This window comes from Oncorhynchus masou, unplaced genomic scaffold (assembly GCF_036934945.1).
Source record: "Oncorhynchus masou masou isolate Uvic2021 unplaced genomic scaffold, UVic_Omas_1.1 unplaced_scaffold_506, whole genome shotgun sequence".
In the NCBI taxonomy this organism is placed as follows: Eukaryota; Metazoa; Chordata; class Actinopteri; order Salmoniformes; family Salmonidae; genus Oncorhynchus; species Oncorhynchus masou.
The window spans coordinates 256427-400605 of NW_027011461.1; the positions used below are offsets into that span (position 1 = coordinate 256427).

General features: G+C 45.3%; 4 protein-coding genes and 1 long non-coding RNA gene across 6 annotated transcripts in view; 2 read left to right on the forward strand and 3 right to left on the reverse strand.

Moving 5' to 3' along the window:
• Window positions 1–23406: 23406 nt before the first annotated feature.
• drg2 (developmentally regulated GTP binding protein 2) lies at window positions 23407–80951 on the reverse strand. Of its 2 annotated transcripts, none has more exons than XM_064962156.1 (14): window positions 80870–80951; window positions 79635–79740; window positions 75698–75858; window positions 74786–74875; window positions 53141–53201; window positions 52523–52613; window positions 38165–38237; window positions 34300–34390; window positions 27730–27827; window positions 27049–27125; window positions 25002–25090; window positions 24090–24148; window positions 23916–23969; window positions 23407–23811 (listed from the first exon to the last, which is right to left on the reverse strand). In XM_064962156.1, the coding sequence occupies exons 2-14, from the start codon at window positions 79696–79698 to the stop codon at window positions 23725–23727; spliced, it is 1095 nt and encodes a 364-aa protein (XP_064818228.1). In that variant the 5' UTR covers window positions 79699–79740; window positions 80870–80951; the 3' UTR covers window positions 23407–23724. The 2 variants fall into 2 exon arrangements, with proteins under 2 accessions (XP_064818228.1, XP_064818227.1); XM_064962155.1 differs by having other exon boundaries at window positions 80841–80907.
• Window positions 80941–86016, forward strand: LOC135535727 (FAD-linked sulfhydryl oxidase ALR-like). Its single transcript, XM_064962158.1, has 3 exons — window positions 80941–81366; window positions 84039–84253; window positions 84580–86016. The coding sequence occupies exons 1-3, from the start codon at window positions 81133–81135 to the stop codon at window positions 84740–84742; spliced, it is 612 nt and encodes a 203-aa protein (XP_064818230.1). The 5' UTR covers window positions 80941–81132; the 3' UTR covers window positions 84743–86016.
• An 8877-nt stretch (window positions 86017–94893) lies between these two features.
• Window positions 94894–104339, forward strand: LOC135535732 (synaptogyrin-3-like). The gene is made up of 4 exons (XM_064962163.1): window positions 94894–95102; window positions 96004–96238; window positions 96335–96480; window positions 99041–104339. Exons 1-4 carry the CDS (start codon window positions 95001–95003, stop codon window positions 99251–99253), a joined length of 696 nt encoding a protein of 231 aa, XP_064818235.1. The 5' UTR covers window positions 94894–95000; the 3' UTR covers window positions 99254–104339.
• Window positions 104340–104368: 29 nt separating this feature from the next.
• On the reverse strand, window positions 104369–107153 carry LOC135535733 (uncharacterized). The gene is made up of 3 exons (XR_010454877.1): window positions 105545–107153; window positions 105335–105439; window positions 104369–105286 (listed from the first exon to the last, which is right to left on the reverse strand). It is a non-coding gene; the product is annotated as an uncharacterized LOC135535733 (long non-coding RNA).
• A 1045-nt stretch (window positions 107154–108198) lies between these two features.
• The window catches only part of LOC135535731 (E3 ubiquitin-protein ligase ZNF598-like), a 59237-nt gene continuing 23256 nt past the window's right edge, over window positions 108199–144179 (reverse strand). Inside the window, exons 9-12 of the mRNA XM_064962162.1 lie at window positions 132526–133475; window positions 122372–122540; window positions 111447–111591; window positions 108199–109322 (exon numbers count right to left, since the gene is read on the reverse strand). Of these exons, the coding sequence (XP_064818234.1) occupies window positions 108957–109322; window positions 111447–111591; window positions 122372–122540; window positions 132526–133475 (1630 nt within the window). The 3' untranslated portion in view covers window positions 108199–108956. The remainder of the gene's footprint in view (window positions 109323–111446; window positions 111592–122371; window positions 122541–132525; window positions 133476–144179) is intronic.

Here is a 144179-nt window from a genome sequence, read left to right on the forward strand (position 1 = left end):
TTACTATAACACACAAACACTGACTGCATAATGTTACTATAACAGACAAACACTGACTGTATAATGTTACTATAACAGACAAACACTGACTGTATAATGTTACTATAACAGACAAGCACTGACTGTATAATGTTACTATAACAGACAAACACTAACTGTATAATGTTACTATAACAGACAAACACTGACTGTATAATGTTACTATAACAGACAAACACTGACTGTATAATGTTACTATAACAGACAAACACTGACTGTATAATGTTACTATAACAGACACTGACTGTATAATGTTACTATAACAGACAAACACTGACTGTATAATGTTACTATAACAGACAAACACTGACTGTATAATGTTACTATAACAGACACTGACTGTATAATGTTACTATAACAGACAAACACTGACTGTATAATGTTACTATAACAGACAAACACTGACTGCATAATGTTACTATAACAGACAAACACTGACTGTATAATGTTACTATAACAGACAAACACTGACTGTATAATGTTACTATAACAGACAAACACTGACTGTATAATGTTACTATAACAGACAAACACTGACTGCATAATGTTACTATAACAGACAAACACTGACTGTATAATGTTACTATAACAAACACTGACTGTATAATGTTACTATAACAGACAGACACTGACTGTATAATGTTACTATAACAGACAAACACTGACTGTATAATGTTACTATAACAGACAAACACTGACTGTATAATGTTACTATAACAGACAAACACTGACTGTATAATGTTACTATAACAGACAAACACTGACTGTATAATGTTACTATAACAGACAAACACTGACTGTATAATGTTACTATAACAGACAAACACTGACTGTATAATGTTACTATAACAGACAAACACTGACTGTATAATGTTACTATAACAGACAAACACTGACTGTATAATGTTACTATAACAGACAAACACTGACTGTATAATGTTACCATAACAGACAAACACTGACTGTATAATGTTACTATAACAGACAAACACTGACTGTATAATGTTACTATAACAGACAAACACTGACTGTATAATGTTACTATAACAAACACTGACTGCATAATGTTACTATAACAGACACACACTGACTGTATAATGTTACTATAACAGACACACACTGACTGTATAATGTTACTATAACAGACAAACACTGACTGTATAATGTTACTATAACAAACACTGACTGTATAATGTTACTATAACAAACACTGACTGTATAATGTTACTATAACAGACAAACACTGACTGTATAATGTTACTATAACAAACACTGAATGTATAATGTTACTATAACAGACAAACACTGACTGCATAATGTTACTATAACAGACAAACACTGACTGTATAATGTTACTATAACAGACAAACACTGACTGTATAATGTTACTAAAACAGACACTGACTGCATAATGTTACTATAACAGACACTGACTGTATAATGTTACTATAACAGACAAACACTGACTGCATAATGTTACTATAACAGACAAACACTGACTGTATAATGTTACTATAACAGACAAACACTGACTGTATAATGTTACTATAACAGACAAGCACTGACTGTATAATGTTACTATAACAGACAAACACTGACTGTATAATGTTACTATAACAGACAAACACTGACTGTATAATGTTACTATAACAGACAAACACTGACTGTATAATGTTACTATAACAGACAAACACTGACTGTATAATGTTACTATAACAGACACTGACTGTATAATGTTACTATAACAGACAAACACTGACTGTATAATGTTACTATAACAGACAAACACTGACTGTATAATGTTACTATAACAGACACTGACTGTATAATGTTACTATAACAGACAAACACTGACTGCATAATGTTACTATAACAGACAAACACTGACTGCATAATGTTACTATAACAGACAAACACTGACTGTATAATGTTACTATAACAGACAAACACTGACTGTATAATGTTACTATAACAGACAAACACTGACTGTATAATGTTACTATAACAGACAAACACTGACTGTGTAATGTTACTATAACAGACAAACACTGACTGTATAATGTTACTATAACAGACACTGACTGTATAATGTTACTATAACAGACAAACACTGACTGTATAATGTTACTATAACAGACAAACACTGACTGCATAATGTTACTATAACAGACACTGACTGTATAATGTTACTATAACAGACAAACACTGACTGTATAATGTTACTATAACAGACACTGACTGCATAATGTTACTATAACAGACAAACACTGACTGTATAATGTTACTATAACAGACAAACACTGACTGTATAATGTTACTATAACAGACAAACACTGACTGCATAATGTTACTATAACAGACAAACACTGACTGTATAATGTTACTATAACAGACACTGACTGCATAATGTTACTATAACAGACACTGACTGTATAATGTTACTATAACAGACAAACACTGACTGCATAATGTTACTATAACAGACAAACACTGACTGTATAATGTTACTATAACAGACACTGACTGTATAATGTTACTATAACAGACACTGACTGTATAATGTTACTATAACAAACACTGACTGTATAATGTTACTATAACAAACACTGACTGTATAATGTTACTATAACAGACAAACACTGACTGCATAATGTTACTATAACAGACAAACACTGACTGTATAATGTTACTATAACAGACACTGACTGTATAATGTTACTATAACAGACAAACACTGACTGCATAATGTTACTATAACAGACACTGACTGTATAATGTTACTATAACAGACAAACACTGACTGTATAATGTTACTATAACAGACAAACACTGACTGTATAATGTTACTATAACAAACACTGAAAGTATAATGTTACTATAACAGACAAACACTGACTGCATAATGTTACTATAACAGACAAACACTGACTGTATAATGTTACTATAACAGACAAACACTGACTGTATAATGTTACTATAACAGACACTGACTGCATAATGTTACTATAACAGACACTGACTGTATAATGTTACTATAACAGACAAACACTGACTGCATAATGTTACTATAACAGACAAACACTGACTGTATAATGTTACTATAACAAACACTGACTGTATAATGTTACTATAACAGACAGACACTGACTGTATAATGTTACTATAACAGACAAACACTGACTGTATAATGTTACTATAACAGACAAACACTGACTGTATAATGTTACTATAACAGACAAACACTGACTGTATAATGTTACTATAACAGACAAACACTGACTGTATAATGTTACTATAACAGACAAACACTGACTGTATAATGTTACTATAACAGACAAACACTGACTGTATAATGTTACTATAACAGACAAACACTGACTGTATAATGTTACTATAACAGACAAACACTGACTGTATAATGTTACTATAACAGACAAACACTGACTGTATAATGTTACTATAACAAACACTGAATGTATAATGTTACTATAACAGACAAACACTGACTGCATAATGTTACTATAACAGACAAACACTGACTGTATAATGTTACTATAACAGACAAACACTGACTGTATAATGTTACTATAACAGACACTGACTGTATAATGTTACTATAACAGACAAACACTGACTGCATAATGTTACTATAACAGACACTGACTGTATAATGTTACTATAACAGACAAACACTGACTGTATAATGTTACTATAACAGACAAACACTGACTGTATAATGTTACTATAACAAACACTGAATGTATAATGTTACTATAACAGACAAACACTGACTGCATAATGTTACTATAACAGACAAACACTGACTGTATAATGTTACTATAACAGACAAACACTGACTGTATAATGTTACTATAACAGACACTGACTGCATAATGTTACTATAACAGACACTGACTGTATAATGTTACTATAACAGACAAACACTGACTGTATAATGTTACTATAACAGACAAACACTGACTGTGTAATGTTACTATAACAGACAAACACTGACTGTATAATGTTACTATAACAGACAAACACTGACTGTATAATGTTACTATAACAGACAAACACTGACTGTATAATGTTACTATAACAGACAAACACTGACTGTATAATGTTACTATAACAGACACTGACTGTATAATGTTACTATAACAGACAAACACTGACTGCATAATGTTACTATAACAGACAAACACTGACTGTATAATGTTACTATAACAGACAAACACTGACTGTATAATGTTACTATAACAGACAAACACTGACTGTATAATGTTACTATAACATACAAACACTGACTGTATAATGTTACTATAACAGACAAACACTGACTGTATAATGTTACTATAACAGACAAACACTGACTGTGGAATGTTACTATAACAGACAAACACTGACTGTATAATGTTACTATAACAAACACTGACTGCATAATGTTACTATAACATACACTGACTGTATAATGTTACTATAACAAACACTGACTGTATAATTTTACTATAACAGACAAACAATGACTGCATAATGTTACTATAACAAACACTGACTGTATAATGTTACTATAACAGACAAACACTGACTGTATAATGTTACTATAACATACAAACACTGACTGTATAATGTTACTATTACAGACAAACACTGACTGTATAATGTTACTATAACAGACAAACACTGACTGTATAATGTTACTATAACAGACACTGACTGTATAATGTTACTATAACAGACAAACACTGACTGCATAATGTTACTATAACAGACACTGACTGTATAATGTTACTATAACAGACACTGACTGTATAATGTTACTATAACAGACAAACACTGACTGCATAATGTTACTATAACAGACAAACACTGACTGTATAATGTTACTATAACAGACAAACACTGACTGTATAATGTTACTATAACAGACAAACACTGACTGTATAATGTTACTATAACATACAAACACTGACTGTATAATGTTACTATAACAGACAAACACTGACTGTGGAATGTTACTATAACAGACAAACACTGACTGTATAATGTTACTATAACAAACACTGACTGCATAATGTTACTATAACATACACTGACTGTATAATGTTACTATAACAAACACTGACTGTATAATTTTACTATAACAGACAAACAATGACTGCATAATGTTACTATAACAAACACTGACTGTATAATGTTACTATAACAGACAAACACTGACTGTATAATGTTACTATAACATACAAACACTGACTGTATAATGTTACTATAACAGACAAACACTGACTGTATAATGTTACTATAACAGACAAACACTGACTGTATAATGTTACTATAACAGACACTGACTGTATAATGTTACTATAACAGACAAACACTGACTGCATAATGTTACTATAACAGACACTGACTGTATAATGTTACTATAACAGGCACTGACTGTATAATGTTACTATAACAGGCACTGACTGTATAATGTTACTATAACAGACAAACACTGACTGTATAATGTTACTAAAACAGACAAACACTGACTGTATAATGTTACTATAACAGACAAACACTGACTGTATAATGTTACTAAAACAGACAAACACTGACGTTATAATGTTACTAAAACAGACAAACACTGACTGTATAATGTTACTATAACAGACAAACACTGACTGTGTAATGTTACTATAACAGACAAACACTGACTGTATAATGTTACTATAACAGACACTGACTGTATAATGTTACTATAACAGACACTGACTGTATAATGTTACTATAACAGGCACTGACTGTATAATGTTACTATAACAGGCACTGACTGTATAATGTTAATATAACAGACACTGACTGTATAATGTTACTATAACAAACACTGACTGTATAATGTTACTATAACAGACAAACACTGACTGTATAATGTTACTAAAACAGACAAACACTGAGTTTATAATGTTACTATAACAGACAAACACTGACTGTATAATGTTACTATAACAGACAAACACTGACTGTATAATGTTACTATAACAGACAAACACTGACTGTGTAATGTTACTATAACAGACAAACACTGACTGTATAATGTTACTATAACAGACACTGACTGTATAATGTTACTATAACAGACAAACACTGACTGCATAATTTTACTATAACAAACACTGACTGTATAATGTTACTATAACAGACACTGACTGTATAATGTTACTATAACAGACACTGACTGTATAATGTTACTATAACAGAAAAACACTGACTGCATAATGTTACTATAACAGACACTGACTGTATAATGTTACTATAACAGGCACTGACTGTATAATGTTAATATAACAGACACTGACTGTATAATGTTACTATAACAGACAAACACTGACTGTATAATGTTACTATAACAGACAAACACTGACTGTATAATGTTACTATAACAGACAAACACTGACTGCATAATTTTACTATAACAAACACTGACTGTATAATGTTACTATAACAAACACTGACTGTGTAATGTTACTATAACAGACAAACACTGACTGTATAATGTTACTATAACAGACACTGACTGTATAATGTTACTATAACAGACACTGACTGTATAATGTTACTATAACAGACAAACACTGACTGCATAATTTTACTATAACAAACACTGACTGTATAATGTTACTATAACAGACACTGACTGTATAATGTTACTATAACAGACACTGACTGTATAATGTTACTATAACAGAAAAACACTGACTGCATAATGTTACTATAACAGACACTGACTGTATAATGTTACTATAACAGGCACTGACTGTATAATGTTAATATAACAGACACTGACTGTATAATGTTACTATAACAGACAAACACTGACTGTATAATGTTACTATAACAGACAAACACTGACTGTATAATGTTACTATAACAGACAAACACTGACTGTATAATGTTACTAAAACAGACAAACACTGACTGTATAATGTTACTATAACAGACAAACACTGACTGTATAATGTTACTAAAACAGACAAACACTGACTGTATAATGTTACTATAACAGACAAACACTGACTGTATAATGTTACTATAACAGACAAACACTGACTGTGTAATGTTACTATAACAGACAAACACTGACTGTATAATGTTACTATAACAGACACTGACTGCATAATGTTACTATAACAAACACTGACTGTATAATGTTACTATAACAGACACTGACTGTATAATGTTACTATAACAGACACTGACTGCATAATGTTACTATAACAGACAAACACTGACTGCATAATGTTACTATAACAGACACTGACTGCATAATGTTACTATGACAGACACTGACTGTATAATGTTACTATAACAGACAAACACTGACTGCGTAATGTTACTATAACAGACAAACACTGACTGTATAATGTTACTATAACAAACACTGACTGTATAATGTTACTATAACAGACAAACACTGACTGTGTAATGTTACTATAACAGACAAACACTGACTGCATAATGTTACTATAACAGACAAACACTGACTGTATAATGTTACTATAACAGACAAACACTGACTGTATAATGTTACTATAACAGACAAACACTGACTGTATAATGTTACTATAACAGACAAACACTGACTGTATAATGTTACTATAACAGACAAACACTGACTGTATAATGTTACTATAACAAACACTGACTGTATAATGTTACTATAACAGACAGACACTGACTGTATAATGTTACTATAACAGACAAACACTGACTGTATAATGTTACTATAACAGACAAACACTGACTGTATAATGTTACTATAACAGACAAACACTGACTGTATAATGTTACTATAACAGACAAACACTGACTGTATAATGTTACTATAACAGACAAACACTGACTGTATAATGTTACTATAACAGACAAACACTGACTGTATAATGTTACTATAACAGACAAACACTGACTGTATAATGTTACTATAACAGACAAACACTGACTGTATAATGTTACTATAACAGACAAACACTGACTGTATAATGTTACCATAACAGACAAACACTGACTGTATAATGTTACTATAACAGACAAACACTGACTGTATAATGTTACTATAACAGACAAACACTGACTGTATAATGTTACTATAACAAACACTGACTGCATAATGTTACTATAACAGACACACACTGACTGTATAATGTTACTATAACAGACACACACTGACTGTATAATGTTACTATAACAGACAAACACTGACTGTATAATGTTACTATAACAAACACTGACTGTATAATGTTACTATAACAGACAAACACTGACTGTATAATGTTACTATAACAGACAAACACTGACTGTATAATGTTACTATAACAAACACTGAATGTATAATGTTACTATAACAGACAAACACTGACTGCATAATGTTACTATAACAGACAAACACTGACTGTATAATGTTACTATAACAGACAAACACTGACTGTATAATGTTACTAAAACAGACACTGACTGCATAATGTTACTATAACAGACAAACACTGACTGCATAATGTTACTATAACAGACAAACACTGACTGTATAATGTTACTATAACAGACAAACACTGACTGTATAATGTTACTATAACAGACAAGCACTGACTGTATAATGTTACTATAACAGACAAACACTGACTGTATAATGTTACTATAACAGACAAACACTGACTGTATAATGTTACTATAACAGACAAACACTGACTGCATAATGTTACTATAACAGACAAACACTGACTGTATAATGTTACTATAACAGACAAACACTGACTGTATAATGTTACTATAACAGACAAGCACTGACTGTATAATGTTACTATAACAGACAAACACTGACTGTATAATGTTACTATAACAGACAAACACTGACTGTATAATGTTACTATAACAGACAAACACTGACTGTATAATGTTACTATAACAGACAAACACTGACTGTATAATGTTACTATAACAGACAAACACTGACTGTATAATGTTACTATAACAGACAAACACTGACTGTATAATGTTACTATAACAGACAAACACTGACTGTATAATGTTACTATAACAGACACTGACTGTATAATGTTACTATAACAGACAAACACTGACTGTGTAATGTTACTATAACAGACAAACACTGACTGCGTAATGTTACTATAACAGACAAACACTGACTGTATAATGTTACTATAACAGACACTGACTGCATAATGTTACTATAACAGACACTGACTGTATAATGTTACTATAACAGACAAACACTGACTGCATAATGTTACTATAACAGACAAACACTGACTGTATAATGTTACTATAACAGACAAACACTGACTGTATAATGTTACTATAACAGACAAACACTGACTGTATAATGTTACTATAACAGACAAACACTGACTGTGTAATGTTACTATAACAGACAAACACTGACTGTATAATGTTACTATAACAGACAAACACTGACTGTATAATGTTACTATAACAGACACTGACTGTATAATGTTACTATAACAGACAAACACTGACTGTATAATGTTGCTATAACAGACAAACACTGACTGCATAATGTTACTATAACAGACACTGACTGTATAATGTTACTATAACAGACAAACACTGACTGTATAATGTTACTATAACAGACACTGACTGCATAATGTTACTATAACAGACAAACACTGACTGTATAATGTTACTATAACAGACAAACACTGACTGTATAATGTTACTATAACAGACAAACACTGACTGCATAATGTTACTATAACAGACAAACACTGACTGTATAATGTTACTATAACAGACACTGACTGCATAATGTTACTATAACAGACACTGACTGTATAATGTTACTATAACAGACAAACACTGACTGCATAATGTTACTATAACAGACAAACACTGACTGTATAATGTTACTATAACAGACACTGACTGTATAATGTTACTATAACAGACACTGACTGTATAATGTTACTATAACAAACACTGACTGTATAATGTTACTATAACAAACACTGACTGTATAATGTTACTATAACAGACAAACACTGACTGCATAATGTTACTATAACAGACAAACACTGACTGTATAATGTTACTATAACAAACACTGACTGTATAATGTTACTATAACAGACAGACACTGACTGTATAATGTTACTATAACAGACAAACACTGACTGCATAATGTTACTATAACAGACAAACACTGACTGTATAATGTTACTATAACAGACAAACACTGACGGTATAATGTTACTATAACAGACAAACACTGACTGTATAATGTTACTATAACAGACAAACACTGACTGTATAATGTTACTATAACAGACAAACACTGACTGTATAATGTTACTATAACAGACAAACACTGACTGTATAATGTTACCATAACAGACAAACACTGACTGTATAATGTTACTATAACAGACAAACACTGACTGTATAATGTTACTATAACAAACACTGACTGCATAATGTTACTATAACAGACAAACACTGACTGTATAATGTTACTATAACAAACACTGACTGCATAATGTTACTATAACAGACACACACTGACTGTATAATGTTACTATAACAGACAAACACTGACTGTATAATGTTACTATAACAGACAAACACTGACTGCATAATGTTACTATAACAGACAAACACTGACTGTATAATGTTACTATAACAAACACTGACTGTATAATGTTACTATAACAGACAAACACTGACTGTATAATGTTACTATAACAGACAAACACTGACTGTATAATGTTACTATAACAGACAAACACTGACTGTATAATGTTACTATAACAAACACTGAATGTATAATGTTACTATAACAGACAAACACTGACTGCATAATGTTACTATAACAGACAAACACTGACTGTATAATGTTACTATAACAGACAAACACTGACTGTATAATGTTACTATAACAGACACTGACTGTATAATGTTACTATAACAGACAAACACTGACTGCATAATGTTACTATAACAGACACTGACTGTATAATGTTACTATAACAGACACTGACTGTATAATGTTACTATAACAGACAAACACTGACTGTATAATGTTACTATAACAGACAAACACTGACTGTATAATGTTACTATAACAAACACTGAATGTATAATGTTACTATAACAGACAAACACTGACTGCATAATGTTACTATAACAGACAAACACTGACTGTATAATGTTACTATAACAGACAAACACTGACTGTATAATGTTACTATAACAGACACTGACTGCATAATGTTACTATAACAGACAAACACTGACTGTATAATGTTACTATAACAGACAAACACTGACTGTGTAATGTTACTATAACAGACAAACACTGACTGTATAATGTTACTATAACAGACAAACACTGACTGTATAATGTTACTATAACAGACAAACACTGACTGTATAATGTTACTATAACAGACAAACACTGACTGTATAATGTTACTATAACAGACAAACACTGACTGTATAATGTTACTATAACATACAAACACTGACTGTATAATGTTACTATAACAGACAAACACTGACTGTGGAATGTTACTATAACAGACAAACACTGACTGTATAATGTTACTATAACAAACACTGACTGCATAATGTTACTATAACATACACTGACTGTATAATGTTACTATAACAAACACTGACTGTATAATTTTACTATAACAGACAAACAATGACTGCATAATGTTACTATAACAAACACTGACTGTATAATGTTACTATAACAAACACTGACTGTATAATGTTACTATAACAGACAAACACTGACTGTATAATGTTACTATAACAGACAAACACTGACTGTATAATGTTACTATAACAGACACTGACTGTATAATGTTACTATAACAGACAAACACTGACTGCATAATGTTACTATAACAGACACTGACTGTATAATGTTACTATAACAGGCACTGACTGTATAATGTTACTATAACAGACAAACACTGACTGTATAATGTTACTAAAACAGACAAACACTGACTGTATAATGTTACTATAACAGACAAACACTGACTGTATAATGTTACTAAAACAGACAAACACTGACGTTATAATGTTACTAAAACAGACAAACACTGACTGTATAATGTTACTATAACAGACAAACACTGACTGTGTAATGTTACTATAACAGACAAACACTGACTGTATAATGTTACTATAACAGACACTGACTGTATAATGTTACTATAACAGACACTGACTGTATAATGTTACTATAACAGGCACTGACTGTATAATGTTACTATAACAGGCACTGACTGTATAATGTTAATATAACAGACACTGACTGTATAATGTTACTATAACAAACACTGACTGTATAATGTTACTATAACAGACAAACACTGACTGTATAATGTTACTAAAACAGACAAACACTGACTGTATAATGTTACTATAACAGACAAACACTGACTGTATAATGTTACTATAACAGACAAACACTGACTGTATAATGTTACTATAACAGACAAACACTGACTGTGTAATGTTACTATAACAGACAAACACTGACTGTATAATGTTACTATAACAGACACTGACTGTATAATGTTACTATAACAGACACTGACTGTATAATGTTACTATAACAGACAAACACTGACTGCATAATTTTACTATAACAAACACTGACTGTATAATGTTACTATAACAGACACTGACTGTATAATGTTACTATAACAGACACTGACTGTATAATGTTACTATAACAGACAAACACTGACTGCATAATGTTACTATAACAGACACTGACTGTATAATGTTACTATAACAGGCACTGACTGTATAATGTTAATATAACAGACACTGACTGTATAATGTTACTATAACAGACAAACACTGACTGTATAATGTTACTATAACAGACAAACACTGACTGTATAATGTTACTATAACAGACAAACACTGACTGTATAATGTTACTAAAACAGACAAACACTGACTGTATAATGTTACTATAACAGACAAACACTGACTGTATAATGTTACTAAAACAGACAAACACTGACTGTATAATGTTACTATAACAGACAAACACTGACTGTGTAATGTTACTATAACAGACAAACACTGACTGTATAATGTTACTATAACAGACACTGACTGCATAATGTTACTATAACAAACACTGACTGTATAATGTTACTATAACAGACACTGACTGTATAATGTTACTATAACAGACAAACACTGACTGCATAATGTTACTATAACAAACACTGACTGTATAATGTTACTATAACAAACACTGACTGTATAATGTTACTATAACAGACACTGACTGCATAATGTTACTATAACAGACAAACACTGACTGCATAATGTTACTATAACAGACACTGACTGCATAATGTTACTATGACAGACACTGACTGTATAATGTTACTATAACAGACAAACACTGACTGCGTAATGTTACTATAACAGACAAACACTGACTGTATAACGTTACTATAACAAACACTGACTGTATAATGTTACTATAACAGACAAACACTGACTGTATAATGTTACTATAACAGACAAACACTGACTGTATAATGTTACTAAAACAGACAAACACTGACTGCATAATGTTACTATAACAGACACTGACTGTATAATGTTACTATAACAGACAAACACTGACTGTATAATGTTACTATAACAGACAAACACTGACTGTATAATGTTACTAAAACAGACAAACACTTACTGCATAATGTTACTATAACAGACAAACACTGACTGTATAATGTTACTATAACAAACACTGACTGTATAACGTTACTATAACAGACAAACACTGACTGTGTAATGTTACTATAACAGACAAACACTGACTGTATAATGTTACTATAACAAACACTGACTGTATAATGTTACTATAACAGACAAACACTGACTGTATAATGTTACTATAACATACAAACACTGACTGTATAATGTTACTATAACAGACAAACACTGACTGTATAATGTTACTATAACAAACACTGACTGTATAATGTTACTATAACAGACAAACACTGACTGTATAATGTTACTAAAACAGACAAACACTGACTGTATAATGTTACTATAACAGACAAACACTGACTGTATAATGTTACTATAACAAACACTGACTGTATAACGTTACTATAACAGACAAACACTGACTGTGTAATGTTACTATAACAGACAAACACTGACTGTATAATGTTACTATAACATACAAACACTGACTGTATAATGTTACTATAACAGACAAACACTGACTGTATAATGTTACTATAACAAACACTGACTGTATAATGTTACTATAACAGACAAACACTGACTGTATAATGTTACTAAAACAGACAAACACTGACTGTATAATGTTACTATAACAGACAAACACTGACTGTATAATGTTACTATAACAGACAAGCACTGACTGTATAATGTTACTATAACAAACACTGACTGTATAATGTTACTATAACAGACAAACACTGACTCTATAATGTTACTATAACAGACAAACACTGACTGTATAATGTTACTATAACAGACACTGACTGTATAATGTTACTATAACAGACAAACACTGACTGTATAATGTTACTATAACAGACACTGACTGTATAATGTTACTATAACAGACACTGACTGCATAATGTTACTATAACAGACAAACACTGACTGTATAATGTTACTATAACATACACTGACTGTATAATGTTACTATAACAGACACTGACTGTATAATGTTACTATAACAGACACTGACTGCATAATGTTACTATAACAGACAAACACTGACTGTATAATGTTACTATAACAGACACTGACTGTATAATGTTACTATAACAGACACTGACTGTATAATGTTACTATAACAGACACTGACTGCATAATGTTACTATAACAGACAAACACTGACTGTATAATGTTACTATAACAGACACTGACTGTATAATGTTACTATAACAAACACTGACTGTATAATGTTACTATAACAGACAAACACTGACTGTATAATGTTACTATAACAGACAAACACTGACTGTGTAATGTTACTATAACAGACACTGACTGCATAATGTTACTATAACAGACAACAACACTCTTTTCACACTACGCGGTTGGACTAATCCTGTGAAATGATGATAATGCCCTTTTAGTGTTAGAGCTGTTTGAAAAGACAGCCTGAAATTTCAGCCTGTTTTGGTGGGATGGAGTTTTGGCCTGCCTGGTGACATCATTAGTTAATAGACCAATAAGAGAGTTCCAACCCTCTCTGGTAATAACAGCTACTTCTCATTTGTCCCCTCCCCACTCAGACAACTCTCAGACAGTCCAAGCTAAATTCTTGCTATAGAAATTGCTATTTTTTGTCAAATTTATGACCATTTTAATTGAAAACAATCACAAGTCGGTAGTTAATTGTTACCCAGAAATTATTTGATATTGAGATGAAACAGCAACATTGGACCTTTAATCTCTGCTTCTGACCCATGACACCTCACCCCCAACAACAGACAGCTGGGGGTTAGAGCTACATTGGACCTTTAATCTCTGCTTCTGACCCATTACCTCTGACACCTCACCCCCAACAACAGACAGCTGGGGTTAGTGGTAAATGTCTCAACTACAACATCCCCATAGAAGATACATGTCTCTGTAATGACCCGTTTGGTCCAGCAGGAGGCAGCAGAGTGTCTGTTTGGGAGGAGTGAACCGCATGTCAACACCAACTGACAGGAATTAAACAACACACAATTAGAGCCCAATGAGCTAAGTCCAAGGCCGTAGAATGGAGAGCTAAGTCCAAGGCCTTAATATGGGGAGCTAAATCCAAGGCCTTAGTATGGGAGAGATAAATCCAAGGCCTTAGTATGGGGAGCTAAATCCAAGGCCTTAGTATGGGAGAGCTAAATCCAAGGCCTTAGTATGGGGGAGCTAAATTCAAGGCCTTAGTATGGGGGAGCTAAATTCAAGGCCTTAGTATGGGAGAGATAAATCCAAGGCCTTAGTATGAGGAGCTAAATCCAAGCCCTTAATATGGGGAGCTAAATCCAAGGCCTTAATATGGTGGAGCTAAATCCAAGGCCTTAATATGGTGGAGCTAAATCCAAGGCCTTAGTATGGGAGAGATAAATCCAAGGCCTTAGTATGGGGAGCTAAATCCAAGGCCTTAATATGGGGGAGCTAAATCCAAGGCCTTAATATGGGGGAGCTAAATCCAAGGCCTTAATATGGGGGAGCTAAATCCAAGGCCTTAATATGGGGGAACTAAATCCAAGGCCTCAGTATGGGGGAGCTAAATCCAAGGCCTTAGTATGGGGGAGCTAAATCCAAGCCCTTAATATGGGGAGCTAAATCCAAGGCCTTAATATGGGGGAGCTAAATCCAAGGCCTTAATATGGGGGAGCTAAAACCAAGGCCTTAGTATGGGGAGCTAAATCCAAGCCCTTAATATGGGGAGCTAAATCCAAGGCCTTAATATGGGGGAGCTAAATCCAAGGCCTCAATATGGGGGAGCTAAATCCAAGGCCTCAGTATGGGGGAGCTAAATCCAAGGCCTTAGTATGGGGGAGCTAAATCCAAGGCCTTAGTATGGGGGAGCTAAATCCAAGGCCTTAGTATGGGGGAGCTAAATCCCAGGCCTTAGTATGGGGGAGCTAAATCCAAGGCCTTAGTATGGGGGAGCTAAATCCAAGGCCTTAGTATGGGGGAGCTAAATCCAAGGCCTTAGTATGGGGGAGCTAAATCCAAGGCCTTAGTATGAGGGAGCTAAATCCAAGGCCTTAGTATGAGGGAAAATATAGGATTATTTAAAAAGAGTCTCACTTCTCTTGTTATCAGACAAGCTGATGCCTGCCACTTTAAAACACTACTGTAGTTAGGCTCTAAATAACCCACACACACATGCTTCCATAGATTTAACAGGGACTCAAACTGGATTTATAAATACTGCAGTCTACTACTAAATTATACACAGTAAAGTAAATCAAATATATGCTGAGTCTGAGCCAGTCTCCAGATCTCAACCCCATAGAAAATCTTTGGAGGGAGTTGAAAGTCCGTGTTGCCAGCAGCCCCAAAACATCACTACTCTAGAGGAGATCTGCATGGAGGAATGGGCCAAAATACCAGCAGTGTGTGAAAACCTTGTGAAGACTTACAGAAAACGTTTGACCTCTGTCATTGCCAACAAAGGGTAAATAACAAAGTATTGAGAAACTTTTGTTATTGACCAAATACTTATTTTCCACCATAATTTGCAAATAAATTCATTAAAAATCCTACAATGTGATTTTCAGGATTTTTTCTCTCTCATTTTGTCTGTCATAGTTGAAGTGTACCTATGATGAAAATTACAGGCCTCTCTCATCATTTTAAGTGGGAGAACTTTGGTGGCTGACTAAATACTTTTTTTGCCCCACTGTATATAGACATGGTGGTGGTGAATAGTAGTTAATTCAACAGGTAGATCAGGTATATAGACATGGTGGTGAATAGTAGTTAATTCAACAGGTAGATCAGGTATATAGACATGGTGGTGGTGAATAGTAGTTAATTCAACAGGTAGATCAGGTATATAGACATGGTGGTGAATAGTAGTTCATTCAACAGGTAGATCAGGTATATAGACATGGTGGTGAATAGTAGTTAATTCAACAGGTAGATCAGGTATATAGACATGGTGGTGAATAGTGAATTCAACAGTTAATCAGGTATTCTATGTGCATCCAAATTCAACAGGGGCTGAACGTAAATAGTTGTTTATAACACTGCAGTCAACTAAATGACACACAGTCAAACATTATCCTGATCGAGTTGTGTGGAGTTTTCAAATACAACATCTTAGCTGGCTGCTAGCTACAGTAAACAGTAAACACACACACAGCGTCAAGTGTCATGCCTACCCCATAACGCTAACACTGCGCGCTCTGGCGCTCTCCCTTGTTCCTCCCTCTCACTCTCCTCCTCATCTCTGGTTATTCCAAAATACAATCTCTCTATCAATTCCTCTCTCCCGACCAACAAGGTGGCATCTTTAAACTCTGCAAACTAACTCTTCACGCCTGTTAATATAACCACTATGACTAGTAAACTCCCTCTCTTGCTCTCTCTTGCTCTCCTCCCTCTTCGCTGTGAATGGATGTGTTTGCATTTTTTATGTCTCTATTATGCCATTGTTGTGTTGTTTGGTGAATGGAGCAGCCGGTAACCGGTCTACCTGAGAGGCAGAAATGGAGCAGCCGGTAACCGGTCTACCTGAGAGGCAGAAATGGAGCAGCCGGTAACCGGTCTACCTGAGAGGCAGAAATGGAGCAGCCGGTAACCGGTCTACCTGAGAGGCAGAAATGGAGCAGCCGGTAACCGGTCTACCTGAGAGGCAGAAATGGAGCAGCCGGTAACCGGTCTACCTGAGAGGCAGAAATGGAGCAGCCGGTAACCGGTCTACCTGAGAGGCAGAAATGGAGCAGCCGGTAACCGGTCTACCTGAGAGGCAGAAATGGAGCAGCCGGTAACCGGTCTACCTGAGAGGCAGAAATGGAGCAGGGTCTACCTGAGAGGCAGAAATGGAGCAGCCGGTAACCGGTCTACCTGAGAGGCAGAAATGGAGCAGCCGGTAACCGGTCTACCTGAGAGGCAGAAATGGAGCAGCCGGTAACCGGTCTACCTGAGAGGCAGAAATGGAGCAGCCGGTAACCGGTCTACCTGAGAGGCAGAAATGGAGCAGCCGGTAACCGGTCTACCTGAGAGGCAGAAATGGAGCAACCGGTAACCGGTCTAAGAGCAGCTCCGGGTCCACGAGGAGGTCGTCAAAGGTGGACTTTAACCATACTGCTCACCTTACGCCTAACCCTGAACAAATGTTTCATTGATTCCTTTTACGGTATTTTGACTTTGTACCTGTGGTAACTATTGGAATACATTTATTTTCATTGTTAGAGCGGCCACTAGAGTTTATGGTCAATATAATGAAGCAATAAGGCACGAGGGGGTGTGATATATGGCCAAAATATCACGGCTAAGCGTTGTTCTTATGCACGACTCAACGCAGAGTGCTTGGATGCAGCCCTTAGCTGTGGTATATTGGGCATATTCCACAAACCCCCAAGGTGCCTTATTGGTTTTATAAACTGGTTACCAACTCAATTAGAACAGTCAGAATACCCGTGGTATATTGGGTCATATTCCACAAACCCTGCCAATGCATTATTGGTTTTATAAACTGGTTACCAACTTTAGAAATGTGTTAGAACCAGCCAGTTTGTTATAGATAATGTGTTAGAACCACCCAGTTTGTTATAGATGTGTTAGAACCACCCGGTTTGTTATAGATAATGTGTTAGAACCACCCAGTTTGTTATAGATAATGTGTTAGAACCAGCCAGTTTGTTATAGATACTGTGTTAGAACCAGCCAGTTTGTTATAGATAATGTGTTAGAACCAGCCAGTTTGTTATAGATAATGTGTTAGAACCACCCAGTTTGTTATAGATAATGTGTTAGAACCACCCAGTTTGTTATAGATACTGTGTTAGAACCAGCCAGTTTGTTATAGATAATGTGTTAGAACCAGCCAGTTTGTTATAGATAATGTGTTAGAACCACCCAGTTTGTTATAGATAATATGTGTTAGAACCAGCCAGTTTGTTATAGATAATGTGTTAGAACCAGCCAGTTTGTTATAGATAATATGTGTTAGAACCAGCCAGTTTGTTATAGATAATGTTAGAACCAGCCAGTTTGTTATAGATAATATGTGTTAAAACCAGCCAGTTTGTTAAAGATAATATGCGTTAGAACCACCCAGTTTGTTATAGATAATGTGTTAGAACCAGCCAGTTTGTTATAGATAATATGTGTTAAAACCAGCCAGTTTGTTAAAGATAATATGCGTTAGAACCACCCAGTTTGTTATAGATAATGTGTTAGAACCAGCCAGTTTGTTATAGATAATATGTGTTAAAACCAGCCAGTTTGTTAAAGATAATATGCGTTAGAACCACCCAGTTTGTTATAGATAATGTGTTAGAACCAGCCAGTTTGTTATAGATAATATGTGTTAAAACCACCCAGTTTGTTATAATGTGTTAGAACCACCCAGTTTGTTATAGATAATGTGTTAGAACCAGCCAGTTTGTTATAGATAATGTGTTAGAACCACCCAGTTTGTTATAGATAATGTGTTAGAACCAGCCAGTTTGTTATAGATAATGTGTTAGAACCAGCCAGTTTGTTATAGATAATGTGTTAGAACCACACAGTTTGTTATAGATAATATGCGTCAGAACCACCCAGTTTGTTATAATGTGTTAGATCCACCCAGTTTGTTATAGATAATGTGCGTTAGAACCAGCGATGTATATAAACCTTGGATTGCAGATGCTATGAATTGGCCATTGAGAGGCTTTGAAGCCACCGGTCCTGTCAGTCATCTAGTGTCAATATACACGTCGTTGTTTATTAAAACCATACTGAAGGTCCGATACCTTGGAGCCATTCAGTGCTCCGGTATTTAGACTCTGAAGTCTGGGATTCAGCCTTCTGCTACAGCATATTAAACATAATGCTGAACATGACTATGTAGCTCAGAAACTAGAGACGTTTTTTAAAGAAATATCTTTAAGACATCTTTTATTCCTTGTGTTTTTACTTCGGGTTTGGTTTGGTCATCCTGTCTATTTTATCCCTCTCTGTGTACGTTTGGTCATCCTGTCTATTTTATCCCCCTCTGTGTACGTTTGGTCATCCTGTCCATTTTATCCCCCTCTGTGTACGTTTGGTCATCCTGTCTATTTTATCCCGCTCTGTGTACGTTAGGTCATCCTGTCTATTTTATACCTCTCTGTGTACGTTTGGTCATCCTGTCCATTTTATCCCTCTCTGTGTACGTTTGGTCATCCTGTCTATTTTATCCCTCTCTGTGTACGTTTGGTCATCCTGTCTATTTTATCCCTCTCTGTGTACGTTTGGTCATCCTGTCTATTTTATCCCTCTCTGTGTACGTTTGGTCATCCTGTCTATTTTATCCCTCTCTGTGTACGTTTGGTCATCCTGTCCATTTTATCCCCCTCTGTGTACGTTTGGTCATCCTGTCCATTTTATCCCCCTCTGTGTACGTTTGGTCATCCTGTCTATTTTATCCCTCTCTGTGTACGTTTGGTCATCCTGTCTATTTTATCCCTCTCTGTGTACGTTTGGTCATCCTGTCTATTTTATCCCTCTCTGTGTACGTTTGGTCATCCTGTCTATTTTATCCCTCTCTGTGTACGTTTGGTCATCCTGTCTATTTTATCCCTCTCTGTGTACGTTTGGTCATCCTGTCCATTTTATCCCTCTCTGTGTATGTTTGGTCATCCTGTCTATTTTATCCCTCTCTGTGTACGTTTGGTCATCCTGTCTATTTTATCCCTCTCTGTGTACGTTTGGTCATCCTGTCTATTTTATCCCTCTCTGTGTACGTTTGGTCATCCTGTCTATTTTATCCCTCTCTGTGTACGTTTGGTCATCCTGTCTATTTTATCCCTCTCTGTGTACGTTTGGTCATCCTGTCTATTTTATACCTCTCTGTGTACGTTTGGTCATCCTGTCTATTTTATCCCTCTCTGTGTACGTTTGGTCATCCTGTCTATTTTATCCCTCTCTGTGTACGTTTGGTCATCCTGTCTATTTTATCCCTCTCTGTGTACGTTTGGTCATCCTGTCTATTTTATCCCTCTCTGTGTACGTTTGGTCATCCTGTCTATTTTATCCCTCTCTGTGTACGTTTGGTCATCCTGTCTATTTTATCCCTCTCTGTGTACGTTTGGTCATCCTGTCTATTTTATACACTTTATCCCTTATCGTTTGGTCCCTGTCTGTTAACATTTTAATGCTCTGTGTACGTTTGGTCATCCTGTCTATTTTATCCCTCTCTGTGTACGTTTGGTCATCCTGTCTATTTTATCCCTCTCTGTGTTTTGGTCATCCTGTCTATTTTATCCCTCTCTGTGTACGTTTGGTCATCCTGTCTATTTTATCCCGCTCTGTGTACGTTTGGTCATCCTGTCTATTTTATCCCTCTCTGTGTACGTTTGGTCATCCTGTCTATTTTATCCCTCTCTGTGTACGTTTGGTCATCCTGTCTATTTTATCCCTCTCTGTGTACGTTTGGTCATCCTGTCTATTTTATCCCTCTCTGTGTACGTTTGGTCATCCTGTCTATTTTATCCCTCTCTGTGTACGTTTGGTCATCCTGTCTATTTTATCCCTCTCTGTATGTTATTTTAATGCATTAGTCTCTCAGGTTTCCCATTACTTCATTATTGTCATTAACATTTTAATGTCCAATTTAAGAAATGTACTGTTTTAATCTTTCTCACTTTGTCATTTGTGAAGCACTTTGAAACGGCCTGCCCAGTAAGGTGCTCTGTAAATAGTCTGATTTGATTCTCCAAGAGAAAAACTGTTTCATTTCTTACCTCCAGACTGAAACAGACCTCTTCAAGCGTCCAACCCTCTCGACACAACTCCTTCTGCTGCACTGTGAACCCTCCTCACCCTCAAAGACCGTTTTACATTACATTTCCCGACACACACACACTATCTGGGAGTTTAGCTGTTAATGTTCAACTAGTCAGAGGTGAAGATCACCAAAGATAATCTAAATCTATTCCTGACGCTTGTAAAGTGATTGTAAAAAAAAACATTAAAACACGATGACACCCAGAGCTTTCTATCACAAAGGGCTATCACACCTTTCAGTAATCCACTCTAGCCGCCACTCCTCTGCCGCTGGTTTAACAGGAGTAGGGTGAAGTTGCCCCGAGATGCTGATCTTGGGACAGTTTTGCCTTTTCCCCACTAATGGTTCAGGATAGGGGGAAGCTGATCCCAGATCTGTACCTAACAGGGGTGTTATGAATTTTATCTATAATGGTTCAGGATAGGGGGAAGCTGATCCCAGATCTGTACCTAACAAGGGTCAATTCGATTTGAAGGCAGTCAATTCAGGAAGTGATTTTTAATTAAACATTTCAAAAAAGGAAAAGCTTATTTAAAATAAATAAATAAATAAATAGTTTCTACTGCTCAGTTTGAGGTCATTGAGAAAATGATTTTCAAATTTTGAATTGGTTCCGGAAGTTCACCTCCTGGATTGACTGCCTTCAACACCGGCCCTTGTACCTCGGGGAAACTTCACCTTGGGACCATTTTAATGGCTGTCATTTCAATTCAACACCTCCATCTCTGCTGTCAGTCTCCTTCTGCAGACTACAGAACCTGCTGGATTGGAATTCAAAAACAAGACAAATTGCAACCAATGGAAAAACAAAACCACAGAAACAAACTGTGTCCATTTCACGTTCGTGGAATTTATTTAGTTTCCCTTGTCATTCTGGATGCGTTTAAATGTCAACAAAGTTAAAATATGTTGTTTCCTGTCCTTTTGTAACTCAGATGGCATCTGGTTCTTGATTGGTTATTTTTGTTGTTATTTCAAATGCAAAATAAGAATCAGGACTTTAGAATCTACTGTACACTGGTTCTGGATAAATCAACTTCCTGTTTTTAACTCCTCCCACCCGTCTTGTATTCCGTCCAATCAGAAGGCCCGTTTGACTAACTCGTCCCACCCCCAGCCCGTCATCGGTCCTATCCCGAAGAGCTGTTTCACTTCTTAACAATCTGGATGACGTCCTCGTGCTCCATGATGTGTGTTAGCCCCACCCGCTGAGGGTCGAACTTGGTGCTGGTGCCCTGGAACACAACAGTCACAAAATGGAGTCATGAAAGAAAGACACAGCGTTTTATAATGCAGAGGGCAAACCCAACGTCGCTAGCACGGGGTGCTGCTAACTCACCCAGACCAGGGCGTACTTGAACTGGCTGGCTAACGTTCTGTGGATCCGATGGCACTGCAGGGAGAGAGAGGGGGAGAGCGTCGTTAAGGCTTTAGCTCAGCGGGTTAACACAGTCTGGTGCCGACCACCTGGGTTCAAAGCCAGGATTGTCAGTGTGTGTGTGTTCAAGCTCACCACATGTTCTACAGAAGCTCCTCTCCTCATGATGATGGCGTCGCTGAAGTCAGGCCTCTCTGAAACAACAAGACCCACAATTCAACAGGAGACACCAGGGGTTCTATCCACACAGCGTGGGAGACGCCAGGGGTTCTATCCACACAGCGTGGGAGACGCCAGGGGTTCTATCCACACAGCGTGGGAGACGCCAGGGGTTCCGTCCACACAGCGTGGGAGACGCCAGGGGTTCCGTCCACACAGCGTGGGAGACGCCAGGGGTTCTACCCACACAGCGTGGGAGACACCAGGGGTTCCATCCACACAGCGTGGGAGACACCAGGGGTTCTATCCACACAGCGTGGGAGACACCAGGGGTTCTATCCACACAGCGTGGGAGACACCAGGGGTTCTATCCACACAGCGTGGGAGACACCAGGGGTTCTACACACAGCGTGGGAGACACCAGGGGTTCCATCCACACAGCGTGGGAGACACCAGGGGTTCTATCCACACAGCGTGGGAGACACCAGGGGTTCCATCCACACAGCGTGGGAGACACCCGGGGTTCCATCCACACAGCGTGGGAGACACCAGGGGTTCTATCCACACAGCGTGGGAGACACCAGGGGTTCTATCCACACAGCGTGGGAGACACCAGGGGTTCTACACACCGCGTGGGAGATACCAGGGGTTCTACACACAGCGTGGGAGATACCAGGGGTTCTACACACAGCGTGGGAGATACCAGGGGTTCTACACACAGCGTGGGAGAGTGTGTGTTTACGATTGGATTGCTGTGTGTGTGTGTGTGTGTGTGTGTGTGTGTGTGTGTGTGTGTGTGTGTGTCTGTGTGAGTGAGTGTGTGTCCATTTCTGAATTCTCCTGCATCCTAAATAGTAGGCAGTATACGGGGGTTTGGGGGGGGTGTACCTCCTCTCTTCTTTGTGTAAAGACAGATGAGCGCCAGGTATTCCCACAGCCTCTCTAACAGGAAGTCCAGGTTCAGCTTCATCCCACAGCTAACAGAGAGGAGACAGTCAGACAGAGACAGTCCGACAGACAGACAGAGAGGAGACAGTCAGACAGAGACAGTCAGACAGAGAGACAGACAGACACAGAGGAGACAGACAGACAGAGAGACCGTCAGACACAGAGGAGCCAGTCAGACACAGAGGAGCCAGTCAGACACAGAGGAGACAGTCAGACAGAGAGGAGACAGTCAGACAGAGAGGAGACAGTCAGACAGAGAGGAGACAGTCAGACAGAGAGGAGACAGTCAGACAGAGGAGACAGTCAGACACAGAGGAGACAGTCAGACACAGAGGAGACAGTCAGACACAGAGGAGACAGTCAGACACAGAGGAGACAGTCAGACACAGAGGAGACAGTCAGAGACAACACAGACAGACAGAGAGGAGACAGACAGACACAGAGGAGACAGACAGACACAGAGGAGACAGTCAGACAGAGAGGAGACAGTCAGACAGAGAGGAGACAGACAGGCAGACAGTCAGACAGAGAGGAGACAGTTCGACAGAGAGGACAGTCAGACACAGAGGAGACAGACAGACACAGAGACAGTCAGACACAGAGGAGACAGAGAGACAGTCAGACACAGAGGAGTCAGACAGACAGACAGAGAGACAGTCAGACAGAGACGAGACAGTCAGACAGAGACGAGACAGTCAGACAGAGACGAGACAGTCAGACAGAGACGAGACAGTCAGACAGAGGAGAGACAGTCAGACAGAGGAGAGACAGTCAGACAGAGGAGAGACAGTCAGACAGAGGAGAGACAGTCAGACAGAGAGGAGTCAGTCAGACAGAGACAACACAGTCAGACAGAGGAGAGACAGTCAGACAGAGAGACAGTCAGAGACAACACAGTGACAACACAGTCAGACAGAGAGGAGACAGTCAGACAGAGAGGAGACAGTCAGACAGAGACGAGACAGTCAGACAGAGACGAGACAGTCAGACAGAGACGAGACAGTCAGACACAGAGGAGACAGTCAGACACAGAGGAGACAGTCAGACACAGAGGAGACAGTCAGACACAGAGGAGACAGTCAGACACAGAGGAGACAGTCAGACACAGAGGAGACAGTCAGACACAGAGGAGACAGTCAGACAGAGAGGAGACAGTCAGAGAGACAGTCAGACACAGAGGAGACAGACAGGCAGACAGTCAGACAGAGAGGAGACAGTTGGATAGAGAGGAGACAGTCAGACACAGAGGAGACAGACAGACACAGAGACAGTCAGACACAGAGGAGACAGTCAGACACAGAGGAGACAGACAGACAGACAGAGAGACAACACAGACAGACAGAGAGAGAGGAGACAGTCAGACAGAGACAACACAGTCAGACAGAAGAGAGAGTCAGACAGAGACAACACAGTCAGACAGAAGAGAGAGTCAGACAGAGACGAGACAGTCAGACAGAGACGAGACAGTCAGACAGAGACGAGACAGTCAGACAGAGGAGAGACAGTCAGACAGAGGAGAGACAGTCAGACAGAGACAACACAGTCAGACAGAGGAGAGACAGTCAGACAGAGAGGAGACAGTCAGACAGAGAGGAGACAGTCAGACAGAGAGGAGACAGTCAGACAGAGAGGAGACAGTCAGACAGAGAGGAGACAGTCAGACAGAGAGGAGACAGTCAGACAGAGAGACAGTCAGACAGAGACACAGTCAGACAGAGACAGTCAGACAGAGAGACAGTCAGACAGAGAGACAGTCAGACAGAGAGACAGTCAGACAGAGAGACAGTCAGACAGAGACGAGACAGTCAGACAGAGAGACAGTCAGACAGAGACGAGACAGTCAGACAGAGAGACAGTCAGACAGAGAGACAGTCAGACAGAGAGACAGTCAGACAGAGACAGTCAGACAGAGAGACAGTCAGACAGAGAGACAGTCAGACAGAGAGACAGTCAGACAGAGAGACAGTCAGACAGGGTAGTTTCTGACCTGATGACGACGCTGTGGGGTTCGTGGGCCAGCCTGTCCACCTCCTCTATAGAGATCTGATCCACCTTGTTGTACACCTACACACACACACGACTACATATTCATTGTGGACTGGTACAGAACAGGTACGTATAAACATAGAGCTTGATCATAGATCAGGTACATATAAACATAGAGCTAGATCATAGATCAGGTATGTATGTATAAACATAGAGCAAGATCATAGATCAGTTACGTATAAACAGAGCTAGATCATAGATCAGGTAGGTACGTATAAACAGAGCAAGATCATAGATCAGGTAGGTACGTATAAACATAGAGCTAGATCATAGATCAGGTACGTACGTATAAACAGAGCTAGGTCATAGATTAGGTAGGTACGTATAAACAGAGCAAGATCATAGATCAGGTAGGTACGTATAAACATAGAGCTAGATCATAGATCAGGTACGTACGTATAAACATAGAGCTAGATCATAGATCAGGTACGTACGTATAAACAGAGCTAGATCATAGATCAGGTATGTACGTATAAACATAGCGCTAGAACATAGATCAGATACGTACGTATAAACATAGCGCTAGAACATAGATCAGATACGTACGTATAAACATAGCGCTAGAACATAGATCAGATACGTACGTATAAACCTAGCGCTAGAACGTAGATCAGATACGTACGTATAAACAGGGCATGTAAACTCGGTTCCCAACAATGACGTCGATGAAGTCATCAGGAGTGCTGTCTTCTCGGAACAGAACCTCCGCATTGAAGATTTCTGAGGTGGATCGTTAAGGTTCTACCTACTGTTCTGAGGTGGATCACTAGGTTCTACCTACTGTTCTGAGTTGGATCACTAGGTTCAACCTACTGTTCTGAGTTGGATCACTAGGTTCAACCTACTGTTCTGAGGTGGATCACTAGGTTCTACCTACTGTTCTGAGGAGGATCACTAGGTTCTACCTACTGTTCTGAGGTGGATCACTAGGTTCTACCTACTGTTCTGAGGAGGATCACTAGGTTCTACCTACTGTTCTGAGGTGGATCACTAGGTTCTACCTACTGTTCTGAGGAGGATCATTAGGTTCTACCTACTGTTCTGAGGTGGATCATTAGGTTCTACCTACTGTTCTGAGGTGGATCACTAGGTTCTACCGACTGTTCTGAGGTGGATCACTAGGTTCTACCTACTGTTCTGAGGTGGATCACTAGGTTCAACCTACTGTTGTGAGGTGGATCACTAGGTTCTACCTACTGTTCTGAGGTGGATCACTAGGTTCAACCTACTGTTCTGAGGTGGATCACTAGGTTCAACCTACTGTTCTGAGTTGGATCACTAGGTTCTACCTACTGTTCTGAGGTGGATCACTAGGTTCTACCTACTGTTCTGAGGTGGATCATTAGGTTCAACCTACCGTTCTGAGGTGGATCATTAGGTTCAACCTACCGTTCTGAGTTGGATCACTAGGTTCTACCTACCGTTCTGAGTTGGATCACTAGGTTCTACCTACCGTTCTGAGGTGGATCACTAGGTTCTACCTACTGTTCTGAGGTGGATCACTAGGTTCTACCTACTGTTCTGAGGTGGATCACTAGGTTCTACCTACTGTTCTGAGGTGGATCACTAGGTTCTACCTACTGTTCTGAGGTGGATCACTAGGTTCTACCTACTGTTCTGAGGTGGATCGTTAAGGTTCTACCCACTGTTCTGAGTTGGATCACTAGGTTCAACCTACTGTTCTGAGGAGGATCACTAGGTTCTACCTACTGTTCTGAGGTGGATCACTAGGTTCAACCTACTGTTCTGAGGTGGATCACTAGGTTCAACCTACTGTTCTGAGTTGGATCACTAGGTTCAACCTACCGTTCTGAGTTGGATCACTAGGTTCTACCTACCGTTCTGAGTTGGATCACTAGGTTCTACCTACCGTTCTGAGGTGGATCACTAGGTTCTACCTACTGTTCTGAGTTGGATCACTAGGTTCAACCTACTGTTCTGAGGTGGATCACTAGGTTCTACCTACTGTTCTGAGGTGGATCACTAGGTTCTACCTACTGTTCTGAGGTGGATCACTAGGTTCTACCTACTGTTCTGAGGTGGATCACTAGGTTCAACCTACTGTTCTGAGGAGGATCATTAGGTTCTACCTACTGTTCTGAGGTGGATCATTAGGTTCTACCTACTGTTCTGAGGTGGATCATTAGGTTCTACCTACTGTTCTGAGGTGGATCACTAGGTTCTACCGACTGTTCTGAGGTGGATCACTAGGTTCTACCTACTGTTCTGAGGTGGATCACTAGGTTCTACCTACTGTTCTGAGTTGGATCACTAGGTTCAACCTACTGTTCTGAGGTGGATCACTAGGTTCTACCTACTGTTCTGAGGTGGATCACTAGGTTCTACCTACTGTTCTGAGGTGGATCACTAGGTTCAACCTACTGTTCTGAGTTGGATCACTAGGTTCAAACTACTGTTCTGAGTTGGATCACTAGGTTCTACCTACTGTTCTGAGGTGGATCACTAGGTTCAACCTACTGTTCTGAGGTGGATCACTAGGTTCTACCTACTGTTCTGAGTTGGATCACTAGGTTCAACCTACTGTTCTGAGGTGGATCGTTAAGGTTCTACCTACTGTTCTGAGGTGGATCATTAGGTTCTACCTACTGTTCTGAGGTGGATCACTAGGTTCTACCTACTGTTCTGAGGTGGATCACTAGGTTCTACCTACTGTTCTGAGTTGGATCACTAGGTTCTACCTACTGTTCTGAGTTGGAAGTCGCTCTGGATAAGAGCGTCTGCTAAATGACTTTGTAAATGTAAATGTTGGATCACTAGGTTCAACCTACTGTTCTGAGTTGGATCACTAGGTTCTACCTAACGTTCTGAGGTGGATCATTAGGTTCAACCTACCGTTCTGAGTTGGATCACTAGGTTCTACCTACCGTTCTGAGTTGGATCACTAGGTTCTACCTAACGTTCTGAGGTGGATCACTAGGTTCTACCTACCGTTCTGAGGTGGATCACTAGGTTCTACCTACTGTTCTGAGGTGGATCACTAGGTTCTACCTACTGTTCTGAAGTGGATCACTAGGTTCAACCTACTGTTCTGAGGTGGATCACTAGGTTCTACCTACTGTTCTGAGTTGGATCACTAGGTTCAACCTACTGTTCTGAGGTGGATCGTTAAGGTTCTACCTACTGTTCTGAGGTGGATCATTAGGTTCTACCGACTGTTCTGAGGTGGATCACTAGGTTCTACCTACTGTTCTGAGGTGGATCACTAGGTTCTACCTACTGTTCTGAGTTGGATCACTAGGTTCTACCTACTGTTCTGAGGTGGATCATTAGGTTCTACCTACTGTTCTGAGTTGGATCACTAGGTTCTACCTACTGTTCTGAGGTGGATCACTAGGTTCTACCTACTGTTCTGAGGTGGATCACTAGGTTCTACCTACTGTTCTGAGGTGGATCACTAGGTTCTACCTACTGTTCTGAGTTGGATCATTAGGTTCTACCTACTGTTCTGAGGTGGATCACTAGGTTCTACCTACTGTTCTGAGGTGGATCACTAGGTTCTACCTACTGTTCTGAGGTGGATCACTAGGTTCTACCTACTGTTCTGAGTTGGATCATTAGGTTCTACCTACTGTTCTGAGGTGGATCACTAGGTTCTACCTACTGTTCTGAGTTGGATCACTAGGTTCAACCTACTGTTCTGAGGTGTATCGTTAAGGTTCTACCTACTGTTCTGAGGTGGATCACTAGGTTCTACCTACTGTTCTGAGGTGGATCACTAGGTTCTACCTACTGTTCTGAGGTGGATCATTAGGTTCTACCTACTGTTCTGAGGTGGATCACTAGGTTCTACCTACTGTTCTGAGGTGGATCACTAGGTTCTACCTACTGTTCTGAGTTGGATCATTAGGTTCTACCTACTGTTCTGAGGTGGATCACTAGGTTCTACCTACTGTTCTGAGGTGGATCATTAGGTTCTACCTACTGTTCTGAGGTGGATCACTAGGTTCTACCTACTGTTCTGAGGTGGATCACTAGGTTCTACCTACTGTTCTGAGTTGGATCATTAGGTTCTACCTACTGTTCTGAGGTGGATCACTAGGTTCTACCTACTGTTCTGAGTTGGATCACTAGGTTCAACCTACTGTTCTGAGGTGGATCGTTAAGGTTCTACCTACTGTTCTGAGGTGGATCATTAGGTTCTACCTACTGTTCTGAGGTGGATCACTAGGTTCTACCTACTGTTCTGAGGTGGATCACTAGGTTCTACCTACTGTTCTGAGTTGGATCACTAGGTTCTACCTACTGTTCTGAGTTGGAAGTCGCTCTGGATAAGAGCGTCTGCTAAATGACTTAAATGTAAATGTAAATGTTGGATCACTAGGTTCAACCTACTGTTCTGAGTTGGATCACTAGGTTCTACCTACCGTTCTGAGGTGGATCATTAGGTTCAACCTACCGTTCTGAGTTGGATCACTAGGTTCTACCTACCGTTCTGAGTTGGATCACTAGGTTCTACCTACCGTTCTGAGGTGGATCACTAGGTTCTACCTACCGTTCTGAGGTGGATCACTAGGTTCTACCTACTGTTCTGAGGTGGATCACTAGGTTCTACCTACTGTTCTGAAGTGGATCACTAGGTTCAACCTACTGTTCTGAGGTGGATCACTAGGTTCTACCTACTGTTCTGAGTTGGATCACTAGGTTCAACCTACTGTTCTGAGGTGGATCGTTAAGGTTCTACCTACTGTTCTGAGGTGGATCATTAGGTTCTACCGACTGTTCTGAGGTGGATCACTAGGTTCTACCTACTGTTCTGAGGTGGATCACTAGGTTCTACCTACTGTTCTGAGTTGGATCACTAGGTTCTACCTACTGTTCTGAGGTGGATCATTAGGTTCTACCTACTGTTCTGAGTTGGATCACTAGGTTCTACCTACTGTTCTGAGGTGGATCACTAGGTTCTACCTACTGTTCTGAGGTGGATCACTAGGTTCTACCTACTGTTCTGAGGTGGATCACTAGGTTCTACCTACTGTTCTGAGTTGGATCATTAGGTTCTACCTACTGTTCTGAGGTGGATCACTAGGTTCTACCTACTGTTCTGAGGTGGATCACTAGGTTCTACCTACTGTTCTGAGGTGGATCACTAGGTTCTACCTACTGTTCTGAGTTGGATCATTAGGTTCTACCTACTGTTCTGAGGTGGATCACTAGGTTCTACCTACTGTTCTGAGTTGGATCACTAGGTTCAACCTACTGTTCTGAGGTGTATCGTTAAGGTTCTGTACCTACTGTTCTGAGGTGGATCACTAGGTTCTACCTACTGTTCTGAGGTGGATCACTGGTTCTACCTACTGTTCTGAGGTGGATCATTAGGTTCTACCTACTGTTCTGAGGTGGATCACTAGGTTCTACCTACTGTTCTGAGGTGGATCACTAGGTTCTACCTACTGTTCTGAGTTGGATCATTAGGTTCTACCTACTGTTCTGAGGTGGATCACTAGGTTCTACCTACTGTTCTGAGGTGTATCGTTAAGGTTCAACGTACTGTTCTGAGGTGTATCGTTAAGGTTCTACCTACTGTTCTGAGGTGGATCACTAGGTTCAACCTACTGTTCTGAGGTGGATCACTAGGTTCTACCGACTGTTCTGAGGTGGATCGTTAAGGTTCTGTGCTGGTATTGTGTCTGTATGTCAGAAGGATGCTGTGCTTAGTGGTGTCTGTAGTTAGTGATGTTGTGTCTGTGTTGAGTGGTGTCTGTAGTTGGTGATATTGTGTCTGTAGTTAGTAGTGGTATTGTGTCTGTAGTTAGTAGTGGTATTGTGTCTGTAGTTGGTGATATTGTGTCTGTAGTTAGTAGTGGTATTGTGTCTGTAGTTGGTGGTATTGTGTCTGTAGTTAGTGGTGGTATTGTGTCTGTAGTTAGTGGTGGTATTGTGTCTGTAGTCAGTTGGTGGTATTGGTGTCTGTAGTCAGTTGGTGGTATTGGTGTCTGTAGTCAGTTGGTGATGTTGGTGTCTGTAGTCAGTTGGTGATGTTGGTGTCTGTAGTCAGTTGGTGTCTGTAGTCAGTTGGTGATGTTGGTGTCTGTCGTTGGTGGTGGTGGTGTCTGTCGTTGGTGGTGGTGGTGTCTGTCGTTGGTGGTGGTGGTGTCTGTCGTTGGTGGTGGTGGTGTCTGTCGTTGGTGGTGGTGGTGTCTGTCGTTGGTGGTGGTGGTGTCTGTCGTTGGTGGTGGTGTCTGTCAAACACATGGTGGTGGTGGTGTCTGTCGTTGGTGGTGGTGGTGTCTGTCGTTGGTGGTGGTGGTGTCTGTCGTTAGTGGCGTCTGTCGTTAGTGGCGTCTGTAGTCAGTGGCGTCTGTAGTCAGTGGCGTCTGTAGGTAGTGGCGTCTGTATCTAGTGGCGTCTGTAGGTAGTGGCGTCTGTAGGTAGTGGCGTCTGTAGGTAGTGGCGTCTGTATCTAGTGGCGTCTGTATCTAGTGGCGTCTGTACCTCGAACTGTACCTGTGAAACGTCTGTACCTGTTGTGGCGTCTGTACCATGTGGCGTCCATACCTCGTGTTGTTGTCTGTACCTCGTGGCGTCTGTACCTCGTGGCGTCTGTACCTCGTGGCGTCTGTACCTCGTGGCGTCTGTACCTCGTGGCGTCTGTACCATCAAACACGTCTGTACCTCGTACCGTCTGTACCTCGTGGCGTCTGTACCTCGTCAAACACGTCTGTACCTCCATTGGCGTCTGTACCTCGTGGCGTCTGTACCTCGTGGCGTCTGTACCTAGTGGCGTCTGTACCTAGTGGCGTCTGTACCTAGTGGCGTCTGTACCTACGTGGCGTCTGTACCTCGTACGTCTGTACCTCGTGGCGTCTGTACCTCGTGGCGTCTGTACCTCGTGGCGTCTGTACCTCGTGGCGTCTGTATCTCGTGGCGTCTGTATCTCGTGGCGTCTGTATCTCGTGGCGTCTGTATCTCGTGGCGTCTGTATCTCGTGGCGTCTGTATCTCGTGGCGTCTGTATCTCGTTGGCGTCTGTATCTAGTGTTGTCTGTATCTCAAACACATGGCGTCTGTATCTCGTCAAACGTCTGTATCTCGTGGCGTCTGTATCTCGTGGCGTCTGTACCTAGTGGCGTCTGTACCTAGTGGCGTCTGTACCTAGTGGCGTCTGTACCTAGTGGCGTCTGTACCTAGTGGCGTCTGTATCTACCATCAAACGTCTGTTGTCAGAAGGATACTGTATTCATGGAGGATCAGCTGGACCAGTTTCTCAGAACACATCGTCAGGGGAACCATGGAGTTATAGGACAAACCCCCTCCTTTCTTGGGCTGAACACAAACACACAGTTGTCACATTACTACAGACCAGCATCAAACACATGTTGTTGAAACCTACCATCAAACACATGTTGTTGAAACCTACCATCAAACACATGTTGTTGAAACCTACCATCATACACATGCTGTTGAAACCTACCATCATACACATGTTGTTGAAACCTACCATCAAACACATGTTGTTGAAACCTACCATCATACACATGTTGAATACTACCATCATACACATGTTGTTGAAACCTACCATCATACACATGCTGTTGAAACCTACCATCATACACATGTTGTTGAAACCTACCATCAAACACATGTTGTTGAAACCTACCATCAAACACATGCTGTTGAAACCTACCATCAAACACATGCTGTTGAAACCTACCATCAAACACATGTTGTTGAAACCTACCATCAAACACATGTTGTTGAAACCTACCATCATACACATGTTGTTAAAACCTACCATCAAACACATGTTGTTGAAAACTACCATCAAACACATGTTGTTGAAACCTACCATCAAACACATGTTGTTGAAAACTACCATCAAACACGTTGTTGAATCCTACCATCAAACACATGTTGAAACCTACCATCATACACGTTGTTGAAACCTACCATCAAACACATGTTGAATACTACCATCATACACATGCTGTTGAAACCTACCATTTACATTTACATTTAACATGTTGTTGAAACCTACCATCAAACACAGAGCGAAACTTACAAAACACATGTTGAATTCACCTTCTGACATCCAGTGGAACAGCCACTTTACAATAGTGCATCTAAGTCAAACACAAGGGGGGGGAAACCTGATCAAACACATGTTGATTACTTAAACCTATCCTAAACACATGTATACCATCAAACACATGTTGTTGAAACCTACCATCAAACACATGTTGAATACTACCATCATACACATGCTGTTGAAACCTACCATCATACACATGTTGTTGAAACCTACCATCAAACACATGTTGTTGAAACCTACCATCAAACACATGTTGTTGAAACCTACCATCAAACACATGTTGAATACTACCATCATACACATGTTGTTGAAACCTACCATCAAACACATGTTGTTGAAACCTACCATCAAACACATGTTGTTAAAACCTACCATCAAACACATGTTGTTGAAAACTACCATCATACACATGTTGTTGAAACCTACCATCAAACACATGTTGTTGAAAACTACCATCATACACATGTTGTTGAAACCTACCATCATACACATGTTGTTGAAAACTACCATCAAACACATGTTGTTGAAACCTACCATCAAACACATGTTGTTGAAACCTACCATCAAACACATGCTGTTGAAACCTACCATCAAACACATGTTGAAACCTACCATCATACACATGTTGTTGAAACCTACCATCATACACATGTTGTTGAAACCTACCATCATACACATGTTGTTGAAACCTACCATCATACACATGTTGTTGAAACCTACCATCATACACATGTTGTTGAAACCTACCATCATACACATGTTGTTGAAACCTACCATCAAACACATGTTGTTGAAACCTACCATCATACACATGTTGAATACTACCATCAAACACATGTTGTTGAAACCTACCATCATACACATGTTGAATACTACCATCAAAAACATGTTGAATACTACCATCAAACACATGTTGTTGAAACCTACCATCAAACACATGCTGTTGAAACCTACCATCATACACATGTTGAATACTACCATCAAAAACATGTTGAATACTACCATCAAACACATGTTGTTGAAACCTACCATCAAACACATGTTGAATACTACCATCAAAAACATGTTGAATACTACCATCAAACACATGTTGTTGAAACCTACCATCATACACCTGTTGAATACTACCATCAAAAACATGTTGAATACTACCATCAAACACAAGTTGTTGAAACCTACCATCAAACACATGTTGTTGAAACCTACCATCATACACATGTTGAATACTACCATCAAACACATGTTGTTGAAACCTACCATCATACACATGTTGAATACTACCATCATACACATGTTGAATACTACCATCAAACACATGTTGTTGAAACCTACCATCATACACATGTTGAATACTACCATCAAACACAAGTTGAATACTACCATCAAACACATGTTGAATACTACCATCAAACACATGTTGAATACTTGCTGCCATCAAACATACACTACACTCTCCTGGACCAACAGATGTGGACACTAGATCATCCAACATCTCATTCAGAAATCATTGCTCATTACATATGGGAAGTTTCCACTAGATGTGGAACATTGCTATAACAGCCTCCACTCTTCTGGGAAGGCTTTCCACTAGATGTAGGAACATTGCTGCTATAACAGCCTCCACTCTTCTGGGAAGGCTTTCCACTAGATGTAGGAACATTGCTGCTATAACAGCCTCCACTCTTCTGGGAAGGCTTTCCACTAGATGTTGGAACATTGCTGCTATAACAGCCTCCACTCTTCTGGGAAGGCTTTCCACTAGATGTAGGAACATTGCTGCTATAACAGCCTCCACTCTTCTGGGAAGGCTTTCCACTAGATGTTGGAACATTGCTGCTATAACAGCCTCCACTCTTCTGGGAAGGCTTTCCACTAGATGTAGGAACATTGCTGCGGGGACTTGCTTCCATTCTTCCATTCAGCCACAATTCACCCCGAAGGTGTTAGATGGGGTTAAGGTCAGGGCTCTTTGCAGGCCAGTCAAGTTCTTCCACACAGACCGACAACCCGTTTTTGTATGGACCTCGCTTTGTGCATGCTGAAACAGGAAAGGGCCTTCCCCAAACTGTCGGCACAAAGTTGACAGCACAGAATCGTCTAGAATGTCATTGTATGCTGCAGCGTTAAGATTTCCCTTCACTGGAACTAAGGTGCCCGAACCATGAAAAACAGCCCCAGACCATTATTCCTCCTCCACCAAACTTTACAGTTGGCACTATGTAGTCGGGCAGGAAGCGTTCTCCTGGAATACGCTAAACCCAGATTCGTCCGTCGGACTGCCAGATGGTGAAGTGTGATTCATCGCTCCAGAGTCCAATGGCGGCGAGCTTTACACCACTCCAGTCGACGCTCGGCATTGAGCATGGTGATCTTAGGCTTGTGTGCGGCTGCTCTGCCATGGAAACCCATTTCATGAAGCTCCCGACTAACAGTTATTGTGCTGATGTCCGTTCTGTGAGCTTGTGTGGCCTACCACTTCGCGGCTGAGCCGTTGTTGCTCCTTGACGTTTCCACTTCACAATAACAGCACTTACAGTTGACCGGGCTGCTCTACCAGGGCAGAAATTTGATGAACTGACTTGTTGGAAAGGTGGCATCCTATGACGGTGTTGCGTTGAAAGTCACTGAGCTCTTCAGTCAGGCCATTCTACTGCCAATGTTTGTCTATGGAGATTGCATGGTGGTGTGCTGGATTCGATCCACTTATCAGCAGTGGGCTGAAATAGAACCCACTAATTAGAAGGGTGTCCACATACATATACACTCCCGAGTGGAGCAGCAGCCTGAGACACTGCATCTCAGTGCAAGAGGCGTCACTGCAGTCCTTGGTTCGAAACCAGGCTGTTTCACATCCGGCCGTGATTGGGAGTCTCATAGGGCGGCCGCACAGCGTCGTCCTGGTTTGGCCAGGGTAGGCCGTCATTGTAATGAAGAATTTGTTCTTAAATGACTTGTTAAACAAAAGGTTAAATGTAAAATATATAAAATAATGTGATGGAGAAACTGACCTTAAAGTAGATGTTGGGTTTGGAGCGGTTGAGTCTGATGCCGACGGACTCCAACTCCTTCTCCAGGAGTTTCCTGAGGAGACAGACCACACTAACTAACTGACCTGGGGAGACAGACAGAACACACTAACTAACTGACCTGGGGAGACAGACAGAACACACTAACTAACTGACCTGAGGAGACAGACAGAACACACTAACTAACTGACAGACAGAACACACTGACCTGGGGAGACAGACAGAACACACTAACTAACTGACCTGGGGAGACAGACAGAACACACTAACTAACTGACCTGGGGAGACAGACAGAACACACTAACTAACTGACCTGGGGAGACAGACAGAACACACTAACTAACTGACCCTGGGGAGACAGACAGAACACACTAACTAACTGACCTGGGGAGACAGACAGAACACACTAACTAACTGACCTGGGGAGACAGACAGAACACACTAACTAACTGACCTGGGGAGACAGACAGAACACACTAACTAACTGACCTGGGGAGACAGACAGAACACACAAACTAACTGACCTGGGGAGACAGACAGAACACACTAACTAACTGACCTGGGGAGACAGACAGAACACACTAACTAACTGACCTGGGGAGACAGACAGAACACACTAACTAACTGACCTGGGGAGACAGACAGAACACACTAACTAACTGACCTGACAGAACACACTAACTAACTGGGAGACAGACAGAACACACTAACTAACTGACCTGGGGAGACAGACAGAACACACTAACTAACTGACCTGGGGAGACAGACAGAACACACTAACTAACTGACCTGGGGAGACAGACAGAACACACTAACTAACTGACCTGGGGAGACAGACAGAACACACTAACTAACTAACTGACCTGGGGAGACAGACAGAACACACTAACTAACTGACCTGGGGAGACAGACAGAACACACTAACTAACTGACCTGGGGAGACAGACAGAACACACTAACTAACTGACCTGGGGAGACAGAACACACTAACTAACTGACCTGGGGAGACAGACAGAACACACTAACTAACTGACCTGGGGAGACAGACAGAACACACTAACTAACTGACCTGAGGAGACAGACAGAACACACTAACTAACTGACCTGGGGAGACAGACAGAACACACTAACTAACTGACCTGGGGAGACAGACAGAACACACTAACTAACTGACCTGGGGAGACAGACAGAACACAATAACTAACTGACCTGGGGAGACAGACAGAACACACTAACTAACTGACCTGAGGAGACAGACAGAACACACTAACTAACTGACCTGGGGAGACAGACAGAACACACTAACTAACTGACCTGGGGAGACAGACAGAACACACTAACTAACTGACCTGAGGAGACAGACAGAACACACTAACTAACTGACCTGGGGAGACAGACAGAACACACTAACTAACTAACTGACCTGAGGAGACAGACAGAACACACTAACTAACTGACCTGGGGAGACAGACAGAACACACTAACTAACTGACCTGGGAGACAGACAGAACACACTAACTAACTGACCTGGGGAGACAGACAGAACACACTAACTAACTGACCTGGGGAGACAGACAGAACACACTAACTAACTGACCTGGGGAGACAGACAGAACACACTAACTAACTGACCTGGGGAGACAGACAGAACACACTAACTAACTGACCTGGGGAGACAGACAGAACACACTAACTAACTGACCTGGGGAGACAGACAGAACACACTAACTAACTGACCTGGGGAGACAGACAGAACACACTAACTAACTGACCTGGGGAGACAGACAGAACACACTAACTAACTGACCTGGGGAGACAGACAGAACACACTAACTAACTGACCTGGGGAGACAGACAGAACACACTAACTAACTGACCTGGGGAGACAGACAGAACACACTAACTAACTAACTGACCTGGGGAGACAGACAGAACACACTAACTAACTGACCTGGGGAGACAGACAGAACACACTAACTAACTGACCTGGGGAGACAGACAGAACACACTAACTAACTGACCTAGGGAGACAGACAGAACACACTAACTAACTGACCTAGGGAGACAGACAGACCACACTAACTAACTGACCTGGGGAGACAGACAGAACACACTAACTAACTGACCTGGGGAGACAGACAGACCACACTAACTAACTAACCTGGGGAGACAGACAGAACACACTAACTAACTAACTGACCTGGGGAGACAGACAGAACACACTAACTAACTGACCTGGGGAGACAGACAGAACACACTAACTAACTGACCTAGGGGAGACAGACAGAACACACTAACTAACTGACCTGGGGAGACAGACAGAACACACTAACTAACTGACCTGGGGAGACAGACAGAACACACTAACTAACTGACCTGGGGAGACAGACAGAACACACTAACTAACTGACCTGGGGAGACAGACAGAACACACTAACTAACTAACTGACCTGGGGAGACAGACAGAACACACTAACTAACTAACTGACCTGGGGAGACAGACAGAACACACTAACTAACTCACCGGCGGTGGGAGACAGACAGAACACACTAACTAACTGACCTGGGGAGACAGACAGAACACACTAACTAACTGACCTGGGAGACAGACAGAACACACTAACTAACTGACCTGGGGAGACAGACAGAACACACTAACTAACTGACCTGGGGAGACAGACAGAACACACTAACTGACCTGGGGAGACAGACAGAACACACTAACTAACTAACTGACCTGGGGAGACAGACAGAACACACTAACTAACTGACCTGGGGAGACAGACAGAACACACTAACTAACTGACCTGGGGAGACAGACAGAACACACTAACTAACTAACTGACCTGGGGAGACAGACAGAACACACTAACTAACTGACCTGGGGAGACAGACAGAACACACTAACTAACTGACCTGGGGAGACAGACAGAACACACTAACTAACTAACTGACCTGAGGAGACAGACAGAACACACTAACTAACTGACCTGGGGAGACAGACAGAACACACTAACTAACCTGGGGAGACAGACAGAACACACTAACTAACTGACCTGGGGAGACAGACAGAACACACTAACTAACTGACCTGAGGAGACAGAACACACTAACTAACTGACCTGGGGAGACAGACAGAACACACTAACTAACTGACCTGGGGAGACAGACAGAACACACTAACTAACTGACCTGAGGAGACAGACAGAACACACTAACTAACTAACTGACCTGGGGAGACAGACAGAACACACTAACTAACTAACTGACCTGAGGAGACAGACAGAACACACTAACTAACTAACTGACCTGAGGAGACAGACAGAACACACTAACTAACTAACTGACCTGGGGAGACAGACAGAACACACTAACTAACTGACCTGGGGAGACAGACAGAACACACTAACTAACTGACCTGGGGAGACAGACAGAACACACTAACTAACTAACTGACCTGGGGAGACAGACAGAACACACTAACTAACTAACTGACCTGGGGAGACAGACAGAACACACTAACTAACTAACTGACCTGGGGAGACAGACAGAACACACTAACTAACTGACCTGGGGAGACAGACAGAACACACTAACTAACTGACCTGGGGAGACAGACAGAACACACTAACTAACTGACCTGGGGAGACAGACAGAACACACTAACTAACTGACCTGGGGAGACAGACAGAACACACTAACTAACTGACCTGGGGAGACAGACAGAACACACTAACTAACTGACCTGGGGAGACAGACAGAACACACTAACTAACTAACTGACCTGGGGAGACAGACAGAACACACTAACTAACTGACTGACCTGGGGAGACAGACAGAACACACTAACTAACTGACCTGGGGAGACAGACAGAACACACTAACTAACTAACCTGGGGAGACAGACAGAACACACTAACTAACTGACCTGGGGAGACAGACAGAACACACTAACTAACTGACCTGGGGAGACAGACAGAACACACTAACTAACTGACCTGGGGAGACAGACAGAACACACTAACTAACTGACCTGAGGAGACAGACAGAACACACTAACTAACCAGGTGGGACAGACAGAACACACTAACTAACTGACCTGGGGAGACAGACAGAACACACTAACTAACTGACCTGGGGAGACAGACAGAACACACTAACTAACTGACCTGGGGAGACAGACAGAACACACTAACTAACTGACCTGGGGAGACAGACAGAACACACTAACTAACTGACCTGGGGAGACAGACAGAACACACTAACTAACTGACCTGGGGAGACAGACAGAACACACTAACTAACTGACCTGGGGAGACAGACAGAACACACTAACTAACTGACCTGAGGAGACAGACAGAACACTGACCTAACTAACTAACTGACCTGGGGAGACAGACAGAACACACTAACTAACTGACCTGAGGAGACAGACAGAACACACTAACTAACTGACCTGGGGAGACAGACAGAACACACTAACTAACTGACCTGGGGAGACAGACAGAACACACTAACTAACTGACCTGGGGAGACAGACAGAACACACTAACTAACTAACTGACCTGGGGAGACAGACAGAACACACTAACTAACTGACCTGAGGAGACAGACAGAACACACTAACTAACTGACCTGGGAGACAGACAGAACACACTAACTAACTGACCTGGGGAGACAGACAGAACACACTAACTAACTGACCTGGGGAGACAGACAGAACACACTAACTAACTGACCTGGGGAGACAGACAGAACACACTAACTAACTAACTGACCTGGGGAGACAGACAGAACACACTAACTAACTGACCTGGGGAGACAGACAGAACACACTAACTAACTGACCTGGGGAGACAGACAGAACACACTAACTAACTGACCTGGGGAGACAGACAGAACACACTAACTAACTAACTGACCTGGGGAGACAGACAGAACACACTAACTAACTGACCTAACTGACCTGACCTGGGAGACAGACAGAACACACTAACTAACTGACCTGGGGAGACAGACAGAACACACTAACTAACTGACCTGGGGAGACAGACAGAACACACTAACTAACTGACCTGGGGAGACAGACAGAACACACTAACTAACTGACCTGGGGAGACAGACAGAACACACTAACTAACTAACTGACCTGAGGAGACAGACAGAACACACTAACTAACTAACTGACCTGGGGAGACAGACAGAACACACTAACTAACTGACCTGGGGAGACAGACAGAACACACTAACTAACTGACCTGGGGAGACAGACAGAACACACTAACTAACTGACCTGAGGAGACAGACAGAACACACTAACTAACTGACCTGGGGAGACAGACAGAACACACTAACTAACTGACCTGGGGAGACAGACAGAACACACTAACTAACTAACTGACCTGGGGAGACAGACAGAACACACTAACTAACTGACCTGGGGAGACAGACAGAACACACTAACTAACTGACCTGGGGAGACAGACAGAACACACTAACTAACTGACCTGGGGAGACAGACAGAACACACTAACTAACTGACCTGGGGAGACAGACAGAACACACTAACTAACTGACCTGGGGAGACAGACAGAACACACTAACTAACTGACCTGGGGAGACAGACAGAACACACTAACTAACTGACCTGGGGAGACAGACAGAACACACTGACCTGGGGAGACAGACAGAACACACTAACTAACTGACCTGGGGAGACAGACAGAACACACTAACTAACTGACCTGGGGAGACAGACAGAACACACTAACTAACTGACCTGGGGAGACAGACAGAACACACTAACTAACTAACTGACCTGGGGAGACAGACAGAACACACTAACTAACTGACTGACCTGGGGAGACAGACAGAACACACTAACTAACTGACCTGGGGAGACAGACAGAACACACTAACTAACTAACCTGGGGAGACAGACAGAACACACTAACTAACTGACCTGGGGAGACAGACAGAACACACTAACTAACTGACCTGGGGAGACAGACAGAACACACTAACTAACTGACCTGGGGAGACAGACAGAACACACTAACTAACTGACCTGGGGAGACAGACAGAACACACTAACTAACTGACCTGGGAGACAGACAGAACACACTAACTAACTGACCTGGGGAGACAGACAGAACACACTAACTAACTGACCTGGGGAGACAGACAGAACACACTAACTAACTGACCTGGGGAGACAGACAGAACACACTAACTAACTGACCTGGGGAGACAGACAGAACACACTAACTAACTGACCTGGGGAGACAGACAGAACACACTAACTAACTGACCTGGGGAGACAGACAGAACACACTAACTAACTGACCTGGGAGACAGACAGAACACACTAACTAACTGACCTGGGGAGACAGACAGAACACACTAACTAACTAACTGACCTGGGGAGACAGACAGAACACACTAACTAACTGACCTGGGGAGACAGACAGAACACACTAACTAACTGACCTGGGGAGACAGACAGAACACACTAACTAACTGACCTGGGGAGACAGACAGAACACACTAACTAACTGACCTGGGGAGACAGACAGAACACACTAACTAACTGACCTGGGGAGACAGACAGAACACACTAACTAACTGACCTGGGGAGACAGACAGAACACACTAACTAACTAACTGACCTGGGGAGACAGACAGAACACACTAACTAACTGACCTGAGGGAGACAGACAGAACACACTAACTAACTGACCTGGGGAGGAGACAGACAGAACACACTAACTAACTGACCTGGGGAGACAGACAGAACACACTAACTAACTGACCTGGGGAGACAGACAGAACACACTAACTAACTGACCTGGGGAGACAGACAGAACACAACTAACTGAACAGACAGAACACACTAACTGACCTGGGGAGACAGACAGAACACACTAACTAACTGACCTGGGGAGACAGACAGAACACACTAACTAACTGACCTGGGGAGACAGACAGAACACACTAACTAACTGACCTGGGGAGACAGACAGAACACACTAACTAACTAACTGACCTGGGGAGACAGACAGAACACACTAACTAACTAACTGACCTGGGGAGACAGACAGAACACACTAACTAACTGACCTGGGGAGACAGACAGAACACACTAACTAACTGACCTGGGGAGACAGACAGAACACACTAACTAACTGACCTGGGGAGACAGACAGAACACACTAACTAACTGACCTGGGGAGACAGACAGAACACACTAACTAACTAACTGACCTGGGGAGACAGACAGAACACACTAACTAACTAACTGACCTGGGGAGACAGACAGAACACACTAACTAACTGACCTGGGGAGACAGACAGAACACACTAACTAACTGACCTGGGGAGACAGACAGAACACACTAACTAACTGACCTGGGGAGACAGAACACACTAACTAACTGACCTGGGGAGACAGACAGAACACACTAACTGACCTGGGGAGACAGACAGAACACACTAACTAACTGACCTGGGGAGACAGACAGAACACACTAACTAACTGACCTGGGGAGACAGACAGACAGAACACACTAAACACACTAACTAACTGACCTGGGGAGACAGACAGAACACACTAACTAACTGACCTGGGGAGACAGACAGAACACACTAACTAACTGACCTGGGGAGACAGACAGAACACACTAACTAACTAACTGACCTGGGGAGACAGACAGAACACACTAACTAACTGACCTGGGGAGACAGACAGAACACACTAACTAACTGACCTGGGGAGACAGACAGAACACACTAACTAACTGACCTGGGGAGACAGACAGAACACACTAACTAACTAACTGACCTGGGGAGACAGACAGAACACACTAACTAACTGACCTGGGGAGACAGACAGAACACACTAACTAACTGACCTGGGGAGACAGACAGAACACACTAACTAACTGACCTGGGGAGACAGACAGAACACACTAACTAACTAACTGACCTGGGGAGACAGACAGAACACACTAACTAACTGACCTGGGGAGACAGACAGAACACACTAACTAACTGACCTGGGGAGACAGACAGAACACACTAACTAACTGACCTGGGGAGACAGACAGAACACACTAACAGACAGAACACACTAACTAACTGACCTGGGGAGACAGACAGAACACACTAACTAACTGACCTGGGGAGACAGACAGAACACACTAACTAACTGACCTGGGGAGACAGACAGAACACACTAACTAACTGACCTGGGGAGACAGACAGAACACACTAACTAACTGACCTGGGGAGACAGACAGAACAGACTAACTAACTGACCTGGGGAGACAGACAGAACACACTAACTAACTGACCTGGGGAGACAGACAGAACACACTAACTAACTGACCTGGGGAGACAGACAGAACACACTAACTAACTGACCTGGGGAGACAGACAGAACACACTAACTAACTGACCTGGGGAGACAGACAGAACACACTAACTAACTGACCTGGGGAGACAGACAGAACACACTAACTAACTGACCTGGGGAGACAGACAGAACACACTAACTAACTGACCTGGGGAGACAGACAGAACACACTAACTAACTGACCTGGGGAGACAGACAGAACACACTAACTAACTGACCTGGGGAGACAGACAGAACACACACTAACTAACTGACCTGGGGAGACAGACAGAACACACTAACTAACTGACCTGGGGAGACAGACAGAACACACTAACTAACTGACCTGGGGAGACAGACAGAACACACTAACTAACTGACCTGGGGAGACAGACAGAACACACTAACTAACTGACCTGGGGAGACAGACAGAACACACTAACTAACTGACCTGGGGAGACAGACAGAACACACTCACTAACTAACTGACCTGGGGAGACAGACAGACCACACTAACTAACTGACCTGGGGAGACAGACAGAACACACTAACTAACTGACCTGGGGAGACAGACAGAACACACTAACTAACTGACCTGGGGAGACAGACAGAACACACTAACTAACTGACCTGGGGAGACAGACAGAACACACTAACTAACTGACCTGGGGAGACAGACAGAACACACTAACTAACTGACCTGGGGAGACAGACAGAACACACTAACTAACTGACCTGGGGAGACAGACAGAACACACTAACTAACTGACCTGGGGAGACAGACAGAACACACTAACTAACTGACCTGGGGAGACAGACAGAACACACTAACTAACTGACCTGGGAGACAGACAGAACACACTAACTAACTGACCTGGGAGACAGACAGAACACACTAACTAACTGACCTAGGGGAGACAGACAGAACACACTAACTAACTGACCTGGGGAGACAGACAGAACACACTAACTAACTGACCTGGGGAGACAGACAGAACACACTAACTAACTGACCTGGGGAGACAGACAGAACACACTAACTAACTGACCTGGGGAGACAGACAGAACACACTAACTAACTGACCTGGGGAGACAGACAGAACACACTAACTAACTGACCTGGGGGAGACAGACAGAACACACTAACTAACTGACCTGGGGAGACAGACAGAACACACTAACTAACTGACCTGGGGAGACAGACAGAACACACTAACTAACTGACCTGGGGAGACAGAAAGAACACACTAACTAACTGACCTGGGGAGACAGACAGAACACACTAACTAACTAACCTGGGGAGACAGACAGAACACACTAACTAACTAACTGACCTGGGGAGACAGACAGAACACACTAACTAACTGACCTGGGGAGACAGACAGAACACACTAACTAACTGACCTAGGGAGACAGACAGAACACACTAACTAACTGACCTGGGGAGACAGACAGAACACACTAACTAACTGACCTAGGGAGACAGACAGAACACACTAACTAACTGACCTGGGAGACAGACAGAACACACTAACTAACTGACTGACCTGGGGAGACAGACAGAACACACTAACTAACTGACCTGGGGAGACAGACAGAACACACTAACTAACTGACCTGGGGAGACAGACAGAACACACTAACTAACTGACCTGGGGAGACAGACAGAACACACTAACTAACTAACTGACCTGGGGAGACAGACAGAACACACTAACTAACTGACCTGGGGAGACAGACAGAACACACTAACTAACTAACTGACCTGGGGAGACAGACAGAACACACTAACTAACTGACCTGGGGAGACAGACAGAACACACTAACTAACTGACCTGGGGAGACAGACAGAACACACTAACTAACTGACCTGGGAGACAGACAGAACACACTAACTAACTGACCTGGGGAGACAGACAGAACACACTAACTAACTGACCTGGGGAGACAGACAGAACACACTAACTAACTGACCTGGGGAGACAGACAGAACACACTAACTAACTGACCTGGGGAGACAGACAGAACACACTAACTAACTGACCTGGGGAGACAGACAGAACACACTAACTAACTGACCTGGGGAGACAGACAGAACACACTAACTAACTGACCTGGGGAGACAGACAGAACACACTAACTAACTGACCTGGGGAGACAGACAGAACACAATAACTAACTGACCTGGGGAGACAGACAGAACACAATAACTAACTGACCTGGGGAGACAGACAGAACACACTAACTAACTGACCTGGGGAGACAGACAGAACACACTAACTAACTAACATGACCTGGGAGACAGACAGAACACACTAACTAACTGACCTGGGGAGACAGACAGAACACACTAACTAACTGACCTGGGGAGACAGACAGAACACACTAACTAACTAACTGACCTGGGGAGACAGACAGAACACACTAACTAACTGACCTGGGGAGACAGACAGAACACACTAACTAACTGACCTGGGGAGACAGACAGAACACACTAACTAACTGACCTGGGGAGACAGACAGAACACACTAACTAACTGACCTGGGGAGACAGACAGAACACACTAACTAACTGACCTGGGGAGACAGACAGAACACACTAACTAACTGACCTGGGGAGACAGACAGAACACACTAACTAACTGACCTGAGGAGACAGACAGAACACACTAACTAACTGACCTGGGGAGACAGACAGAACACACTAACTAACTGACCTGGGGAGACAGACAGAACACACTAACTAACTGACCTGGGGAGACAGACAGAACACACTAACTAACTAACCTGGGGAGACAGACAGAACACACTAACTAACTGACCTGGGGAGACAGACAGAACACACTAACTAACTAACTGACCTGGAGAGACAGACAGAACACACTAACTAACTGACCTGGGGAGACAGACAGAACACACTAACTAACTGACCTGGGGAGACAGACAGAACACACTAACTAACTGACCTGGGGAGACAGACAGAACACACTAACTAACTGACCTGGGGAGACAGACAGAACACACTAACTAACTGACCTGGGGAGACAGACAGAACACACTAACTAACTGACCTAACTAACTGGGGAGACAGACAGAACACACTAACTAACTGACCTGGGGAGACAGACAGAACACACTAACTAACTGACCTGGGGAGACAGACAGAACACACTAACTAACTGACCTGGGGAGACAGACAGAACACACTAACTAACTGACCTGGGGAGACAGACAGAACACACTAACTAACTGACCTGGGGAGACAGACAGAACACACTAACTAACTGACCTGGGGAGACAGACAGAACACACTAACTAACTGACCTGGGGAGACAGACAGAACACACTAACTAACTGACCTGGGGAGACAGACAGAACACACTAACTAACTGACCTGGGGAGACAGACAGAACACACTAACTAACTGACCTGGGGAGACAGACAGAACACACTAACTAACTGACCTGGGGAGACAGACAGAACACACTAACTAACTGACCTGGGGAGACAGACAGAACACACTAACTAACTGACCTGGGGACAGACAGAACACACTAACTAACTGACCTGGGGAGACAGACAGAACCCACTAACTAACTAACTGACCTGGGGAGACAGACAGAACACACTAACTAACTAACTGACCTGGGGAGACAGACAGAACACACTAACTAACTAACTGACCTGGGGAGACAGACAGAACACACTAACTAACTGACCTGAGGAGACAGACAGAACACACTAACTAACTGACCTGGGGAGACAGACAGAACACACTAACTAACTGACCTGGGGAGACAGACAGAACACACTAACTAACTGACCTGGGGAGACAGACAGAACACACTAACTAACTGACCTGGGGAGACAGACAGAACACACTAACTAACTAACTGACCTGGGGAGACAGACAGAACACACTAACTAACTGACCTGGGGAGACAGACAGAACACACTAACTAACTGACTGACCTGGGGAGACAGACAGAACACACTAACTAACTGACCTGGGGAGACAGACAGAACACACTAACTAACTGACCTGGGGAGACAGACAGAACACACTAACTAACTGACCTGGGGAGACAGACAGAACACACTAACTAACTGACCTGGGGAGACAGACAGAACACACTAACTAACTGACCTGGGGAGACAGACAGAACACACTAACTAACTGACCTGGGGAGACAGACAGAACACACTAACTAACTGACCTGGGGAGACAGACAGAACACACTAACTAACTGACCTAGGGAGACAGACAGAACACACTAACTAACTGACCTGGGGAGACAGACAGAACACAATAACTAACTAACTAACCAACAAGCTGGGACAGACAGAACACACTAACTAACCAACCAGCTGGGACAGACAGAACACACTAACTAACCAACCAGCTGGGACAGACAGAACACACTAACTAACCAACCAGCTGGGACAGACAGAACACACTAACTAACCAGGTGGGAAAGACAGAACACACTAACTAGCCAACCAGCTGGGACAGACAGAACACACTAACTAACCAACCAGCTGGGACAGACAGAACACACTAACTAACCAGGTGGGACAGACAGAACACACTAACTAACCAGCTGGGACAGACAGAACACACTGACTAACCAGGTGGGACAGACAGAACACATTAACTAACCAGCTGGGACAGACGGAACACATTAACTAACCAGCTGGGACAGACAGAACACACTGACTAACCAGGTGGGACAGACAGAACACATTAACTAACCAGCTGGGACAGACAGAACACATTAACTAACCAGCTGGGACAGACAGAACACACTGACTAACCAGGTGGGACAGACAGAACACACTGACTAACCAGGTGGGACAGACAGAACACACTGACTAACCAGGTGGGACAGACAGAACACATTAACTAACTAACCAGCTGGGACAGACTGAACACACTGACTAACCAGGTGGGACAGACAGAACACACTAACTAACCAGGTGGGACAGACAGAACACACTGACTAACCAGGTGGGACAGACAGAACACACTGACTAACCAGGTGGGACAGACAGAACACACTGACTAACCAGGTGGGACAGACAGAACACACTAACTAACCAGGTGGGACAGACAGAACACACTGACTAACCAGGTGGGACAGACAGAACACACTGACTAACCAGGTGGGACAGACAGAACACACTGACTAACCAGGTGGGACAGACAGAACAGACAGAACACACTGACTAACCAGGTGGGACAGACAGAACACACTGACTAACCAGGTGGGACAGACAGAACACACTGACTAACCAGGTGGGACAGACAGAACACACTGACTAACCAGGTGGGACAGACAGAACACACTAACTAACCAGGTGGGACAGACAGAACACATTAACTAACCAGGTGGGACAGACAGAACACACTGACTAACCAGGTGGGACAGACAGAACACACTGACTAACCAGGTGGGACAGACAGAACACACTGACTAACCAGGTGGGACAGACTGAACACATTAACTAACCAGGTGGGACAGACAGAACACACTGACTAACCAGGTGGGACAGACAGAACACACTGACTAACCAGGTGGGACAGACAGAACACACTGACTATCCAGGTGGGACAGACAGAACACATTAACTAACCAGGTGGGACAGACAGAACACATTAACTAACCAGGTGGGACAGACAGAACACACTGACTAACCAGGTGGGACAGACAGAACACACTAACCAGGTGGGACAGAACACATGACTAACCAGGTGGGACTAACCAGGTGGGACAGACAGAACACACTGACTAACCAGGTGGGACAGACTGAACACATTAACTAACCAGGTGGGACAGACAGAACACACTGACTAACCAGGTGGGACAGACAGAACAGTACAGGGAAACACACACTAGATGGTTTAGCAGTAACTAACTAGCTGCGAGTACTAACAACAGAACACACACCTCTGTACGTCTCCCTTGGTGGCGTCCAGCATCATGATGACCACATCTGCTGTCCTGGCAACAGCAATGACCTGCCGACCTCGACCCTTACCTACGAAACACACACACAGGTCAGAGGTCACCCAATCACTACAAAGAGTTCAAATCATCATCCTATCATAAAAGGCCTCTATATTAATAGCTCAGAGATAACACAGTGCTCTACATTAATAGCTCAGAGATAACACAGTGCTCTACATTAATAGCTCAGAGATAACACAGTGCTCTACATTAATAGCTCAGAGATAACACAGTGTTCTACATTAATAGCTCAGAGATAACACAGCGCTCTACGTTAATAGCTCAGAGATAACACAGTGTTCTACATTAATAGCTCAGAGATAACACAGTGTTCTACATTAATGGCTCAGAGATAACACAGTGCTCTACATTAATAGATAGGACACAACGTTCAGAAAGATAGAAATACGTTATGTAGAACAAACATGCCTCTCAGACATGTATAACAAGGCTCTACTTGTGTCATCTGTATCTGCAACGTTCAACACCGTTTGGATACTGAACGCGGCAGCAACCCCCTCCACAGTAGACAACCATCACGGTAACCAGTTACTGTACCTTGGGAAGCTCCTTCTATGATTCCTGGCAGATCCAGCAGCTGGATGTTGGCTCCATTATACTGCAGGACAACAGGATGGGTTAATATACACTACTGTCAGCTGGATGTTGGCTCCATTATACTGCAGGACAACAGGATGGGTCATTATACACTACTGTCAGCTGGATGTTGGCTCCATTATACTGCAGGATGGGTCATTATACACTACTGTCAGCTGGATGTTGGCTCCATTATACTGCAGGATGGGTCATTATACACTACTGTCAGCTGGATGTTGGCTCCATTATACTGCAGGACAACAGGATGGGTCATTATACACTACTGTCAGCTGGATGTTGGCTCCATTATACTGCAGGACAACAGGATGGGTTAATATACACTACTGTCAGCTGGATGTTGGCTCCATTATACTGCAGGACAACAGGATGGGTTAATATACACTACTGTCAGCTGGATGTTGGCTCCATTATACTGCAGGACAACAGGATGGGTTAATATACACTACTGTCAGCTGGATGTTGGCTCCATTATACTGCAGGACAACAGGATGGGTTAATATACACTACTGTCAGCTGGATGTTGGCTCCATTATACTGCAGGACAACAGGATGGGTTAATATACACTACTGTCAGCTGGATGTTGGCTCCATTATACTGCAGGACAACAGGATGGGTTAATATACACTACTGTCAGCTGGATGTTGGCTCCATTATACTGCAGGATGGGTTAATATACACTACTGTCAGCTGGATGTTGGCTCCATTATACTGCAGGACAACAGGATGGGTCATTATACACTACTGTCAGCTGGATGTTGGCTCCATTATATAGGACAACAGGATGGGTCATTATACACTACTGTCAGCTGGATGTTGGCTCCATTATACTGCAGGATGGGTCATTATACACTACTGTCAGCTGGATGTTGGCTCCATTATACTGCAGGATGGGTCATTATACACTACTGTCAGCTGGATGTTGGCTCCATTATACTGCAGGACAACAGGATGGGTCATTATACACTACTGTCAGCTGGATGTTGGCTCCATTATACTGAAGGACAACAGGATGGGTCATTATACACTACTGTCAGCTGGATGTTGGCTCCATTATACTGCAGGACAACAGGATGGGTTAATATACACTACTGTCAGCTGGATGTTGGCTCCATTATACTGCAGGACAACAGGATGTTGGGTTAATATACACTACTGTCAGCTGGATGTTGGCTCCATTATACTGCAGGACAACAGGATGGGTTAATATACACTACTGTCAGCTGGATGTTGGCTCCATTATACTGCAGGACAACAGGATGGGTTAATATACACTACTGTCAGCTGGATGTTGGCTCCATTATACTGCAGGACAACAGGATGGGTCATTATACACTACTGTCAGCTGGATGTTGGCTCCATTATACTGCAGGACAACAGGATGGGTTAATATACACTACTGTCAGCTGGATGTTGGCTCCATTATACTGCAGGACAACAGGATGGGTTAATATACACTACTGTCAGCTGGATGTTGGCTCCATTATACTGCAGGACAACAGGATGGGTCATTATACACTACTGTCAGCTGGATGTTGGCTCCATTATACTGCAGGACAACAGGATGGGTTATTATACACTACTGTCAGCTGGATGTTGGCTCCATTATACTGCAGGATGGGTCATTATACACTACTGTCAGCTGGATGTTGGCTCCATTATACAACAGGACAACAGGATGGGTTAATATACACTACTGTCAGCTGGATGTTGGCTCCATTATACTGCAGGACAACAGGATGGGTTAATATACACTACTGTCAGCTGGATGTTGGCTCCATTATACTGCAGGACAACAGGATGGGTCATTATACACTACTGTCAGCTGGATGTTGGCTCCATTATACTGCAGGACAACAGGATGGGTCATTATACACTACTGTCAGCTGGATGTTGGCTCCATTATACTGCAGGACAACAGGATGGGTTAATATACACTACTGTCAGCTGGATGTTGGCTCCATTATACTGCAGGACAACAGGATGGGTTAATATACACTACTGTCAGCTGGATGTTGGCTCCATTATACTGCAGGACAACAGGATGGGTTAATATACACTACTGTCAGCTGGATGTTGGCTCCATTATACTGCAGGACAACAGGATGGGTCATTATACACTACTGTCAGCTGGATGTTGGCTCCATTATACTGCAGGACAACAGGATGGGTCATTATACACTACTGTCAGCTGGATGTTGGCTCCATTATACTGAAGGACAACAGGATGGGTCATTATACACTACTGTCAGCTGGATGTTGGCTCCATTATACTGCAGGACAACAGGATGGGTTAATATACACTACTGTCAGCTGGATGTTGGCTCCATTATACTGCAGGACAACAGGATGGGTTAATATACACTACTGTCAGCTGGATGTTGGCTCCATTATACTGCAGGACAACAGGATGGGTTAATATACACTACTGTCAGCTGGATGTTGGCTCCATTATACTGCAGGACAACAGGATGGGTTAATATACACTACTGTCAGCTGGATGTTGGCTCCATTATACTGCAGGACAACAGGATGGGTCATTATACACTACTGTCAGCTGGATGTTGGCTCCATTATACTGCAGGACAACAGGATGGGTTAATATACACTACTGTCAGCTGGATGTTGGCTCCATTATACTGCAGGACAACAGGATGGGTTAATATACACTACTGTCAGCTGGATGTTGGCTCCATTATACTGCAGGACAACAGGATGGGTCATTATACACTACTGTCAGCTGGATGTTGGCTCCATTATACTGCAGGACAACAGGATGGGTTATTATACACTACTGTCAGCTGGATGTTGGCTCCATTATACTGCAGGATGGGTCATTATACACTACTGTCAGCTGGATGTTGGCTCCATTATACTGCAGGACAACAGGATGGGTTAATATACACTACTGTCAGCTGGATGTTGGCTCCATTATACTGCAGGACAACAGGATGGGTTAATATACACTACTGTCAGCTGGATGTTGGCTCCATTATACTGCAGGACAACAGGATGGGTCATTATACACTACTGTCAGCTGGATGTTGGCTCCATTATACTGCAGGACAACAGGATGGGTCATTATACACTACTGTCAGCTGGATGTTGGCTCCATTATACTGCAGGACAACAGAATGGGTTAATATACACTACTGTCAGCTGGATGTTGGCTCCATTATACTGCAGGACAACAGGATGGGTTAATATACACTACTGTCAGCTGGATGTTGGCTCCATTATACTGCAGGACAACAGGATGGGTTAATATACACTACTGTCAGCTGGATGTTGGCTCCATTATACTGCAGGACAACAGGATGGGTTAATATACACTACTGTCAGCTGGATGTTGGCTCCATTATACTGCAGGACAACAGGATGGGTTAATATACACTACTGTCAGCTGGATGTTGGCTCCATTATACTGCAGGACAACAGGATGGGTTAATATACACTACTGTCAGCTGGATGTTGGCTCCATTATACTGCAGGATGGGTCATTATACACTACTGTCAGCTGGATGTTGGCTCCATTATACTGCAGGACAACAGGATGGGTTAATATACACTACTGTCAGCTGGATGTTGGCTCCATTATACTGCAGGACAACAGGATGGGTTAATATACACTACTGTCAGCTGGATGTTGGCTCCATTATACTGCAGGACAACAGGATGGGTCATTATACACTACTGTCAGCTGGATGTTGGCTCCATTATACTGCAGGACAACAGGATGGGTTAATATACACTACTGTCAGCTGGATGTTGGCTCCATTATACTGCAGGACAACAGGATGGGTTAATATACACTACTGTCAGCTGGATGTTGGCTCCATTATACTGCAGGACAACAGGATGGGTCATTATACACTACTGTCAGCTGGATGTTGGCTCCATTATACTGCAGGACAACAGGATGGGTTAATATACACTACTGTCAGCTGGATGTTGGCTCCATTATACTGCAGGACAACAGGATGGGTTAATATACACTACTGTCAGCTGGATGTTGGCTCCATTATACTGCAGGACAACAGGATGGGTTAATATACACTACTGTCAGCTGGATGTTGGCTCCATTATACTGCAACAGGATGGGTCATTATACACTACTGTCAGCTGGATGTTGGCTCCATTATACTGCAGGACAACAGGATGGGTTAATATACACTACTGTCAGCTGGATGTTGGCTCCATTATACTGCAGGACAACAGGATGGGTTAATATACACTACTGTCAGCTGGATGTTGGCTCCATTATACTGCAGGACAACAGGATGGGTCATTATACACTACTGTCAGCTGGATGTTGGCTCCATTATACTGCAGGACAACAGGATGGGTTAATATACACTACTGTCAGCTGGATGTTGGCTCCATTATACTGCAGGACAACAGGATGGGTTAATATACACTACTGTCAGCTGGATGTTGGCTCCATTATACTGCAGGACAACAGGATGGATTAATATACACTACTGTCAGCTGGATGTTGGCTCCATTATACTGCAGGATGGGTCATTATACACTACTGTCAGCTGGATGTTGGCTCCATTATACTGCAGGACAACAGGATGGGTTAATATACACTACTGTCAGCTGGATGTTGGCTCCATTATACTGCAGGACAACAGGATGGGTTAATATACACTACTGTCAGCTGGATGTTGGCTCCATTATACTGCAGGACAACAGGATGGGTCATTATACACTACTGTCAGCTGGATGTTGGCTCCATTATACTGCAGGACAACAGGATGGGTTAATATACACTACTGTCAGCTGGATGTTGGCTCCATTATACTGCAGGACAACAGGATGGGTTAATATACACTACTGTCAGCTGGATGTTGGCTCCATTATACTGCAGGACAACAGGATGGGTCATTATACACTACTGTCAGCTGGATGTTGGCTCCATTATACTGCAGGACAACAGGATGGGTTAATATACACTACTGTCAGCTGGATGTTGGCTCCATTATACTGCAGGATGGGTCATTATACACTACTGTCAGCTGGATGTTGGCTCCATTATACTGCAGGACAACAGGATGGGTTAATATACACTACTGTCAGCTGGATGTTGGCTCCATTATACTGCAGGACAACAGGATGGGTTAATATACACTACTGTCAGCTGGATGTTGGCTCCATTATACTGCAGGATGGGTCATTATACACTACTGTCAGCTGGATGTTGGCTCCATTATACTGCAGGACAACAGGATGGGTTAATATACACTACTGTCAGCTGGATGTTGGCTCCATTATACTGCAGGACAACAGGATGGGTTAATATACACTACTGTCAGCTGGATGTTGGCTCCATTATACTGCAGGATGGGTCATTATACACTACTGTCAGCTGGATGTTGGCTCCATTATACTGCAGGACAACAGGATGGGTTAATATACACTACTGTCAGCTGGATGTTGGCTCCATTATACTGCAGGATGGGTCATTATACACTACTGTCAGCTGGATGTTGGCTCCATTATACTGCAGGACAACAGGATGGGTCATTATACACTACTGTCAGCTGGATGTTGGCTCCATTATACTGCAGGATGGGTCATTATACACTACTGTCAGCTGGATGTTGGCTCCATTATACTGCAGGACAACAGGATGGGTTAATATACACTACTGTCAGCTGGATGTTGGCTCCATTATACTGCAGGACAACAGGATGGGTCATTATACACTACTGTCAGCTGGATGTTGGCTCCATTATACTGCAGGACAACAGGATGGGTCATTATACACTACTGTCAGCTGGATGTTGGCTCCATTATACTGCAGGATGGGTCATTATACACTACTGTCAGCTGGATGTTGGCTCCATTATACTGCAGGATGGGTCATTATACACTACTGTCAGCTGGATGTTGGCTCCATTATACTGCAGGACAACAGGATGGGTTAATATACACTACTGTCAGCTGGATGTTGGCTCCATTATACTGCAGGACAACAGGATGGGTTAATATACACTACTGTCAGCTGGATGTTGGCTCCATTATACTGCAGGATGGGTCATTATACACTACTGTCAGCTGGATGTTGGCTCCATTATACAGCAGGACAACAGGATGGGTTAATATACACTACTGTCAGCTGGATGTTGGCTCCATTATACTGCAGGATGGGTCATTATACACTACTGTCAGCTGGATGTTGGCTCCATTATACTGCAGGATGGGCCATTATACACTACTGTCAGCTGGATGTTGGCTCCATTATACTGCAGGACAACAGGATGGGTTAATATACACTACTGTCAGCTGGATGTTGGCTCCATTATACTGCAGGACAACAGGATGGGTTAATATACACTACTGTCAGCTGGATGTTGGCTCCATTATACTGCAGGACAACAGGATGGGTCATTATACACTACTGTCAGCTGGATGTTGGCTCCATTATACTGCAGGACAACAGGATGGGTTAATATACACTACTGTCAGCTGGATGTTGGCTCCATTATACTGCAGGATGGGTCATTATACACTACTGTCAGCTGGATGTTGGCTCCATTATACTGCAGGACAACAGGATGGGTTAATATACACTACTGTCAGCTGGATGTTGGCTCCATTATACTGCAGGACAACAGGATGGGTCATTATACACTACTGTCAGCTGGATGTTGGCTCCATTATACTGCAGGACAACAGGATGGGTCATTATACACTACTGTCAGCTGGATGTTGGCTCCATTATACTGCAGGACAACAGGATGGGTCATTATACACTACTGTCAGCTGGATGTTGGCTCCATTATACTGCAGGACAACAGGATGGGTTAATATACACTACTGTCAGCTGGATGTTGGCTCCATTATACTGCAGGACAACAGGATGGGTTAATATACACTACTGTCAGCTGGATGTTGGCTCCATTATACTGCAGGACAACAGGATGGGTTAATATACACTACTGTCAGCTGGATGTTGGCTCCATTATACTGCAGGATGGGTCATTATACACTACTGTCAGCTGGATGTTGGCTCCATTATACTGCAGGACAACAGGATGGGTTAATATACACTACTGTCAGCTGGATGTTGGCTCCATTATACTGCAGGATGGGTCATTATACACTACTGTCAGCTGGATGTTGGCTCCATTATACTGCAGGACAACAGGATGGGTTAATATACACTACTGTCAGCTGGATGTTGGCTCCATTATACTGCAGGACAACAGGATGGGTTAATATACACTACTGTCAGCTGGATGTTGGCTCCATTATACTGCAGGACAACAGGATGGGTTAATATACACTACTGTCAGCTGGATGTTGGCTCCATTATACTGCAGGATGGGTCATTATACACTACTGTCAGCTGGATGTTGGCTCCATTATACTGCAGGACAACAGGATGGGTTAATATACACTACTGTCAGCTGGATGTTGGCTCCATTATACTGCAGGATGGGTCATTATACACTACTGTCAGCTGGATGTTGGCTCCATTATACTGCAGGACAACAGGATGGGTCATTATACACTACTGTCAGCTGGATGTTGGCTCCATTATACTGCAGGACAACAGGATGGGTCATTATACACTACTGTCAGCTGGATGTTGGCTCCATTATACTGCAGGACAACAGGATGGGTCATTATACACTACTGTCAGCTGGATGTTGGCTCCATTATACTGCAGGATGGGTCATTATACACTACTGTCAGCTGGATGTTGGCTCCATTATACTGCAGGACAACAGGATGGGTTAATATACACTACTGTCAGCTGGATGTTGGCTCCATTATACTGCAGGACAACAGGATGGGTCATTATACACTACTGTCAGCTGGATGTTGGCTCCATTATACTGCAGGACAACAGGATGGGTCATTATACACTACTGTCAGCTGGATGTTGGCTCCATTATACTGCAGGATGGGTCATTATACACTACTGTCAGCTGGATGTTGGCTCCATTATACTGCAGGATGGGTCATTATACACTACTGTCAGCTGGATGTTGGCTCCATTATACTGCAGGACAACAGGATGGGTTAATATACACTACTGTCAGCTGGATGTTGGCTCCATTATACTGCAGGACAACAGGATGGGTTAATATACACTACTGTCAGCTGGATGTTGGCTCCATTATACTGCAGGATGGGTCATTATACACTACTGTCAGCTGGATGTTGGCTCCATTATACTGCAGGATGGGCCATTATACACTACTGTCAGCTGGATGTTGGCTCCATTATACTGCAGGACAACAGGATGGGTTAATATACACTACTGTCAGCTGGATGTTGGCTCCATTATACTGCAGGACAACAGGATGGGTCATTATACACTACTGTCAGCTGGATGTTGGCTCCATTATACTGCAGGACAACAGGATGGGTCATTATACACTACTGTCAGCTGGATGTTGGCTCCATTATACTGCAGGACAACAGGATGGGTCATTATACACTACTGTCAGCTGGATGTTGGCTCCATTATACTGCAGGACAACAGGATGGGTCATTATACACTACTGTCAGCTGGATGTTGGCTCCATTATACTGCAGGACAACAGGATGGGTCATTATACACTACTGTCAGCTGGATGTTGGCTCCATTATACTGCAGGACAACAGGATGGGTCATTATACACTACTGTCAGCTGGATGTTGGCTCCATTATACTGCAGGACAACAGGATGGGTCATTATACACTACTGTCAGCTGGATGTTGGCTCCATTATACTGCAGGACAACAGGATGGGTTAATATACACTACTGTCAGCTGGATGTTGGCTCCATTATACTGCAGGACAACAGGATGGGTCATTATACACTACTGTCAGCTGGATGTTGGCTCCATTATACTGCAGGACAACAGGATGGGTCATTATACACTACTGTCAGCTGGATGTTGGCTCCATTATACTGCAGGATGGGTCATTATACACTACTGTCAGCTGGATGTTGGCTCCATTATACTGCAGGATGGGTCATTATACACTACTGTCAGCTGGATGTTGGCTCCATTATACTGCAGGACAACAGGATGGGTCATTATACACTACTGTCAGCTGGATGTTGGCTCCATTATACTGCAGGACAACAGGATGGGTCATTATACACTACTGTCAGCTGGATGTTGGCTCCATTATACTGCAGGATGGGTCATTATACACTACTGTCAGCTGGATGTTGGCTCCATTATACTGCAGGATGGGTCATTATACACTACTGTCAGCTGGATGTTGGCTCCATTATACTGCAGGACAACAGGATGGGTCATTATACACTACTGTCAGCTGGATGTTGGCTCCATTATACTGCAGGACAACAGGATGGGTTAATATACACTACTGTCAGCTGGATGTTGGCTCCATTAAACTGCAGGATGGGTCATTATACACTACTGTCAGCTGGATGTTGGCTCCATTATACTGCAGGACGGGTCATTATACACTACTGTCAGCTGGATGTTGGCTCCATTATACTGCAGGATGGGTCATTATACACCACTGTCAGCTGGATGTTGGCTCCATTATACTGCAGGACAACAGGATGGGTCATTATACACTACTGTCAGCTGGATGTTGGCTCCATTATACTGCAGGACAACAGGATGGGTCATTATACACTACTGTCAGCTGGATGTTGGCTCCATTATACTGCAGGATGGGTCATTATACACTACTGTCAGCTGGATGTTGGCTCCATTATACTGCAGGATGGGTCATTATACACTACTGTCAGCTGGATGTTGGCTCCATTATACTGCAGGACAACAGGATGGGTCATTATACACTACTGTCAGCTGGATGTTGGCTCCATTATACTGCAGGACAACAGGATGGGTTAATATACACTACTGTCAGCTGGATGTTGGCTCCATTAAACTGCAGGATGGGTCATTATACACTACTGTCAGCTGGATGTTGGCTCCATTATACTGCAGGACGGGTCATTATACACTACTGTCAGCTGGATGTTGGCTCCATTATACTGCAGGATGGGTCATTATACACTACTGTCAGCTGGATGTTGGCTCCATTATACTGCAGGACAACAGGATGGGTCATTATACACTACTGTCAGCTGGATGTTGGCTCCATTATACTGCAGGACAACAGGATGGGTCATTATACACTACTGTCAGCTGGATGTTGGCTCCATTATACTGCAGGATGGGTCATTATACACTACTGTCAGCTGGATGTTGGCTCCGTTATACTGCAGGATGGACCCCACAACCCCATGGCATGTGGGGTTGTGTATGTTATGTGTATGTTATGTGTATGTTATGTGTATGTTATATGTATATGTTATGTTATATGTTATGTTATGTGGTATGTGTGGTATGGAGTGGTATGGAGTGGGGTATATGGGGTGTATGGTATGGGGTGTGTGGTATGGGGTGGGGTGGGGTATGTATGTTATGTATGTATGTTATGTGGTATGTTATGTGGTATGGTGTGTGGTATATTGGGTATGGTATATGGGGTGTGGTATATGGGGGGGTGTATGGTGTGGTATGGGGTATGGTATGTGGGGGTGTGTATGTCATGTGGTATGGTATGGTGTGTGGTATGGTGTGTGTGTGGGGTACATGGGGTGTGGTATGGTATGGGGTGTGGCATATGGGGTGTGGTATATGGGGTGACAACAGTGTGGGGTATGGTATGGTGTGTGTGGTGTGGGGTATGGTATGGGGTGTGGTATATGGGGTGTGTGGTGTGGTATGGTGTGGGGGTATGGTATGTGGGGGTGTGTATGTTATGTGGTATGGTATGCTATGTGGGGGTGTGTATGTTATGTGGTATGGGGTGTGGTTTATGGGGTGTGGTATATATGGGGTGTGTGGTATGGTATGGTGTGTGGGGTTGTGTATGTTATGTGGTATGGGGTGTGGTTTATGGGGTGTGGTATGGTGTGGTGTATATGGGGTGTGTGGTATGGTATGTGGTATTGTATGGTATGTGGGGTTGTGTATGTTATGTGGTATGGTGTGGGGCATATGGGGTATGGTAAGTGTATGATATGTGGCATGGTATGGTGTGTGTTATATGGGGTGTGTGGTATGGTGTGTGGTATATGGGGTGTGTGGTATGGTGTGTGGTACGGTGTGGGGTATATGGGGTGTGTGGTATATGGGGTGTGTGGTATGGTGTGGGGTATATGGGGTGTGTGGTATGGTATAGAGTGTGTTATGTTGTGGGGTATATGTGGTGTGTGGTATGGTGTGGTGTATGTATATGGGGTGTGGTGTGGTATGGAGTATATGGGGTGTGTGGTATGGTAGGGTGTGTGGTATGGTGTGCGGTATATGGGGTGTGTGGTATGGTATGGTGTTGGGTATGTGGTATGGTGTGTGGTATATGGGTTGTGTGGTATGGTACATGGTATTGGGTGTGTGGTATGGTATAGGGTGTGTGGTATGGTGTGTGGTATGGTATGGGGTGTGTGGTATGTTATGGTATGGTGTGTGGTATATGGGGTGTGTGGTATGATGTGTGGTATATGGGGTGTGTGGTATGGTATGGGGTGTGTGGAATGGTATATGTGGTATGGTATGTGGTGTGGTATGGTGTATGGTGTGTGTGGTATGGTGTGTGGTATGGTGTATGTGGTGTGGTATGGTGTGTGTGGTATGGTGTATGTGGTGTGGTGTATGTGGTGTAGTATGGTGTGTGTGTGGTATGGTGTATGTGGTATGGTGTGTGTGGTATATGAGTTGTGGTATGGTGTGTGTGGTATGGTGTATGGTGTATGTGGTATGGTGTATGGTGTGTGTGGTGTGTGTGGTATGGTGTGTGTGGTATGGTGTGTGTGGTATGGTGTGTGTGGTATGGTGTGTGTGGTATGGTATGGTGTGTGTGGTATGGTGTATGTGGTGTATGTGGTGTGGTATGGTGTATGTGGTGTGGTATGGTGTGTGTGTGGTATGATGTGTGTGATATATGAGTTGTGGTATGGTGTATGGTGTGTGTGGTATGGTGTATGGTGTGTGTGGTATGGTGTATGGTGTGTGTGGTATGGTGTATGGTGTGTGTGGTGTGTGGTATGGTGTGTGTGGTATGGTACTATTCCGGTTCCGGTTGGAGCGAGCGGCCGCATCTACACTTCGGTCCGCAGGTAGTATAACTTTTTATAACTTTTCATTACATTTCGTTATAGTACAACGGTTTGATTTGTCTAATCTTAGCAATTTCTTCTTAGCCAGCTACATAGCCGTCTTTGTATCAACGACAATTGCATAATTATCGTATTTCGTCGTCCTAACGTATCTGCCCAGCAGCTAGCTAAGCAGCTAGCTAAGCAGCTAAGCAGCTAGCTAACATCCACTGTCCACTAGCACTGTAGAAACTATTACACTCAACTGAACGACTCGATTAGCGTAGTGTCAGCTAGCTACATAGTTGTCTTCGTATCCAAGATAATTGTGCAGTTTAGAGTGTGTAGACTTAGAGTGATTATCTTAATTTACCGAGGTTAGCTAGCCAGCTATTTGTCGTCCTTAACGTAAGAAATGCTGCTAGCTAGCTAGCCAACAGCTAGCCAACCTCTACCGAATTGAACTCCAACTACCCGGTCAACATTCCGCGTCGTTCCACAGGTAGTATCACATTTTCATTTCACTTCATTACAGTACAACGGTTTGATTTGTTTGATCGTAGCTAGCCAGCTACATAGCCGTCTTTGTTTCTAAGACAATTGTGTAGTCTAGAGCGATTTTCTAGGTTAGCTGGCCAGCTATTGTCGTTCTTCTAACGTAGCTAGCCAGCTAGCCCCCGAATAGCAGCACTGTTGTAACTATTACAGTACAACGGTTTGTTTTGTTTGATCTAGCTAGCTACATAGCCGTCTTTGTATCTAAGACAATTGTGTAGCCTAGAGCGATTTTCTAGGTTAGCCAGCCAGCTATTGTCGTTCTTTTAAGTAACGGAACGCAATCAACCTTGCTAGCTAGCCAGCTAGCCCCCGAATAGCAGCACTGTAGAAACTATTACACTCGGCGGAACGACTTGATTAGTGTAGTGTCAACATCGCAGCCACTACCAGCTAGCCTACTCCAGCAGTACTGTTTCATTTCAATCATTTTAGTCAATAAGATTCTTGCTACGTAAGCTTAACTTTCTGAACATTCGAGACGTGTAGTCCACTTGTCATTCCAATCTCCTTTGCATTAGCGTAGCCTCTTCTGTACCCTGTTAACTATGTGTCTATCTATCCCTGTTCTCTCCTCTCTGCACAGACCATACAAACGCTCCACACCGCGTGGCCGCGGCCACCCTAATCTGGTGGTCCCAGCGCGCACGACCCACGTGGAGTTCCTGGTCTCCGGTAGCCTCTGGAACTGCCGATCTGCGGCCAACAAGGCAGAGTTCATCTCAGCCTATGCCTCCCTCCAGTCCCTCGACTTCCTGGCACTGACGGAAACATGGATCACCACAGATAACACTGCTACTCCTACTGCTCTCTCTTCGTCCGCCCACGTGTTCTCGCACACCCGAGAGCTTCTGGTCAGCGGGGTGGTGGCACCGGGATCCTCATCTCTCCCAAGTGGTCATTCTCTCTCTCTCCCCTTACCCATCTATCTATCGCCTCCTTTGAATTCCATGCTGTCACAGTTACCAGCCCTTTCAAGCTTAACATTCTTATCATTTATCGCCCTCCAGGTTCCCTCGGAGAGTTCATCAATGAGCTTGATGCCTTGATAAGCTCCTTTCCTGAGGACGGCTCACCTCTCACAGTCCTGGGCGACTTTAACCTCCCCACGTCTACCTTTGACTCATTCCTCTCTGCCTCCTTCTTTCCACTCCTCTCCTCTTTTGACCTCACCCTCTCACCTTCCCCCCTACTCACAAGGCAGGCAATACGCTCGACCTCATCTTTACTAGATGCTGTTCTTCCACTAACCTCACTGCAACTCCCCTCCAAGTCTCCGACCACTACCTTGTATCCTTTTCCCTCTCGCTCTCATCCAACACTTCCCACACTGCCCCTACTCGGATGGTATCGCGCCGTCCCAACCTTCGCTCTCTCTCCCCCGCTACTCTTTCCTCTTCCATCCTTTCATCTCTTCCCTCTGCTCATACCTTCTCCAACCTTTCTCCTGACTCTGCCTCCTCAACCCTCCTCTCTTCCCTTTCTGCATCCTTTGACTCTCTATGTCCCCTATCCTCCAGGCCGGCTCGGTCCTCCCCTCCCGCTCCGTGGCTCGATGACTCATTGCGAGCTCACAGAACAGAGCTCCGGGCAGCCGAGCGGAAATGGAGGAAAACTCGCCTCCCTGCGGACCTGGCATCCTTTCACTCCCTCCTCTCTACATTTTCCTCCTCTGTCTCTGCTGCTAAAGCCACTTTCTACCACTCTAAATTCCAAGCATCTGCCTCTAACCCTAGGAAGCTCTTTGCCACCTTCTCCTCCCTTCTGAATCCTCCTCCCCCTCCCCCCTCCTCCCTCTCTGCAGATGACTTCGTCAACCATTTTGAAAAGAAGGTCGACGACATCCGATCCTCGTTTGCTAAGTCAAACGACACCGCTGGTTCTGCTCACACTGCCCTACCCTGTGCTCTGACCTCTTTCTCCCCTCTCTCTCCAGATGAAATCTCGCTTCTTGTGACGGCCGGCCGCCCAACAACCTGCCCGCTCGACCCTATCCCCTCCTCTCTCCTCCAGACCATTTCCGGGGACCTTCTCCCTTACCTCACCTCGCTCATCAACTCATCCCTGACCGCTGGCTACGTCCCTTCCGTCTTCAAGAGAGCGAGAGTTGCACCCTTCTGAAGAAACCTACACTCGATCCCTCCGATGTCAACAACTACAGACCAGTATCCCTTCTTTCTTTTCTCTCCAAAACTCTTGAACGTGCCGTCCTTGGCCAGCTCTCCCTCTATCTCTCTCAGAATGACCTTCTTGATCCAAATCAGTCAGGTTTCAAGACTAGTCATTCAACTGAGACTGCTCTTCTCTGCATCACGGAGGCGCTCCGCACTGCTAAAGCTAACTCTCTCTCCTCTGCTCTCATCCTTCTAGACCTATCGGCTGCCTTCGATACTGTGAACCATCAGATCCTCCTCTCCACCCTCTCCGAGTTGGGCATCTCCGGCGCGGCCCACGCTTGGATTGCGTCCTACCTGACAGGTCGCTCCTACCAGGTGGCGTGGCGAGAATCTGTCTCCTCGCCACGCGCTCTCACCACTGGTGTCCCCCAGGGCTCTGTTCTAGGCCCTCTCCTATTCTCGCTATACACCAAGTCACTTGGCTCTGTCATAACCTCACATGGTCTCTCCTATCATTGCTATGCAGACGACACACAATTAATCTTCTCCTTTCCCCCTTCTGATGACCAGGTGGCGAATCGCATCTCTGCATGTCTGGCAGACATATCAGTGTGGATGACGGATCACCACCTCAAGCTGAACCTCGGCAAGACGGAGCTGCTCTTCCTCCCGGGGAAGGACTGCCCGTTCCATGACCTCGCCATCACGGTTGACAACTCCATTGTGTCCTCCTCCCAGAGCGCTAAGAACCTTGGCGTGATCCTGGACAACACCCTGTCGTTCTCAACCAACATCATGGCGGTGGCCCGTTCCTGTAGGTTCATGCTCTACAACATCCGCAGAGTACGACCCTGCCTCACACAGGAAGCGGCGCAGGTCCTAATCCAGGCACTTGTCATCTCCCGTCTGGATTACTGCAACTCGCTGTTGGCTGGGCTCCCTGCCTGTGCCATTAAACCCCTACAACTCATCCAGAACGCCGCAGCCCGTCTGGTGTTCAACCTTCCCAAGTTCTCTCACGTCACCCCGCTCCTCCGCTCTCTCCACTGGCTCCCAGTTGAAGCTCGCATCCGCTACAAGACCATGGTGCTTGCCTACGGAGCTGTGAGGGGAACGGCACCGCAGTACCTCCAGGCTCTGATCAGGCCCTACACCCAAGCAAGGGCACTGCGTTCATCCACCTCTGGCCTGCTCGCCTCCCTACCATTGAGGAAGTACAGTTCCCGCTCAGCCCAGTCAAAACTGTTCGCTGCTCTGGCCCCCAATGGTGGAACAAACTCCCTCACGACGCCAGGACAGCGGAGTCAATCACCACCTTCCGGAGACACCTGAAACCCCACCTCTTCAAGGAATACCTAGGATAGGATAAGTAATCCTTCTCACCCCCCCCCCCCCCCTTAATGACTTAGATGCACTATTGTAAAGTGGCTGTTCCACTGGATGTCAGAAGGTGAATTCACCAATTTGTAAGTCGCTCTGGATAAGAGCGTCTGCTAAATGACTTAAATGTAATGTAAATGTAATGTAAATGTGTGTGTGGTGTATGAGGTGTGGTATGGTGTATGGTGTGTGTGGTATGGTGTATGGTGTGTGTGGTATGGTGTATGGTGTGTGGTATGGTGTATGGTGTGTGTGGTATGGTGTGTGTGGTATGGTGTGTGTGGTGTATGAGGTGTGGTATGGTGTATGGTGTGTGTGGTATGGTGTATGGTATATGAGGTGTGGTATGGTGTATGGTGTGTGTGGTATGGTGTATGGTGTGTGTGGTATGGTGTATGGTGTGTGTGGTATGGTGTGTGTGGTGTGTGTGGTGTATGAGGTGTGGTATGGTATGTGGTGTGGTATATGGGGTGTGTGGTGTGGTATGTGGTATATGGGGTGTGTGGTGTGGTATGGTGTGTGGTATATGGTGTGGTATATGGGGTGTGTGGTGTGGTATGGTGTGTGGTATATGGTGTGTGGTATATGGGGTGTGTGGTGTGGTATGGAGTATATGGGGTGTGTGGTATGGTATGGAGTATATGGGGTGTGTGGTATGGTATGGTGTGTGGTATGTTGTGGTATGGTATGTTGTGGTATGGTGTGTGGTATATGGGGTGTGTGGAATGGTATGGGGTGTGTGGAATGGTATATGGTATAGTGTGTGTGGTATGGTGTATGGTATGGGGTGTGTGGTATAGTGTGTGGTGTGGTGTATGGTGTGTGTGGTATATGAGGTGTGGTATGGTGTATGGTGTGTGTGGTATGGTGTATGGTGTGGTGTGTGGTATGGTGTGTGTGGTGTAAGAGGTGTGGTATGGTATGTGGTATATGGGGTGTGTGGTGTGGTATGGGGTATGGGGTGTATAGTGTGGTATGGTGTGTGTGGTGTGTGGTTTGGGGTGTGTAGTGTGGTATGGTGTATGTGGTGTGTGGTTTGGGGTGTGTAGTGTGGTATGGTGTATGGTGTGTGTGGTGTGTGGTGTGTGGTTTGGTGTGTGTGGTGTATGAGGTGTGGTGTGTGTGGTATATGAGGTGTGGTTTGGTGTGTGTGGTATGGTGTGTGTGGTGTGGTTTGTGTGGTGTGTGGTATGGTGTGTGTGGTGTGGTATGGTGTATGGTGTGTGTGGTATGGTGTGTAGTGTGGTATGGTGTGTGTGGTATGGTGTGTGTGGTGTGTGGTATGGTGTATGGTGTGTGTGGTGTGGTATGGTGTGTGTGGTATATGAGGTGTGGTATATGGTGTGTGTGGTATGTGTGTGTGGTATGGTGTGTGTGGAATGTGTGTGTGGTATATGAGGTGTGGTATGGTGTATGGTGTGTGTGGTGTGTGGTATGGTGTGTGTGGTGTGTGGTATGGTGTGTGGTATGGTGTGGGTGGTGTGGTTTGGGGTGTGTAGTGTGGTATGGTGTTTGGTGTGTGTGGTATATGAGGTGTGGTATGGTGTATGGTGTGTGTGGTATGTGTGTGTGTGGTATGGTGTATGGTATGGTGTGGGTGGTGTGGGGTGTGTAGTGTGGTATGGTGTATGGTGTGTGTGGTGTAAGAGGTGTGGTATGGTATGTGGTATATGGGGTGTGTGGTGTGGTATGGTGTATGGTGTGTATAGTGTGGTATGGTGTATGGTGTGTGTGGTGTGTGGTTTGGGGTGTGTAGTGTGGTATGGTGTATGGTGTGTGTGGTGTGTGGTTTGGGGTGTGTAGTGTGGTATGGTGTTTGGTGTGTGTGGTGTGTGGTTTGGTGTGTGTGGTGTATGAGGTGTGGTGTGTGTGGTATATGAGGTGTGGTTTGGTGTGTGGTATGGTGTGTGTGGTGTGGTTTGTGTGGTGTGTGGTATGGTGTGTGTGGTGTGGTATGGTGTATGGTGTGTGTGGTATGGTGTGTAGTGTGGTATGGTGTGTGGTATGGTGTATGGTGTGTGTGGTGTGGTATGGTGTGTGTGGTATATGAGGTGTGGTATATGGTGTGTGTGGTATGTGTGTGTGGTATGGTGTGTGTGGTGTGTGGTATGTGTGTGTGGTATATGAGGTGTGGTATGGTGTATGGTGTGTGTGGTGTGTGGTATGGTGTGTGTGGTATGGTGTGTGTGGTGTATGAGGTGTGGTATGGTGTATGGTGTGTGTGGTATGGTGTATGGTGTGTGTGGTATGGTGTATGGTGTGTGGTATGGTGTATGGTGTGTGTGGTATGGTGTGTGTGGTATGGTGTGTGTGGTATGGTGTGTGTGGTATGGTGTGTGTGGTGTATGAGGTGTGGTATGGTGTATGGTGTGTGTGGTATGGTGTATGGTATATGAGGTGTGGTATGGTGTATGGTGTGTGTGGTATGGTGTATGGTGTGTGTGGTATGGTGTATGGTGTGTGTGGTATGGTGTGTGTGGTGTGTGTGGTGTATGAGGTGTGGTATGGTATGTGGTGTGGTATATGGGGTGTGTGGTGTGGTATGTGGTATATGGGGTGTGTGGTGTGGTATGGTGTGTGGTATATGGTGTGGTATATGGGGTGTGTGGTGTGGTGTGGTGTGTGGTATATGGTGTGTGGTATATGGGGTGTGTGGTGTGGTATGGAGTATATGGGGTGTGTGGTATGGTATGGAGTATATGGGGTGTGTGGTATGGTATGGTGTGTGGTATGTTGTGGTATGGTATGTTGTGGTATGGTGTGTGGTATATGGGGTGTGTGGAATGGTATGGGGTGTGTGGAATGGTATATGGTATAGTGTGTGTGGTATGGTGTATGGTATGGGGTGTGTGGTATAGTGTGTGGTGTGGTGTATGGTGTGTGTGGTATATGAGGTGTGGTATGGTGTATGGTGTGTGTGGTATGGTGTATGGTGTGGTGTGTGGTATGGTGTGTGTGGTGTAAGAGGTGTGGTATGGTATGTGGTATATGGGGTGTGTGGTGTGGTATGGGGTATGGGGTGTATAGTGTGGTATGGTGTGTGTGGTGTGTGGTTTGGGGTGTGTAGTGTGGTATGGTGTATGGTGTGTGTGGTGTGTGGTTTGGGGTGTGTAGTGTGGTATGGTGTATGGTGTGTGTGGTGTGTGTGTGTGGTTTGGTGTGTGTGGTGTATGAGGTGTGGTGTGTGTGGTATATGAGGTGTGGTTTGGTGTGTGTGGTATGGTGTGTGTGGTGTGGTTTGTGTGGTGTGTGGTATGGTGTGTGTGGTGTGGTATGGTGTATGGTGTGTGTGGTATGGTGTGTAGTGTGGTATGGTGTGTGTGGTATGGTGTGTGTGGTGTGTGGTATGGTGTATGGTGTGTGTGGTGTGGTATGGTGTGTGTGGTATATGAGGTGTGGTATATGGTGTGTGTGGTATGTGTGTGTGGTATGGTGTGTGTGGAATGTGTGTGTGGTATATGAGGTGTGGTATGGTGTATGGTGTGTGTGGTGTGTGGTATGGTGTGTGTGGTATGGTGTGTGGTATGGTGTGGGTGGTGTGGTTTGGGGTGTGTAGTGTGGTATGGTGTATGGTGTGTGTGGTATATGAGGTGTGGTATGGTGTATGGTGTGTGTGGTATGTGTGTGTGTGGTATGGTGTATGGTATGGTGTGGGTGGTGTGGGGTGTGTAGTGTGGTATGGTGTATGGTGTGTGTGGTGTAAGAGGTGTGGTATGGTATGTGGTATATGGGGTGTGTGGTGTGGTATGGTGTATGGTGTGTATAGTGTGGTATGGTGTATGGTGTGTGTGGTGTGTGGTTTGGGGTGTGTAGTGTGGTATGGTGTATGGTGTGTGTGGTGTGTGGTTTGGGGTGTGTAGTGTGGTATGGTGTTTGGTGTGTGTGGTGTGTGGTTTGGTGTGTGTGGTGTATGAGGTGTGGTGTGTGTGGTATATGAGGTGTGGTTTGGTGTGTGTGGTATGGTGTGTGTGGTGTGGTTTGTGTGGTGTGTGGTATGGTGTGTGTGGTGTGGTATGGTGTATGGTGTGTGTGGTATGGCGTGTAGTGTGGTATGGTGTGTGGTATGGTGTATGGTGTGTGTGGTGTGGTATGGTGTGTGTGGTATATGAGGTGTGGTATATGGTGTGTGTGGTATGTGTGTGTGGTATGGTGTGTGTGGTGTGTGGTATGTGTGTGTGGTATATGAGGTGTGGTATGGTGTATGTGGTGTGTGGTATGGTGTATGGTGTGTGTGGTGTGTGGTATGGTGTGTGGTATGGTGTGGGTGGTGTGGTTTGGGGTGTGTAGTGTGGTATGGTGTATGGTGTGTGTGGTATATGAGGTGTGGTATGGTGTATGGTGTGTGTGGTATGTGTGTGTGGTATGGTGTATGGTATGGTGTGGGTGGTGTGGTTTGGGGTGTGTAGTGTGGTATGGTGTGTGTGTGTGGTGTGTGGTATGGTGTATGGGGTGTGTGTGGTATGGTGTGTGTGGTATATGAGGTGTGGTGTGGGGTATGGTGTGTGTGGTGTGTGGTATGGTGTATGGTGTGTGTGGTGTGTGGTATGGTGTGTGGTATGGTGTGGGTGGTGTGGTTTGGGGTGTGTAGTGTGGTATGGTGTATGGTGTGTGTGGTATATGAGGTGTGGTATGGTGTATGGTGTGTGTGGTATGTGTGTGTGGTATGGTGTATGGTATGGTGTGGGTGGTGTGGTTTGGGGTGTGTCGTGTGGTATGGTGTATGGTGTGTGTGGTATGGTGTGTGGTGTATGGTGTGTGGTATGGTGTATGGTGTGTGTGGTGTGTGGTATGGTGTGTGGTATGGTGTGGGTGGTGTGGTATGGTGTATGGTGTGTGTGGTATATGAGGTGTGGTATGGTGTATGGTGTGTGTGGTATGTGTGTGTGGTATGGTGTATGGTATGGTGTGGGTGGTGTGGTTTGGGGTGTGTCGTGTGGTATGGTGTATGGTGTGTGTGGTATGGTGTGTGGTGTATGGTGTGTGTGGTGTGGTTTGGGGTGTGTAGTGTGTGGTATGGTGTGTGTGGTATGGTGTGTGGTATGGTGTGGGTGGTGTGGTTTGGGGTGTGTAGTGTGGTATGGTGTATGGTGTGTGTGGTATATGAGGTGTGGTATGGTGTATGGTGTGTGTGGTATGTGTGTGTGGTATGGTGTATGGTATGGTGTGGGTGGTGTGGTTTGGGGTGTGTCGTGTGGTATGGCGTATGGTGTGTGTGGTATGGTGTGTGGTGTATGGTGTGTGTGGTGTGGTTTGGGGTGTGTAGTGTGTGGTATGGTGTGTGTGGTATGGTGTTTGGGGTGTGTAGTGTGGTATGGTGTATGGTGTGTGTGGTGTGGGGTATGGTGTATGTGGTATATGAGGTTGTGGTATGGTGTATGGTGTGTGTGGTGTGTGGTATGGGGTGTGTGGTATATGAGGTGTGGTGTGGGGTGGATGTACCTCTATGACTCCAGGGATACAGGTCAGGGTGGTGAACTCATAGGAAGCTGCTTCACTGGCTGTTGCTGTCATCAGACTGAGGAAGGTGGACTAGAGGACAGAGACATGAGTTAACACACAGGACTAGAGGACAGAGACATGAGTTAACACACAGGACTAGAGGACAGAGACATGAGTTAACACACAGGACTAGAGGACAGAGACATGAGTTAACACACAGGACTAGAGGACAGAGACATGAGTTAACACACAGGACTAGAGGACAGAGACATGAGTTAACACACAGGACTAGAGGACAGAGACATGAGTTAACACACAGGACTAGAGGACAGAGACATGAGTTAACACACATGACTAGAGGACAGAGACAGAGACATGAGTTAACACACAGGACTAGAGGACAGAGACAGAGACATGGGTTAACACACAGGACTAGAGGACAGAGACATGAGTTAACACACAGGACTAGAGGACAGAGACATGAGTTAACACACAGGACTAGAGGACAGAGACATGAGTTAACACACAGGACTAGAGGACAGAGACATGAGTTAACACACAGGACTAGAGGACAGAGACATGAGTTAACACACAGGACTAGAGGACAGAGACATGAGTTAACACACAGGACTAGAGGATAGAGACATGAGTTAACACACAGGACTAGAGGACAGAGACATGAGTTAACACACAGGACTAGAGGACAGAGACAGAGACATGAGTTAACACACAGGACTAGAGGACAGAGACATGAGTTAACACACAGGACTCGAGGACAGAGACATGAGTTAACACACAGGACTAGAGGACAGAGACATGAGTTAACACACAGGACTAGAGGACAGAGACATGAGTTAACACACAGGACTAGAGGACACGTTGTGAGCGTGCTCAGTCTGTTTCCTATCTGACCTTTCCGACGGAGGGGAAGCCAATCAGAGCAACACGTGCGTCTCCAGATTTCATGACATCGAAGCCCTCTCCTTTGGCTCCTGCGGTCTTGGACGGTTCCAGCAGCTGGGCGCGGTACTTCGCTAGCTTCGCCTTCAGCAGGCCCAGATGGTACTCCGTGGCTACACACACAGGGGGAGAATACTGGGACTTAGCTAGCTTAGCCTGGTCCAGGTGAAGACACACACAATAACATACTCACTACTATACAGACAGGTACACATGCATTTAGTGTTGTAGATATGTGGTAGTGGAGTAGCCTGAGGGCAAATACATAGTGTGTAGTGAATTCTGAAATTAATGTATTGTAATGTTTTTTAAATTGTGTAACTGCCTTAATTTTGCTGGACCCCAGGAAGAGTAGCTGAGCTAATGGGGATCCATAATAAACCCCAGGAAGAGTAGCTGAGCTAATGGGGATCCATAATAAACCCCAGGAAGAGTAGCTGAGCTAATGGGGATCCATAATAAACCCCAGGAAGAGTAGCTGAGCTAATGGGGATCCATAATAAACCCCAGGAAGAGTAGCTGAGCTAATGGGGATCCATAATAAACCCCAGGAAGAGTAGCTGAGCTAATGGGGATCCATAATAAACCCCAGGAAGAGTAGCTGAGCTAATGGGGATCCATAATAAACCCCAGGAAGAGTAGCTGAGCTAATGGGGATCCATAATAAACCCCAGGAAGAGTAGCTGAGCTAATGGGGATCCATAATAAACCCCAGGAAGAGTAGCTGAACTAATGGGGATCCATAATAAACCCCAGGAAGAGTAGCTGAGCTAATGGGGATCCATAATAAACCCCAGGAAGAGTAGCTGAGCTAATGGGGATCCATAATAAACCCCAGGAAGAGTAGCTGAGCTAATGGGGATCCATAATAAACCCCAGGAAGAGTAGCAGAGCTAATGGGGATCCATAATAAACCCCAGGAAGAGTAGCTGAGCTAATGGGGATCCATAATAAACCCCAGGAAGAGTAGCTGAGCTAATGGGGATCCATAATAAACCACAGGAAGAGTAGCTGAGCTAATGAGGATCCATAATAAACCCCAGGAAGAGTAGCTGCTGCCTTGGCAGGAACTAATGGGGATCCATAATAAACCCCAGGAAGAGTAGCTGAGCTAATGGGGATCTCTAATAAACCCCAGGAAGAGTAGCTGAGCTAATGGGGATCCATAATAAACCCCAGGAAGAGTAGCTGAGCTAATGGGGATCCATAATAAACCCCAGGAAGAGTAGCTGAAGCTAATGGGGATCCATAATAAACCCCAGGAAGAGTAGCTGAGCTAATGGGGATCCATAATAAACCCCAGGAAGAGTAGCTGAGCTAATGGGGATCCATAATAAACCCCAGGAAGAGTAGCTGAGCTAATGGGGATCCATAATAAACCCCAGGAAGAGTAGCTGAGCTAATGGGGATCCATAATAAACCCCAGGAAGAGTAGCTGAGCTAATGGGGATCCATAATAAACCCCAGGAAGAGTAGCTGAGCTAATGGGGATCCATAATAAACCCCAGGAAGAGTAGCTGAGCTAATGGGGATCTCTAATAAACCCCAGGAAGAGTAGCTGAGCTAATGGGGATCCATAATAAACCCCAGGAAGAGTAGCTGAGCTAATGGGGATCCATAATAAACCCCAGGAAGAGTAGCTGAGCTAATGGGGATCCATAATAAACCCCAGGAAGAGTAGCTGAGCTAATGGGGATCCATAATAAACCCCAGGAAGAGTAGCTGAGCTAATGGGGATCCATAATAAACCCCAGGAAGAGTAGCTGAGCTAATGGGGATCCATAATAAACCCCAGGAAGAGTAGCTGAGCTAATGGGGATCCATAATAAACCCCAGGAAGAGTAGCTGAGCTAATGGGGATCCATAATAAACCCCAGGAAGAGTAGCTGAGCTAATGGGGATCCATAATAAACCCCAGGAAGAGTAGCTGAGCTAATGGGGATCCATAATAAACCCCAGGAAGAGTAGCTGAGCTAATGGGGATCCATAATAAACCCCAGGAAGAGTAGCTGAGCTAATGGGGATCCATAATAAACCCCAAGAAGAGTAGCTGAGCTAATGGGGATCCATAATAAACCCCAGGAAGAGTAGCTGAGCTAATGGGGATCCATAATAAACACCAGGAAGAGTAGCTGAGCTAATGGGGATCCATAATAAACACCAGGAAGAGTAGCTGAGCTAATGGGGATCCATAATAAACCCCAGGAAGAGTAGCTGAGCTAATGGGGATCCATAATAAACCCCAGGAAGAGTAGCTGAGCTAATGGGGATCCATAATAAACCCCAGGAAGAGTAGCTGAGCTAATGGGGATCCATAATAAACCCCAGGAAGAGTAGCTGAGCTAATGGGGATCCATAATAAACCCCAGGAAGAGTAGCTGAGCTAATGGGGATCCATAATAAACCCCAGGAAGGATGAGCTAATATCCATAATAAACCACAGGAAGAGTAGCTGAGCTAATGGGGATCCATAATAAACCCCAGGAAGAGTAGCTGAGCTAATGGGGATCCATAATATAAATACACTAATTCGTGCTCACACTCTCACTGTGACATAAGTTGATTGAAATGTCCTGGGTAGACAGGCCCCACTAGCGAGGCCTGACAGAGGAACTGGCTAGCTAAAATTGTCCAGGTTCAACTTTTCCCCCCGATGCCTTGGGATGGATGAAATCATACCTTGAAGGCAGAACTCAGTGTGTCAGAGTGATCCTAAATGGCCTGGCGCCCCCTCCACTCAGTACTTTTGTTAAACAGAAAACCCAAACATATGGCAGCAGATCCACAAGGTCTGCCATGAGAGGTGAGTATAGTTCCCTTAAGGAAAAGCACCTTTAGTAAATCCGTTTTCTCTGTGAGAGCTTCCCATGTCTGGAATACACTGTACCACATATCACACTTTCACAAAATGCATGAAGACATGGCAAAAGGTCAATCAGATTTGTGAACATGGTCCCAAGCTGTGTGTTGCTGGTTTCCATGTTATCTGTTGTCTGTAGCTTGTGAGGTGTAGAAACACTGTTGCTTTTATGAATTTTGTTCTCTGTTGCTCTGTCTGTATGCTACATCTTGCTTGTTCTCTGTTGCTCTGTCTGTATGCTACGTCTTGCTTGTTCTATGTTTCTCTGTCTGTATGCTACGTCTTGTTTGTTCTATGTTGCTCTGTCTGTATGCTACGTCTTGCTTGTTCTCTGTTGTTCTGTCTGTATGCTACGTCTTGCTTGTTCTATGTTGCTCTGGCTGTATGCTACGTCTTGCTTGTTCTCTGTTGCTCTGTCTGTATGCTACGTCTTGCTTGTTCTCTGTTGCTCTGTCTGTATGCTACGTCTTGCTTGTTCTCTGTTGCTCTGTCTGTATGCTACGTCTTGCTTGTTCTATGTTGCTCTGGCTGTATGCTACGTCTTGCTTGTTCTCTGTTGCTCTGTCTGTATGCTACGTCTTGCTTGTTCTCTGTTGCTCTGTCTGTATGCTACGTCTTGCTTGTTCTCTGTTGTTCTGTCTGTATGCTACGTCTTGCTTGTTCTATGTTGCTCTGTCTGTATGCTACGTCTTGCTTGTTCTCTGTTGCTCTGTCTGTATGCTACGTCTTGCTTGTCCTGTTGCTCTGTCTGTATGCTACGTCTTGCTTGTTCTCTGTTGCTCTGTCTGTATGCTACGTCTTGCTTGTTCTATGTTGCTCTGTCTGTATGCTAGGTCTTGCTTGTCCTATGTTGCTCACTGCTCAATGATTGTCTATATTGTAATTGTTTTTAATAACCTGCCCAGGGACTGCGGTTGAAAATTAGCCGGCACTTTTACTGAAACGTTGATTAATGTGCACTGTCCCTGTAAAAATAAAATAAACTCAAACACAAACCAGCCGGCCACTCTCGGCACACCTTTGTCTTACCTTTGTTTTTCTGTGTTCGAGAGATCTCTCTCTCTATCTCTCCTATCTTCTCCAGGATACCCATGTTGTCGTAGCGGGCAGGTTACACTTCTAGTCTGGTTACTGCCTGGAGAGACACACACAAACTACATCAGACTGGTTACTGTCTGCAGAGAGACACTACATCAGACTGGTTACTGTCTGGAGAGAGACACACTACATCAGACTGGTTACTGCCTGGAGAGAGACACTACATCAGACTGGTTACTGCCTCGAGAGAGACACTACATCAGACTGGTTACTGCCTGGAGAGAGACACTACATCAGACTGGTTACTGCCTGGAGAGAGACACTACATCAGACTGGTTACTGCCTGGAGAGAGACACTACATCAGACTGGTTACTGCCTGGAGAGAGACACTACATCAGACTGGTTACTGCCTGGAGAGAGACACTACATCAGACTGGTTACTGTCTGGAGAGACACTACATCAGACTGGTTACTGCCTGGAGAGAGACACTACATCAGACTGGTTACTGCCTGGAGAGAGACACTACATCAGACTGGTTACTGCCTGGAGAGAGACACTACATCAGACTGGTTACTGCCTGGAGAGAGACACTACATCAGACTGGTTACTGTCTGGAGAGAGACAGACATCAGACTGGTTACTGCCTCGAGAGAGACACACACACACACTACATCAGACTGGTTACTGCCTGGAGAGAGACACTACATCAGACTGGTTACTGTCTGGAGAGAGACACACTACATCAGACTGGTTACTGCCTGGAGAGAGACAGACATCAGACTGGTTACTGCCTGGAGAGAGACAGACATCAGACTGGAACCATTGGAGGCTGCTGGGTGGAGGACGGCTCATAATAATGGCTGGAACGGAGCGAATGGAAACCATGTGTTTGATACCATTCCACTCATTTCACTCCAGCCATTACCACGAGTCCATCCTCCCGAATGAAGGTGCCACCAACCTCCTGTGACTGAAACGTGTCAACACTGCTACTCCCCAATAGCCTAGCAAGCTCGCTAACTAGCGGTAGCTTCCTGTGTTAGGCAACTAGTGAGAAGACCGCAACATTAATTTGTCAATCAAATAAAAACTACAGATTTAACTAAAAACCAAGAAGTTAACATACAAACACAAAACTGATCAGCCGGTAGTAATATCTATGAAAAATATACACTTTAAATGTGTTCGACTCAACTGCATGCATAGAAAAATGACATCACAAACCGGAACTACAGGGTTCCGTTCTCTTTTCATTCCGGTGGGGAACAAAACATCTAACGTTAAATACCTGGAAAAATAGTTCCTGGTCAAATATCAAGGAGTTTACAGAACACTGATCGAGTGGACTTACTGCCCTATATGTTTAGAATAAATTCAGACATGTGTAGTTGGTGAACATGGAGGCCGGGTGTCATATATAGAACACATGGAGGAGGAGCTATAAAGCGTTATAACGGAAGCGTCCTTCAGCCGCGGGTTCTGGTCCGATGACAGATCCTTCCCACGGTAACACAGCGGACATGGCCGCGTCCACCGGAGGATCATCCACCGCGGGCATCCAGGGGTTCCCCATCATAACCGGCAGCCCCCCGGAGGACAGCACCGGTAAGGACCCGGAGCATACCGGAGAACCGAAGAAAAAGCCGTGCAGGGCTTGTACCGACTTCAAGTCGTGGATGAAGGTCCAGAAAACGCCACAGACCCCAACAGCAGCGTCACAGGTGAGCATGGCTCTCGACCTTCGCCCCTCCCGAGTCCGTACGGGAGTTGCAACGATGGGACAAGACTGGAACTACTACCAATTGGATTTCACTAAATTGGAGAGAGAACGGGATTTTAAGAAATATAAGATTTTTTAAATGTTTTATTCCATGGGAGAGAAACTGTGAATTTAATTATCTGCAGTTGACATAGCTAAGTAAATGGAAGAATACTCTTATTGCAATGTGGGTGGCTCTTAAAATAGTCTTTGGTTGTGCATAGTGTAGTCTTCGGCACAAGGTGTTGCCAGGGAACAGCACCCTCTTCGATGTAGGAGGTGAATATCTGCAATACGGATTGGCTCCCGTGGTGAGGTGAAGAGCTCAGAAGTCCCTGCCCTCTCCAGAAGTCCCTGCCCTCTCCAGAAGTCCCTGCCCTCTCCAGAAGTCCCTGCCCTCTCCAGAATAGCCTTCTCTCTAGATCTTTGACAGCTGGATCTGCTATCCTTTCACCCTCCTCCATGGCCATAAATTAATTAAACTGAAAATGAATTAAACTATTTACCCATTTAATAACCAGACCTTCATACAAACTTGCTCTATGCTGAATTCTTGACGCACAGTCGACTGTTCTGCAATATGCTGCCAGCACAGCCACAAGTGAGCCACGAATGATTTACTGCTACTGACGGCCAGTTTCACTACCGTGCATTCTAATTCCACTCTCATGATTTACTGCTACTGACGGCCAGTTTCACTACCGTGCATTCTAATTCCACTCTCATGATTTACTGCTACTGACGGCCAGTTTCACTACCGTGCATTCTAATTCCACTCTCATGATTTACTGCTACTGACGGCCAGTTTCACTACCGTGCATTCTAATTCCACTCTCATGATTTACTGCTACTGACGGCCAGTTTCACTACCGTGCATTCTAATTCCACTCTCATGATTTACTGCTACTGACGGCCAGTTTCACTACCGTGCATTCTAATTCCACTCTCATGATTTACTGCTACTGACGGCCAGTTTCACTACCGTGCATTCTAATTCCACTCTCATGATTTACTGCTACTGACGGCCAGTTTCACTACCGTGCATTCTAATTCCACTCTCAAGATTTACTGCTACTGACGGCCAGTTTCACTACCGTGCATTCTAATTCCACTCTCATGATTTACTGCTACTGACGGCCAGTTTCACTACCGTGCATTCTAATTCCACTCCCATGATTTACTGCTACTGACGGCCAGTTTCACTACCGTGCATTCTAATTCCACTCTCATGATTTACTGCTACTGCCGGCCAGTTTCACTACCGTGCATTCTAATTCCACTCTCATGATTTACTGCTACTGACGGCCAGTTTCACTACCGTGCATTCTAATTCCACTCTCATGATTTACTGCTACTGACGGCCAGTTTCACTACCGTGCATTCTAATTCCACTCTCATGATTTACTGCTACTGACGGCCAGTTTCACTACCGTGCATTCTAATTCCACTCTCATGATTTACTGCTACTGACGGCCAGTTTCACTACCGTGCATTCTAATTCCACTCTCATGATTTACTGCTACTGACGGCCAGTTTCACTACCGTGCATTCTAATTCCACTCTCATGATTTACTGCTACTGACGGCCAGTTTCACTACCGTGCATTCTAATTCCACTCTCATGATTTACTGCTACTGACGGCCAGTTTCACTACCGTGCATTCTAATTCCACTCTCATGATTTACTGCTACTGACGGCCAGTTTCACTACCGTGCATTCTAATTCCACTCTCATGATTTACTGCTACTGACGGCCAGTTTCACTACCGTGCATTCTAATTCCACTCTCATGATTTACTGCTACTGACGGCCAGTTTCACTACCGTGCATTCTAATTCCACTCTCATGATTTACTGCTACTGACGGCCAGTTTCACTACCGTGCATTCTAATTCCACTCTCATGATTTACTGCTACTGAAGGCCAGTTTCACTACCGTGCATTCTAATTCCACTCTCATGATTTACTGCTACTGACGGCCAGTTTCACTACCGTGCATTCTAATTCCACTCTCATGATTTACTGCTACTGACGGCCAGTTTCACTACCGTGCATTCTAATTCCACTCTCATGATTTACTGCTACTGACGGCCAGTTTCACTACCGTGCATTCTAATTCCACTCTCATGATTTACTGCTACTGACGGCCAGTTTCACTACCGTGCATTCTAATTCCAGCGTCTGCATTCTCGTTCACGCGTATAAAAACACACCTTTTGATTTGGCCTTTAGAAACTGACTGTCCTCTCAGGCTGAAGGTTATGAGCGTCAACCTACCGTAAAGATACTTGTTTGCGACAAACGTCAACCGACCATAAAGCTACTTGTTTGAGACAAACGTCAACCGACCATAAAGCTACTTGTTTGACACAAACATCACTGTTTATGTAGCTGATAAGATGTTTCCTCATGGACACCTCTGTTAGCTGCCACTTTATTCTGACTCGGCCAGGCCTCTACTATTATCTAATAGAGGATCTATTTAGATTAGTAAACCTGAATGATGTCAGTGTGGATAGTCTACCAACTCCGCATGCGTTTCATCATGTTGAGTAATGATGACTTGGTAATGCCCATCAGACAACTCAGTCAAGCAGAATGTGTGTCTCTGTATCCCTGTGTGTGTTTGTGTGTAGGCGGCCCCAGCTGAGCATGTGGAGCCCCAGCGGCAGCCGGAGTGTCCGCTGGACAGGGAAGAGTTAGGGCGTAACACCTGGTCCTTCCTGCACACCATGGCAGCTTACTACCCAGACCGGCCCTCCCCCAGACAGCAGACAGACATGGGACAGTTCATCAACCTCTTCTCTAAGGTCTTCCCCTGCGAGGAGTGTGCTGAGGACCTGCGGACAAGGTCAGGGGTTAGAGGTTATGTTATTGTGTGTTACGTTGGCTGGTGTTGAGAGATGTATTATTGGATCTAGTGGGTTAAAGGTCACAGATGACTGGCAGGAGATACAGGTCCACTTCCTGCCCAACTAGATACCCAGGAGTAGCATTGCATCAATCAATGGTTGCATGCCACGTCATCCACTATGCAGTCGGGCGTCAGATTGCTATATTATATGTGGTTAGCTGATCTGTTAAATACCTGTCCAGGCATTGTAAGATCGTCTGCAATATAGTAGGGTAGGGACTCCACCAGTGTTGACTAAATGACATCACTTCCTGTTTCCTCAGGCTGAAGACCAATCAGCCAGACGCCAGTAGTCGCCATGCCCTCTCCCAGTGGCTGTGTGGCATCCATAACGGCATCAACGCTCGGCTGGGGAAGCAGCCGTTTGACTGTTCCCGCGTGGATGAGAGGTGGAGGGACGGTTGGAAAGATGGCAGCTGTGACTGACTCATTACCTGGGAACTAAGAGCTACAGGACACGTCTATTCACATCCCGTTGCCTGTATGGTACCATTCAGGGAACTATCTGGCATCTGACACAGAGACTATGTTCTATTTTCTGATTGGCTACGGATCTCTCTGCTCTGCCCAGATCTACATGATGTTCACTATCTATCTGTTGTCCAGTGTTTACAGAAAGTATTCATACCCCTGGACTTATTACACATGTTGTTGTGTTACAGCCTGAATTCAACATTGATTAAATACCCCATAATGACATCACAATACCCCATAATGACATCACAATAACCCATAATGACATCACACTACCCCATAATGACATCACACTACCCCATAATGACATCACACTACCCCATAATGACATCACACTACCCCATAATGACATCACACTACCCCATAATGACATTACAATAACCCATAATGACATTACAATAACCCATAATGACATTACACTACCCCATAATGACATCACACTACCCCATAATGACATCACACTACCCCATAATGACATCACACTACCCCATAATGACATCACACTACCCCATAATGACATCACACTACCCCATAATGACATCACAATACCCCATAATGACATCACAATACCCCATAATGACATCACAATACCCCATAATGACATTACAATAACCCATAATGACAAAAGTGAAAACAGGTTTTTAGAAATGTTATCAAATGTATTGATAATGAAATACAGAAATATCTCATTTTACAAGTATTCACACCCCTGAGTCATGTTTGAATCATCTTTGGTATCGATTTACAGCTGTGAGTCTTTCTGGCTAAGCTTTGTGGGTAATTCTCTAAGAACTTTTCGCACTTGGATTGTACAATATTTGTACATTATATTTTTTGCATGTGTTGGAATACTCCCAGTATGTTGGGAAGCAGACAACCAGGTTTTCCTCTAGGATTTTGTCTGTGCTTCGCTCTATTCAGTTTATTTTTATCCTAAAAAACTCCCCTAGTCTTTGCCGATGACAAGCATACCCATAACATGATGCAGCCACCTCATCATTGAAAATATGAAGAGTGTTACTCAGTGATGTTGTTTGGATTTGCCCCAAAAGTTGAAGTTTAACTTTAGTGCCTTATTGCAAACAGGATGCATGTTTGGACTATTTCTATTCTGTACAGGCTTCCTTCTTTTCACTCTGTCTATTGGGTATTGAGGAGTAACTACAATGTTGTTGCTCCATCCTCGTTTTTCTCATATGATCACAGCCATTAAACTCTTAACTGTTTTGCAGTCGCCATTGGCCTCATGGTGAAAACACTGAGCGGTTTCCTTCCTCTCTGTCAACTGAGTTAGAAAGGACGCCTGTATCATTCTAGTGACTGAGTGTATTGATACACCATCCGAAGTGTAATTAATAACTTCACCATGATCAAAGGTTTGATTCTCTGTTTGAAATTCACTGCTCAACCGGAGGGACCTTACAGATAATTGTGTGTGTGGTGTACAGAGATGAGGTAGTCATTGTATGTGTGGGGTACAGAGATGATGTAGTCATTGTATGTGTGGGGTACAGAGATGAGGTAGTCATTGTGTGTGTGGGGTACAGAGATGAGGTAGTCATTGTGTGTGTGGGGTACAGAGATGAGGTAGTCATTGTATGTGTGGGGTACAGAGATGAGATAGTCATTGTGTGTGTGGTGTACAGAGATTAGGTAGTCATTGTATGTGTGGGGTAGAGATGAGGTAGTCATTGTGTGTGTGGTGTACAGAGATTAGGTAGTCATTGTATGTGTGGGGTACAGAGATTAGGTAGTCATTCAAAAATCATGTTATTATTGCACACAGAGTGAGTCCATGTGTTAAGCACATTTCTACTCCGGAACTCATTTAGAACAAAGGGGTTTAATCAAATCAAATGTTATGTGTCACGGCGGCGAAATGCTGAATACCAACTATGCAGTTCAGAAAAATACATGTCAAGTAAAATATAAGAAAGAAAAGTAACAAATAATTAAAGAACAGCAATAACAAGGCTGTATACAGGGGGTACCGATACAGAGTCAATGTGGAGGCTATATACAGGGGGTACCGATACAGAGTCAATGTGGAGGCTATATACAGGGGGTACCGATACAGAGTCAATGTGGAGGCTATATACAGGGGGTACCGATACAGAGTCAATGTGGAGGCTATATACAGGAAGTACCGATACAGAGTCAATGTGGAGGCTGTATACAGGGGGTACCGATACAGAGTCAATGTGGAGGCTATATACAGGGGGGACCGATACAGAGTCAATGTGGAGGCTATATACAGGGGGTACTGGTACAGAGTCAATGTGGAGGCTATATACAGGGTGTACCGATACAGAGTCAATGTGGAGGCTATATACAGGGGGTACCGATACAGAGTCAATGTGGAGGCTATATACAGGAAGTACCGATACAGAGTCAATGTGGAGGCTGTATACAGGGGGTACCGATACAGAGTCAATGTGGAGGCTATATACAGGGGGGACCGATACAGAGTCAATGTGGAGGCTATATACAGGGGGTACTGGTACAGAGTCAATGTGGAGGCTATATACAGGGTGTACCGATACAGAGTCAATGTGGAGGCTATATACAGGGGGTACCGGTACAGAGTCAATGTGGAGGCTATATACAGGGGGTACCGGTACAGAGTCAATGTGGAGGCTATATACAGGGGGTACCGATACAGAGTCAATGTGGAGGCTATATACAGGGGGTACCGATACAGAGTCAATGTGGAGGCTATATACAGGGGGTACCGATACAGAGTCAATGTGGAGGCTGTATACAGGGGGTACCGATACAGAGTCAATGTGGAGGCTGTATACAGGGGGTACCGATACAGAGTCAATGTGGAGGCTGTATACAGGGGGTACTGGTACAGAGTCAATGTGGAGGCTATATACAGGGGGTACCGGTACAGAGTCAATGTGGAGGCTATATACAGGGGGTACCGATACAGAGTCAATGTGGAGGCTATATACAGGGGGTACCGGTACAGAGTCAATGTGGAGGCTATATACAGGGTGTACCGGTACAGAGTCAATGTGGAGACTATATACAGGGGGTACCGATACAGAGTCAATGTGGAGGCTGTATACAGGGGGTACCGATACAGAGTCAATGTGGAGGCTATATACAGGGGGACCGATACAGAGTCAATGTGGAGGCTATATACAGGGGTACCGATACAGAGTCAATGTGGAGGCTGTATACAGGGTGTACCGATACAGAGTCAATGTGGAGGCTGTATACAGGGGGACCGATACAGAGTCAATGTGGAGGCTGTATACAGGGGGTACCGATACAGAGTCAATGTGGAGGCTGTATACAGGGGGTACCGATACAGAGTCAATGTGGAGGCTATATACAGGGGGACCGATACAGAGTCAATGTGGAGGCTGTATACAGGGGGTACCGATACAGAGTCAATGTGGAGGCTGTATACGGGGGTACCGATACAGAGTCAATGTGGAGGCTGTATACAGGGGGCACCGATACAGAGTCAATGTGGAGGCTATATACAGGGGGTACCGATACAGAGTCAATGTGGAGGCTATATACAGGGGGTACCGATACAGAGTCAATGTGGAGGCTATATACAGGGGGTACCGATACAGAGTCAATGTGGAGGCTATATACAGGAAGTACCGATACAGAGTCAATGTGGAGGCTGTATACAGGGGGTACCGATACAGAGTCAATGTGGAGGCTATATACAGGGGGGACCGATACAGAGTCAATGTGGAGGCTATATACAGGGGGTACTGGTACAGAGTCAATGTGGAGGCTATATACAGGGTGTACCGATACAGAGTCAATGTGGAGGCTATATACAGGGGGTACCGGTACAGAGTCAATGTGGAGGCTATATACAGGGGGTACCGGTACAGAGTCAATGTGGAGGCTATATACAGGGGGTACCGATACAGAGTCAATGTGGAGGCTATATACAGGGGGTACCGATACAGAGTCAATGTGGAGGCTATATACAGGGGGTACCGATACAGAGTCAATGTGGAGGCTGTATACAGGGGGTACCGATACAGAGTCAATGTGGAGGCTGTATACAGGGGGTACCGATACAGAGTCAATGTGGAGGCTGTATACAGGGGTACTGGTACAGAGTCAATGTGGAGGCTATATACAGGGGGTACCGGTACAGAGTCAATGTGGAGGCTATATACAGGGGGTACCGATACAGAGTCAATGTGGAGGCTATATACAGGGGGTACCGGTACAGAGTCAATGTGGAGGCTATATACAGGGTGTACCGGTACAGAGTCAATGTGGAGACTATATACAGGGGGTACCGATACAGAGTCAATGTGGAGGCTATATACAGGGGGTACCGGTACAGAGTCAATGTGGAGACTATATACAGGGGGTACCGATACAGAGTCAATGTGGAGGCTATATACAGGGGGGACCGATACAGAGTCAATGTGGAGGCTATATACAGGGGGTACCGATACAGAGTCAATGTGGAGGCTATATACAGGGTGTAACGGTACAGAGATAATGTGGAGACTATATACAGGGTGTACCGGTACAGAGTCAATGTGGAGACTATATACAGGGGGTACCGATACAGAGTCAATGTGGAGGCTATATACAGGGGGGACCGATACAGAGTCAATGTGGAGGCTATATACAGGGGGTACCGATACAGAGTCAATGTGGAGGCTGTATACAGGGGGTACCGATACAGAGTCAATGTGGAGGCTATATACAGGGGGACCGATACAGAGTCAATGTGGAGGCTGTATACAGGGGGTACCGATACAGAGTCAATGTGGAGGCTATATACAGGGGGTACCGATACAGAGTCAATGTGGAGGCTATATACAGGGGGTACCGATACAGAGTCAATGTGGAGGCTATATACAGGGGGTACCGATACAGAGTCAATGTGGAGGCTGTATACAGGGGGTACCGATACAGAGTCAATGTGGAGGCTATATACAGGGGGGACCGATACAGAGTCAATGTGGAGGCTATATACAGGGGGTACTGGTACAGAGTCAATGTGGAGGCTATATACAGGGTGTACCGATACAGAGTCAATGTGGAGGCTATATACAGGGGGTACTGGTACAGAGTCAATGTGGAGGCTATATACAGGGGGTACCGGTACAGAGTCAATGTGGAGGCTATATACAGGGGGTACCGATACAGAGTCAATGTGGAGGCTATATACAGGGGGTACCGATACAGAGTCAATGTGGAGGCTATATACAGGGGGTACCGATACAGAGTCAATGTGGAGGCTATATACAGGGGGTACCGATACAGAGTCAATGTGGAGGCTGTATACAGGGGGTACCGATACAGAGTCAATGTGGAGGCTATATACAGGGGGACCGATACAGAGTCAATGTGGAGGCTGTATACAGGGGGTACCGATACAGAGTCAATGTGGAGGCTATATACAGGGGGTACCGATACAGAGTCAATGTGGAGGCTATATACAGGGGGTACCGATACAGAGTCAATGTGGAGGCTATATACAGGGGGTACCGATACAGAGTCAATGTGGAGGCTGTATACAGGGGGTACCGATACAGAGTCAATGTGGAGGCTATATACAGGGGGGACCGATACAGAGTCAATGTGGAGGCTATATACAGGGGGGACCGATACAGAGTCAATGTGGAGGCTATATACAGGGGGTACCGATTCAGAGTCAATGTGGAGGCTATATACAGGGGGTACCGATACAGAGTCAATGTGGAGGCTATATACAGGGGGTACCGATACAGAGTCAATGTGGAGGCTGTATACAGGGGGTACCGATACAGAGTCAATGTGGAGGCTGTATACAGGGGGTACCGATACAGAGTCAATGTGGAGGCTATATACAGGGGGGACCGATACAGAGTCAATGTGGAGGCTATATACAGGGGGTACCGATACAGAGTCAATGTGGAGGCTGTATACAGGGTGTACCGATACAGAGTCAATGTGGAGGCTGTATACAGGGGGGACCGATACAGAGTCAATGTGGAGGCTGTATACAGGGGGTACCGATACAGAGTCAATGTGGAGGCTGTATACAGGGGGTACCGATACAGAGTCAATGTGGAGGCTATATACAGGGGGGACCGATACAGAGTCAATGTGGAGGCTGTATACAGGGGGTACCGATACAGAGTCAATGTGGAGGCTGTATACGGGGGTACCGATACAGAGTCAATGTGGAGGCTGTATACAGGGGGCACCGATACAGAGTCAATGTGGAGGCTATATACAGGGGGTACCAGTACAGAGTCAATGTTGAGGCTATATACAGGGGGTACCGGTAGAGAGTCAATGTGGAGGCTGTATACAGGGGGTACCGGTACAGAGTCAATGTGGAGGCTATATACAGGGGGTACCGGTACAGAGTCAATGTGGAGGCTGTATACAGGGGGTACCGATACAGAGTCAATGTGGAGGCTATATACAGGGGGTACCGGTACAGAGTCAATGTTCGGGGGCTGTATACAGGGGGTACCGATACAGAGTCAATGTGGAGGCTGTATACAGGGGGTACTGGTACAGAGTCAATGTGGAGGCTATATACAGGGGGTACCGGTACAGAGTCAATGTGGAGGCTATATACAGGGGATACCAGTTAGTAATGAGGCTATATACAGGGGGTACCGGTACAGAGTCAATGTGGAGGCTATATACAGGGGGTACCGGTACAGAGTCAATGTGGAGGCTATATACAGGGGATACCAGTTAGTAATGAGGCTATATACAGGGGGTACCGGTACAGAGTCAATGTGGAGGCTATATACAGGGGGTACCGATACAGAGTCAATGTGGAGGCTATATACAGGGGGTACCGGTACAGAGTCAATGTGGAGGCTGTATACAGGGGGTACCGATACAGAGTCAATGTGGAGGCTATATACAGGGGGTACCGGTACAGAGTCAATGTGGAGGCTATATACAGGGTGTACCGGTACAGAGTCAATGTGGAGACTATATACAGGGAGTACCGGTACAGAGTCAATGTGGAGGCTATATACAGGGGGTACCGATACAGAGTCAATGTTCGGGGGCACTGGTTAGTTGAGGTAATTGAGGTAATATATATACACTACCGATCAAAAGTTTTAGAACACCTCATTCAAGGGTTTTTATTTATTTTTGCATTGTAGAATAATAGTGAATTGACTACAGGACTATTGACATATGGAATCAAGTAGTGACCAAAAAAAAGAGTTAAACAAATCAAAATATATTTTATATTTGAGATTCTTCAAATAGCAGCCCTTTGCCTTGATGACAGCATTGCACACTCTTGGCATTCTCTCAACCAGCTTCATGAGGTAGTCACCTGGAATGCATTTCAATTAACAGGTGTGCTGCCTTTATTTATGGAATTTATTTCCTTAATACGTTTGAGCCAATCAGTTGTGTTGTGACTTGGTAAGTGTGGTATACAGAAGATAGCCCTCATAGCCTAGCTCAAATAAGCAATGAGAAACGACAGTCCATCTTTACTTTAAGACGCGAAGGTCAGTCAAGAACTTTGAACGTTTCTTCAAGTGCAGTCGCAAAAAACGTCAAGCGCTGTGATGAAACTGGCTCTCATGAGGACTGCCACAGGAATGGAAGACCCATAGTTACCTCTGCTACAGAGGATAAGTTCATTATAGTTACCAGCTTCAGAAATTGAAGCCCAAATAAATGCTTCACAGAATTCAAGTAACAGACACATCTCAACATCAACTGTTCAGAGGAGACTGTGTGAATCAGGCCTTCATGGTTGCATTGCTGCAAAGAAACCACTACCAAAGGACACCAATAATAAGAAGAGACTTGCTTGGGCCAAGAAACACGAGCAATGGACATTAGACCGGTAGATATTTGTCCTTTGGTCGAGTCCAAATTTGAGATTTTTGGTTCCTACCGCTTTGTCTTTGTGAGATGAGGTGTGGCAGAACGGATGATCTCTGCATGTGTGGTTCCCACCATGAAGCATGGAGGAGGAGATGTGGAGGTGCTTTGCTGGTGACGCTGTCTGTGATTTATTTTATTTTATTCAATGCACAGTTAACCAGCATGGCTACCACAGCATTCTGAAGTGATACGCCATCCCATCTGGTTTGCTCTTAGTGGGACTATCATTTCTTCAACAGGACAATGACCCAACACACCTCCAGGCTGTGTAAGGGATATTTGACCATGAAGGAGAGTGATGGAGTCCTGCATCAGATGACCTGGCCTCCACAATCCCCCGACCTCAACCAAATTGAGATGGTTTGGGATGAGTCAGACCGCAGAGTGAAGGAAAAGAGGCCAACAAGTGCTCAGCATATGTGGAAACTCCTTCAAGACTGTTGGAAAAGCATTCCAGGGGAAGCTGGTTGAGAGAATGCCAAAAGTGTGCAAAGCTGCCATCAAGGCTATTTGTTGTGATGTCTTCACTATTACTATTAGAAAATAGTAACAATAAAGAAAAACCCTTGATTGAGTAAAACTGTTGACCGGTAGTGTACATGTAGGCAGAGTTAAAGTGTGTGATCTATATAGTGTATGATCTACATAGTAGATGTTAGTGTATTATCTATATAGTGTATGATCTATATAGTATATGTTAGTGTATGATCTATATAGTGTATGATCTATATAATGTATGATCTATATAGTGTATGATCTATATAGTGTATGATCTATATAGTGTATGATCTACATAATGTTTAATCTACATAGTGTATGATCTATATAGTAGATGTTAGTGTATGATCTATATAGTGTATGATCTATATAGGGTATGATCTATATAGTGTATGATCTATATAATGTTTAATCTACTTAGTGTATGATCTATATAGTGTTTGATCTATATAGTGTATGATCTTTATAGTGTATGATCTATTTAGTAGATGTTAGTTTATTATCTATATAGTGTATGATCTATACAGTAGATGTTAGTGTATGATCTAAATAGTAGATGTTAGTTTATTATCTATATAGTGTATGATCTATATAGAAGATGTTAGTGTATGATCTATATAGTAGATGTTAGTGTATGATCTATATAGTGTATGATCTTAATAGTGTATAATCTATATAGTGTGTGATCTGTATAGTGTATACTTTATATAGTGTATGATCTATATAGTAGATGTTAGTGTGTGATCTATATAGAGTATGATCTATAAATTAGATGTTAGTGTATGATCTATATATTGTATGATCTATATAGTAGATGTTAGTGTATGATCTTTACTGTAAATGTTAGTGTATGATATATATAGTAGATGTTAGTGTATGATCTATATAGTGTATGATCTATATAGTAGATGTTAGTGTATGATCTATATAGGTTACGATCTATATAGTAGATGTTAGTGTATGATATATTTAATAGATGATAGTGTATGAACTATATAGTGTATGATCTATGTAGTAGATGTTAGTGTGTGATCTATATAGTGTATGATCTATATAGTAGATGTTAGTGTATGATCTACAGTATATTGTAGATGTTAGTGTATGATCTATATAGTGTATGCTCTATATAGTAGATGTTAGTGTATGATCTATATAGTAGATGTTAGTGTATGATATATTTAATAGATGTTAGTGTATGAACTATATAGTGTATGATCTATATAGTAGATGTTAGTGTGTGATCTATATAGTGTATGATCTATATAGTAGATGTTAGTGTATGATCTACAGTATATTGTAGATGTTAGTGTATGATCTATATAATAGATGTTAGTGTATGATCTATATAGTGTATGATCTATATAGTGTATGATCTATATAGTAGATGTTAGTGTATGATCTATATAGTGTATGGTCTATATAGTAGATGTTAGTGTATGATCTATATAGTAGATGTTAGTGTATGATCTATGATCTATCTATGATCCGTTGATGTCTGTCTTCTGGGCAATTATACCTGTCAGTCTGAGTCCTACAGCTCCTCAACAGATGTGTAGTCAAGACCTCCTATAGCTCAACAGATGTGTAGTCGAGACCTCCTTCCTCCTATACCTCCAACAGATGTGTAGTCTAGACCTCCTACCTCCTCAACAGTAGATGCTACTGCTGTTTTCATGCCACAGCAGCCCTGTGCGTGTTCCCGCTTCGTCGAGCACGCCCCCGCCCAGTAGCAGCGTGCACATCGTGTGCGCGCAGGACCCTTCCCTACACTACAAGACAGTACCAAACCCAGCCTGGAGCCTGACGCAAGGTAGCGCACCCAGAGAACAGAGAGAGAGAGAAGATGGACGGAGTGGGATCGTTCGGAGCGGGCCTGGCGGGTGCTGCCTTCGACCCGGTTTCCTTCATCAAGCAGCCGACCACCATCCTCAGGGTCCTGTCCTGGGTAAGAGACCGACAACGGGGTCTGTCGGGGCGTCCTCCCTCGGCCTGCCGCTCGGTGGCGAGTGATCGCTCCGTAGAGCGCCGCAGATAAGAGTCTGGAAACGGCAGTAGGCTTATAGATGGACGGGGTCCAGGGGAGAGGAGGCTGTCGAAGAACGGTCCATCCTGTTCAGATACACAGATATGTACCATGTTTTAGAACCTCCGGTCGTTTTATAAAACAGATTTGTAAAGAATGTCAACAAATGAATGTGGCCTTAAAATGTATTGAATTAGGTAGCTAGGCTTCAGATGATAACTAGAATGTTGCGTTGAGAGAAACGTATCTTTGTGATGTCTATCTGTAGGCCTTAAGCAGGTCTATAGTGTTATTATTATATTTCGTGTGTATATAGGCTGTGGGTTTGTGATATGGAACATTCCACCACTCCTCGGGAGGGGACCGTAGAGTGGCCTCGCATCCTCTCTCTCTCTATTGGCCAGTGTGGATCATTCTCCGCGTGTTAGGACCCCGGGTGGTTTGTCGTTATAGTGACCGGATAGTTCCACTAGAGTGATGATATATAGACATGTTAATACCCCGGGTGGTTTGTCGTTATAGTGACCGGATAGTTCTACTACAGAGTGATGATCTACAGTGTGTGCTAATACCCCGGGTGGATCTACAGCGATCTATCTGCCTTGGAAAAGGATGTGTCCCCTTTCTGATTTTCTCTATTTGTGAATATTTTTTAAACTGAACGTTATCAGGTGTTCAAACAAAACCTAATATGAGATAAAGGGGAACCTGCGTTTACAAATAACAAATAAATGTTATATGTATTTAATTTAATTAATACATTAAATAAGTCTGCACTTTTGGTTCACACAGGTGTACCCCTCTCCTCCCCTCTCCTCTTCAGGTATTCTCCCTGGTGGTGTTTGCCTCTATAGTGAATGAGGGCTATGTGAACCTGGGTAGTGAACGTCTCCACTGCGTGTTCAATAAGAACGCTGATGCGTGTAACTACGGAGTGTTCTGTGGTTTGGTGGGCTTGTTGCTGTGCTCCTTCTTCTTCCTGTTGGATGTGAAGTTTCAACAGATCAGCTCTATTAAGGACAGGAAGAAGGCTGTGATGCTGGAGGTGGGGGTTTCAGGTAGGCTAAAACACACAGACGGACACTTTATTTCAATGTGTATGCTGTGATTGGTTGGCTGTCCTCTGACTGTGTGCTGTGATTGGTGGTTTTCAGGTTTCTGGACGTTCCTGTGGTTTGTGAGTTTCTGTTTCCTGGCCAATCAGTGGTCTAGGACCGCCCCTGAGGACCTGCCACTCAACCAGGGGGCTGACGCAGCCAGGGCATCTATAGCCTTCTCATTCTTTTCCATCCTCACCTGGGTACACACACACACACACACACACACACACACACACACACACACACACACACACACACCCCCTATAGCTGCTCCAGGGGCACTGCACTGTGGCATTGTACTTCTCCTTCTCCTCCTACTCCTCTTCCTTCTCCTCATCCTCCTCTTCTTCCTTCTCCTCTTCCTTCTTCTCTTAATTCTTCTGCTCCTCCTCTCCTTCTCCTCCTACTCTTCCTTCTCCTCCTCTTCTTCCTTCTCCTCCTCCTCTTCATTATTCTTCTCTTCTCCTCTTCTTCCTTCTCCTCCTCATTCTTCTCCTTCTCATTCTTCTCCTTCTCCTCTTAATTCTTCTGCTCCTCCTCTTCATTCTTCTTCTCCTCCTCTTCATTCTTCTTCACCTCCTTCTCCTCCTCTTTCTTCTTCACCTCCTCCTCCTCATTCTTCTTCTCCTCCTCCTCCTCCTCTTCATTCTTCTTCTCCTCCTCCTCTTCATTCTTCTCCTCCTCATTCTTCTCCTCCTCCTCCTCCTCTTCATTCTTCTTCTCCTTCTCCTCCTCCTCTTCATTCTTCTCCTCCTCCTCCTCCTCTTCATTCTTCTTCTCCTCCTCCTCCTTTTCATTCTTCTTCTCCTCCTCCTCCTCCTCTTTATTCTTCTTCTCCTCCTCCTCCTCTTCATTCTTCTTCTTCTTCTCCTCCTCCTCCTCCTCCTCTTTATTCTTCTCCTCCTCCTCCTCCTCTTCATTCTTCTTCACCTCCTTCTCCTCCTCTTTCTTCTTCACCTCCTCCTCCTCATTCTTCTCCTCCTCTTCATTCTTCTTCTCCTCCTCCTCTTCATTCTTCTTCTCCTCCTCCTCTTCATTCTTCTTCACCTCCTTCTCCTCATTCTTCTTCTCCTCCTCCTCTTCATTCTTCTTCTCCTCCTCCTCCTTTTCATTCTTCTTCTCCTCCTCCTCCTCCTCCTCCTCTTTATTCTTCTTCTCCTCCTCCTCCTCTTCATTCTTCTTCTCCTCCTCTTTATTCTTCTCCTCCTCCTCCTCCTCTTCATTCTTCTTCACCTCCTTCTCCTCTTTCTTCTTCACCTCCTCCTCCTCATTCTTCTCCTCCTCTTCATTCTTCTTCTCCTCCTCCTCCTCCTCTTCATTCTTCTTCTCCTCCTCCTCTTCATTCTTCTTCACCTCCTTCTCCTCATTCTTCTTCTCCTCCTCCTCCTCCTCCTCCTCTTCATTCTTCTTCTCCTTCTCCTCCTCCTCTTCATTCTTCTTCTCCTCCTCTTTATTCTTCTCCTCCTCCTCCTCCTCTTCATTCTTCTTCACCTCCTTCTCCTCCTCTTTCTTCTTCACCTCCTCCTCCTCATTCTTCTCCTCCTCTTCATTCTTCTTCTCCTCCTCCTCCTCCTCTTCATTCTTCTTCTCCTCCTCCTCTTCATTCTTCTTCACCTCCTTCTCCTCATTCTTCTTCTCCTCCTCCTCCTCTTCATTCTTCTTCTCCTTCTCCTCCTCCTCTTCATTCTTCTTATCCTTCTCCTCCTCCTCTTCATTCTTCTTCTCCTCCTCCTTTTCATTCTTCTTCTCCTCCTCCTCCTCCTCTTTATTCTTCTTCTCCTCCTCCTCCTCTTCATTCTTCTTCTCCTCCTCCTCTTCATTCTTCTTCTCCTCCTCCTCCTCTTTATTCTTCTCCTCCTCCTCCTCCTCTTTATTCTTCTCCTCCTCCTCCTCCTCTTCATTCTTCTTCACCTCCTTCTCCTCCTCCTCCTCCTCTTCATTCTTCTTCACCTCCTTCTCCTCCTCATTCTTCTCCTCTTCATTCTTCTCCTCCTCCTCCTCCTCCTCTTCATTCTTCTTCTCCTCCTCCTCCTCTTCATTCTTCTTCTCCTCCTCCTCCTCTTCATTCTTCTTCTCCTCCTCCTCTTCATTCTTCTTCTCCTCCTCTTCATTCTTCTTCTCCTCCTCCTCCTCCTCATTCTTCTTCTCCTCCTCCTCCTCTTCATTCTTCTTCTCCTCCTCTTCATTCTTCTTCTCCTTCACTTCATTCTTCTTCTCCTCCTCCTCCTCTTCATTCTTCTTCTCCTCCTCCTTCTCTTCATTCTTCTTCTCCTCCTCCTCCTCTTCATTCTTCTCCTCCTCCTCCTCCTCTTCATTCTTCTTCTCCTCCTCCTCCTCTTCATTCTTCTTCTCCTCCTCCTCCTCCTCCTTCTCTTCATTCTTCTTCTCCTCCTCCTCCTCTTCATTCTTCTCCTCCTCTTCATTCTTCTCCTCCTCTTCATTCTTCTCCTCCTCCTCCTTCTCTTCATTCTTCTTCTCCTCCTCCTCCTCTTCATTCTTATTCTCCTCCTCCTCCTCTTCATTCTTCTCCTCCTCCTCCTCCTCTTCATTCTTCTTCTCCTCCTCCTCCTCATTCTTCTTCTCCTCCTCCTCCTCATTCTTCTTCTCCTCCTCCTCCTCATTCTTCTTCTCCTCCTCCTCCTCATTCTTCTTCTCCTCCTCCTCATTCTTCTTCTCCTCCTCCTCCTCATTCTTCTTCTCCTCCTCCTCCTCCTTCTCCTCCTCATTCTTCTCCTCTCCTTGTTCTTCTTCTCCCTCCAGGCTGGTCTGACGGTGCGTGCAGTCCAGAAATATCTCCTGGGAACAGACATGACCCTCTTCACCACCGACCATCTGGACGGAGTCGTGCCGGTAACACCATACCCCCCCACCACCACCGGGTGCACCATCGAGCCCAGCGACAACTACCAGAGCCCCCCGTTCACAGAGGGGCTGGAAGCCCCTGCCCCCACATACCAGGTCCCCATATACTAGTCCCTCCCTGTCCCCCTAGTCCCTCCCTGTCCTCATATACTAGTCCCTCCCTAGTCCCCACCTCCCTGTCCCCACATACCAGGTCCTATCCACTAGAGAACAAAGTGCTGAAAGCGCTGAAGGGGACCTAGTTACATGTACAGTCCCTCCATGGTAATGTTTTTAAGAGGATGTTCTGTTCTTGGGTTCGGTGTTACCTGCATGTTCTGTAAGACTGACTAAGTGCCAAACTGTCTTGTGTGTCTGACAGTGACTGTAGATAGTAACTTTCACCACTATGATGTTAACGTGACCAAGTGCAATATCTCCCTCCACCCAGTAGCCACTCTGCCGACCAGTCATACACTATTCCCTATGTAGTGCATCAATGATGGCCAGCTGAGCCTTTACCACCAGTGCACTTTGTAAGGTAATAGTGGTTTCAGATGCCCCTAAACTAATGTGTGCAAACATCACAGAAGATTCTGGCTTGTTTATGTTTACATTCTAGAAGTGGTTTGTTTACATTTAGAAGCTATTTATTTACCTTTTAGAAGCGGTTTGTTTACATTCTAGAAGCTGTTTGTTTACGTTCTAGAATCTTTTTATGTTTCTTTTCTAGAAGCTGTTTGTTTACATTCTAGAAGCCGTTTGTTTACGTTCTAGAATCTTTTTATGTTTCTTTTCTAGAAGCTGTTGGTTTCATTCTAGAAGCTGTTTGTTTACTGTTCTAGAAGCTGTTTTTATGTTCTAGAATATTTTTATGTTTCTTTTCTAGAAGCTGTTTGTCATTCTGGAAGCTGCCAAACTGCCCTGCTAGTTGTCTTCCTTCACAGAGCATCAGCCAGTCAGCTACCCAGAGATAAACTAGACATACCATGATGGCTCTTTATTACTGTATATACCCTGGGTCTGGGTCTCTCTAAATCTGCTCAGTGGAATACAACCGTGCCCATTGTTATCATGGTGACAACACACCCACACACACACTCACTAGTGGACCTCACTGCCCAGTGTGTGTGTGTCTGGTGTGTGTGTGTGTGTGTGTGGTATTTGTTGTTTCAGGTCTGAAGAAAAAGAAAGACAAGTAAAGCGTTCTTCTGTTGGTGGTGTTCCGGAACAGAGGTGTTCCGGAACTGTCTGTCTCACCATCTTGTACAGTGTCTCTAGGTGAAGCCTAGACATTACATGTCACTGTCTGTATTGACAGTCATATTACATATTATATTACAATTCAAGAGGTTTTGTGTTTGTTGATATAACAGTCAACAGATGAAATAATGCTGAATATAACTGACCTCCAGAAAGTCTAGTCTGTGGTGCCATCTGCTCCTTGTAACACTAGCGCGTGTAACAGCGCCCTCTAGCTGCCGAGGGACTAGAGCTTTTAAAGGCCCAATGCTGCAGCTCTTTTTTTATCTGAATATCAAATCGTTTCTGACGAATTAGTACATTTCTGTGATTCTTTTAGACAATTTAATTTGAAAATAAATAAATAAAATAGCTTCTTAGCAAAGAGTAATATCTCAAGCATGAATTTTGCTAGGACTGTCGGAGTGGTGAGGGGGAAACTAGCTGTTATTGGCAGAGAGATTTCGAGCTCTTATTGGTCTATTAACTAATTAACCGCCTGGTTACGTCACCAGGCAGGCCAAAACTCCATCCCACCAAAACAGACTGAAATTTCAGACGGTCGTTTCAAACAGCATTATGAATTTCACAGTATTATTCCAGCATCATAGCGTGGAAATATATCAAACACAGGAAAGTTTTTGACTGCCTTGGCCCTTTAAAATAAGTTTAAAAGTGATGAATGTAATATTGTGTGGGCAAAATGTTCTGTTGAATTCTGTGTAATTGTGAATTTTGATTTAAAGAGCCGTTTGTTTTGATTTTAAAATTCATTTGATCTGAATTGATATGGAAAAACGTTGATTTACCCCTAAAAAAACCTTAAAGGTTGAATAAATTGACTTACACATAGGACCTACAGTATAACGAAGGGAGTTCTATGTTCAGATAAAGAGGATGTTTCAAGTATGTAGATCAGGGACGGGCAACCCAAGGATGGCCAATATACAGTACCAGTCAAAAGGTTGGACACACCTACTCATTCCAGGGTTTTTATTTATTTGCATTACTATTTTCTACATTGTAGAATAATAGTGAAGACATCAAAACGATTAAATAATCCCTATTAATGTAGAATGTCCTTTGGGTCTAATAGACCTATTAAGGATTAATCGTATAACTTTTAAAATGTATTCCCTTTTAAATGTGTTATAAACACAACCAGTCGTGTTTTCAGCTGTCAAATAATCACTTCCCTAAAGGTGCTCCTGTTGGCATGTTTGTCCACTGTGCGCCGGTCGTTTGATGAATGGAAAGAGATCTGTTACAAAATAAACGAGAAGTGAAATGACATTCAGTGATTGTCAATGGTAAACATTAGGCTTGTAGTCTGAATTGATGCGTCCGCTGCTGTAAGAGCGCGTCGCAGTCTGTCTCTCTGCCTTGGTAGAAATGTTGTCGAACGCAATTTGGAGGGAATACTGCCCGTTTTAACGTCAATCCGCTCATTGTCATGCAGTAATGTTAATCCTTAAGAGTTTAGTGCGTCAATCTCAGTGAGATAATACAAAAATCCCCATCTAAACGTGTCAGTTTAAAGATAGAGATGGTTATTTTTGCCTGGGCTCAATGCACCGCAACCTCCTGCCGGGATTCCGCATCAACGGTGGAAGGTGGTCGAGCTAAAGCAGTGTTTGACAGAACATGAGACATCCCGAAAATCAGAGAACCGTTTGGGCTTCTCCGTTTAGCTCTACGAACCCCACAAGTGTCATAGGACTCCTCTGAAGGTAACCAGGTACCGGTACAAAAACAATCAATATCAATATATCAATATCAATCAACAATCAATGGAAGTATGGAGGTAGTTTTTGTTAAATATGTCCAAAAAACTACAATATTGCCTGATCTTATATCTCCTAGATATACAGAACCAATCAAACGTTTGGACACACCTACTCATTCAATTATGTTTTATTTTTTAAAACTGTTTTCTACATTGTAGAATAATAGTGAAGATGTCAACTATGAAACAACACATGGAATCATGTCGTAACCAAGAAAGTGTTAAACAAATCAAAATATATTTTAAATTTGAGATTCTTCAAAGTAGCCACCCTTTGCCTTGATGACAGCTTTGCACACTCTTGGCATTCTCTCAACCAGCTTCACCTGGAATGCTTTTCCAACATTCTTGAAGGAGTTCCCACATATGCTGAGCACTTGTTGGCTGCTTTTCCATCACTCTGCGATCCAACTCATCCCAAACCATCTCAATTGGGATGAGGTCAGGGGATTGTGGAGGCCAGGTCATCTGATGCAGCACTTCATCACTCTCCTTCATCAAATTGCCCTTACACAGCCTGGAGGTGTGTCGGGTCACTGTCCTGTTGAGAAATCAATGATAGTTCCACTAAGCCCAAACCAGATGGGACGGTGTATCGCTGCAGAATGCTGTGGTAGCCATGCTGGTTAAGTGTGCCTTAAATAAATCACAGACAGTGTCACCAGCATTTCAGTTGAATACATTCAGTGGGACAACCGACTAGGTATCCCCCTTTCCCAAAGCACCCCTACACCATCACACCACCTCCTCCTCCATGCTTTGCGGTGGGAACCACACATGCAGAGATCATCCTTTCACCTACACTGCGTCTCACAAAGACACAGTTGGAACCAAAAATCTCAAATTTGGACTCACCAGATCAAAAGGACAGATTTCCACCGGTCTAATGTCTATTGCTTATGTTTCTTGGCCCAAGCAAGTCTCTTCTTATTGGTGTCATTTAGTAGTGGTTTCTTTGCAGCAATTCAACCATGAAGGCTTGATTCACGCAGTCTCCTCTGAACAGTTGATGTTGAGATGTGTCCGTTACTTGAATTCTGTGAAGCATTTATTTGGGCTGCAATCTGAAGTGAGGTTACCTGTAATCTCTTTGCTTCTTGCCATAATATGGACTTGGTCTTTTACCAAATAGGGCTGTCTTCTGTATACCACCCCTACCTTGTCACAACACAACTGATTGGCTCAAACACATTAAGAAGGAAAGGAACTTCACAAATGAACTTTTAACAAGGCACACCTGTTAATTTAAAAGCATTCCATGTGACTACCTCATGAAGCTGGTTGAGAGAATGCCAAGAGTGTGCAAAGCAGCCATCAAGGCAAATATATTTTGATTTATTTAACACTTTTTTGGTTACTGCATGATTCCATATGTGTTATTTCATAGTTTTGATGTATTCACTATTATTCTACAACGTAGAAAATAGTAAAAATAAAGAAAAACCCTGGAATGAGTAGGTGTTTCCAAACTTTTGACTGGTACTGTAGGACAGACACTTCAAAAACCTTGTTTCTTGTTTTGCCATTGATGAATGTGTTATTCAATGTGTTTCTATAGGTCATTAGTAGTAATAATAAATATTAAAGGCCAAATTCAATATTTGAAATGGCTCCTTACGGAACACAGTTACTTACTCTACACATCACAGCAGCGTGTCTGTTCTATATCCTATAATTCTATGTTGTGTTGATGTTCTCAGTACTCTAGTCTGAGTGATAGAGGGGTCAGGAGACAGGGAGGAGGGGTCAGGAGACAGGGAGGAGGGGTCAGGAGACAGGGAGGAGGGGTCAGGAGACAGGGAGGAGGGGTCAGGAGACAGGGAGGAGGGGTCAGGAGATAGGGAGGAGGGGTCTGGTCTGTAGAATAAGGAATCATTTCAGAACAACTCATTTCTGTCCTGTTGATCCTCCTAAACACACTCTGCCTGTGTGTGTGTGTCCACTCCAGTGCTGTTGGTAGTAAAGTATCTCAGTGTGTATTATAGAAGTGGTCGTAAAGCCGTCTGTAGTGCTTCAGTATTATAATAACTCTGTTGGAAATGGACCAATCACATGTGATCTGACCCTGGTTGTTGTTTTTAAAGGTGCAGCACCTCAACGTGCCCATTACGTACAGAGGTCCTTCCATTGTTCTCCTCTCTGAATGCTGTCAGATCACCTCACTGAAATAAAGCAGAACATTTTTCATGACTGGTCTCTGTTGTGTTACTTCTATAAAGGTCCCCCCTTCTGTTGTGTTACGTCCATTAAGGTCCCCCCTTCTGGTGTGTTACGTCTATAAAGGTCCCCCCCTCTGGTGTGTTACGTCTACAAAGGTCCCCCCTTCTGTTGTGTTACATCTAAAAAGGTCCCCCTTCTGTTGTGTTACGTCTATAAAGGTCCCCCTTCTGTTGTGTTACATCTAAAAAGGTCCCCCTTCTGGTGTGTTACGTCCATTAAGGTCCCCCCTTCTGTTGTGTTATGTCTATACAGGTCCCCCCTTCTGTTGTGTTACATCTAAAAAGGTCCCCCTTCTGTTGTGTTACGTCCATTAAAAAAAATGTACGTAAATATTCAGACCCTTTGTTTGAGACTCAAAATTGAGGTCAGGTGCTTCCTGTTTCCACTGATCATCCTTGAGATGTTTCTACAACTTGATTGGAGTCCACCTGTGATAAATTCAATTGATTTGACATGATTTGGAAAGGCACACACCTGTCTATATAAGGTCCCACAGAGTATGTCAGAGAAAAAACCAAGCCATGAGGTTGAATGAATTGTCCGTAGAGCTCCGAGACAGGATAGTCTTGAGGCACAGATCTGGGGAAGGAACCAAAACATTTCTGCCGTATTGATGGTCCCCAAGAACACAGTGGCCTCCATCATTCTGAAATGGAAGAAGTTTGGAACCACCAAGACTCTTCCTAGAGCTGGCCGCCCGGCCAACTGAGCAATCGGGGGAGAAGGACCTTGGTCAGGGAGGTGACCAAGAACCCAATGGTCACTCTGAAAGAACTCCAGAGTTCGTCTGTGGAGATGGGAGGACCTTCCAGAAGGATAACCATCCCTGCACAGAAGCCACTCCACTAGGGTAGGGGACAGCAGTATGGTGGAGACTAGGACCTCCTCTAACACTAGGGTAGGGGACAGACTAGGACCTCCTCTAACACTAGGGTAGGGGACAGCAGTATGGTGGAGACTAGGACCTCCTCTAACACTAGGGTAGGGGACAGACTAGGACCTCCTCTAACACTAGGGTAGGGGACAGACTAGGACCTCCTCTAACACTAGGGTAGGGGACAGACTAGGACCTCCTCTAACACTAGGGTAGGAGACAGACTAGGACCTCCTCTAACACTAGGGTAGGAGACAGACTAGGACCTCCTCTAACACTAGGGTAGGAGACAGACTAGGACCTCCTCTAACACTAGGGTAGGGGACAGACTAGGACCTCCTCTAACACTAGGGTAGGGGACAGACTAGGACCTCCTCTAACACTAGGGTAGGGGACAGACTAGGACCTCCTCTAACACTAGGGTAGGGGACAGACTAGGACCTCCTCTAACACTAGGGTAGGGGACAGACTAGGACCTCCTCTAACACTAGGGTAGGGGACAGACTAGGACCTCCTCTAACACTAGGGTAGGAGACAGACTAGGACCTCCTCTAACACTAGGGTAGGAGACAGACTAGGACCTCCTCTAACACTAGGGTAGGGGACAGCAGTATGGTGGAGACAGACTAGGACCTCCTCTAACACTAGGGTAGGAGACAGACTAGGACCTCCTCTAACACTAGGGTAGGGGACAGACTAGGACCTCCTCTAACACTAGGGTAGGGGACAGACGAGGACCTCCTCTAACACTAGGGTAGGGGACAGCAGTATGGTGGAGACAGACTAGGACCTCCTCTAACACTAGGGTAGGAGACAGACTAGGACCTCCTCTAACACTAGGGTAGGAGACAGACTAGGACCTCCTCTAACACTAGGGTAGGGGACAGACTAGGACCTCCTCTAACACTAGGGTAGGGGACAGACTAGGACCTCCTCTAACACTAGGGTAGGGGACAGCAGTATGGAGGACAAATAGACCAAAAATGGACCAAAGCTGTTTAATCAAAATTGGGGCAAACAGAAATATTCTGGTTTTATATGTTGTGGGTTTACAGACTGGTTGTGGGTTTACAGACTGGTTGAGAGAGAGACAGAAGAGAAACAAGAGAACCGGCAGAGTGCCCCTCCCCACTACTATATACCATCCCAAACAGTCCGACTCCATCCAGACTACCGTCCCAAACAGTCCCTCCAGACTACCGTCCCAAACAGTCCCTCCAGACTACCGTCCCAAACAGTCCGACTCCCTCCAGACTACCGTCCCAAACAGTCCCTCCAGACTACCGTCCCAAACAGTCCCTCCAGACTACCGTCCCAAACAGTCCCTCCAGACTACCGTCCCAAACAGTCCCTCCAGACTACCGTCCCAAACAGTCCCTCCAGACTACCGTCCCAAACAGTCCCTCCAGACTACCGTCCCAAACAGTCCCTCCAGACTACCGTCCCAAACAGTCAGACTCCCTCCAGACTTCAACTATCTGATTACCTTCCACAGCCCTGAGAGAACCTCTACCTTTTAACAAGGTTACTTTACCACGCTGAGGGAGTAGCAGAGGGTCCGACTGTCTCCGAGGGAGTAGCAGAGGGTCCGACTGTCTCCGAGGGAGTAGCAGAGGGTCCGACTGTCTCCGAGGGAGTAGCAGAGGGTCCGACTGTCTCCCCGAGGGAGTAGCAGAGGGTCCGACTGTCTCCCGAGGGAGTAGCAGAGGGTCCGACTGTCTCCCCGAGGGAGTAGCAGAGGGTCCGACTGTCTCCCCGAGGGAGTAGCAGAGGGTCCGACTGTCTCCCCGAGGGAGTAGCAGAGGGTCCGACTGTCTCCCCGAGGGAGTAGCAGAGGGTCCGACTGTCTCCCCGAGGGAGTAGCAGAGGGTCCGACTGTCTCCCCGAGGGAGTAGCAGAGGGTCCGACTGTCTCCCGAGGGAGTAGCAGAGGGTCCGACTGTCTCCCCGAGGAGTAGCAGAGGGTACGACTGTCTCCCGAGGGAGTAGCAGAGGGTCCGACTGTCTCCCCGAGGAGTAGCAGAGGGTACGACTGTCTCCCCGAGGGAGTAGCAGAGGGTCCGACTGTCTCCCCGAGGGAGTAGCAGAGGGTCCGACTGTCTCCCCGAGGAGTAGCAGAGGGTCCGACTGTCTCCGAGGGAGTAGCAGAGGGTCCGACTGTCTCCGAGGAGTAGCAGAGGGTCCGACTGTCTCCCCGAGGGAGTAGCAGAGGGTCCGACTGTCTCCGAGGGAGTAGCAGAGGGTCCGACTGTCTCCCCGAGGAGTAGCAGAGGGTCCGACTGTCTCCGAGGGAGTAGCAGAGGGTCCGACTGTCTCCGAGGAGTAGCAGAGGGTCCGACTGTCTCCCCGAGGGAGTAGCAGAGGGTCCGACTGTCTCCCCGAGGGCAGCAGAGGGTCCGACTGTCTCCCCGAGGGAGTAGCAGAGGGTCCGACTGTCTCCCCGAGGGAGTAGCAGAGGGTCCGACTGTCTCCCCGAGGAGTAGCAGAGGGTCCGACTGTCTCCCCGAGGAGTAGCAGAGGGTCCGACTGTCTCCCCGAGGAGTAGCAGAGGGTCCGACTGTCTCCCCGAGGGAGTAGCAGAGGGTCCGACTGTCTCCCCGAGGGAGTAGCAGAGGGTCCGACTGTCTCCCCGAGGAGTAGCAGAGGGTCCGACTGTCTCCCCGAGGGAGTAGCAGAGGGTCCGACTGTCTCCCCGAGGGAGTAGCAGAGGGTCCGACTGTCTCCCCGAGGAGTAGCAGAGGGTCCGACTGTCTCCCCGAGGGAGTAGCAGAGGGTCCGACTGTCTCCCCGAGGGAGTAGCAGAGGGTCCGACTGTCTCCCCGAGGAGTAGCAGAGGGTCCGACTGTCTCCCCGAGGGAGTAGCAGAGGGTCCGACTGTCTCCCCGAGGGAGTAGCAGAGGGTCCGACTGTCTCCCCGAGGGAGTAGCAGAGGGTCCGACTGTCTCCCCGAGGAGTAGCAGAGGGTCCGACTGTCTCCCCGAGGGAGTAGCAGAGGGTCCGACTGTCTCCCCGAGGGAGTAGCAGAGGGTCCGACTGTCTCCCCGAGGGAGTAGCAGAGGGTCCGACTGTCTCCCCGAGGAGTAGCAGAGGGTCCGACTGTCTCCGAGGGAGTAGCAGAGGGTCCGACTGTCTCCCCGAGGGAGTAGCAGAGGGTCCGACTGTCTCCCCGAGGGAGTAGCAGAGGGTCCGACTGTCTCCCCGAGGGAGTAGCAGAGGGTCCGACTGTCTCCCCGAGGGAGTAGCAGAGGGTCCGACTGTCTCCGAGGGAGTAGCAGAGGGTCCGACTGTCTCCCCGAGGGAGTAGCAGAGGGTTCGACTTAATAAACTCTCCTCAGTCATCAAACCTGATCAAAGAACCAACGCGTCACTCCTTCTACACTTTATCAACATCATGGAAATGTGATCAGAAGAGAGGGTGGAGAAAAATCAAATATATAGAACCATTCTTCTTATTAATACACAACATGTGGTACTTGTAGGGCCCTCCAGGTTCGGGTCGCCAGGCTGGGTCCAGGTCCAGCCGGAATCACACCGGGAATCAGGTCAACATCTGGCAACCAGAATTCAGTTCAACCTCCTGCTGGCCCCAGCCTCGCCATCAAATACACTACCCAACGTCCTCTCTGGCCATGGTCACCATGGAAACAGGCTCCTCCTGAATGGCAACAGGCAGGGCTGTGATTGGGCAGTGCGCATGTCTGTCCCAGGCCAGGGCTAGCTGATGATGCGGCTGATGTCCTGCAGGGAGGGGAAGTCCTCGTTGTCCCCCAGGTGCAAGGTCTTATGGGAGTTGAAGTCTTTAGGGTCCAGCACTTGGCAGCAGGTGGGGCATACCTGGCAGTCCAGCGCGGCTGCATTAGAGATGGCGCTGGAGGGGGTCTGCCAGGCACTCTTCCTGTTCTTCCTGGTCCCGCCCCCTCCCCGTCTTTCCATGGCCCGGTCGTCTGCGTGGGCCGTCAGCAGCTCCTGCTGTTTCCTCGTGTCAGGAAGTAGCACCAGCAGCTCATTGAAGACGCCGCCAAAGTTGTCCCCTAACAGAGTCCTACAGCTCTGGTGGTACAGCACAGCTGACATCAGACCCTGTTAGAGAGAGAGAGATGTTACCGACGTCACTGTCCCCATGGCAACATGCTGCTGCTGTGTCACGTACACGTGTAAATGCAGAACACATTTAAATACTTTTATAAACAGTTTCATACCAATACAAATAGACTAGCCTGCTGGTCTTACTGGGTCTATAGGAACATTAGCCTGCTGGTCTTACTGAGTCTATAGGAACATTAGCCTGCTGGTCTTACTGAGTCTATAGGAACATTAGCCTGCTGGTCTTACTGAGTCTATAGGAACATTAGCCTGCTGGTCTTACTGAGTCTATAGGAACATTAGCCTGCTGGTCTTACTGAGTCTATAGGAACATTAGCCTGCTGGTCTTAGGGTTAAGGGGGGTTAAGGTGAGGAGTCAGGGTTAGGGGCGTTAAGGTCAGGAGTCAGGGTTAGGGGGTTAAGGTCAGGAGTCAGGGTTAGGGGGGTTAAGGTTAGGAGTCAGGGTTAGGGGTTAAGTTTAGGAGTCAGGGTTAGGGGTTAAGTTTAGGAGTCAGGGTTAAGTTTAGGAGTTAAGTTTAGGAGTCAGGGTTAGGAGTCAGGGTTAGGGGGTTAAGTTTAGGAGTCAGGGTTAGGGGGTTAAGTTTAGGAGTCAGGGTTAGGGGGTTAAGTTTAGGAGTCAGGGTTAAGTTTAGGAGTTAAGTTTAGGAGTCAGGGTTAGGAGTCAGGGTTAGGAGTCAGGGTTAGGAGTCAGGGTTAGGGGTTTAAGGTCAGGAGTCAGGGTTAGGGGGGTTAAGGTTAGGAGTCAGGGTTAGGGGGTTAAGGTAAAGAGTCAGGGTTAGGGGGGGTTAAGGTAAAGAGTCAGGGTTAGGAGTCAGGGTTAGGAGTCAGGGTTAAGGTTAGGAGTCAGGGTTAGGGGGGGTTAAGGTAAAGAGTCAGGGTTAGGAGTCAGGGTTAGGAGTCAGGGTTAGGAGTCAGGGTTAAGGTTAGGAGTCAGGGTTAGGGGGGTTAAGGTCAGGAGTCAGGGTTAGGGGGGTTAAGGTTAGGAGTCAGGGTTAGGGGGGTTAAGGTTAGGGTTAGGGTTAGGAGTCAAGGTTAGGGGGTTAAGGTTAGGAGTCAGGGTTAGGAGTCAGGGTTAGGAGTCAGGGTTAGGGGTTAAGGTTAGGAGTCAGGGTCAGGAGTCAGGATTAGGGGGTTAAGGTCAGGATTAGGGGGTTAAGGTCAGGAGTAGGGGGGTTAAGGTCAGGAGTAGGGGGGTTAAGGTCAGGAGTAGGGGGTTAAGGTCAGGAGTAGGGGGTTAAGGTCAGGAGTAGGGGGGTTAAGGTCAGGAGTAGGGGGGTTAAGGTCAGGAGTCAGAATTAGGGGGGTTAAGGTCAGGATTAGGGGGTTAAGGTCAGGAGTAGGGGGGTTAAGGTCAGGAGTAGGGGGGTTAAGGTCAGGAGTAGGGGGGTTAAGGTCAGGAGTAGGGGGGTTAAGGTCAGGAGTAGGGGGGTTAAGGTCAGGAGTAGGGGGGTTAAGGTCAGGAGTCAGAATTAGGGGGTTAAGGTCAGGATTAGGGGGTTAAGGTCAGGAGTCAGGATTAGGGGGTTAAGGTCAGGAGTCAGGATTAGGGGGCTAAGGTCAGGAGTCAGGATTAGGGGGTTAAGGTCAGGAGTCAGGATTAGGGGGTTAAGGTCAGGAGTCAGGATTAGGGGGGTTAAGGTCAGGAGTCAGGATTAGGGGGTTAAGGTCAGGAGTCAGGATTAGGGGGTTAAGGTCAGGAGTCAGGATTAGGGGGTTAAGGTTAGGAGTCAGGGTTAGGGGGTCAGGAGTCAGGGCTAAGGGGGGTCAGGAGTCAGGGTTAGGGGGGTTAAGGTCAGGAGTCAGGGCTAGCGGGGTTAAGGTCAGGGGTCAGGGCTAGGGGGTTAAGGTCAGGGGTCAGGGCTAGGGGGTCAAGGTCAGGGGTCAGGGCTAGGGGGTTCAGGAGTCAGGGCTAGGGGGGTTAAGGTCAGGAGTCAGGGCTAGGGGGTTAAGGTCAGGGGTCAGGGCTAGGGGGGGTCAAGGTCAGGGGTCAGGGCTAGGGGGGGTCAGGAGTCAGGGCTAGGGGGGTTAAGGTCAGGAGTCAGGGCTAGGGGGGTTAAGGTCAGGGGTCAGGGCTAGGGGGGGTCAGGAGTCAGGGCTTACCTGTCTAAACTGTCCAGAGTAATCCTTGAACTGGTTGAATCGTGACTGGTCGTTCTGCAGGAGGTTCTTAATGGACTGGATCAGTTCCATGTTCCTCTGCTGGAAGTTCTCTGGAGCCAGGTACACCCCCGGGGACTGGGGAGAACTGTACACACACCCCCCCCCATATGGAGTCATTTAGAACACACAGTTTGAATCAAATATGTGTTGTTGTGTCTGTAAAGGTGGTGGCCTGTCTGGTCTGTAAAGGTGATGTAGTGGTCTGTGTCTCGTCTGTAAAGGTGATGTAGTGGTCTGTGTCTCGTCTGTAAAGGTGATGTAGTGGTCTGTGTCTCGTCTGTAAAGGTGATGTAGTGGTCAGTGTCTAGTCTGTAAAGGTGATGTAGTGGTCTGTTTCTCGTCTGTAAAGGTGATGTAGTGGTCTGTGTCTCGTCTGTAAAGGTGATGTAGTGGTCTGTGTCTAGTCTGTAAAGGTGATGTAGTGGTCTGTGTCTCGTCTGTAAAGGTGATGTAGTGGTCTGTGTCTCGTCTGTAAAGGTGATGTAGTGGTCTGTAAAGGTGATGTAGTGGTCTGTAAAGGTGATGTAGTGGTCTGTGTCTCGTCTGTAAAGGTGATGTAGTGGTCTGTGTCTGGTCTGTAAAGGTGATGTAGTGGTCAGTGTCTCGTCTGTAAAGGTGATGTAGTGGTCTGTGTCTGGTCTGTAAAGGTGATGTAGTGGTCTGTGTCTCGTCTGTAAAGGTGATGTAGTGGTCTGTGTCTCGTCTGTAAAGGTGATGTAGTGGTCTGTGTCTCGTCTGTAAAGGTGATGTAGTGGTCTGTGTCTCGTCTGTAAAGGTGATGTAGTGGTCTGTGTCGCCTGTAAAGGTGATGTAGTGGTCTGTGTCTCGTCTGTAAAGGTGATGTAGTGGTCTGTGTCTAGTCTGTAAAGGTGATGTAGTGGTCTGTGTCTGGTCTGTAAAGGTGATGTAGTGGTCTGTGTCTCGTCTGTAAAGGTGATGTAGTGGTCTGTGTCTAGTCTGTAAATGTAAAGGTGATGTAGTGGTCTGTGTCTAGTCTGTAAAGGTGATGTAGTGGTCTGTGTCTCGTCTGTAAAGGTGATGTAGTGGTCTGTGTCTAGTCTGTAAAGGTGATGTAGTGGTCTGTGTCTCGTCTGTAAAGGTGATGTAGTGGTCAGTGTCTCGTCTGTAAAGGTGATGTAGTGGTCTGTGTCTGGTCTGTAAAGGTGATGTAGTGGTCTGTGTCTCGTCTGTAAAGGTGATGTAGTGGTCTGTGTCTCGTCTGTAAAGGTGATGTAGTGGTCTGTGTCTCGTCTGTAAAGGTGATGTAGTGGTCTGTGTCTCGTCTGTAAAGGTGATGTAGTGGTCTGTGTCGCCTGTAAAGGTGATGTAGTGGTCTGTGTCTCGTCTGTAAAGGTGATGTAGTGGTCTGTGTCTAGTCTGTAAAGGTGATGTAGTGGTCTGTGTCTGGTCTGTAAAGGTGATGTAGTGGTCTGTGTCTCGTCTGTAAAGGTGATGTAGTGGTCTGTGTCTAGTCTGTAAATGTAAAGGTGATGTAGTGGTCTGTGTCTAGTCTGTAAAGGTGATGTCATGTCTGGCCGCCTGTAAAGGTGATGTAGTGGTCTGTGTCTCGTCTGTAAAGGTGATGTAGTGGTCTGTGTCTAGTCTGTAAAGGTGATGTAGTGGTCTGTGTCTGGTCTGTAAAGGTGATGTAGTGGTCTGTGTCTCGTCTGTAAAGGTGATGTAGTGGTCTGTGTCTAGTCTGTAAAGGTGATGTAGTGGTCAGTGTCTAGTCTGTAAAGGTGATGTAGTGGTCTGTGTCTCGTCTGTAAAGGTGATGTAGTGGTCTGTGTCTCGTCTGTAAAGGTGATGTAGTGGTCTGTGTCTCGTCTGTAAAGGTGATGTAGTGGTCTGTGTCGCCTGTAAAGGTGATGTAGTGGTCTGTGTCTCGCCTGTAAAGGTGATGTAGTGGTCTGTGTCTCGTCTGTAAAGGTGATGTAGTGGTCTGTGTCTCGTCTGTAAAGGTGATGTAGTGGTCTGTGTCTCGTCTGTAAAGGTGATGTAGTGGTCTGTGTCTCGTCTGTAAAGGTGATGTAGTGGTCTGTGTCTCGTCTGTAAAGGTGATGTAGTGGTCTGTGTCTCGTCTGTAAAGGTGATGTAGTGGTCTGTGTCTCGTCTGTAAAGGTGATGTAGTGGTCTGTGTCTCGTCTGTAAAGGTGATGTAGTGGTCTGTGTCTCCTGTAAAGGTGATGTAGTGGTCTGTGTCTCGTCTGTAAAGGTGATGTAGTGGTCTGTGTCTAGTCTGTAAAGGTGATGTAGTGGTCTGTGTCTAGTCTGTAAAGGTGATGTAGTGGTCTGTGTCTCGTCTGTAAAGGTGATGTAGTGGTCTGTGTCTCGTCTGTAAAGGTGATGTAGTGGTCTGTGTCTCGTCTGTAAAGGTGATGTAGTGGTCTGTGTCGCCTGTAAAGGTGATGTAGTGGTCTGTGTCTCGTCTGTAAAGGTGATGTAGTGGTCTGTGTCTCGTCTGTAAAGGTGATGTAGTGGTCTGTGTCTCGTCTGTAAAGGTGATGTAGTGGTCTGTGTCTCGTCTGTAAAGGTGATGTAGTGGTCTGTGTCTCGTCTGTAAAGGTGATGTAGTGGTCTGTGTCTCGTCTGTAAAGGTGATGTAGTGGTCTGTGTCTCGTCTGTAAAGGTGATGTAGTGGTCTGTGTCTCGTCTGTAAAGGTGATGTAGTGGTCTGTGTCTCGTCTGTAAAGGTGATGTAGTGGTCTGTGTCTAGTCTGTAAAGGTGATGTAGTGGTCTGTGTCTCGTCTGTAAAGGTGATGTAGTGGTCTGTGTCTCGTCTGTAAAGGTGATGTAGTGGTCAGTGTCTAGTCTGTAAAGGTGATGTAGTGGTCTGTGTCTCGTCTGTAAAGGTGATGTATTGGTCTGTGTCTCGTCTGTAAAGGTGATGTAGTGGTCAGTGTCTCGTCTGTAAAGGTGATGTAGTGGTCTGTGTCTCGTCTGTAAAGGTGATGTAGTGGTCAGTGTCTAGTCTGTATAGTGGTCTGTGTCTAGTCTATAAAGGTGATGTAGTGGTCTGTGTCTCGTCTGTAAAGGTGTTGTGATGTCTAGTCTGTAAAGGTGATGTAGTGGTCTGTGTCTAGTCTGTAAAGGTGATGTCTGTAAAGGTGATGTAGTGGTCTGTGTATAGTCTGTAAAGGTGATGTAGTGGTCTGTGTCTCGTCTGTAAAGGTGATGTAGTGGTCTGTGTCTCGTCTGTAAAGGTGATGTAGTGGTCTGTGTCTGGTCTGTAAAGGTGATGTAGTGGTCTGTGTCTCGTCTGTAAAGGTGATGTAGTGGTCAGTGTCTGGTCTGTAAAGGTGATGTAGTGGTCTGTCTCGTCTGTAAAGGTGATGTAGTGGTCTGTGTCTCGTCTGTAAAGGTGATGTATTGGTCTGTGTCTCGTCTGTAAAGGTGATGTATTGGTCTGTGTCTCGTCTGTAAAGGTGATGTAGTGGTCAGTGTCTCGTCTGTAAAGGTGATGTAGTGGTCAGTGTCTCGTCTGTAAAGGTGATGTAGTGGTCAGTGTCTCGTCTGTAAAGGTGATGTAGTGGTCTGTGTCTAGTCTGTAAAGGTGATGTAGTGGTCTGTGTCTCGTCTGTAAAGGTGATGTAGTGGTCTGTGTCTCGTCTGTAAAGGTGATGTAGTGGTCTGTGTCTCGTCTGTAAAGGTGATGTAGTGGTCTGTGTCTCGTCTGTAAAGGTGATGTAGTGGTCTGTGTCTCGTCTGTAAAGGTGATGTAGTGGTCTGTGTCTAGTCTGTAAAGGTGATGTAGTGGTCTGTGTCTCGTCTGTAAAGGTGATGTAGTGGTCTGTGTCTCGTCTGTAAAGGTGATGTAGTGGTCTGTGTCTCGTCTGTAAAGGTGATGTAGTGGTCAGTGTCTCGTCTGTAAAGGTGATGTAGTGGTCTGTGTCTCGTCTGTAAAGGTGATGTAGTGGTCTGTGTCTAGTCTGTAAAGGTGATGTAGTGGTCTGTGTCTCGTCTGTAAAGGTGATGTAGTGGTCTGTGTCTCGTCTGTAAAGGTGATGTAGTGGTCTGTGTCTCGTCTGTAAAGGTGATGTAGTGGTCTGTGTCTCGTCTGTAAAGGTGATGTAGTGGTCAGTGTCTCGTCTGTAAAGGTGATGTAGTGGTCTGTGTCTCGTCTGTAAAGGTGATGTAGTGGTCAGTGTCTCGTCTGTAAAGGTGATGTAGTGGTCTGTGTCTCGTCTGTAAAGGTGATGTAGTGGTCTGTAAAGGTGATGTAGTGGTCTGTGTCTCGTCTGTAAAGGTGATGTAGTGGTCTGTGTCTCGTCTGTAAAGGTGATGTAGTGGTCAGTGTCTCGTCTGTAAAGGTGATGTAGTGGTCTGTGTCTCGTCTGTAAAGGTGATGTAGTGGTCAGTGTCTCGTCTGTAAAGGTGATGTAGTGGTCAGTGTCTAGTCTGTAAAGGTGATGTAGTGGTCTGTGTCTGGTCTGTAAAGGTGATGTAGTGGTCTGTGTCTCGTCTGTAAAGGTGATGTAGTGGTCTGTGTCTCGTCTGTAAAGGTGATGTAGTGGTCAGTGTCTCGTCTGTAAAGGTGATGTAGTGGTCTGTGTCTGGTCTGTAAAGGTGATGTAGTGGTCTGTGTCTAGTCTGTAAAGGTGATGTAGTGGTCTGTGTCTCGTCTGTAAAGGTGATGTAGTGGTCAGTGTCTCGTCTGTAAAGGTGATGTAGTGGTCAGTGTCTCGTCTGTAAAGGTGATGTAGTGGTCTGTGTCTCGTCTGTAAAGGTGATGTAGTGGTCTGTGTCTCGTCTGTAAAGGTGATGTAGTGGTCTGTGTCTCGTCTGTAAAGGTGATGTAGTGGTCTGTGTCTCGTCTGTAAAGGTGATGTAGTGGTCTGTAAAGGTGATGTAGTGGTCTGTGTCTGTAAAGGTGATGCAGTGGTCTGTGTCTGTAAAGGTGATGCAGTGGTCTGTGTCTCGTCTGTAAAGGTGATGTAGTGGTCTGTGTCTCGTCTGTAAAGGTGATGTAGTGGTCAGTGTCTCGTCTGTAAAGGTGATGTAGTGGTCAGTGTCTAGTCTGTAAAGGTGATGTAGTGGTCAGTGTCTCGTCTGTAAAGGTGATGTAGTGGTCTGTGTCTCGTCTGTAAAGGTGATGTAGTGGTCAGTGTCTCGTCTGTAAAGGTGATGTAGTGGTCAGTGTCTCGTCTGTAAAGGTGATGTAGTGGTCTGTGTCTCGTCTGTAAAGGTGATGTAGTGGTCTGTGTCTCGTCTGTAAAGGTGATGTAGTGGTCTGTGTCTCGTCTGTAAAGGTGATGTAGTGGTCTGTAAAGGTGATGCAGTGGTCTGTGTCTGTAAAGGTGATGCAGTGGTCTGTGTCTCGTCTGTAAAGGTGATGTAGTGGTCTGTGTCTCGTCTGTAAAGGTGATGTAGTGGTCTGTGTCTCGTCTGTAAAGGTGATGTAGTGGTCTGTGTCTCGTCTGTAAAGGTGATGTAGTGGTCTGTGTCTCGTCTGTAAAGGTGATGTAGTGGTCTGTGTCTCGTCTGTAAAGGTGATGTAGTGGTCTGTGTCTCGTCTGTAAAGGTGATGTAGTGGTCTGTGTCTCGTCTGTAAAGGTGATGTAGTGGTCTGTGTCTCGTCTGTAAAGGTGATGTAGTGGTCTGTGTCTCGTCTGTAAAGGTGATGTAGTGGTCTGTGTCTCGTCTGTAAAGGTGATGTAGTGGTCTGTGTCTCGTCTGTAAAGGTGATGTAGTGGTCTGTGTCTCGTCTGTAAAGGTGATGTAGTGGTCTGTGTCTCGTCTGTAAAGGTGATGTAGTGGTCTGTGTCTCGTCTGTAAAGGTGATGTAGTGGTCTGTGTCTCGTCTGTAAAGGTGATGTAGTGGTCTGTGTCTCGTCTGTAAAGGTGATGTAGTGGTCTGTGTCTCGTCTGTAAAGGTGATGTAGTGGTCTGTGTCTCGTCTGTAAAGGTGATGTAGTGGTCTGTGTCTCGTCTGTAAAGGTGATGTAGTGGTCTGTGTCTCGTCTGTAAAGGTGATGTAGTGGTCTGTGTCTCGTCTGTAAAGGTGATGTAGTGGTCAGTGTCTAGTCTGTAAAGGTGATGTAGTGGTCTGTGTCTCGTCTGTAAAGGTGATGTAGTGGTCTGTGTCTCGTCTGTAAAGGTGATGTAGTGGTCAGTGTCTAGTCTGTAAAGGTGATGTAGTGGTCTGTGTCTCGTCTGTAAAGGTGATGTAGTGGTCTGTAAAGGTGATGTAGTGGTCTGTGTCTGTAAAGGTGATGTAGTGGTCTGTGTCTGTAAAGGTGATGTAGTGGTCTGTGTCTGTAAAGGTGATGTAGTGGTCTGTGTCTCGTCTGTAAAGGTGATGTAGTGGTCTGTGTCTCGTCTGTAAAGGTGATGTAGTGGTCTGTGTCTCGTCTGTAAAGGTGATGTAGTGGTCTGTGTCTCGTCTGTAAAGGTGATGTAGTGGTCTGTGTCTCGTCTGTAAAGGTGATGTAGTGGTCTGTGTCTCGTCTGTAAAGGTGATGTAGTGGTCTGTGTCTCGTCTGTAAAGGTGATGTAGTGGTCTGTGTCTCGTCTGTAAAGGTGATGTAGTGGTCTGTAAAGGTGATGTAGTGGTCTGTGTCTGGTCTGTAAAGGTGATGTAGTGGTCTGTGTCTCGTCTGTAAAGGTGATGTAGTGGTCTGTGTCTCGTCTGTAAAGGTGATGTAGTGGTCTGTGTCTCGTCTGTAAAGGTGATGTAGTGGTCTGTGTCTCGTCTGTAAAGGTGATGTAGTGGTCTGTGTCTCGTCTGTAAAGGTGATGTAGTGGTATGTGTCTCGCCTGTAAAGGTGATGTAGTGGTCTGTGTCTCGCCTGTAAAGGTGATGTAGTGGTCTGTGTCTCGTCTGTAAAGGTGATGTAGTGGTCTGTGTCTCGTCTGTAAAGGTGATGTAGTGGTCTGTAAAGGTGATGTAGTGGTCTGTGTCTGGTCTGTAAAGGTGATGTAGTGGTCTGTGTCTCGTCTGTAAAGGTGATGTAGTGGTCTGTGTCTCGTCTGTAAAGGTGATGTAGTGGTCTGTGTCTCGTCTGTAAAGGTGATGTAGTGGTCTGTGTCTCGTCTGTAAAGGTGATGTAGTGGTATGTGTCTCGTCTGTAAAGGTGATGTAGTGGTCTGTGTCTCGCCTGTAAAGGTGATGTAGTGGTCTGTGTCTCGTCTGTAAAGGTGATGTAGTGGTCTGTGTCTCGTCTGTAAAGGTGATGTAGTGGTCAGTGTCTCGTCTGTAAAGGTGGTGTAGTGGTCAGTGTCTGGTCTGTAAAGGTGATGTAGTGGTCTGTGTCTCGTCTGTAAAGGTGATGTAGTGGTCTGTGTCTCGTCTGTAAAGGTGATGTAGTGGTCTGTGTCTCGTCTGTAAAGGTGATGTAGTGGTCTGTGTCTCGCCTGTAAAGGTGATGTAGTGGTCAGTGTCTCGTCTGTCGATGTGATGGTTGGCCTGTAAAGGTGATGTCTGGCCGCCTGTAAAGGTGATGTCATGTCTGTCCGCCTGTAAAGGTGATGTCATGTCTGTCCGCCTGTAAAGGTGATGTCTGGTCTGGCCGCCTGTAAAGGTGATGTCTGGTCTGGCCGCCTGTAAAGGTGATGTCTGGTCTGTAAAGGTGATGTCTGGTCTGTAAAGGTGATGTGATGGTTGGTCTGTAAAGGTGATGTGATGTCTGGCCTGTAAAGGTGATGTCTGGTCTGTAAAGGTGATGTCTGGTCTGTAAAGGTGATGTCTGGTCTGTAAAGGTGATGTAGTGGTCTGTGTCTCGTCTGTCGATGTGATGGTTGGTCTGTAAAGGTGATGTCATGTCTGGCCGCCTGTAAAGGTGATGTCATGTCTGGCCGCCTGTAAAGGTGATGTCATGTCTGGCCGCCTGTAAAGGTGATGTCATGTCTGTCCGCCTGTAAAGGTGATGTCTGGTCTGGCCGCCTGTAAAGGTGATGTCTGGTCTGTAAAGGTGATGTGATGGTTGGTCTGTAAAGGTGATGTCTGGCCGCCTGTAAAGGTGATGTCTTGTCTGTAAAGGTGATGTCTGGTCTGTAAAGGTGATGTGATGGTTGGTCTGTAAAGGTGATGGTTGGTCTGTAAAGGTGATGTGATGGTTGGTCTGTAAAGGTGATGTGATGTCTGGTCTGTAAAGGTGATGTCTGGCCGCCTGTAAAGGTGATGTCTGGCCTGTAAAGGTGATGTCTGGCCTGTAAAGGTGATGTCTGGCCTGTAAAGGTGATGTGATGTCTGGTCTGTAAAGGTGATGTCTGGCCTGTAAAGGTGATGTGATGGTTGGTCTGTAAAGGTGATGTGATGTCTGGTCTGTAAAGGTGATGTCTGGTCTGTAAAGGTGATGTGATGGTTGGTCTGTAAAGGTGATGTCTGGTCTGTAAAGGTGATGTCTGGTCTGTAAAGGTGATGTCTGGTCTGTAAAGGTGATGTCTGGTCTGTAAAGGTGATGTGATGTCTGGCCTGTAAAGGTGATGTGATGGTTGGTCTGTAAAGGTGATGTGATGGTTGGTCTGTAAAGGTGATGTCTGGTCTGTAAAGGTGATGTGATGTCTGGCCTGTAAAGGTGATGTCTGGTCTGTAAAGGTAATGTCTGGCCTGTAAAGGTGATGTCTGGTCTGCAAAGGTGATGTGATGTCTGGTCTGTAAAGGTGATGTCTGGTCTGTAAAGGTGATGTGATGTCTGGTCTGTAAAGGTGATGTCTGGTCTGTAAAGGTGATGTGATGGTTGGTCTGTAAAGGTGATGTGATGGTTGGTCTGTAAAGGTGATGTCTGGTCTGTAAAGGTGATGTGATGTCTGGCCTGTAAAGGTGATGTCTGGTCTGTAAAGGTAATGTCTGGCCTGTAAAGGTGATGTCTGGTCTGCAAAGGTGATGTGATGTCTGGTCTGTAAAGGTGATGTCTGGTCTGTAAAGGTGATGTGATGTCTGGTCTGTAAAGGTGATGTCTGGTCTGTAAAGGTGATGTGATGTCTGGTCTGTAAAGGTAATGTCTGGCCTGTAAAGGTGATGTCTGGTCTGTAAAGGTGATGTCTGGTCTGTAAAGGTGATGTCTGGCCTGTAAAGGTGATGTGATGGTTGGTCTGTAAAGGTGATGTGATGGTTGGTCTGTAAAGGTGATGTCTGGTCTGTAAAGGTGATGTCTGGCCTGTAAAGGTGATGTCTGGCCTGTAAAGGTGATGTCTGGCCTGTAAAGGTGATGTCTGGTCTGTAAAGGTGATGTCTGGCCTGTAAAGGTGATGTCTGGCCTGTAAAGGTGATGTCTGGTCTGTAAAGGTGATGTGATGGTTGGTCTGTAAAGGTGATGTCTGGTCTGTAAAGGTGATGTCTGGCCTGTAAAGGTGATGTGATGGTTGGTCTGTAAAGGTGATGTGATGTCTGGTCTGTAAAGGTGATGTCTGGTCTGTAAAGGTGATGTCTGGCCTGTAAAGGTGATGTGATGGTTGGTCTGTAAAGGTGATGTGATGTCTGGTCTGTAAAGGTGATGTGATGTCTGGCCTGTAAAGGTGATGTCTGGTCTGTAAAGGTGATGTGATGGTTGGTCTGTAAAGGTGATGTGATGGTTGGTCTGTAAAGGTGATGTCTGGTCTGTAAAGGTGATGTGATGGTTGGTCTGTAAAGGTGATGTCTGGTCTGTAAAGGTGATGTGATGTCTGGCCTGTAAAGGTGATGTCTGGTCTGTAAAGGTGATGTGATGTCTGGTCTGTAAAGGTGATGTCTGGCCTGTAAAGGTGATGTGATGTCTGGCCTGTAAAGGTGATGTCTGGTCTGTAAAGGTGATGTGATGTCTGGTCTGTAAAGGTGATGTCTGGTCTGTAAAGGTGATGTGATGGTTGGTCTGTAAAGGCGATGTGATGGTTGGTCTGTAAAGGTGATGTGATGTCTGGTCTGTAAAGGTGATGTCTGGTCTGTAAAGGTGATGTATGGTCTGTAAAGGCGATGTGATGTCTGGCCTGTAAAGGCGATGTCTGGTCTGTAAAGGCGATGTGATGGTTGGTCTGTAAAGGTGATGTCTGGTCTGTAAAGGTGATGTCTGGTCTGGCCGCCTGTAAAGGTGATGTCTGGTCTGTAAAGGTGATGTGATGTCTGGTCTGTAAAGGTGATGTCTGGTCTGTAAAGGTGATGTGATGGTTGGTCTGTAAAGGTGATGTGATGTCTGGCCTGTAAAGGTGATGTGATGGTTGGTCTGTAAAGGTGATGTGATGTCTGGTCTGTAAAGGTGATGTCTGGTCTGTAAAGGTGATGTCTGGTCTGTAAAGGTGATGTCTGGTCTGTAAAGGTGATGTCTGGTCTGTAAAGGTGATGTCTGGTCTGTAAAGGTGATGTGATGTCTGGCCTGTAAAGGTGATGTGATGGTTGGTCTGTAAAGGTGATGTGATGTCTGGTCTGTAAAGGTGATGTCTGGTCTGTAAAGGTGATGTCTGGTCTGTAAAGGTGATGTCTGGTCTGTAAAGGTGATGTCTGGTCTGTAAAGGTGATGTCTGGTCTGTAAAGGTGATGTGATGGTTGGTCTGTAAAGGTGATGTCTGGTCTGTAAAGGTGATGTGATGGTTGGTCTGTAAAGGTGATGTGATGGTTGGTCTGTAAAGGTGATGTGATGTCTGGTCTGTAAAGGTGATGTCTGGTCTGTAAAGGTGATGTCTGGTCTGTAAAGGTGATGTGATGTCTGGTCTGTAAAGGTGATGTGATGGTTGGTCTGTAAAGGTGATGTGATGGTTGGTCTGTAAAGGTGATGTGATGGTTGGTCTGTAAAGGTGATGTCTGGTCTGTAAAGGTGATGTCTGGTCTGTAAAGGTGATGTGATGTCTGGTCTGTAAAGGTGATGTCTGGTCTGTAAAGGTGATGTGATGTCTGGTCTGTAAAGGTGATGTCTGGTCTGTAAAGGTGATGTGATGTCTGGTCTGTCTGTCTCACCGAGGGCTGGATGCAGGGGGGGCAGGCTCCACCACGTTGCTGTTGAGGGGGATGCCGGTAAACCCTGGGGGGGGCTTACTGGGAGGGGTGGCGCTGCCCTGGTCGGGGGGAGGGGGGGACAGGTTTCTGGGGGGGGCAGAACTCTTCAGGACGAAGGAACTTTTAAAGCCTGGAGGAGACAAACAGCATGGTCAAGATCACTACATTATCACTGTTACTATCATCCATAACCACAACTTAAAGCCTGGAGGAGACAACATGGTCAGCATCACTACATTATCACTGTTACTATCATCCATAACCCCAACTTAAAGCCTGGAGGAGACAACATGGTCAACATCACTACATTATCACTGTTACTATAATCCATTACCCCAACTTAAAGCTGCAATTTGGAACTTTGGTCACAACTAAATTCACATGGAAAAGTATGTTAAAGATCTGTCATTATCATTGACAGCAAGTCTAAGAAACATCCATTGCAAAATAATGGACAAGTTCCAACTTCAAAGACTAATGTACCTCATAGACCAACACATCCTCACTGCTGAGACGTTACGCCCTCATAGACCAACACATCCTCACTGCTGAGACGTTACGCCCTCATAGACCAACACGTTACGCCCTCATAGACCAACACACCCTCACTGCTGAGACGTTACGCCCTCATAGACCAACACATCCTCACTGCTGAGACGTTACGCCCTCATAGACCAACACACCCTCACTGCTGAGACGTTACGCCCTCATAGACCAACACACCCTCACTGCTGAGACGTTACGCCCACATAGACCAACACACCCTCACTGCTGAGACGTTACGCCCTCATAGACCAACACACCCTCACTGCTGAGACGTTACGCCCTCATAGACCAACACACCCTCACTGCTGAGACGTTACGCCCTCATAGACCAACACACCCTCACTGCTGAGACGTTACGCCCTCATAGACCAACACACCCTCACTGCTGAGACGTTACGCCCTCATAGACCAACACACCCTCACTGCTGAGACGTTACGCCCTCATAGACCAACACACCCTCACTGCTGAGACGTTACGCCCTCATAGACCAACACATCCTCACTGCTGAGACGTTACGCCCTCATAGACCAACACATCCTCACTGCTGAGACGTTACGCCCTCATAGACCAACACATCCTCACTGCTGAGACGTTACGCCCTCATAGACCAACACATCCTCACTGCTGAGACGTTACGCCCTCATAGACCAACACATCCTCACTGCTGAGACGTTACGCCCTCATAGACCAACACACCCTCACTGCTGAGACGTTACGCCCTCATAGACCAACACACCCTCACTGCTGAGACGTTACGCCCTCATAGACCAACACACCCTCACTGCTGAGACGTTACGCCCTCATAGACCAACACACCCTCACTGCTGAGACGTTACGCCCTCATAGACCAACACACCCTCACTGCTGAGACGTTACGCCCTCATAGACCAACACACCCTCACTGCTGAGACGTTACGCCCTCATAGACCAACACGTTACGCCCTCATAGACCAACACATCCTCACTGCTGAGACGTTACGCTCTCATAGACCAACACATCCTCACTGCTGAGACGTTACGCCCTCATAGACCAACACATCCTCACTGCTGAGACGTTATGCCCTCATAGACCAACACACCCTCACTGCTGAGACGTTACGCCCTCATAGACCAACACATCCTCACTGCTGAGACGTTACGCCCTCATAGACCAACACATCCTCACTGCTGAGATGTTACGCCCTCATAGACCAACACATCCTCACTGCTGAGACGTTACGCCCTCATAGACCAACACGTTACGCCCTCATAGACCAACACGTTACGCCCTCATAGACCAACACATCCTCACTGCTGAGACGTTACGCCCTCATAGACCAACACATCCTCACCGCTGAGACGTTACGCCCTCATAGACCAACACATCCTCACCGCTGAGACGTTACGCCCTCATAGACCGACACATCCTCACTGCTGAGACGTTACGCCCTCATAGACCAACACATCCTCACTGCTGAGACGTTACGCCCTCATAGACCAACACACCCTCACTGCTGAAACGTTACGCCCTCATAGACCAACACATCCTCACTGCTGAGACGTTACGCCCTCATAGACCAACACGTTACGCCCTCATAGACCAACACGTTACGCCCTCATAGACCAACACGTTACGCCCTCATAGACCAACACATCCTCACTGCTGAGACGTTACGCCCTCATAGACCAACACACCCTCACTGCTGAGACGTTACGCCCTCATAGACCAACACGTTACGCCCTCATAGACCAACACGTTACGCCCTCATAGACCAACACATCCTCACTGCTGAGACGTTACGCCCTCATAGACCAACACATCCTCACTGCTGAGACGTTACGCCCTCATAGACCAACACACCCTCACTGCTGAGACGTTACGCCCTCATAGACCAACACACCCTCACTGCTGAGACGTTACGCCCTCATAGACCAACACGTTACGCCCTCATAGACCAACACATCCTCACTGCTGAGACGTTACGCCCTCATAGACCAACACATCCTCACTGCTGAGACGTTACGCCCTCATAGACCAACACATCCTCACCGCTGAGACGTTACGCCCTCATAGACCAACACATCCTCACCGCTGAGACGTTACGCCCTCATAGACCGACACATCCTCACTGCTGAGACGTTACGCCCTCATAGACCAACACATCCTCACTGCTGAGACGTTACGCCCTCATAGACCAACACACCCTCACTGCTGAGACGTTACGCCCTCATAGACCAACACATCCTCACTGCTGAGACGTTACGCCCTCATAGACCAACACGTTACGCCCTCATAGACCAACACGTTACGCCCTCATAGACCAACACATCCTCACTGCTGAGACGTTACGCCCTCATAGACCAACACACCCTCACTGCTGAGACGTTACGCCCTCATAGACCAACACGTTACGCCCTCATAGACCAACACGTTACGCCCTCATAGACCAACACATCCTCACTGCTGAGACGTTACGCCCTCATAGACCAACACGTTACGCCCTCATAGACCAACACACCCTCACTGCTGAGACGTTACGCCCTCATAGACCAACACATCCTCACTGCTGAGACGTTACGCCCTCATAGACCAACACATCCTCACTGCTGAGACGTTACGCCCTCATAGACCAACACATCCTCACTGCTGAGACGTTACGCCCTCATAGACCAACACACCCTCACTGCTGAGACGTTACGCCCTCATAGACCAACACACCCTCACTGCTGAGACGTTACGCCCTCATAGACCAACACGTTACGCCCTCATAGACCAACACATCCTCACTGCTGAGACGTTACGCCCTCATAGACCAACACATCCTCACTGCTGAGACGTTACGCCCTCATAGACCAACACATCCTCACTGCTGAGACGTTACGCCCTCATAGACCAACACATCCTCACTGCTGAGACGTTACGCCCTCATAGACCAACACACCCTCACTGCTGAGACGTTACGCCCTCATAGACCAACACACCCTCACTGCTGAGACGTTACGCCCTCATAGACCAACATGTTACGCCCTCATAGACCAACACACCCTCACTGCTGAGACGTTACGCCCTCATAGACCAACACACCCTCACTGCTGAGACGTTACGCCCTCATAGACCAACACGTTACGCCCTCATAGACCAACACATCCTCACTGCTGAGACGTTACGCCCTCATAGACCAACACATTACGCCCTCATAGACCAACACATTACGCCCTCATAGACCAACACATCCTCACTGCTGAGACGTTACGCCCTCATAGACCAACACACCCTCACTGCTGAGACGTTACGCCCTCATAGACCAACACGTTACGCCCTCATAGACCAACACATCCTCACTGCTGAGACGTTACGCCCTCATAGACCAACACATTACGCCCTCATAGACCAACACATCCTCACTGCTGAGACGTTACGCCCTCATAGACCAACACATCCTCACTGCTGAGACGTTACGCCCTCATAGACCAACACATCCTCACTGCTGAGACGTTACGCCCTCATAGACCAACACATCCTCACTGCTGAGACGTTACGCTCTCATAGACCAACACATCCTCACTGCTGAGACGTTACGCCCTCATAGACCAACACATCCTCACTGATGAGACGTTACGCCCTCATAGACCAACACAACCTCACTGCTGAGACGTTACACCCTCATAGACCAACACGTTACGCCCTCATAGACCAACACATCCTCACTGCTGAGACGTTACGCCCTCATAGACCAACACATTACGCCCTCATAGACCAACACGTTACGCCCTCATAGACCAACACATCCTCACTGCTGAGACGTTACGCCCTCATAGACCAACACGTTACGCACTCATAGACCAACACGTTACGCCCTCATAGACCAACACATCCGCACCGCTGAGACGTTACGCCCTCATAGACCAACACATCCTCACTGCTGAGACGTTACGCCCTCATAGACCAACACATCCTCACTGCTGAGACGTTACGCCCTCATAGACCAACACACCCTCACTGCTGAGACGTTACGCCCTCATAGACCAACACATCCTCACTGCTGAGACGTTACGCCCTCATAGACCAACACACCCTCACTGCTGAGACGTTACGCCCTCATAGACCAACACGTTACGCCCTCATAGACCAACACATCCTCACTGCTGAGACGTTACGCCCTCATAGACCAACACGTTACGCCCTCATAGACCAACACGTTACGCCCTCATAGACCAACACATCCTCACTGCTGAGACGTTACGCCCTCATAGACCAACACGTTACGCCCTCATAGACCAACACACCCTCACTGCTGAGACGTTACGCCCTCATAGACCAACACATCATAGACCAACACATCCTCACTGCTGAGACGTTACGCCCTCATAGACCAACACATCCTCACTGCTGAGACGTTACGCCCTCATAGACCAACACACCTCACTGCTGAGACGTTACGCCCTCATGGACCAACACATCCTCACTGCTGCTGAGACGTTACGCCGCCCTCATAGACCAACACATCCTCACTGCTGAGACGTTACGCCCTCTCATAGACCAACACACCCTCACTGCTGAGACGTTACGCCCTCATAGACCAACACATCCTCACTGCTGAGACGTTACGCCCTCATAGACCAACACACCCTCACTGCTGAGACGTTACGCCCTCATAGACCAACACCCTCACTGCTGAGACGTTACGCCCTCATAGACCAACACATCCTCACTGCTGACCGCCCCTCATAGACCAACACGTTACGCCCTCATAGACCAACACATCCACATCCTCACTGCTGAGACGTTACGCCCTCATAGACCAACACATCCTCACCGCTGAGACGTTACGCCCTCATAGACCAACACATCCTCACTGCTGAGACGTTACGCCCTCATAGACCAACACATCCTCACTGCTGAGACGTTACGCCCTCATAGACCAACACATCCTCACTGCTGAGACGTTACGCCCTCATAGACCAACACACCCTCACTGCTGAGACCAATAGACCAACACATCCTCACTGCTGAGACGTTACGCCCTCATAGACCAACACATTACCCCTCATAGACCAACACGTTACGCCCTCATAGACCAACACGTCATAGACCAACACATCCTCACTGCTGAGACGTTACGCCCTCATAGACCAACACACCCTCACTGCTGAGACGTTACGCCCTCATAGACCAACACGTTACGCCCTCATAGACCAACACGTTACGCCCTCATAGACCAACACATCCTCACTGCTGAGACGTTACGCCCTCATAGACCAACACGTTACGCCCTCATAGACCAACACATCCTCACTGCTGAGACGTTACGCCCTCATAGACCAACACACCCTCACTGCTGAGACGTTATGCCCTCATAGACCAACACACCCTCACTGCTGAGACGTTACGCCCTCATAGACCAACACATCCTCACTGCTGAGACGTTACGCCCTCATAGACCAACACATCCTCACTGCTGAGACGTTATGCCCTCATAGACCAACACAGACCAACACACCTCACTGCTGAGACGTTACGCCCTCATAGACCAACACATCCTCACTGCTGAGCTGAGACGTTACGCCCCTCATAGACCAACACATCCTCACTGCTGAGACGTTACGCCCTCATAGACCAACACATCCTCACTGCTGAGACGTTATGCCCTCATAGACCAACACATCCTCACTGCTGAGACGTTACGCCCTCATAGACCAACACATCCTCACTGCTGAGACGTTACGCCCTCATAGACCAACACACCCTCACTGCTGAGACGTTACGCCCTCATAGACCAACACACCCTCACTGCTGAGACGTTACGCCCTCATAGACCAACACGTTACGCCCTCATAGACCAACACATCCTCACTGCTGAGACGTTACGCCCTCATAGACCAACACATCCTCACTGCTGAGACGTTACGCCCTCATAGACCAACACATCCTCACTGCTGAGACGTTACGCCCTCATAGACCAACACATCCTCACTGCTGAGACGTTACGCCCTCATAGACCAACACATCCTCACTGCTGAGACGTTACGCCCTCATAGACCAACACATCCTCACTGCTGAGACGTTACGCCCTCATAGACCAACACACCCTCACTGCTGAGACGTTACGCCCTCATAGTCCAACACACCCTCACTGCTGAGACGTTACGCCCTCATAGACCAACATGTTACGCCCTCATAGACCAACACACCCTCACTGCTGAGACGTTACGCCCTCATAGACCAACACGTTACGCCCTCATAGACCAACACATCCTCACTGCTGAGACGTTACGCCCTCATAGACCAACACATTACGCCCTCATAGACCAACACATCCTCACTGCTGAGACGTTACGCCCTCATAGACCAACACGTTACGCCCTCATAGACCAACACATCCTCACTGCTGAGACGTTACGCCCTCATAGACCAACACACCCTCACTGCTGAGACGTTACGCCCTCATAGACCAACACATCCTCACTGCTGAGACGTTACGCCCTCATAGACCAACACATCCTCACTGCTGAGACGTTACGCCCTCATAGACCAACACACCCTCACTGCTGAGACGTTACGCCCACATAGACCAACACATCCTCACTGCTGAGACGTTACGCCCTCATAGACCAACACATCCTCACTGCTGAGACGTTACGCCCTCATAGACCAACACATCCTCACTGCTGAGACGTTACGCCCTCATAGACCAACACACCCTCACTGCTGAGACGTTACGCCCTCATAGACCAACACATCCTCACTGCTGAGACGTTACGCCCTCATAGACCAACACACCCTCACTGCTGAGACGTTACGCCCTCATAGACCAACACATCCTCACTGCTGAGACGTTACGCCCTCATAGACCAACACGTTACGCCCTCATAGACCAACACGTTACGCCCTCATAGACCAACACGTTACGCCCTCATAGACCAACACATCCTCACTGCTGAGACGTTACGCCCTCATAGACCAACACACCCTCACTGCTGAGACGTTACGCCCTCATAGACCAACACGTTACGCCCTCATAGACCAACACGTTACGCCCTCATAGACCAACACATCCTCACTGCTGAGACGTTACGCCCTCATAGACCAACACGTTACGCCCTCATAGACCAACACATCCTCACTGCTGAGACGTTACGCCCTCATAGACCAACACATCCTCACTGCTGAGACGTTACGCCCTCATAGACCAACACACCCTCACTGCTGAGACGTTATGCCCTCATAGACCAACACACCCTCACTGCTGAGACGTTACGCCCTCATAGACCAACACATCCTCACTGCTGAGACGTTACGCCCTCATAGACCAACACATCCTCACTGCTGAGACGTTATGCCCTCATAGACCAACACACCCTCACTGCTGAGACGTTACGCCCTCATAGACCAACACATCCTCACTGCTGAGACGTTACGCCCTCATAGACCAACACATCCTCACTGCTGAGACGTTACGCCCTCATAGACCAACACATCCTCACTGCTGAGACGTTACGCCCTCATAGACCAACACATCCTCACTGCTGAGACGTTACGCCCTCATAGACCAACACATCCTCACTGCTGAGACGTTACGCCCTCATAGACCAACACACCCTCACTGCTGAGACGTTACGCCCTCATAGACCAACACACCCTCACTGCTGAGACGTTACGCCCTCATAGACCAACACGTTACGCCCTCATAGACCAACACATCCTCACTGCTGAGACGTTACGCCCTCATAGACCAACACATCCTCACTGCTGAGACGTTACGCCCTCATAGACCAACACATCCTCACTGCTGAGACGTTACGCCCTCATAGACCAACACATCCTCACTGCTGAGACGTTACGCCCTCATAGACCAACACACCCTCACTGCTGAGACGTTACGCCCTCATAGACCAACACACCCTCACTGCTGAGACGTTACGCCCTCATAGACCAACACGTTACGCCCTCATAGACCAACACATCCTCACTGCTGAGACGTTACGCCCTCATAGACCAACACATCCTCACTGCTGAGACGTTACGCCCTCATAGACCAACACATCCTCACTGCTGAGACGTTACGCCCTCATAGACCAACACATCCTCACTGCTGAGACGTTACGCCCTCATAGACCAACACATCCTCACTGCTGAGACGTTACGCCCTCATAGACCAACACATCCTCACTGCTGAGACGTTACGCCCTCATAGACCAACACACCCTCACTGCTGAGACGTTACGCCCTCATAGTCCAACACACCCTCACTGCTGAGACGTTACGCCCTCATAGACCAACATGTTACGCCCTCATAGACCAACACACCCTCACTGCTGAGACGTTACGCCCTCATAGACCAACACGTTACGCCCTCATAGACCAACACATCCTCACTGCTGAGACGTTACGCCCTCATAGACCAACACATTACGCCCTCATAGACCAACACATCCTCACTGCTGAGACGTTACGCCCTCATAGACCAACACGTTACGCCCTCATAGACCAACACATCCTCACTGCTGAGACGTTACGCCCTCATAGACCAACACACCCTCACTGCTGAGACGTTACGCCCTCATAGACCAACACATCCTCACTGCTGAGACGTTACGCCCTCATAGACCAACACATCCTCACTGCTGAGACGTTACGCCCTCATAGACCAACACACCCTCACTGCTGAGACGTTACGCCCACATAGACCAACACATCCTCACTGCTGAGACGTTACGCCCTCATAGACCAACACATCCTCACTGCTGAGACGTTACGCCCTCATAGACCAACACATCCTCACTGCTGAGACGTTACGCCCTCATAGACCAACACACCCTCACTGCTGAGACGTTACGCCCTCATAGACCAACACATCCTCACTGCTGAGACGTTACGCCCTCATAGACCAACACACCCTCACTGCTGAGACGTTACGCCCTCATAGACCAACACATCCTCACTGCTGAGACGTTACGCCCTCATAGACCAATCCATAATGCTGCACAAAACCCCTCCTACCCCTCCCAGGGGTAATACTACACAAAACCCCTCCTACCCCTCCCAGGGGTAATACTGCACAAAACCCCTCCTACCCCTCCCAGGGGTAATACTGCACAAAACCCCTCCTACCCCTCCCAGGGGTAATTCTGCACAAAACCCCTCCTACCCCTCCCAGGGGTAATGCTGCACAAAACCCCTCCTACCCCTCCCAGGGGTAATGCTGCACAAAACCCCTCCTACCCCTCCCAGGGGTAATACTGCACAAAACCCCTCCTACCCCTCCCAGGGGTAATACTGCACAAAACCCCTCCTACCCCTCCCAGGGGTAATACTGCACAAAACCCCTCCTACCCCTCCCAGGGGTAATACTACACAAAACCCCTCCTACCCCTCCCAGGGGTAATACTGCACAAAACCCCTCCTACCCCTCCCAGGGGTAATCCTGCACAAAACCCCTCCCACCCCTCCCAGGGGTAATACTGCACAAAACCCCTCCTACCCCTCCCAGGGGTAATACTGCACAAAACCCCTCCCAGGGGTAATACTGCACAACTGGCAGATAGAAATGTATTGTGTTAAGCAAATATGAATAGGGATAGAATGTACCTGGGGGGGGTTTCTTGGAGATGAGGGCAGGGAACTCCTCCTCCACCTCCAGGGGGGGTTCCGGCTGGGCTTTCGGGAGGGGGGCCACTGTGACTGGTTTATCCAGGTGGCCGTTAGCCAATCCACTTGCTTTGACCTTTGATTTTACAGCGGTTTTAACTGCTGCCGTCGACATAGCAACCAGTGGCTTGGAGGCGTGGCTCTCCGGAACGTTCTCCTTCTGTACCCTGGAAACCGTTTCCATGAGGACAGGAACTTGGTTCCCAAATGATGATGGAGGGGGCGTGGCCTGTTTCTTCTTCTTGGCTGTCTTGGATGTGGGGCTTGGGGCGGGAATAGGAGTGGGGGTAGATGTCACGGGGGAGGGCTTAGAGGTCGGTGGGAGGGGCTTAGCTGTCAGTGTGGGAGGCTTGGCGGTTGGTGGGAGGGGCTTAGCTGTCAATTGGAGGGGCTTAGAGGCAGTAAGGGCAGATTTAGAGGGTCCTTTGACGATGAGAAGAGAGGAGATATCCAACATGGTTGGAACTGCTCGGTGCTCCTGCATCGTCTTGGCAACGCAATTGTCATCATCAGATGGGGGGGAGGGGCGGCGGACGGGGTGCTTTTTCCTCCGAGAGGAAGAGGAGAGGAGCTGGGGGCCGGCGGGGAGGGGGAGAGGAGGGTTGTTAGGGGGAGGTCTAGAGGAAGAGGTGGGAAGGATGACCGTCTTGGAGGTGTTGCTGCTGCTGGCTTGGCTCCAGGCTGAGGTAGCTCCGCCCGCTGGTCTGGGAGGGCGGATCTTAGAGACCAGGGCGGGGAAGTCTTCTTCTTGGAAGGAGGAGTGCTTCCTGGGTTGGGCGGAGTAGGCGGGGGTCATGGGGGTCATAACCATGGCAGCAGATAGACTGGGGAAATCATCCTCCTTCAGAGGGACCTGGGCTGGAGTCTTCAGGGCTGGGGGGGGCTTTACACTGTAACACACAATATATATACCTATAACATACATCACTACAGAGAGACCTGGGGGGGGGGGGCTTTACACTGTAACACACAATATATATACCTATAACATACATCATTACAGAGAGACCTGGGGGGGGGGGCTTTACACTGTAACACACAATATATATACCTATAACATACATCACTACAGAGAGACCTGGGGGGGGCTTTACACTGTAACACACAATATATATATATACCTATAACATACATCACTACAGAGAGACCTGGGGGGGGGGGCTTTACACTGTAACACACAATATATACACAATATATATATACCTATAACATACATCACTACAGAGAGACCTGGGGGGGGGGGGGGCTTTACACTGTAACACACAATATATATATATACCTATAACATACATCACTACAGAGACACCTGGGGGGGGGGGCTTTACACTGTAACACACAATATATATATACCTATAACATACATCACTACAGAGAGACCTGGGGGGGGGGTCACTAACACACAATATATATACCTATAACATACATCACTACAGAGAGACCTGGGGGGGGGCGCTTTACACTGTAACACACAATATATATATACCTATAACATACATCACTACAGAGAGACCTGGGGGGGGGCTTTACACTAACACACAATATATATACCTATAACATACATCACTACAGAGAGACCTGGGGGGGGGGGGGGCTTTACACTGTAACACACAATATATATACCTATAACATACATCACTACAGAGAGACCTGGGGGGGGGCTTTACACTAACGCACAATATATATATACCTGTAACATACATCACTACAGAGAGACCTGGGGGGGGGGGGGGGGCTTTACACTGTAACACACAATATATATACCTATAACATATATCACTACAGAGAGACCTGGGGGGGGGCTTTACACTAACGCACAATATATATATACCTATAACATACATCATTACAGAGAGACCTGGGGGGGGGGGGCGCTTTACACTGTAACACACAATATATATATACCTATAACATATATCACTACAGAGAGACCTGGGGGGGGGGGGGGGGCTTTACACTGTAACACACAATATATATACACCGACAACATACATCACTACAGAGAGACCTGGGGGGGGGGCGCTTTACACTGTAACACACAATATATATATACCTATAACATACATCACTACAGAGAGACCTGGGGGGGGGGGGGGCTTTACACTGTAACACACAATATATATATACACCTATAACATACATCACTACAGAGAGACCTGGGGGGGGGGGGCTTTACACTGTAACACACAATATATATACACCGATAACATACATCACTACAGAGAGACCTGGGGGGGGGGGGGGGGGGGCGCTTTACACTGTAACACACAATATATATATATACCTATAACATACATCACTACAGAGAGACCTGGGGGGGGGCTTTACACTGTAACACACAATATATATATATACCTATAACATACATCACTACAGAGACCTGGGGGGGGGGGGGGGGGGCTTTACACTGTAACACACAATATATATATACACCTATAACATACATCACTACAGAGAGACCTGGGGGGGGGCTTTACACTGTAACACACAATATATATATACACCTATAACATACATCACTACAGAGAGACCTGGGGGGGCTTTACACTAACACACAATATATATATACCTATAACATACATCACTACAGAAAGACCTGGGGGGGGGGCTTTACACTGTAACACACAATATATATATACACCTATAACATACATCACCACAGAGACCTGGGGGGGGGGGGGGGCGCTTTACACTGTAACACACATTATATATATATACCTTTAACATACATCACTACAGAGAGACCTGGGGGGGGGCTTTACACTGTAACACACAATATATATACCTATAACATACATCACTAAAGAGAGACCTGGGGGGGGGGGGGCTTTACACTAACACACAATATATATACCTTTAACATACATCACTACAGAGAGACCTGGGGGGGGGGCTTTACACTAACACACAATATATATACCTATAACATTCATCACTACAGAGAGACCTGGGGGGGGGGGGCTTTACACTGTAACACACAATATATATACCTATAACATACATCACTACAGAGAGACCTGGGGGGGGGGGGCTTTACACTGTAACACACAATATATATACACCTATAACATACATCACTACAGAGAGACCAGGGGGGCTTTACACTAACACACAATATATACACCTATAACATACATCACTAGAGAGACCTGGGGGGGGCTTTACACTGTAACACAATATATATACCTATAACATACATCACTACAGAGAGACCTGGGGGGGGGGGGGGGCTTTACACTAACACACAATATATATACCTATAACATACATCACTACAGAGAGACCTGGGGGGGGGGGGGCTTTACACTAACACACAATATATATACCTTTAACATACATCACTAGAGAGACCTGGGGGGGGGGGGGGGGGGCTTTACACTGTAACACAATATATATACCTATAACATACATCACTACAGAGACCTGGGGGGGGGGGCTTTACTGTAACACCCAATATATATATACCTATAACATACATCACTACAGAGAGACCTGGGGGGGGGCTTTACACTGTAACACACAATATATATACCTATAACATACATCACTAAAGAGAGACCTGGGGGGGGGGCTTTACACTAACACACATAATATATATATACCTTTAACATACATCACTACAGAGAGACCTGGGGGGGGGGCTTTACACTGTAACACACAATATATATACCTATAACATACATCACTAAAGAGAGACCTGGGGGGGGGGGGGGCTTTACACTAACACACAATACATATACCTATAACATACATCACTACAGAGACCTGGGGGGGGCTTTACACTAACACACAATATATATACACCTATAACATACATCACTACAGAGAGACCTTGGGGGGGCTTTACACTGTACCACACAATATATATATATACACCTATAACATACATCACTACAGAGAGACCAGGGGGGGGCTTTACACTGTAACACACAATATATATACACCTATAACATGCATCACTACAGAGAGACCTGGGGGGGGGGGGCTTTACACTGTAACACACAATATATATACCTATAACATACATCACTACAGAGAGACCTGGGGGGGGGGGGGGGCTTTACACTGTAACACACAATATATATACCTATAACATACATCACTACAGAGAGACCTGGGGGGGGGCTTTACACTGTAACACACAATATATATACACCTATAACATACATCACTACAGAGAGACCTGGGGGGGGCTTTACACTGTACCACACAATATATATATACACCTATAACATACATCACTACAGAGAGACCTGGGGGGGCTTTACACTGTAACACATAATATATATACCTATAACATAAAACACTACAGAGAGACCTGGGGGGGGGGGGGGGGCGGGGGGCAGGGGCTTTACACTGCAACACACAATATATATAACTATAACATACATCACTACAGAGAGACCTGGGGGGGGGTCAGGGGGCGGGGGTCAGGGGCTTTACACTGTAACACAAAATATATATACCTATAACATACATCACTACAGAGAGACCTGGGGGGGGGGGGGGGCTTTACACTGTAACACACAATATATATACCTATAACATACATCACTACAGAGAGACCTGGGGGGCTTTACACTGTAACACACAATATATATACCTGTAACATACATCAATACAGAGAGACCTGGGGGGGGCTTTACACTGTAACACACAATATATATACCTATAACATACATCACTAAAGAGAGACCTGGGGGGGGCTTTACACTAACACACATTATATATATATACCTTTAACATACATCACTACAGAGAGACCTGGGGGGGGGGGGCTTTACACTGTAACACACAATATATATACCTATAACATACATCACTAAAGAGAGACCTGGGGGGGGGGGGCTTTACACTAACACACAATATATATACCTTTAATATACATCACTACAGAGAGACCTGGGGGGGGGCTTTACACTAACACACAATATATATACCTATAACATACATCACTACAGAGAGACCTGGGGGGGGGGCTTTACACTGTAACACACAATATATATACCTATAACATACATCACTACAGAGAGACCTGGGGGGGGGGCTTTACACTGTAACACACAATACATATACCTATAACATACATCACTACAGAGACCTGGGGGGGGGGCTTTACACTAACACACAATATATATACACCTATAACATACATCACTACAGAGAGACCTGAGGGGGGGCTTTACACTGTACCACACAATATATATATACATACACCTATAACATACATCACTACAGAGAGACCTGGGGGGGGGGGCTTTACACTGTAACACACAATATATATACCTATAACATACATCACTACAGAGAGACCTGGGGGGGGGGCTTTACACTGTAACACACAATATATATACCTATAACATAAAACACTACAGAGAGACCTGGGGGGGGGTCAGGGGGGCGGGGGTCAGGGGCTTTACACTGTAACACAAAATATATATACCTATAACATACATCACTACAGAGAGCCCTGGGGGGGCTTTACACTGTAACACACAATATATATACCTATAACATACATCACTACAGAGAGCCCTGGGGGGGGGCTTTACACTGTAACACACAATATATATACCTATAACATACATCACTACAGAGAGACCTGGGGGGGGGGGGGGGGAGGCTTTACACTGTAACACACAATATATATACCTATAACATACATCACTACAGAGAGACCAGGGGGGGGGGGGCTTTACACTGTAACACACAATATATATACACCTATAACATGCATCACTACAGAGAGACCTGGGGGGGGGCTTTACACTGTAACACACAATATATATACCTATAACATACATAACTACAGAGAGACCTGGGGGGGGGGGGGGGGCTTTACACTGTAACACACAATATATATACCTATAACATACATCACTACAGAGACCTGGGGGGGGGGGGGCTTTACACTGTAACATAATATATATACCTATAACATACAACACTACAGAGAGACCTGGGGGGGGTCAGGGGGGGGGGGGCCAGGGGCTTTACACTGTAACACACAATACATATACCTATAACATACATCACTACAGAGACCTGGGGGGGGGGGGCTTTACACTGTAACATAATATATATACCTATAACATACAACACTACAGAGAGACCTGGGGGGGTCAGGGGGGGGGGGCCAGGGGCTTTACACTGTAACACACAATATATACACCTATAACATATATCACTACAGAGAGACCTGGGGGGGGGTCAGGGGGCAGGGGGTCAGGGGCTTTACACTGTAACACAAAATATATATACCTATAACATACATCACTACAGAGAGACCAGGGGGGGGGCTTTACACTGTAACACACAATATATATACACCTATAACATACATCACTACAGAGAGACCTGGGGGGGGGGGGGGGGCTTTACACTGTAACACACAATACATATACCTATAACATACATCACTACAGAGACCTGGGGGGGGGGGGCTTTACACTGTAACATAATATATATACCTATAACATACAACACTACAGAGAGACCTGGGGGGGGGGGTCAGGGGGCGGGGGGCCAGGGGCTTTACACTGTAACACACAATATATATACCTATAACATATATCACTACAGAGAGACCTGGGGGGGGGGGGGCTTTACACTGTAACACACAATATATATACCTATAACATACATCACTACAGAGAGACCTGGGGGGAGGCTTTACACTGTAACACACAATATATATACCTATAACATACATCACTACAGAGAGACCTGGGGGGGGGGGGCTTTACACTGTAACACTATATATATACCTATAACATACATCACTACAGAGAGACCTGGGGGGGGGGGGCTTTACACTGTAACACACAATATATATACCTATAACATACATCACTACAGAGAGACCTGGGGGGAGGCTTTACACTGTAACACACAATATATATACCTATAACATACATCACTACAGAGAGACCTGGGGGGGGGCTTTACACTGTAACACTATATATATACCTATAACATACATCACTACAGAGAGACCTGGGGTGGAAGCTTTACATTGTAACACTATATATATACCTATAACATACATCACTACAGACAGACCTGGGGGGGCTTTACACTGTAACACACAATATATATACCTGTAACATACATCACTACAGAGAGACCTGGGGGGGGCTTTACACTGTAACACACAATATATATACCTATAACATACATCACTACAGAGAGACCTGGGGGGAGGCTTTACACTAACACACAATATATATACCTATAACATACATCACTACAGAGAGACCTGTGGGGGGGGGGCTTTACACTGTAACACACAATATATATACCTATAACATACATCACTACAGAGAGACCTGGGGGGGGGGCTTTACACTGTAACACACAATATATATATACCTATAACATACATCACTACAGAGAGACCTGGGGGGGGCTTTACACTGTAACACACAATATATATATATATACACCTATCACATACATCACCACAGAGACCTGGGGGGGGGGCTTTACACTAAAACACAATATATATACCTGTAACATACATCAATACAGAGAGACCTGGGGGGGCTTTACACTGTAACACACAATATATATACCTATAACATACATCACTAAAGAGAGACCTGGGGGGGGGGGGCTTTACACTAACACACATTATATATATATACCTTTAACATACATCACTACAGAGAGACCTGGGGGGGGGGGGGGGGCTTTACACTGTAACACACAATATATATACCTATAACATACATCACTAAAGAGAGACCTGGGGGGGGGGGCTTTACACTGTAACACACAATATATATACCTATAACATACATCACTACAGAGAGACCTGGGGGGGGGGGGCTTTACACTGTAACACACAATATATATACCTATAACATACATCACTACAGAGAGACCTGGGGGGGGGCTTTACACTGTAACACACAATATATATACACCTATAACATACATCACTACAGAGAGACCTGGGGGGGGGCTTTACACTGTACCACACAATATATATATACACCTATAACATACATCACTACAGAGAGACCTGGGGGGGGGCTTTACACTGTAACACATAATATATATACCTATAACATAAAACACTACAGAGAGACCTGGGGGGGGGGTCAGGGGGGGGGGGCAGGGGCTTTACACTGCAACACACAATATATATAACTATAACATACATCACTACAGAGAGACCTGGGGGGGTCAGGGGGGCGGGGGTCAGGGGCTTTACACTGTAACACAAAATATATATACCTATAACATACATCACTACAGAGAGCCCTGGGGGGGGGGCTTTACACTGTAACACACAATATATATACCTATGACATACATCACTACAGAGAGACCTGGGGGGGGGGAGGCTTTACACTGTAACACACAATATATATACACCTATAACATACATCACTACAGAGAGACCAGGGGGGCTTTACACTGTAACACACAATATATATACACCTATAACATGCATCACTACAGAGAGACCTGGGGGGGGGCTTTACACTGTAACACACAATATATATACCTATAACATACATCACTACAGAGAGACCTGGGGGGGGGGGGGCTTTACACTGTAACACACAATATATATACACCTATAACATACATCACTACAGAGAGACCTGGGGGGGGGGGCTTTACACTGTAACACCCAATATATATACCTATAACATACATCACTACAGAGAGACCTGGGGGGGGGGCTTTACACTGTAACACCCAATATATATACCTATAACATACATCACTACAGAGAGACCTGGGGGGGGGGGGGGGCTTTACACTGTAACACACAATATATATACCTATAACATACATCACTACAGAGAGACCTGGGGGGGGGGGGGTCCAGGGGGCTTTACACTGTAACACACAATACATATACCTATAACATACATCACTACAGAGACCTGGGGGGGGGCTTTACACTAACACACAATATATATACACCTATAACATACATCACTACAGAGAGACCTGAGGGGGGGCTTTACACTGTACCACACAATATATATATACATACACCTATAACATACATCACTACAGAGAGACCTGGGGGGGGGGGGGGGCTTTACACTGTAACACACAATATATATACCTATAACATACATCACTACAGAGAGACCTGGGGGGGGGGCTTTACACTGTAACACACAATATATATACCTATAACATAAAACACTACAGAGAGACCTGGGGGGGGTCAGGGGGGGGGGGGGTCAGGGGCTTTACACTGTAACACAAAATATATATACCTATAACATACATCACTACAGAGAGCCCTGGGGGGGGGCTTTACACTGTAACACACAATATATATACCTATAACATACATCACTACAGAGAGACCTGGGGGGGGGGCTTTACACTGTAACACACAATATATATACACCTATAACATACATCACTACAGAGAGACCTGGGGGGGGGGGGCTTTACACTGTAACACCCAATATATATACCTATAACATACATCACTACAGAGAGACCTGGGGGGGGGGCTTTACACTGTAACACCCAATATATATACCTATAACATACATCACTACAGAGAGACCTGGGGGGGGGCTTTACACTGTAACACCCAATATATATACCTATAACATACATCACTACAGAGAGACCTGGGGGGGGGGGGCTTTACACTGTAACACACAATATATATATATATATACACCTATAACATACATCACTACAGAGAGACCTGGGGGGGGGGGGGCTTTACACTAACACACAATATATATACCTGTAACATACATCAATACAGAGAGACCTGGGGGGCTTTACACTGTAACACACAATATATATACCTATAACATACATCACTAAAGAGAGACCTGGGGGGGGGGGGGGCTTTACACTAACACACATTATATATATATACCTTTAACATACATCACTACAGAGAGACCTGGGGGGGGGCTTTACACTAACACACAATATATATACCTTTAATATACATCACTACAGAGAGACCTGGGGGGGGGGCTTTACACTAACACACAATATATATACCTATAACATACATCACTACAGAGAGACCTGGGGGGGGGGCTTTACACTGTAACACACAATATATATACCTATAACATACATCACTACAGAGAGACCTGGGGGGGGGGCTTTACACTGTAACACACAATATATATACCTATAACATACATCACTACAGAGAGACCTGGGGGGGGGGGGCTTTACACTGTAACACACAATACATATACCTATAACATACATCACTACAGAGACCTGGGGGGGGGGGCTTTACACTAACACACAATATATATACACCTATAACATACATCACTACAGAGAGACCTGAGGGGGCTTTACACTGTACCACACAATATATATATACATACACCTATAACATACATCACTACAGAGACCTGGGGGGGGGCTTTACACTGTAACACACAATATATATACCTATAACATACATCACTACAGAGAGACCTGGGGGGGGGGCTTTACACTGTAACACACAATATATATACCTATAACATAAAACACTACAGAGAGACCTGGGGGGGGTCAGGGGGCGGGGGGTCAGGGGCTTTACACTGTAACACAAAATATATATACCTATAACATACATCACTACAGAGAGCCCTGGGGGGGGGGGCTTTACACTGTAACACACAATATATATACCTATAACATACATCACTACAGAGAGCCCTGGGGGGGGGCTTTACACTGTAACACAATATATATATACCTATAACATACATCACTACAGAGAGACCTGGGGGGGGGGGGGGGGCTTTACACTGTAACACACAATATATATACCTATAACATACATCACTACAGAGAGACCAGGGGGGGGGGCTTTACACTGTAACACACAATATATATACCTATAACATACATCACTACAGAGAGACCTGGGGGGGGAGGCTTTACACTGTAACACACAATATATATACCTATAACATACATCACTACAGAGAGACCTGGGGGGGGGGCTTTACACTGTAACACTATATATATACCTATAACATACATCACTACAGAGAGACCTGGGGGGGGGGGCTTTACACTGTAACACACAATATATATACCTATAACATACATCACTACAGAGAGACCTGGGGGGGGGGAGGCTTTACACTGTAACACACAATATATATACCTATAACATACATCACTACAGAGAGACCTGGGGGGGGGGCTTTACACTGTAACACTATATATATACCTATAACATACATCACTACAGAGAGACCTGGGGGGAAGCTTTACATTGTAACACTATATATATACCTATAACATACATCACTACAGACAGACCTGGGGGGGGGGGGCTTTACACTGTAACACACAATATATATATACCTATAACATACATCACTACAGAGAGACCTGGGGGGGGCTTTACACTGTAACACACAATATATATACCTATAACATACATCACTACAGAGAGACCTGGGGGGGAGGCTTTACACTGTAACACACAATATATATACACCTATAACATACATCACTACAGAGAGACCTGGGGGGGGGGGCTTTACACTGTAACACCCAATATATATACCTATAACATACATCACTACAGAGAGACCTGGGGGGGGGGGGCTTTACACTGTAACACACAA

Excerpts from the sequence above, each read along its gene's own strand:
- LOC135535732 (XM_064962163.1), top strand. The coding sequence starts at position 95,001 with ATGGACGGAGTGGGATCGTTCGGAGCGGGCCTGGCGGGTGCTGCCTTC. Across the intron at positions 95,103-96,003 it reads TCCTCAGGGTCCTGTCCTGG|GTATTCTCCCTGGTGGTGTT; the intron begins GTAAGAGACCGA and ends TCTCCTCTTCAG. Across the intron at positions 96,239-96,334 it reads GCTGGAGGTGGGGGTTTCAG|GTTTCTGGACGTTCCTGTGG; the intron begins GTAGGCTAAAAC and ends GGTGGTTTTCAG.
- drg2 (XM_064962156.1), bottom strand. The coding sequence starts at position 79,698 with ATGGGTATCCTGGAGAAGATAGGAGAGATAGAGAGAGAGATCTCTCGA. Across the intron at positions 27,828-34,299 it reads GCTGATCCTCCATGAATACA|AAATCTTCAATGCGGAGGTT; the intron begins GTATCCTTCTGA and ends GATCCACCTCAG. Across the intron at positions 27,126-27,729 it reads TTTACATGCCCTGTTTATAC|GTGTACAACAAGGTGGATCA; the intron begins GTACGTATCTGA and ends GTGTGTGTGTAG.
- LOC135535727 (XM_064962158.1), top strand. The coding sequence starts at position 81,133 with ATGACAGATCCTTCCCACGGTAACACAGCGGACATGGCCGCGTCCACC. Across the intron at positions 81,367-84,038 it reads CCCCAACAGCAGCGTCACAG|GCGGCCCCAGCTGAGCATGT; the intron begins GTGAGCATGGCT and ends GTTTGTGTGTAG. Across the intron at positions 84,254-84,579 it reads GCTGAGGACCTGCGGACAAG|GCTGAAGACCAATCAGCCAG; the intron begins GTCAGGGGTTAG and ends CTGTTTCCTCAG.